This window comes from Mus caroli, unplaced genomic scaffold (genome assembly GCF_978045245.1).
Source record: "Mus caroli unplaced genomic scaffold, Mus_caroli_1 scaffold_13, whole genome shotgun sequence".
Classification (NCBI taxonomy): domain Eukaryota; kingdom Metazoa; phylum Chordata; class Mammalia; order Rodentia; family Muridae; genus Mus; species Mus caroli.
This window is the reverse complement of record NW_028227268.1, coordinates 49545074-49668759: the sequence shown is the minus strand read 5'-3', so window position 1 is coordinate 49668759 and position 123686 is coordinate 49545074. Positions and strand designations below refer to the sequence as shown.

The 123686-nt window shown below is 42.4% G+C and overlaps 5 protein-coding genes across 11 annotated transcripts; 4 read left to right on the top strand and 1 right to left on the bottom strand.

The window, feature by feature from the left end:
• The first annotated feature begins 8090 nt into the window (after positions 1–8090).
• Trpv3 (transient receptor potential cation channel subfamily V member 3) lies at positions 8091–38367 on the top strand. 2 transcript variants are annotated; one of them, XM_021177524.2, is made up of 17 exons: positions 8091–8212; positions 16336–16440; positions 16548–16634; positions 17327–17481; positions 18130–18306; positions 21958–22098; positions 23928–24208; positions 26247–26423; positions 27741–27899; positions 28546–28647; positions 29603–29676; positions 32684–32849; positions 35168–35234; positions 36419–36693; positions 37598–37710; positions 37897–37976; positions 38270–38367. In XM_021177524.2, exons 1-17 carry the CDS (start codon positions 8094–8096, stop codon positions 38365–38367), a joined length of 2376 nt encoding a protein of 791 aa, XP_021033183.1. In that variant the 5' UTR covers positions 8091–8093. The 2 variants fall into 2 exon arrangements, with proteins under 2 accessions (XP_021033183.1, XP_021033184.1); XM_021177525.2 differs by having other exon boundaries at positions 8094–8212; positions 38273–38367.
• Positions 37481–64027, bottom strand: Aspa (aspartoacylase). 4 transcript variants are annotated; one of them, XR_003838030.2, is made up of 7 exons: positions 63637–64027; positions 61605–61800; positions 59789–59882; positions 53741–53848; positions 48973–49082; positions 45651–45728; positions 37481–37705 (listed from the first exon to the last, which is right to left on the bottom strand). XR_003838030.2 is itself a non-coding variant. In XM_029483808.2 (6 exons), exons 1-6 carry the CDS (start codon positions 63867–63869, stop codon positions 45708–45710), a joined length of 762 nt encoding a protein of 253 aa, XP_029339668.1. In that variant the 5' UTR covers positions 63870–64027; the 3' UTR covers positions 45643–45707. The 4 variants fall into 4 exon arrangements, 3 of the variants coding, with proteins under 3 accessions (XP_029339668.1, XP_029339666.1, XP_029339667.1); XM_029483808.2 differs by lacking the exon at positions 37481–37705 and having other exon boundaries at positions 45643–45728; XM_029483806.2 differs by lacking the exons at positions 37481–37705; positions 45651–45728 and adding an exon at positions 46020–46414.
• A 1918-nt stretch (positions 64028–65945) lies between these two features.
• On the top strand, positions 65946–85353 carry Spata22 (spermatogenesis associated 22). Of its 2 annotated transcripts, none has more exons than XM_021177670.3 (9): positions 65946–66086; positions 70805–70911; positions 73024–73152; positions 75505–75565; positions 75688–75783; positions 78664–78997; positions 82462–82585; positions 83369–83466; positions 84492–85353. In XM_021177670.3, the coding sequence occupies exons 2-9, from the start codon at positions 70869–70871 to the stop codon at positions 84681–84683; spliced, it is 1077 nt and encodes a 358-aa protein (XP_021033329.1). In that variant the 5' UTR covers positions 65946–66086; positions 70805–70868; the 3' UTR covers positions 84684–85353. The 2 variants fall into 2 exon arrangements, with proteins under 2 accessions (XP_021033329.1, XP_021033328.1); XM_021177669.3 differs by lacking the exon at positions 65946–66086 and adding an exon at positions 69492–69523.
• Positions 85354–97748: 12395 nt separating this feature from the next.
• On the top strand, positions 97749–100637 carry LOC110304659 (olfactory receptor 1468-like). 2 transcript variants are annotated; one of them, XM_085829275.1, is made up of 2 exons: positions 97749–97758; positions 99703–100637. In XM_085829275.1, exons 1-2 carry the CDS (start codon positions 97749–97751, stop codon positions 100635–100637), a joined length of 945 nt encoding a protein of 314 aa, XP_085685401.1. The 2 variants fall into 2 exon arrangements, with proteins under 2 accessions (XP_085685401.1, XP_021031776.1); XM_021176117.2 differs by lacking the exon at positions 97749–97758 and having other exon boundaries at positions 99693–100637.
• Positions 100638–110657: 10020 nt separating this feature from the next.
• On the top strand, positions 110658–111614 carry LOC110304664 (olfactory receptor 1468-like). Its single transcript, XM_021176124.2, has one exon. It carries the CDS (start codon positions 110661–110663, stop codon positions 111612–111614), a length of 954 nt encoding a protein of 317 aa, XP_021031783.1. The 5' UTR covers positions 110658–110660.
• The last annotated feature ends 12072 nt before the right edge of the window (positions 111615–123686 follow it).

Sequence of the window (123686 nt, the reverse complement as noted above, 5' to 3'; positions counted from 1 at the left end):
GGATGCCCCCACACCTCACCCCTCCTGATTTCCCCACTCTCTGGGGCCTCAAGTCTCTCAAGGGTTAGGTGCATCTTCTCTCACTGAGGCCCAGGCCGACCAGGCAGTCCTCTGCTGTATATGTGTCAGGGGCCTCATACCAGCTCAAGTATGCTGCCTGGTTGGTGTCTCAGTGTCCAAGAGATTTTTAGACAGGGTCTCACTATGTAACCCTGGCTGTCCTGGAACTCACTATGAAGATTAGGCTGGTCTCGAATGCACAGAGATCCACCTGCTTCCTAAATGCTGGGATTAAAGGTGTATACTACCACTGCCCAACTAACAGTGAGTAAATTCTAAGAGAGAGAGAGAGAGAGAGAGAGAGAGAGAGAGAGAGAGAGAGAGAGAGAGAGATATCACTCTATTGAGGGAATGAGAGTTTGTTTTTCTCTTTAACAGTTAGAAGGAAGATAGTTACCTGGTCGTATTTGAGTGCTATTTGTTTGGGTCCATATCTGAAAAGGATAATGAGGTTAGCTCATTATTTTGTTAAGTAGTAAGTTTTCTAGCATCTGTTGTCTTCTTTCTTTTTTCTTCCTACTGTAACTTATTTATTTACTAACCACAGCATAAGTGTGAAGGTCAGAGGACTTATGAGAGTCAGTTCTGTTCTGCCTTGTGGGTCCTGGGGCTCAAACTCAGGCCTTCAGACTTGGAGACAGAAGACTTTATGTGCTGAGCCATCTTGAAGGCTCAGTGGTCTTTCTTGAGGCTGACTATTTAGCGTAAGGGCTCCTGGATCACCGGGGAGTCAGGTTCTACAAGTCTGTGTCAGGTAAGATAACTTTCTGGGGCCAGACTCCAGGCCGTCAGTGTCTACCAGTTAAAGTGTGGGAGTTTCTGCCTCTACAAGCTAGGCACCATGCCCAGAGAGATCTTTAATCCCCTAAAAAAGTGTCACTAGATGGGGACCAACTGCTTAAATTTAGGAGCCCATCGGGGACATTCTACTCTTTAGAGGGAGTACCAAGACCCTCTTCCATGTTCTTCAGCAATATGCCTACTCCACATGTAAGGCCTAGTGGAGGAGCCAAGGCCCCTGAGGTGCCCGTAGGTGAAGCGAGGTGTGCACAGCCCACAGGGCAGGTGAGTGAGGAGGAATACAGACTGCCTGCCCCCCAGGATGCTTGGAGTGTTTATGGAAGGGCTTGATATGCATTAGCCTTTAAGCTTCCTAACAGCTCACGAGGAAGCTGTTATTAGCCCGACGTTATAAATGAGAGAATCAAGGCTGGGACAGCGAGTTACACAGCCAGCAAAGAGTGTGACCCGGGTTTGACCCCAGGTCGTCTGACTTTAAACCCATCTTTACTGCTGAGTCAGGCCTGGAACATGTAGGCCAGTTCTGTCTGAAGGGAGCCCTGCCAGGTTTTCGCTACCTGCTGTGGGCCCTGGGCTGCTTGTTTTCCTTGTAGCTCAGCTCTGAAAACATTGTGTGATCCTTAGATGACTACCGATTTCTTTTTCATTTGACCCTGTGTGTGGGGCAGACAGCAATTACTACAGACCAATCTGAAGAAAATCTGCTCTTGAAACCTGTCTTCCGGTTCCTCTGATATGGAGGGTGTCCCGGAAGCCGCACGAACATAGTGGATTGACTTGGTCCATCCCCTCTGCAGCTTGAGCCTCACTTCATTCATGCCCACATCTTTGAGGCAGCACTTGGTGGAAGAAGGTTGCCAGTCTGATACACGGACAAGCTCTCCTATGAGAGAAAACTGGGAAAGACTGGCCTGTTGATAGTCAGTCTTACAGTTCTTGCAAGGCATCTATTGTTGTAACCCAGTCAGGGTTTCTTCAAGCTGTTTGGTCTCTAGGTTAAATTTCCCAAGCTGCTCTAGGAGATGATTCAGAAAATCTTGAACACATTCTGATGCGTGGGAAACCCCTCACACCCATCCCCATGGGATTCAGGATAGTTAGAATGACTTGATGGATATAATGCAAAAGCGTCCGCAGACAGTTTAGACCTTAGGTGCCCGAGCCACATCATTTGGGCTCAGCCACTGCTGGCTATGGGATTTTATCTTGAGAACTGGGTGGAACCCTTTGGAACTTTGTTCTAGGAGTGGACACCTCTTCCCCTGGAGCTAGAGGGGTCTTGCTCTGGATCCCTGAGGTAGATCAGTCCAGTGGCTGAAGACCAAGGTGAATATCAAGAATTAACTGAAAGGGAAGATTTTTTTTTCAGATTATGAAGAACATGCAGCAGATTTATCAGGGACTGAAATCCATATTTGGATGACAATGGTGATGAAATAGACCGGATATTGGAGATGCTCATGTAGAGTTTTGTTTGGAATCAGAATATAGGCAAAGGAATAAAATTAAATTTGAGTATTTAAAAACAGTTCAGGTATGGTGATTTAGCAGAACACAAGAAAGCAAGAAAACGTGTCAGACTTGTACTAAACTGAGATATGTTACTAACGTATGCAATTTTAATTTTTGTTAACACTACCTACCAAAATAAGCTTTGTTCCCCATAACTTGACGAGTGTATGTGTGTGCATAGCTTATTATATGCCATTGATTCTACTGTTTTGACTGTAATAATATTTTGAAACAGATGAAATGTTGAAAGTAAAACAAACAAACAAAACTTTTGTGTGACTTTTTCTCTTTTTTCTATTTATTTATTCATTCACTTTACATTCTAATTATAGGCCCCCCTCTTGTGTCCCCCTCTCTTAGAAGAGGAGGTCCCCACTGGGTGTCAACCTATCCTGGTGCCTCAGTGACTTTTATTTTTAAAGGTCATGTCTGCATCTTTCTTTTCTTTTTAAGTTAGAATACTTTTTGCCAGTGTAACTTTAGCTCAGCGGTTTCCAGTTTTCTCCTTCCTCTCTTTCTTCTCCTCTTCATCCTCTCCACCCCTCCTTCCTTTATTCCTCTGTTCCCTTCTCCTACTTTTTAGCCTATCCTGAGGATTGGAATCTAGCATCTCATCTAGCCAAGCATTGTATCACTGAGCCCAACCCTAAATTAATAAACTACTTTTAGAGCAGTTTTAGGTTCACAGCAAAATTGAGCAGAAGTACAGATTTCCCATGAATTGAATTCCCTGACCCCTCCCCAACAGCATCAACTCCCCCCCCCCCATCCCCCACTGAGATTCTGGCTCATCACACACAGCATCCCCAAGGAGGCAGCCTCTCAGCTCTTAGCCCCAAGTACAGATGAGGTGGGAGATGAAATTCTGCCTCACTTCCTGCTCCAGCTCACAGCACTAAGTGTTTTCCGGAATTTGTGCAGGAATCTGTCCTCTTACTTCTGTGCCCCCACTCCCTCCTGACTCCTGTTTATCCTCCCTGGAGAGATGGAATCCTTGGGTTGGTTACCTAGACTGGTGTCTGTGAGTCTAGAGGGTGCAGAGAGTTGGGCAGGTTTGCTCACAGCCTCCTGGGAACCCTCTGTTGGTGTTGGGCATCAGACAGAGGAAGGCTTTTGCAGACAGACTGCTGTCTAGGCCTTCTGCTCTGACCTCAGCTAGCAGGATGAGGCACACATGGGTATCATGGCAGACACCTAGAGGTTGCCTGATGTTCAGGCATCTGGAAAGCAGACTGGGGCAGAAATAAAGAGAATCTTCCTTTTCTCTTTCCTTGCCTGCATCCCACCCCAGTCTCTGGCCCAGTCTCCTCTTCCACACATAGATAGCCATTTCTGAAAGGTCTCTTCCTTGTATGTTCTTCCCAATATGGAAGGAGAGTTCAGGTTGCTGAAGAAAAGTGAGCATGGTACATCTCAGGGCTGCTTCAGGAACTGGGAACCTGGTAGTGGAGGACAGTTGAATGAACCCTACAGGTAATCAACACGGCAGACAGGACCAGGCAAGCAATGCTGGGTTTGCAAGGACTGGAGAATGAGGTAGAAGGAAGGACACGGGACTTCCGGTGTCATAGGCCTGTGGTTGTGCTGTGTGGATCCAAGTTTCAAGATAGAGAGCTCACAAAGACAAGCTTGATTCCCTGTAGGTAGCCAGAAGCACTGCCTTCAGCGTGTACCACTGGTTCAGCTGGGTCAGTCCCCTGTTAGATTATAGTGGTGACAGTCACTGACTGGCCAGTGGCCAGCCCAACTCTGGGTTACTAAGAGGTCAGGGTTGAGCCAGCAGCCTGGGGTCACTCAGTGGACTGCATCTGAGTCCCATGTCTGATCACTTTGTTGAGTTCACACATTGCCCTAGGCCTTGAAATGAGCTGGGGTCTCAGGTGTCTTTGACACTGCGGTTGAAGCCTCCTTTCTTCCACTTCTAGCCCACATGCTCCCTCTGATTTGAATCTCCATTTTCCCTTTAGATGAACCCCTTTCACCTCAGTTGTCCCTTGTCACCTGTGATGGGATGATCCCTGCTGGAGTTGGTCTTCTGGTTGGTCCGTAAGTTTTGAAGGCAGAGATAACACTCTCAGGTTCACTGCTGTCTTGCGGTGGCCTCCTATGTATCGTGTCTCACGATGGCTGGATTCCATGACACTGAATCGTGGACCAGTGTTTGGTGCTACACTGGGTTTCCATGAGGTCATACCCTTAGAGTAGAGGGGCTTCCCCTAGTCCCTGATGTTACAGAGAATGCTTTTGGATGAGAGAGATCAAGGAGCTTTTAAGTTAGTCTCCATAGAAAAGTGTGAAAGCAAGGAAAGTTTCAACAGAGAGCCGGGAATGGCCTCATGCCCAGGATGCTGAGACATCAGAAGGGAATAGCCTCATGTCCAAGATGCTGAGACACCAGAAGCAAACCTGGGCCAAGGCTGAGTCAGGCCCGGGCAGGTGAGGAAGAGAGAGGCCACATTTAATTGAAGGTAGGGCTTTGATGGTGGTGTTTCTGGAACAGTGACGAGGAATCATGAGCACAACTGCAGGTTTCCATGGATCAATTTGCAGGTGTGTGTCCTCCCGAAGCCACACCTGAAGCTACTCTGCCCTGTCCTGACACAGGTCTTTCTCTCTCATGGGCTAGAAGCTGACCCTGCCTCATTCCTCCTCCCCAGGCCTAGCAGGTTGTAGTGATCAGGGATCTGGGATCCTGCCTCCTGGGAACAGTCGGGAAAGTCCCTGCTGTATCAGCCAACAGCACTGTCACGGAGCAGGGACTTCCATTCTAAACCTGTTGTGCCTTGCCTACACATCTTCCCTGCGGAAGATGTGCAGTTCCTGAGTCAAGTTATGCTCCACCCCTTTCCCAGAAGCCATTTGGGCATGTAGGGAGGGCACAGAGTTTTCCTGTAGTGCTCTGGCCTCGAAGAACAGTGGCACAAACTATTGCTGGGTAAATATTGTGACAGTAACACCCGCTTGTCACAGGTTAATGAATTCACTCTAGGCCTTGTTCTATCTCTCCTCAGTTGCACCCTCATTTATGCTCTACCTTCCAATACAGGTTCGTATGATTGACAGGTGAGGAAACCCAGGCTTGGGGCAAATGACTTGCCGAAGATCACAGAGGCAGGAAGTGGCAAGGTTGTCACACACAAATACCCATGATACATGATATCTGTTGAGAAACATTGGACTTCCTCTGTTTCTGAGGGATTTGGTCCCAAGAACTAGTTTTGAAAGATGGAGGTCAAGTCTTACAGCTGGCCACCAGGATAGACTTTGGTTGTAGTCTTAATTACGTATGAAGCATCTATACCTCCATCTTGTCTCTGCATGACAGCCTTGATCAGTAAGTTCTCTGTAATGGGTCCCATTTCCCAAGTGAGGAGACTGATGCTATTAATACCCTTTGAGGATCAAATGTATGAGGGAAGGGCTGGGACTAGATCTATAGCTTTGTGCCACAACAAGCACCTTTCCTGCCTTTTCTCCTATGGGGTGAGGCTGCTCTGTGGGTGTGGAGGTGACTCACGCAGGACACGTGGGTGGTGGGTGTGGCCTGCCTGATGCCGAGGGCAGGTGGCCCAGCCAGTTTTGCCTCTGATGCCTCATTCCAGCTGTCAGCTATCTCTGTGCCTACGATGAGAGCCTCTGGCCACCTCAGCCACCTTCCCGACGGTGGGTTTTGGGCCCCAGACATGCGGTGATCTCAAATCAAGGACTGCCACCACCATCTGGAACCTGTCAGGTAAATCCTTGTCACCCAGAGAAAGCTAGTGTCCCCCAGAAAGACTAGAGTATGGGCCTGGAATCCTCTGGACCATGTCTGCCCTTTGCCCATGGGTCCTAGGAAGGTGTGGGGAGAGCTGGGGTTCCTTTGGACAACAGGCAGAGGAGATAATGCAGGTTCTGACAGGCCCAGGAACTTTCTGGGAATCTCAGGAAGAGAAAGCTCGCATCTCTTTCAGCTAGCTTAGGTGTGGATGTGAACCTCCATGGCTGGAGTGTGATGGGTGTTTAAGACGGGAGCAGCTATCCCAGCGCTGAAGAGTGACCACGCCCAGGCACTCAGGGGTACTGAGACAGCAGCTATGGAGGTCTCCTTCTGGCCCCTGCCTGGTCTGCGTCCCTAGGACAGGCCGTTTCAATCAGTGTCAGAGCCTTGGCAGGTGTGACATGGTATTTCTCGGGTGAAGGAGCTGGATCGCAGGGCAGGGAGAGAGTCCAGCAGGTGAGGATGCAAAGCAAAGCATATAGGGTGACTCAGGAGCTAATTATAGCTGCTGGAGCCTGAGTCCAGACTGCCCTGACCCCCGCTCACCCGAGCTGTTCAGAGTAGCCCACACTCATGGCCCTAGCACAAGAAGGATGGAGCAACTGGTGTCAGGGGACCGACCACTCAAGCTATTTCTCAGGAGAGAAACCAGAGGATGAGGGAGGATGAGGAACACCTCTGTCTACTTCTGCTCTTGACTCAGCAAAGTCTTTTTAGCCCCATAGGTCCACTGATTGCTTTGGGCAGAGGCAACATAAATACCTATCTGGCTTTGGCTGCGATAGATGTAGGCAGGGGCTGAAAAGTTACTTCTATAGCTAAGTAAGCTATCTGAGGTGGCTTGCATTAAGGTTGGTCCCCTGACTTCAGAATTACCTCTTCTTGTCCACACTGCCTTTCTATGTCCATCCTTCAAGGTTCGCAGACTCTTCCCTCTCACCATGCTCTTCATGACAGCTTCCCCCAGGTCACCGGTCTCTCTTGTCCCCATGGCCTGTTCTCCTTCAGGCTCTGTTGCCTATGTAACCCAGAACCTTTCCCTGCTCCCTGCTTCCCTGACATTAGTCTCAGCTTCCAAGTTCTGCTTGAGGGCTTCACAGTGTGGCTCAGCCTGCTGCCAAGCCCTTCGCTGCCAGGGCTCTCCATGAATTCATATAGGGTCTCCAGCTTCACCTCATTGAATTGTTTTGAGCCCTGGTCATTGTGCAGGCGGTGCCCCTAACCCAGATGGCATTTCTGCTTCATCCCAGTCTGTAAACCATCCTTTGAGATCCATTTCCTAGTCTCTTTGGAAGGTTTATCAATACTTTTTTCTAACTCAGCCCATACTGACCATTAGTAAAGCATGTTTGAACTGAAGGGTTGGTCTTCTATATCCTAGGGTAAGGGATTCTATTTCTTCTAGGTAAGAGGGTGTCTACCAGGGTGACATGGTTTGGCTGTGCTTAGCTTGTGGGGGAAGAACAAGAGAAGGGAAGTGAGTGAGCTGCAGAGACTACCAGCAGATGCTGAGAAATCCAAAACCCCCAGCTGTGTTATTCAGAGCAGCATCTAGAGCAAAGGAGGTGACATTGATGTCCTGTTAAGTGTTAAAGTTAAAGGTTCTGTGACCTTGACAAATAGATCTGAATACAAAGTCTTAGGTGGGACATTGAGAAAGCAAAGTCTTAGAAGTCTGTCTAGAGAGTAATATGGCAGGAGATGGTGATGGGCAGTTAGAGGCAGGGTGGTCCTTTTCTGGGTGCTATGCTGGGCTCTCCTGGTGCTTTGGAAGCTGGGACTATGGAAACTGTAGGGACAGTTTGCCTGTTCCCAAGAAAGGCTGGCAGCCTGGAAAGATAGGGAGTGAGCTCTCTCTTGGAAAGGTATAAGCAGGAGTTGGATGATATCCCATGAGAGTCTGAAGCCACCAGAAGTTACCTCTGCCCCTCAACCTCAGCATATGCTTTAGGTTCCAGCAATGAATGCCCACTCCAAGGAGATGGTGCCCCTCATGGGCAAAAGAACCACGGCACCTGGCGGGAACCCTGTTGTACTGACAGAGAAGAGGCCAGCAGATCTCACCCCTACCAAGAAGAGGTAAGACTGAAGGCTTGGGCCTGAGTGTTGTACAGTATGGGACACTGGAGGCATCCTCCAGGGATTCCTTGCTTCACACAGATTCAAGACTCTGTTATTTGGCATGGCCTGGTAACAGGCTGGGTATAATTGGAGGGACAGCACTGCATATCCAGGTGCCTTTGCTGAGGTCTTGATGACCGGTATAGGAAGAGGGTCTCCATGGAGGAGTTGGGGGCACCGAAGCAAGAACATTCAGGAAGACTCTTGGAGGGATAAGAGTTGCTGAAGCCATTCTTGAGAACAGGAGTAAAAGGTGGGTGCCATTCTAGGTAGTCAGGATCCTCAGGTGGGCATGTTTTTCTCTCTCACACAAGTGGCTTTCAATATACTGTGGGATCAAGTCTGTGTAATGGGATGTATTGGGAAAGCCTGGGAAGGCAGAAGGCACTGTGAGATGGATTCAATATTGTGCAAAGTAGAACTTATATTTACAAAACTTACAGAACAAAGCGTGTTTTGGGAGGTAGCAAAACAGGAGGCTCCTGGCACCCAAGGAAGGAGGTAGATGTTTTGGGCTAAACTGGATAAAGAGGATCATAGCTAACCAGAATATGCCTGGTTTGTCTCGTGGCCACTGTCAATTAACAAGCGGGGGCACATAATACTTTTGGCTGAGTTTTTTTTTTTTTTTTCTTTTGAGATAGGGTCTTGCTATTTTTCTCAGGCTGGTTTGGTACTTGATATAGAGCCAGAAAGTCTTGAACTTTGGATCCTTTACTTTCTGAGTGCTGGGATTGCAGGTGTGTAGCACCACACTCAGTTTCAGCTATTTCAATGGCTGTGTGTTTTGTAGGGCTTAAGATACATGGCCTGGTCAACTGGAGGGAAAATGGAGGTTACGACTGAGATGACTATAGTTGTGTCGAGCTGCACCTGTATATGAGGACACTACTAATGACATCGACTTAAAAGACACAGTTAATTGCCATTATGCTGACAATGTGGTGAGCACAGTCAGGGTGGTCAGTGCTCAGTGTGTGTTTTTGATTGTGTGGAGCTCCTGGGAGCTGGGCAGGGCTGGAGTGGTTTTGTCTCACTTTCAAGTTGAGGATATGGAGGATGCTGGGACAGAGAACAGCCTTCTAGATCTCCATGGCTGATCTTGCATTCTTCAGTTGATTGGATACCTTTCAGTTCGGCCAAGCTAGACCAAGAGGCTTGTTCAGCATGCTTTCCCTGGGTCAGGGTGGCTCCTGGTCTAGGATGGCTCATTTACCTTGCCTCTTTTGCCCTGATGATCCTCAGGTGAGGGCGGCATCATAGGTGATTTCTTGGAGAATAAGGACATAGGGAGATAGGAAATTTGGAAATGTTGCTCTGAATGACCCGTGTGAACAATGCATTAGGAGGATGTGCAGACAGGGAGACCCTGAGGAAGCTGTTGGGAGGCAGGTGAGGTCTGAGCCTGGGTGGTCAGAAATTCAGGAAAAGATGGATGAGAGTGGAGTTAGTCACAGGATCTCCTTGGGGTAAGAATAGAGAAGGAAGAGCTAGGAGATCCACCCTTCTAGGGCAGTAGCTCAGAAGGAAGGTGGGTCACCTCAGTCATAAGCCCATCAAAGGAGAAGCAAGGACAGGAGCAACGAGCCAAGTTCAGGTATGAAGTATCAATTAAGAGATGCCCAGAGGACACTTAAACAGAGCTCCCACCTTGGAGTTCGGGAGAGAAATCTGGGAGGCAGTAGAGGTGAGACAGGTAGCGTGGGAGTGGGGGAAGCCTAGAGCTTCATGGGCCCATCCAAGCCAATGTGGTCCACTTTTCTGGATCTCCTTCCTTTTCACTCTCAGGAGAGATTTGGGAATAGAGAAAGGATGTGGATAGGCTCTCAAAAAAATTTAAAAAGAAAGAAAGAAGACACACCACTACCACCACCAAAGGAACAACAACAACAACAACAACAGCAAGAACAACAGCAAACCCAAGTTCATCCATATCAGGCCCAGCTGAACTGTTTTTATTTGTTTGTTTGTTTGTTTGTTTGTTTGATTTTGTTTTTGTTTTGATGCCCATGTCTGTTCATGAACTTGTTTCAGGTTCAGAGTTATTGGCCAAATGATTGTGTACCCCAGCCAATAGTATGAGGTGTGACTTTGTCTCCTGAAATGGTGGTCCCAATGTCTTTTTGAGGGTCCTCATGTGAAGGTTTGAGCCTTTCCCTCAGAACTGAGTATAAGACTTGGTTCTAAAGAGAAGAAAGAAAATAAAGAATAAATTATATGTGAAGACAGAGTACAATGCCAGTCACCAGGGGGCTGTGAACTGATGGGAGGATTTACAGGATTTTCCAGGAGGTCTACAGGTCTACAGAGGGGAGGGATCTTTGGACCTGGGGGCTTTCCTGAGCCATCATATCATTCCTTGAATAGTTGCCACATTGGCCTCCTTATTGGGCCTTAGCTAAGCAAGGTGACATACAGGGTCAGAGAGCTGGCCTTGGGGAGTTTAGAGACTTGGACATTTTTTGGATCAAAACAAATGGTAGATAAGCTCCTATCTAGCCATAGGTTGCTTCCTGGTCTTGTATTTGTTTCTTCACAGTGACAGAAGTGGTGGAGAAATGATGTAAAGCTGTCTGTGCACCTGAGTTAACCACACCCAGGTTGTACCCTTTGGCCTAGACCAAAGGAATAAACAGTGAACATTTGCAGCAGGCAGGAGGCAGGAGGCATGTCATACGGTCCAGGCCTTACCATGTGCTTATGATGGTGGGTGGGATGTGGTTGTGTAGTGTCAAGTAGGGCAGGCGTGGGTCAGGACCCGCCTCCTGCATTAGTTCCTTGCCTAATCATTTGGCCTTCTCTAGCTAGGTTGTCCTCACTCTTCTCTTCACATCTTGTCCTTTGGGGTCCAAAGTTTTCCTTTTCCATAACAGACTTCTTGTCTATCCTAGGAGGCATTTCACATTCTTCTTTCTGCTTCAGGGCTCTTCCAGAACCATGACATATGGTATCCCAGTTACCACAGGTATCACAACACAGTCTCCCAATTCCTGTTCTCAGTGATAAGGGCCTTCATTGTTCTTGTATGCCTATAACCCAGTCTCTCCCTTAAGAGATTAAGTGGTCACTGGGACAAATGTGTCAACCATGGTTGCCATCTCTGAGGATGGGGGTCTCTGGAAGGGGTGATGGTCCCCTTCTTAGCCTCCCAGTTACATATACTGGACAACTGATTAGTTTTGAGTAAATGGATGAGTCAGAGTCAGTGAGGGGTCAGGCAAGGGAATGAAGTAGCATCTGAGCCAATGAGGAACCCATCCAGAGGCTCAGCACCGGCCAGGTCATTGCACGGTGAGATGATGCTTTCTCCCTTCCTTGGGGCCCTCAGTTTTGGGCCTGGGTGCTGAATACTTGCATTAGGTGACTTTTGGAGCCTCTCTTGATCTCTTGGAGGAGTCCAAGAGAAGATGGGACCTGGTGGAGGAGTGGCAGAAGAGCCCACTTCTGCTTTGTGTCTAAGACTGAGGAGGGGGTAGGAGAAGGTGAGAGCTTCAGTAGTTGGGAGCACAACCAGTCACAGGGAGGATTCTGTGTTAATCTGTCTGAGTATTGGTCTTATCCATAGATCTCTCCACCTTATCTACTTGATTGCTTATTATGTATCTATCCATCCATCCATCCATCCATCTATCTATTCTTTTACTATTTTATCATCTACCCACTATTCATCTTAGCTTATCTATCCTTCTGTCTGACCAGTCATTATTCCTTCTACTTGAGTACTTCTCACTCATCTCCTATCCTTTCCTTTTTATTTTTTAATTTTAGTTAATACATGTATTTATTTACTTTACATCCCGACTGAAGTTTCCCCTCCCTCCTCTCTTCCCAGTCTTCTTCTCCTCCACTCCCCCACATCCACTCTTCCTTTTCTTTTCAGAAAAGGTGAGGCCTCCCAGGGATATCAACCAGACTTGGCATATAAAATTGTAGTAAGACTAGGCATATCTTCTCCTATTGATGCTAGATGGGGCAGCCCAGTAAGGGGAAAGCATCTCAAAGGCAGACAACAGAGTCAGAGACAGCTCCTGCTCTTGCTATTAGGAGTCTCACAGGAGGACCAAACTACACAACTGTTACATATGTGTAGAGGGCCTACATCAGTCCCATGTGGGCTGTCAGGTTGGCGATTCAGTCTCTGTGGGCCCCTACAGGCACCTATCCATCCATATCTATTCAATGGGGTCTTTTGAGTTTCAGGACCACTGGTAGAGAATCAAGGTTGATTCTGGAAATTCAAGGAAAATGTCATCATAGTGCCTGCCATTGGGGAACTTATAGCTGCATGACACTGTATTGTCTAGAGCAAAGAATGAATTGGCCTATCAGTGCTATGCATCAGTCTCTTCTTGAAGCCAGTTTTGATCAACCCACTGGAATAGCAGGTCTGGAAAAGAAGGGAGTCTGCCTTTATCATAGCTACAGGACTATTGCCTGTCACACTGTAGGTACTTGATAAGTACCTGTGAGTAAAGCAGCCTCAAAGGCAGACTAGGTTCAAGGGAAGACCAGACCAAACTTTCTTGGAGAAAACCTATGGGCATGGGTTTGGAGATCCGTGTGGAGAAAATCTTAGCAATTCTCAACCAGGCTGTCTTGTGGCTGAGTGCTAGTGGACATGCTTGGGACTTCTGAGTCAGGCTGCCAGAGTGGAGCACGGCAGTGGTAGTTCAGGGTATGGTCATCTGACTGGCTGACCTCCAATGTCCCTTTTAGCTGGACAGCCCATAAGTGGATGATCTTGGAGTAGCTGGGAATCATCTGGCCTAATCAGTATCCCACCATCTGAGGATTCCTGGTCTAAAGATGGAGAACGCCCAGCTGGAGGTGGATACAGACCAGAACCCAGGTTTTGAGTCCCAGTCAAAGATTTTCTCCTCCCTTTGTTTTCTCTCTTTTGATATTTTCATCTCATTTGAAATATTTGCTTTTAGCTAGGGCCAGAATCTCAATCTCCCCCTCCCTCCCTCCCTCCCTCCCTCCCTCCCTCCCTCCCTCCCTCCCTCCCTCCCTCCCTCCCTCTGGCCTTACTCTCTTTCTCTTTCCTCCAACTCCCTCGACATATTCTTAACCTGTATCCCAGATGGAGCTTGAATAATCTTTCTGCCTCAGCTTCCTGAGCGTTTCATAGTGTGAGCCACCATGCCTGGAAGGAGGCTCCTCTTGATGGTCAAAAGCCAGGAGGGGGAGGGCCAGTGTGTCTTCTGCTCCATTTATCCCTTCTTTATAGATGCATGATAAGCTTCTGTGACTGAAGTGAGGGGAGGGACTTCCCAGTCAACCAGGATTTTCCTGACTGTCCTGATTGGATAGCCTCTTTTTAGCTAACCCTTGTGTGGATTTGGCTGCAAGCAGGTCCAGAGCACTAAGCTGAGAGCAGAGCAGTGTGCATCACTGTGCCAGTTACTAGCCTGGGCAGTGGGAAGCAGGTTCTATGGCCAACTGGAGTCAGCTCTAGGGGAAGGGGCTTACTCATCCTTAGCCTCAAATGCCTTGCCTGTAGACCGGGGCCCTGATCACAGCCTGCTGCTCTTCTCTCTGAACTTGAGCTGGGTGGAACTGCACTTTGGAACATCCTCTGTTCTGGGCCTGGGAAAGACTCAGGCAGCAAAGTGTTTAGGAGGGCCCTGTGCCTGAAGTCAGGTAGGCAGCTTACTGGGTGGGTCACATGGCCAACTGCAGCTTTGCTGCAGCAGCTGCAGGGTTGGGTGTACCACAACTGAGTACACCATCAGCTGATCCTCACCTTAATGCCATTGGAAGATTCACCTCCCAGTGTGTGACAGTGGTGTCCAAGGTCATGTGTGTCTCCATTTGTGGGTGTGGCAGGCCTTGGGCAGAGTGTCTGGCTTTTCTTGAGGTAGCATGTGTCTCCCAATCCATTGAAGCCTGAAGAGAAAGCTGGCCATGGTCTTGTCTCTTTCCCCCCACTGACTGGGGATGCTTTCTGAGCCCTCTCTCTCCTTTCTTTTTCATTGTTTTTCAATTATTATTATTATTATTATTAGCTTGTATATATCATTGCAAAGTTAGGGGTGTCATTATGACATTCATGCAATGTACATAATGTACTTTGATCACATTAGCCCCTCTTGCTACTTTTCTTTTTTTTATTAGATATTTTCTTTATTTACATTTCAAACATTATCACCTTTTCTAGTTTCCCCTCCAAAACCCCCCTATCCCTTCCCCCCTCCCCCAGCTCACCTACCCACCCACTCTTGCTTCTGGGCCCTGGCATTCCCCTATACTGGGGCATAGAACTGTCACAGGACCAAGGTCCTCTTCTCCAATTGATGACTGACTAGGCCATCTTCTGCTACATATGCAGTTAGAGCTATGAGTCCCACCTGTGTTTTCTTTGGTTGGTGGTTTAGTTCCAGGGAGCTCTGGGGGTACTGGTTAGTTCATATTGTTGTTCTTCCTATGGGGTTGCAAACCCCTTTAGCTCCTTGGGTACTTTCTCTAGCTCCTTCATTGGGGACCCTGTGCTCTGTCCCTCTTGCTATTTTTTAAAAAATAGATTTCGAACATTTATTTATATGTGAATATAGATTTAATATGTATATGGGTGTTTTGCCTACATGTAAGTCTATACATTCTGTGTGTAAAGTGCCCATAGAAGCCAGAAGAGAGAGGGTATAGAATCCCCTAGGACTGGAGTTACAGATGGTTGTGAGCCATGTGAGTGCTGGGAATTGAACCTGGGTCCTCTGGAAGAGCAGCCAGGCTCTTAATTGCTAAGCCATCTCTCCAGAATCCTTCTTATTCTTTCTCATTCCTTCTGCTATTATTATTATCCTTCTGCATCCCTAGCATCTCCACTTGTAGTTTAATGTGCCTTTTCTATATTGTGTGTTTCTAAGTCTGGCTTATTTCACTTAGCAGGCTCATCTCCAGTTCCATACATTTTCCTGAAAAATGATACAGAATCCCATTCTTCATGGCTGAATAGGACATCATTTTATTTACTTTATTTTTTCTAACATTGTATTTTTGTTGATTTTTTGGGAATTCCACATAACGCACCCTGGTCACTCTCAGTCCTCCCAGGTCCACCCCCTTACCCTGTGACTCTTTTTTAGGAAGATAAAAAGAAAGGGGGGAACATGTCCATGTTGAGAATACCATCTTTTAAAATATCATATTTTATCTGTTTATCTGTGTTATCAGCTTGGCTGACTCTATAACTCGGCTATTATGAATAGTGATGTAATGAACACGTGTCTGCAGGTGTCCTTGTAGGGAGCTAGCTTGGATTCTTTTTGCTGTAGACCTACAAATCTTAGAGCTGGATCATATGGAAGTGCTAATTTAAAAGTTTTGAGGAGCCTCCATACTGATTCCCACAGAGGCTGCGCTATTTTATATTACTTGCCAGAGGATGTGAGTGCTCTCTCCTTGTCTGTCCCATTTCTTAACACCGTTTGATGTTGCTTGTTATCTTGATAGCCATTCTCACATGATATATATATTCCTGCTATGTAGCACAGGCTGGCCTCGAACCTATGATTTTCCTGACTCAACCCTCTGAGTTATGAGATTGGGGCAGATGCCACCATGCCTGGTGGAGGATCCCCAGCCTAGGTCCCCAGCTCTCTGCCCTAGACTCCCTTTCTTAGTCCGTTTCCTGTTGTGATAAAGGGGCTAATGGGCAACAGGAGCAGCTGGGGTGACTCTGGCCCTTTCTCTTAAGTTGCTGGAAGACCTATGTGGATGTGAGTCCCCCTCTAAAAGGCTCTGCCTTCAGGCTCACATTCCAGGCACAGCTGGATGGAGATGGGAAACCCAGATTCTGTCTCCACGTTTTCATCTTTGGAAGACTATACTTGGGGACACCTGCAGATCCTCAGGTGCTGGGCCATGCCTAGTGATCCTTGTGGGCTCATCCACACAGTACTTCTAGAGCCATTTAGCCTCAGCCTAGAACCCAGAGTCTACTCCAACCTGGAGGGCTAGGCTAGGACAGATGGCACAAAGGCTAGGGCTCAGTATGAGCGGGTCCTCTGCGGCAAGGCTGCAGGACACAGGCAGACAGGCCCTGCCCCAGTTCTAATGGCCTTGGTTGGGTGTCCCTTCAGTGCACACTTCTTCCTGGAGATAGAAGGATTTGAGCCCAACCCCACGGTCACCAAGACCTCTCCACCCATCTTCTCCAAGCCGATGGACTCCAACATCCGGCAGTGGTGAGTACTGGCTGCTGGCCCGAACACATGGCTGGGCCTGGTGGTGGCACAGTAGCACCGTCCATTTCTAAATTTGTCTTACTCTTGTTCCTCTTCTCCATCTCCAGCCTCTCTGGCAACTGTGATGACATGGACTCTCCCCAGTCTCCTCAGGATGATGTGACAGAGACCCCATCCAATCCGAACAGTCCGAGGTAAGTGTGCCCCTTCCCCTTATCTCACTAATCACAGAAGGGGTGGGCATCACAGGGTGGACTGCACAGGAAAGAAAAAGAAGCCATCATCTCTGGAGAGTTGGGACAAACACCTGGAGTCCCAGGCCATGGTTGTGGCATGTGACATTTTGTAGAGCAGAGTGAAATATCAGAAAATTATAAAATTATTTCTGTTCATTATAAAACATTCAAACAATACACAAAAGAAAAAGGACTTCAGCATAAACTACACAATTGTGTACATTTAAAATCTATTTACACAGAACATTTTTGCAAGAACACATACAAGTGAAAGGAGACACATCTGCATTATAGTAATAGTCTATTTGGAGTGTGGGGGCAGGAGGGATAGATGGAAATGTTCAGATATGGAGATGAAAGGGAGTGTTCTCTTCCCCTAGTTCCATAGTTCAAAGTAATGGTTACAATAGACATACATCCTTTTTGATCATCCCCATGTGTATGCAGGTGTATTCTGATCAATGTGATTACATATGGATTGGAAAGGTAACTTGACCAAACACAGAACACAAGCATGGTCATTGGCAAAGATGTAGGAGGCATAGGAGTTGGAGCAGTGGCCCGGAAACTAGTAGCTCTGGTGGTGGAGAGGAAGAGGATTGGAGTGGGAGGTGAACACAGGATGAATTCACAATGCCTTCTGGTCTTAGCGCAAACCTGGCCAAGGAAGAACAGAGGCAGAAGAAGAAGCGACTGAAGAAGCGCATCTTCGCGGCTGTGTCCGAGGGCTGCGTTGGGGAGCTGCGGGAACTCCTGCAGGATCTGCAGGACCTCTGCAGGAGGCGCCGCGGCCTGGATGTGCCTGGTCAGTGCCCGACCCTGGCATAAAGTGCAGGCCCCAGGGACCGTGATTGGGTTGGCTTGGCCCCTGCTCTATCTCTTGTGGGGCTGGAGCATGAGGCACCTTGGATATTGGGATAGCAATCTTGTGCTTGACTTAGAGGACCATGGGGAGTCACGGATGGGTTTAGGCAGGAAGAGGGCGTGGTCTGGCTACTGTGTGGAGTAAATCAGGAAAGGGTTGTTGTTCTAAAGTGTTGGGACCCTGAAGCAGACCTGGGGACTGGGGGGATGGGGGTGTTCCTCGGGCATTGACAGGAATTAAAGGCTTTGGGAGTCCATAGCTGTTGGGGGATCAAGGGGAGAAGAAGGTTGATGGTGAGGTGCCAAGATGCACTTTTAGACCACGAGGAGGGATATGATGGGGATTTACGCACCAACATGGGCAGCTAGGCTTCAGGTGACATTGTCTTTCTGCCAGATGGTAGAGAGCCTTGAATAGCAAGTCAGGAAGGGAGCTGGAGGACTGGGGAGAGGAAAAAAGAGGATCTGGTAGTACAGGATTGGGGGCCCCCAGTGCAGGGTAGAGGGCATGTTTCCAAGGTGTGAGGCTGCAGCTTCCACTGTTCTGTCTGTCCTTCCTGCCCCTGCCTTTATCCTTGACTGTCTGCAGACTTCCTCATGCACAAGCTGACAGCCTCAGACACTGGGAAGACCTGCCTGATGAAGGCTTTGCTCAACATCAATCCCAACACCAAAGAGATTGTGCGGATTCTGCTTGCCTTTGCCGAGGAGAACGACATCCTGGACAGGTTCATCAACGCTGAGTACACGGAAGAGGCCTATGAAGGTACCTGAAGGCAGAGGCAACCTAAGGGCAAGGGAAAGAGGTTGGGATTTCCCAAGGTGGGTGTGGCTACAGATACAGTCCATCTTGCCTCACAGAGGCACTTTGGCTACGGAGAAGTCAAATATGTGGCAGGCACCCATCTTAGCCTTCCTTTTCCCTGTAAATAATGCTGAGCGTGGGCAAACAAGTCAGGAAACCTTGATGCTCGTAAAAAGGCGACTCTATATGGAATGTGCCAGGAACAGAAGTAAAGATGATGTAATGTGACAGAAAGTGACTGGAGTGAGCAACTGTACAGTGGTGGGCTTGACCAAAGCTTACCTGATGGGAAGGATTCAGAGCAGGGTCAGGGTCAGAGCCCCAAGATGGGCCAGGGCTTGGTGGATTTGACACTAGGAAGATGGCACGACCTGGGGATGTTATTCAATTGGGGAGAGCTTCCCTAGCATGTGCAAGACACTGTTAGATTCTCAAGAACCACAAAACAAAGAAGCGAACAAAGAAGGAAGGAGAAGCCTGGAGATGAGGCTGGAGAGCTAGGTAGGGGGCCAGCAAAGCCAGCAGTCAGCCCTGCAGTCATGAATGATAGAAGCGGTCCCATTTCAGTCTGGTTTTGTGGAGCCAGGGAATATAATTTAATGCCTTGTTTCCCTGACCAGGAAACACACTATGAACTGTTAACGGGCTATGCCCTGAGTCTCTGGAGTCAGTAAACAGCTTGTCACAGTTAGCAGGAGTGATCAGCTCATGATCAGCTGTCTTGCTGACATGCCAGGAGGTGTAAACACCTCAACTTTTCTGGGAGGGGGAGGGGCTCAGATAGGGGTCTTTAGCCCTCCTCATGGGGAAAGCAATCTTGACTTATTATTTGAACTCTACAGACTTTCACAAGGGAAAGTCATGGCACTATGGAGGAGGGGCGGGAACCTCAGGGAGGAATTGCTGTGACTGATGGCTGCACAAAGAGTGAAAGTGAGCCACATCCTGTTCTCAGCCTGTCTTAGTCAGGGTTTCTATTCCTACACAAACATCATGACCAAGAAGCAAGTTGGGGAGGAAAGGGTTTATTCGGCTTACACTTCCATGCTGCTGTTCATCACCAAAGGAAGTCAGGACTGGAACTCAGACAGGTCAGGGAGCAGGAGCTGATACAGAGGCCATGGAGGGATGTTCTTTACTGGCTTGCCTCCCCTGGCTTGCTCAGCCTATTCTCTTATAGAACCCAAGACTGCCAGCCCAGAGATGGCACCACCCACCAGGGGCCTTTCCCCCTTGATCACTAATTGAGAAAATGCCTTACAGTTGGATCTCATGGAGGCATTTCCTCAACTGAAGCTCCTTTCTCTGTGATAACTCAGCTGTGTCAAGTTGACACAAAAATAGCCAGTACAATTGACCCCTTGTCAACTTGACACACAAACACATCACTAGTAAGCCTCAACCCTTACATTCTTATTCATCCCCAAGATCTAAATAACATTAAAAGTCCCACAGTCTTTACATATTCTTAAAATTTCAATCTCTTTAAAATATCCATCTCTTTTAAAATCCAAAGTCTTTTTACAATTAAAAGTCTCTTAACTGTGGGCTCCACTAAAACAGTTTCTTCCTTCAAGAGGGAAAATATCAGGGCACAGTCACAATCAAAGCAAAAATCAATCTCCAACCGTCCAACGTCTGGGATCCAACTCACGATCTTCTGGGCTCCTCCAAGGGCTTGGGTCACTTCTCCAGCCATGCCCTTTGTAGCACACACGTCTTCCTCTGGGCTCCAGATGCCTGTACTCCACTGCTGCTGCTGCTCTTGGTGGTCATCTCGTGGTACTGGCATCTCCAAAACACTGCATGACCCCTTCAGTCCTGGGTCGTCAATTGCAACTGAGGCTGCACCTTCACCAATGGCCTTCCATGGCCTCTCACAGTGCCGAGCCTCAGCTGCTCTGTGTGACCCCTTCATGCCTTCAAAACCAGTACCACCTGGGTAACCCTTACACATTACCAAGTCCCACTGCAGAAGGAGTACAACCTTGCCTATCTCTGGAACACAGCCTCCTTGTGCTTTCAGAAAACACTTCCCAGAAGATGTCACCTCAATGATGCTGGTCTCTTCTTAATCACCGCTAATTTCTTAGCTCCAGCTAACCAGCATCAATAATTCCAGTAATGCAAAGTTTTTGCTTTAGTAGTTCTGGTATCTTGTTAATCACAGCTGATTCTTCAGCCCCAGCTAACCAGAACTACAAAATCTTCACAATAAAAACAGCAATGTCCCTGAAGAGAGTCTTTAATTTTCCCTCTGAAATTTCACAAACCAGACCTCCATCTTCTGCACTGTTCTCAACATTATCTTCCAAGCTCCTACACAACATCTGACAGAGCTCTTAACAAGGAATGTATCTTCAAGCCCAAAGTTCCAAAGTCCTTCCACAGTCCTCCCTAAAACATGGTCAGGTTGTCACAGGAATACCCCACTCTGCTGGTACCAATTTGTCTTAGTCAGGGTTTCTATTCCTGCACAAACATCATGACCAAGAAGTAAGTTGGGGAGGAAAGGGTTTATTCGGCTTACACTTCCATGCTGCTGTTCATCACCAAAGGAAGTCAGGACTGGAACTCAAACAGGTCAGGGAGCAGGAGCTGATGCAGAGGCCATGGAGGGATGTTCTTTACTGGCTTGCCTCCCCTGGCTTGCTCAGCCTACTCTCTTATAGAACCCAAGACTATCAGTCCAGGGATGGTCCCACCCACAAGGGGCCTTTCCCCCTTGATCACTAATTGAGAAAATGCCTTACAGTTGGATCTCATGGAGGCATTTCCTCAACTGAAGCTCCTTTCTCTGTGATAACTCCAGCTGTGTCAAGTTGACACAAAAATAGCCAGTACACAGCCTGTCACTTGAGAGAGGACACCAGTCCTGCGGAGGTTCAGACCAGTGTCTGAGGCTTACTTGTCCCACCTCTCCCCACCCCCTCCTCTGACCTTCTGTGCTTTTCTTTCTTTTTGTTTATAGTTCAGGATCCTATGGTCTCGCCACTGCTGGCACAAGATCCCTTCAATTTTGGGGTGGCGGTACTGGGAAGTGCTTGGACCATGGAGCTATATCCCCACCTCTTCTTAAAAACATTTGAGCTACAGTCTCACTAAGTTGCTCAGGTTGGCCTTGAACTCACTTCACAGCCCAGATAGTCTTGATCTTCCTGCCCCTGTCTGCTGAATAACTGGGCCAATAGACCTGCCTAGTGAAATCCTTTTGAGGGCAAGTTTGGAGTTTGTTGCTCATGGTCGATTTCCCCCATGGAGAGGTTGAACACGTTTTTGATAGAGTTAATGTACTTACCTTATTTGTCCCTATAGTAAGGCTTTTCTGTCCTGGCCACACATCCTCCTTTTCAGCCTTCCCTAGCCTCTTTACCAAGCCCTTGCTGTTGCTTTTGCAGAAGGTCATGGGCACCCCTGCTCTGGTTTTCTTTGTTGTGGGGTGCAGCTCATTCCTGCTTTCCCAGAATTCAACTGGTGTCAACAGGGTATCCCCATACATGGTATCTACACCCTTAGTATTTTCAGTCAGCTACTGCCACCTGGAGTCAAGGGACTCCAAGATCAGCTTTAGGTTGTTCCAGGTCCTTGAGCACCCATGCGGGCTATTTGCAGGGCAGACAGCGCTGAACATCGCCATCGAGCGGCGCCAGGGAGACATCACAGCAGTGCTTATAGCAGCGGGTGCTGACGTCAATGCTCACGCCAAGGGGGTCTTCTTCAACCCCAAATACCAGCATGAAGGCTTCTATTTTGGTAGGTGATGCCGCAAGAGCGGAAGATGGGGGAGAGAGGAGGAGGGGCTTTCTGTCCTGTGCTCTGCTGCGACCAGCCCTACCACACAGGGGTGCTGCAACACAGAGTCCGTGCATGTGCATTACAACTGGGTTGGTGCTAAGTCTGCGGAGGTGGAAGAGCCTGTCTTGACAGTACTACCTGGTGGCAGTAGGGCTCACACCTGCAGAGAGAATAAAGATGTGTGTGTGTGTGTGTGTGTGTGTGTGTGTGTGTGTGTGTACGTACAGCCCCATTATACAGGTGAAGAGATTGGGCTGAGAAGGAAAGTGACCTGTTCCTGAGTAGTAAGACAGAGATGGGTGACATCTGGACAGACTGGCAGAGTGAAGGGAGAGAATCCCTGACAGCTCAGAAATCCAAAAGCAGTTTTGTTGTGTGTGTTAGAAAGATGTCCTTACAGGGGGAACTTTTGTGTAAGCTTGAGGTTCCAGAACCCTCAGAACTTTGTGGTCAAACAAAAGGACATACTCTGTAATGTCCTTCCTTCAAACCTGGTTTATTTACTGTTTCATCTCTCTCTCTCTCTGCATGTACGTGTGTATGTGTTCATGTACATGTATGTGTGTATGTTTTGGTGGGAGGTTAGAATTTACACAAACGTCTTTCCCCCTCTTCTGACAATGTTTACATTGCCTTTACAAATTCTTTGGGTTAAAAAAAATATGTACTTTAGGTATAGTGAAATCCATCCATTTTAATGTATAGTTTTGTTACTTTTATGCCACCACCATCACAGTCAGGATGGGTGGTAGGAAGCCCCACTGGGCCTGACTGTCACTGCTCTGTGTCTCTCTGTCTCTCTTGTGTATGTACGGTTTATATGTGAGGTGTATGTGAATGTGAGCACAGAGGACAGAGGGGACATCTGGTGTTCCCTGTATTACTTTTCATCCTTTTCCCTTGAGTCAAAATGTGGTGGAACTAGGTGGGGTGGCCAGTAAGCCTCAGAGACTTTGTCTCTGGACCTGTGACAACCATGCCCAGCTCTCTACATGGGTGCTGGGGATTTGAACTCAGCTCCTCATGCTTGTACAGCAAGCAGTCTTACCCACTGAGCCATCTTCCCCACCTTTGGGTTTTTAGTCAGCAGGGCCAGATGAGTCTGGGCATCTTTGAGGACAGCTTCTTGCTCGGTCAGTCTTGTGTCCTCATTGCCCAGCCTAGGACCTAATTACAGCCAGTGTTGGGAAACATTTGCTGGGTGGAATAAAGAGAGGGCACAGGTGGGAGTAAAAAGAGGAAGAAGAACCCAGAGTTTTGTCTGGGTGGGTGGAAGGGTTTCTAAATCTAAATAGGGCATCAAGAGTGAGTCACCAAGAAGGTGGAATCTGAGTGAAGACTGGGAATGGTCAGTGCAGAGCAGCTGCAGGAAGCATAGCAGTGTATGCAAAGGCCCTGAGCTTAGAGAATGTCTCTTGTTGGAGTAAGGAGGCCATTGTGACAAAAGAGGTGTGAGCATGGGTGAGAGGATGAGAGGAGCTCAAAACAGAGAGGGCTTTGTGCAGGGTGCTGGAATTAGAGTTCTCATTCTGGGTAAGTGGGGGACCTAGAGGAGATGTTCTGCTCCTCCGCTGAGCAGAGCGTTGGAAAGTCAATGGGAAGCAGGGAGCACAGGTGGCTATCGTATAAACCCACTTCAGTCTTCACTGAGCAAAGGGGAGGTGGTCAGGGAGCCTCAGGGGTCAGTGCTGCTGTGATGGCCAGCATCTGGGCCTCTGGGACTGCGGCCTGGAGGATATTGCTTTTGGCCTATGAGAGGACTGAGCTCAGTCACTCCCCTCCCCCAGGCGAGACACCCCTGGCTTTGGCAGCGTGTACCAACCAGCCTGAGATTGTGCAGCTGCTGATGGAGAATGAGCAGACAAACATCGCTTCCCAGGACTCCCGGGGAAACAACATCCTGCACGCGCTGGTGACGGTGGCTGAGGACTTCAAGACCCAGAATGACTTTGTTAAGCGCATGTATGACATGATCCTGCTGAGGAGTGGCAACTGGGAGCTGGAGACCATGCGCAACAACGATGGGCTCACGCCACTGCAGCTGGCTGCCAAGATGGGCAAGGCTGAGGTGGGGCCCTGCAGCAGGTGTGGGGACTGGGGAAGCATGGTGCACGTCTGAGGAGATCACGGGGTGTGTGTGTGTGTGTGTGTGTGTGTGTGTGTGGAGGCTCCAGCCTCAACTCTGGGAAGGCTGCAGCTTAGGTCTGGAAGTGCAGTGGTGGCTCAGTGAAATCCAGCACATGGGCCACCCCAAGACATCAATCCTGCACCCCTGAGTTCATGTTCTCTTCCTGAGACTTCCTAGGTGGGGCCAGACTGGGAAATCCCTGAGGCCAAGGTGATGCAATATCTCAGGTGCTTTGTGGTTGAGCATTCCTGAGTGGTGACTCTCAACCACAGGATGTGTGTCTGTCCTTCAGGCTTGCTTCTTCTTTTGGTGGTGGTGGTGGGGGGGGGCAGTGGTTCCAGAATGGCTGCTCTGGGTCCACAGCCAATGGGCTTCTTCTCCCTGGCAAATAGGAGGATCTTAGTCTGTTGGTCAGGCTTCTTCTCCAGCACAGTGTGGCTATATGGGCCCCTTTGCCTGTGTGATGTGGTCAAAGAACTCCAGGCTGATCTGAGCACCTTGGGAAGACCTAGGCTGGGACAGGCTGATGTGTTTCTCTGTGGCTGGAGCTGTGGTCTGGCTGATATCAGATTTCTTATCAGGAAATGGATCTTGGGAGGGGAGTGTGGCTTCTGGGAGACTGTGGAAGGACACTGGATAGTTGGCATCTATTGAGCAATTCCAGCTGTGTATCCTTGTACCTCTCCTAGTCAGCTGCCCTGAGGTCAGGCCAGGCCTGGAGCCCACAAGGGACCTTTTTATTCCCTTGTAGAGGGTGGGGGTGGGGAGGGATGAAGAACAGCTTTAACAAAGGGAGAATTGTGTGTCTGACCCCCCTCTCCTGCCACCCAGGGTCATAGCTTGTAGGAGTTCTGAGGAGAGTCAGAGGGTATTTGTGGGTCTAGTTTCTTCCATGAGTCTTTTCCTGCATGCCACTCTCTCATTTGTGCTCCTTGCCATCCCAGCCCAGGCAAGATTCACTTTACAGGAGGCATGGCCCTGGGACCCCTTATGCCTTAGGGAAAAGTAATCTTGTCAAGGTTTCTCTAAGGAAGGTACCCACCCAGGGAGGTTCCCGAGTCCTCTCCTTTATTCAGTGTCTTGTAGAAAATTTTCCTGGATGTCACCCAAGGTAGCTGCCATGCTGGGAGTAGAGAACTCAGCCATGCCCAAGTGACAGGTCTGCCCTTGGGGCTCTTACTCACTGGGATGCAGGAGCTGTCTGCCTGGGCTGTGGTGGGAGATACAGTGGGGTTGTGTGAGAGTCACACACTGATGCTGTCCTCCCAACAGATCTCTCCTGTTGGGTTTTGGGTTCATGCTCCTGGATGCTGTACTCCAAGCCTCGGGTGATTGATGAGTTAGCTTTCAGGAAGTGGAAAGATGGAGGGCAGTGGCTCTCCTGTACAGGGGACTCTTACAGAGAGCTTCATGAAACACTTCCCACGCTTCTTCCGGCATCTGGAGATTTAGTAGTTGGTTGTTTATGTTTTGAAATCCCCCAGGGACCCTAACATACAGCAGAGTTTGAGGTCCACTGACTTACAAGAGTGGGCTTCATGGTCCTCTTTGCAAAGGCTGGTACCTGATGTCACAGCTTGTTCAGCCAGAGTGACCAGCCTGGCTGTAAAGTCTAGACTGAGGGTGGAATGGAGGAGCGGAGAAACAGAGAGCTTCAAGTCCAAGCCTCATGACAATCACTTTTAAAAATGGTCAATTCTTGGATCCATTACTGAACTGGATCTCAGCTGGTTTTGGGGCCCACTAGCTGATGGTTTGGCTCTCTGCAGCATGCTAAAGGGCTCTCATATCTGTGAGAAGGCAAGAACTGTGAACTTCACCCCCATTTTTACAGATATAGCTGGAACCCAGGGTCACGGCTGCAGGCAGAGGTGGCACTCATAACCCTTTGGGGTGGGAACATATTCTAGGTTGACCTGCCTCTGGTGGGTCCAGGCCTGTTGTCTCCAAGCCCGGTTACCTCTCTTCTTGTTCCCAGATCCTGAAGTACATCCTCAGCCGCGAGATCAAGGAGAAGCCTCTCCGGAGCCTGTCCAGGAAGTTCACAGACTGGGCGTATGGGCCTGTGTCATCCTCACTCTATGACCTCACTAATGTAGACACCACGACGGATAACTCTGTGCTGGAAATCATCGTCTACAACACCAACATTGATGTGGGTCTCCCAGGCAGGCTGGCAGGAACTGAGTGAGGGCTAGACCTCAGGCCAGAGCTTGAGGACCGTGGAAACAGCCGTGCTAGTCCCCTAAGTCCCGTATTGGTGATTTGTCTTAGTGATGGTGTCTGGCATAGAGGGCAGGGTCCAGATACAGGCTAGCTCTTTTGTTTCTGGCTAACAGTGAATGATAGAGCTAAGGGTAAGGGGCTGTCTTCAGAATCCCAAGGAATTTGGAGGCATTGAAGAGGTGTGTGGTATTGATCTTGCACACCCTAACTCATCATGGCCTGCCTTAGAGTCCTTTGTTCTTCTAAACTTGAGTACACCTGAGGTCAGACAGTGCTCACTCTCTTGAGCAATCAGGACCATTCCAGGAGGAGGTGGAAGAGGGGAAAGCCAATGAAGCCGAAGGTGAAGACCGAGGATCAGTTCAGACAGTTTTCAGCTCTTTCGGGGAGTGAGGCAGTGAGTGGGCCAGGTCTCCATCCTACTCCCCAGAGGCTCCCTGGACCCTCACAGTAAACTGTTTAGCGGGGTGGGTAAAGGTTGTGATAAAGAGGAGAGCCAAGAAAGGCTCAGGAGATGTCCTAAAGTTGCAGGGATACTGGAACCCCTTTCTAGTCCTAGTCCCAATTCCTTGCTATGCATCAGTACTCTTTCTGCTGGGTAAACCCCAGGCCCCTGTTTCTTTGACTGCCCCAAAAAGGAGACCTGGGAGCTGGGAGTTACCCTTCCAGCATTTCCATCAAACCAGTCCATTGCTCCTGATAACTGGAGCCTTCTGCCCCCGGCCCCACTGCCTCTGGGTTCCTGATGGGCCTTTTGAAAATGGTCCTTCTCAGACTGAAGGAGCTGAGGGGGTTTGCAGCCCCATGGAGGGAGCAACAGTGTCAACAGGCCAGACCCCCTGGAGCTCCCAGGGACTGGACCACCAACCAAAGAATACACATGGAGTGACCCATGGTGCTGGCTACATATGTGGCAGAGGATGGCCTTGTTGGACATCAGTGGGAGGAGAGGCACTTGGACCTGAGGGTGTTCAATGCCCCAGTGTAGGGGAATGCCAGAGTGGGAAGACAGGAGTAGGTGGGTAGGGAAGCAACCTTACAGAGGCAGGGGGATGGAGGTTTGGGGATGGGGGATGGGGTAGGGAGTTTCAGAAGAGGAGACCTGGAAAGGGAAAAACATTTGAAATGTAAATAAAAAAGTATCCAATCAAAACAAAATAACAATGAAAAGAGTCTACAGCTTTGAAAAAAAAAAAAAGGTCCTTCCCTGCCTGCCTAATCCCATGGGGTGCTCCTCTCTCCCTAGAACCGACATGAGATGCTGACCCTGGAGCCTCTGCATACGCTGCTGCACACGAAATGGAAGAAATTTGCCAAGTACATGTTCTTCTTGTCCTTCTGCTTCTATTTCTTCTACAACATCACCCTGACTCTTGTCTCTTACTACCGTCCTCGGGAAGATGAGGTATGGGGGTCCCGGGGATGGGGTGGTGAGGGGAAGGCCTGAGGTGAAAGATCTTGGAACTGCCCCATGTAGAGAAGGGGAAACTGAGGCCCAGATATAAAGGATTTTCATCCAATTATTATCCAAAGTTCCTGGCGAATAGAATGGTTAGCCAAACTGTAGGTACACAGATGAGCAGGTTTTATTAGGAGAGAGTTGGGGATTAAGGAACCCCAGACCCTTCCCAGGCTTTCTACATGGGCCTAGACTACACTGTTGTGAGGCCTACAGAAAGTGGGTGGAGGAGAGGTTACTTAGCTAAGCTTCCCTACTTCTTTGGGCCTCAGTTTCCTACCTGTTAGTGGGGGTGCAGAGTCTAGGCTTCACTGAACTGTGAGGAGGCCCCTTTGAGTGTCTGGTAGTGGATGTGGTTGAAAAGGACCATGAAGTTAGGCTGTGGGGTTGTTAGCACATAGTGCATTGTCCTTACTGTAAAGTTCTGGGTTCCCACTGAGGGTGGGGTAGGCTGGGCTAGAAGATGAGGTTCCACAGTGGCCCCTGGTCCATCTTGAGGGTCCAGCATGCATATACAGCTTGGGTCCTCCAGCACCGGTGCTCCCTCCCCTCTCTACTCCTCACCCTCATCCCTTCTTCCCTTCCTTCCCAGGATCTCCCACACCCCTTGGCCCTGACACACAAAATGAGTTGGCTTCAGCTCCTAGGGAGGATGTTTGTCCTCATCTGGGCCATGTGCATCTCTGTGAAAGAAGTGAGTACGTCTCTGTGTCCTTCTAGAAAACCCCTTGAAGCCAGCAGGGTGGGAGCACTCCTGCCTGCAGAGCCTCTACTGTAGGGGCTTCAGGAAAATGTTTTCTTTTTAGGCCTTAGGTTCCTAAGTTACTGTACAGAGAACAATGAGTAAGTCAGGCCTGTTGTATCTGCTCCACCCCCTCCTCCACTCATCTGTCAAGTTGTCCACCATGTATCTATCCTTCATGCCACTCTGGGCCTACCATTCTTCCTTCCCCATTCTACCATCTTGTCACCTGCCTCTTACCATCTACCCAATCACTCATTCATCCATTCTAAACCCTACATAACCTAGGCACCATACTTCTGTTTTTTATTCAGCCTTTTCCCCATCCATCTATCCATTCACCCTTTCACCCATTCATGTATCTACCCACTTAACCCATTTAACCACCCAGTGAATCAGCCTGTAGATTTTGAGCCTTCTGTATACAAAAGGTGTGTGTGTGTGACAGGGATGGAGGGGGGAGTTCTTCAGATCAGTTTGATAAGGGAGCTAACAGTCACAAACATCTAGACTGTAAGGTGGATTAGAATGGTGTTTAGAAGAAGGTAGACGACTTATCTGGGCGTGGGAGGAGGGGCAGAAGCCTCATCAGTAGGGAGGCCATGATAAGCAGCAGACACAAAAGCTCAGAGGCTGGAAAATTAGGCCATGGTTCATGGGCAGCTACAGTGACTGTGGCTTTGCAGTTTCTGGGCTGAGGATGGGAGTGAGAAGCCTGTGGGAGCTCTACCCTCACTGAGGCGGCAGTGATGCCCTCTGGGCACAGGTCAGCTTCCACGCCCCACCCTTGGACTCTGAGCTGTCACACACAGCCCTGCCTGAATGAATCCCCACTGAAGCAGTACTTCCCAGACCCCTGGGTGGAAGGCAGAAAGAGGGTCTAGCTTCTCTTTTCCGTTGATCCCAGGGCATCGCCATTTTCCTGCTGAGACCCTCCGATCTTCAGTCCATCCTGTCAGACGCCTGGTTTCACTTTGTCTTGTAAGTAGGCCTGTCCCTTTGGTCATAGTTGACAGAGAAGGCTGAAGGTTCTATGGAGTAGCACCCAACCGTGCCATCATGTCAGAGCATCCTGCTATCACTATGGTCCAGAGGTCCCCTCTGTCTCCTCTACCTAGAAGTGCATTTGAATGCCTGTAAAGGGGATCCGAAACACTTAGGACAGAGGCTGTCCTGATGGCAGGGGAAGGCTGACTCCATCTCTCAGAGCCCCAAATGGCAGGCACCCCAGAGAAGCAGAGGCTTGGCCATCTTGTTGGTGTTTGTAGACAGCAGTGTCTCAGGGAAGACCCTTCTAGCACCCGTGACACCCCAGGGTTGTCATCTGAGACCTCAGTTGGTCAGGACTAGAAGACACCTGAGAAATCAGTCTCATCTATAGAGAGTCACACACCATGATGAGTGCTCAGTGATATCAGAGCCCCAGCTGCTGCTGTGCTGGTGGCCTTGTTTCCTAGTGAGAAAGCCTAGCTTAGCAGCCTCTCTGCATGAAGTCATGTGCAGCTGACACCAACAGCTCCTGGGAACCCTGGCTTAATGGGCAGAGGCAGACTCAGTTGACTCTGTGGTAACGTCGGAGGCCATGACTAAGGATGAAGAATGAGGGTTTTGCAATGGTGGCATACCATTAATAGTCTTTTTTTGAATATATAGGAGGCTGCTCTCTCTCTCTCTCTCTCTCTCTCTCTCTCTCTCTCTCTCTCTCTCTCATATACCTGCACATGTATAGGAGTGCATGTATTATGAATGTAGGCCTGAGTTTGAAGTTGAGCATCTTCTTCAATCTTCTTCAATCATTTCCCACCTCATTTTTTGTAACCCTTTACTTTTAAAGACACGGTCTTTCACTGAATCTGGAGTTCCCTGATTGGCTACATTGGCGAGTCAATAAGCCAACAAACCTCAGGGACCCTCCCACTCCTGTCTCCTCATGGCTGGGATGGTGGGCATTCACTGCCACACCTCATTTTTTTATGTGGGTGCTAGGGATTTGAACTCGGGTCCTCATACTTGTGTAGGAAGCATTATGGCAGCTGGGCCATCTCCAGCTCCCACCTAGGAGTTTTATAAAGTGTGTACCTGCTCTCAAGTGGTGTGAACTGAGTTCTTCAGCTCCCAGGGACAGGTAAGCAGGTGGACAGGCCAGATGGACTCTGCCCCAGGATGCAGGCCACATGTGTGCCTGTCATTGTTGAGAAAGGGTGCTAGTTCCCGAGGAGATATGTTCACACAGCTCTGCTCTTAGGGTGATGTCTGCTCTTGTGCTTCCACTTTGTTAGGGTAGAGGAAGGTAGAGTAGTCCTTTCCCACCTGAGTCCCCAGTTGGCTCCCCATCAGGCCTCTGTTCTTCACCGGAGGGAAAGAGCAAGTTTCACTGTCTGACATTAGAAACACAAGAGTATTTTTGACTAGAAGTCTGCAAAACTGGAAGTGTGAGCCCTGTTTAGGAGGATGCTTTCATCATGCATGTTTGTTACATGCTATTATTTATTATTTGGAAAAAATTTTATACATGTGTATAGAACATTTTTATCAAACCCAACTTTTACTCTCACCCTTCTAACACTTTGCAAACTCCTCTACTGCTTCTTCCCATTTTTGTGTACTAGATTTATTTATTTTTTTGGAGACAGGCTCTCACTATGTAGCTGGCTCAGAGCTCGCTATGTAGACAATCCGCCAGGGGCTACATCGCCAAAGAAAACACTTTCCTTTCCCCAGGAGCCATCAGTTGCCAATAGCTCCCCAGCTGTGGGTGGGGCTTCGTGGGCCCCTCTCCTACTCCCTAGAATTTTGATCGTTTGCAGGACCTATATAGGACAGCCTTGCCACACTCAGAAAACACTGCTCTACAGCGGGCCTCCCCAGCCTCTGGATCTTGCAATTGTCCTGTCATTTCTTCCACAATGACATGCCACACAAAAACTACCATCTTTAAAATAATTTTAAAGGTGTATGTGTGTGTGTGTGTATGTGTATGCATGTGCGTGCATGTGCACATGTGTGCGTGTGTAGAGGGGTGGGAGACACATGTCATAGCGTGTATATGAAAGTCAGAGGACACCATGTAAGAGCTGGTTCTCCTTTTCTACTGTGTGAATTTCAGGAACCAAACTTGGGCTGCCAGCTTGGCAGGAAACACCTTTACCACTTGAGTCATCTCAGTGCCCCTGAAACCACCATCTTAACCACTTTCAAGCATAGCTCAAAGCTGTGCACCACACAGCTGTGCACCCAGCCTCCAGGGTACTTTTCTTCTTGTAAAACTGAATCCCTTTACTGAGTAAATCATAACCCCCAACTGCCTTCTCCTCTGGTAACCTCCTTTCCATTTTTTGTTCTTCGAGTTTGACCACTCTGGGTACTTTTTATAAGCAGAAGGTTGTTAACTGTCATTTGATTAGTATATATCCCCCACCCCCCCCTTTTTTTTTTGGTTTTTTGAGACAGGGTTTCTCTGTGTAGCCCTGGCTGTCCTGGAACTCACTTTGTAGACCAGGCTGGCCTCAAACTCAGAAATCTGCCTGCCTCTGCCTCCCAAGTGCTGGGATTAAAGGCGTGCACCACCACTGCTCAGCTCTATATCACACCTTAAAATGGTAAGACAGTAGACTTTGGGAGACTTTAAAATTACAATTAGTTTTTGAGTATGAATGTTGGAAACTTTTGTAATTTTTTGAAAACATGCTTTTTACTAAATCACTGATCTACCCTAGTGTTTCCCACATCTGTGTGGGAACTGTAACCATATAGGTGATTTCCAAGCCATCTGGCCTTATGGGCTATATGGCAGAGTCTGGTGGCAGCCCACACTGGCTCTGCCTTGCATCTAGTGATGTAGTCCACACCCAGCTGAATAATGCCAGGAAGCCTTGCATATCTTGTCAGCATCAGCTACCATGGTGACCTTTTCGGGGGATAAGGTTTGGGGGTTGAATGTTTCTGCTGCTGCTAAGTAAGGTCCTTGTCTCCTGTGTCTCCTGAACAGTTTTGTCCAAGCTGTACTTGTTATACTGTCTGTATTCTTGTACTTGTTTGCCTACAAAGAATACCTCGCCTGCCTCGTGCTGGCCATGGCCCTGGGCTGGGCGAACATGCTCTACTACACAAGAGGCTTCCAGTCTATGGGCATGTACAGCGTCATGATCCAGAAGGTATGCCGGGAACTGTGCAGGCAGAGCACCCTTTGAGGGTGGGCTGTCCACTCTTCGGATGTGGAAACTAAGATCTGGAGCAGTAATCAGTAGCCCAGCACTCTCCAAAATGCCACAGTCATCATTTGATTTTGGTCAGACTTTAAAACAACTGGGCTGGTTGGGCATTGGTAAGAGACACACTTTGTGAGGGAAATATTCTGACCCTTGAGCAGTGGTGTTCTGGAGGATATCTAACAACTGCTCTTTGGATGTGTGTGTCCATGCCTGTACATATAACAGGCAAGTGTATATACACATTGCATGCATACATACATGCATGCATACATACATACATACATACATACATGCATACATACATACATACATACATACGTACATACATACATACATACATTTGTCATACATTTTTACACTACGAAGGATGAGATGAGTGGTACTTTGTTGCTTTCTGAAATGGGGTTGTATCTGCCACCAGCCTGTGGGTGCAGTTGACCAATGAGAGCTGCTCCTTTCTGGCTGGTTGACGGTTTACTTTGTAAGCAGCAACGTGAGATAGTCTGGGTGTTGTCAGTTAAGCTGAGAGCAACTGCTTTACTAAACTGGGTAACTGGTATCAAGCACAGGAGGATCATTAACATACCTGTGCTATTCACGAAAGAGCCTATACCTTAAAAATACAATATTTTAATTAAATTTTTGAAAATTTCACACATGCATACCAAGTATTTTGATCATATTTACCTGGCTTCTTAGCCTATCTTCTCCTGGATCCACTCCTTCCTCACCCAACCCTGTTAACATCATGTTCTCCTTTCTTAAACATACACACACACACACACACACACACACACACACACACGTATATAATATGTATATATAAAACCATACACACATGTGCGTGCTTAATGATTCCAATTTGTGTTGTTCATGTGTGTGGTGTCATCCACTGTAATGTGGTCAACTTACCAAGGTCCAACTCTTAAAGAAAAACTTTAAGAGGGGGCTTCCTCCCCGAGAAGCCATCAATTATCATGGTTGGCTTGATCCCATGCAGGCCTTCTACAGGCAACAGTTGCAGTTCTTTGGTACAGTGGCCTGGCATGTCTAGAAGATGATGTTTTCATCTAATCTTCCCCGACCTTTGGTTCTTACAATCTTTTTGCCCTTAATCCCACAGTGGTCACTGAGTCTTGTGAGGGAAGGGATATAATGTAGTCCTCCCTTCCATTTATGGCCGAACCTCCACAGATACTTTTTCTCTGCACTCTGACCAGTTGTGAGTTTCAGACAGTCCACGTTTTAAAGTTTAATCTGTCTTAACATTTTCTGGGTCACTGTCTTGAATCTAGATGTAGACATCAATAAAACAAGGAGCATTTTGTTGGTAGGATTTACATGTTCGTAGCATTGCTGGTTTTCATGGCATAAACGTTCCTGGATTTGCAGCTGCTGACATTATGCCACTTAACACATCTGGGAAGAGATGTGCAGTTGCACTTTATTGTATAGTCCTTCCAGTATCTGGTTATAATAGATATAGCCAGATAACACTCAATGTTGAATATTTATTATCTTAAAAATGTAGCTTAATTACAAATGGATGTGACTAAAATTTTCATCTTGAGACAGTTTCTTAAAATCGAGCCCAGGCTGGTTTAGCAGCTCATGCTCCTCATGCCTTAGCCTTCTTGGGCTATAAGCCTGTTCCATTATGCTTGACTTAATGATTGGATATTTTTGTGATAAAATTATTTAAAAAAATTTTTATTGAACTACAATTGAAAATCTGTATACATCTAAAATGTAGGACTGGGTATAGCTATATACTGTGAATTGATCACCAACTTCAATGTAGCTAATACAGTTACCATGTGTGTTAGAAAATTGTAGACCCATGCTTTGGGGACACTTTAACTGCACAATCTGATATTTTTTATGAGAGCCCCAGAACCTATTTATCTTATAACTGAATGTTTGATTTAGTTTTTCATAGTGGATATGGTCACGACATTCATGCAAATTCAACTGTCAGTTCTGAGAAGTTGGTATGTGCTGGCTCTGCCCAGATGTGAGACTCCATAGAGAAAGGCACAGGGTGAATCAGAGACTGTGTGCTGGGAGGTGAGGTGGAAGGAAGAGAGGTCTTGGGGACAAAGCAGGAAAGATGGCTTCCTTGTAGAGTCAGGGCCCTCAGAGGAGCCTGGGACCATTAGAAGGGATGAAGAGGGGAGAGAGAATGGCAGGAAGCAGAGAGACGGGTGCACAGCAACCATGTGCGCACACCTCACACTTGAATCATGTCCATTTCTTTACAGGTCATTTTGCATGATGTCCTCAAGTTCTTGTTTGTTTACATCCTGTTCTTACTTGGATTTGGAGTAGGTAATTGCTTCACAACTAACAGTAATTCCCATGCTTGTTAAGGACCTTATTTGGATATCAGAATGACAAAGCACACAGTGGCTTCATCAGGGCAACACAGTACCTGCAACATTAGTGTCTGCAAAGAACCTTTTACCTTTTCTCAGCAACTTGACCAAGCTAGAGTCATCAGCTATGATCTCATGGATTATAGACCCATGGCTGTCACTCTCATCCATTCAACCCGTGGTTTCCCCAGACTTTCATATCCATCACAATCTCTGATAGCTATGCTCAGTAGATGTTCTTACCCCTCTTGTGGATGGCAAATGAGAGCTCAGAGACACTTGATGGGTAGTCTTCAAAAACTAGGAGCAATCTAGTGCACTGAGGTGTATTTCTCTGGCCCTTCACATCTTGTGACTCTTGACAGTTTGCTTCAGGTATCTCTGTGGGAACTTATTGTTTACTAGGGACCAAATATGTGGAGGCCCTTTTTAAATCCAGAGGGAATGACATAACCCAATTTTATTTCTAACCACTGTATAGGGAGATGGCATGTTTAGCATGCTTTTCTCCAGGGCAATTTTGTGGAGCCCCTCCCCCCCCTACTTTTTCAGTGACTGTTGACACAGTTGCTCTCATCTGTCTGATGCCTTTTCAGGGACAAACCTTGCTTATTCATTTGACTCTCTACCTGTGGACTTATTTCTCCATGCATTCACTCACACATGAGCCTGCCCACTCACTCACCCAGCAAAGAAACATCGCTGAGGTGTGTTGGATAGAAGAGAAAAACAAGCCCAGATCTTGTTCATAGGGAACTCAAGGGATGCAGGATCTTAGAGTGCTGGGGGAGACCACTCAGGCTACAGGCAGTCAGAACCTCAGTCTACAGGGAGCCAGGGTCACACACAGGTTAAGTGGCAACCTCAGAAGGCTGTGGATGAGTGAAGGCTAAGCAGATAGAGGAGGGGAGAAGAGGCTAGTGTCAGTGGGCAGGAAGGGCTTTCTGCAGGCCAGGCAGAAAAATCAGCCTCATGAGGCTTCTGGGGAACCTGACACTGGAGAGGAAGAAGAGCAGAGATGGGAACTGAGAGGCCGGAGGAAGGGATGGAGGGAGGTAGCAGTGTGTACACATGCAAACACGAGAGTTCTCTGAGTGGCCAGACAGCATTGCCTGAGAGCACCCATTGTCCCCACAGCGCTGGCCTCACTGATTGAGAAGTGCTCCAAGGACAAAAAGGACTGCAGTTCCTATGGCAGCTTCAGCGATGCGGTGCTGGAGCTCTTCAAGCTCACCATAGGCCTGGGTGACCTGAACATCCAGCAGAACTCCACCTACCCCATCCTCTTTCTCTTCCTCCTCATCACCTATGTCATCCTCACCTTCGTCCTCCTCCTCAACATGCTCATTGCCCTGATGGGGGAGACGGTGGAGAACGTCTCCAAAGAAAGTGAGCGGATCTGGCGCTTGCAGGTGAGCTGGGCAGAGGCCTTGCTAGGGACTTTGTTCAGCATGTCATCGTGAGGTTTTGCACAGCACCAGTGGGGCTCCAGTGCATCCTGAGAATCTGCTTAAGCCTTAATGTAGGTTCTTTGAGAACAGGGTCGAGAAGAGCAACACAGAGGGGAGACGCAGGCTTCTGGGGATGCTCTATTCATTGTCACCCGTGATGTGTGGGCATTGAGAAAGGACTTCAGGTTGAAGAGACGTAAGGTTCTGGAACAATGAAAGGGGCATTTCTCAGTCCTGAGAACAACTCATGGTGTGGATCCTGTGGTGACAACTAACCTGATCCATGAACTGAGTACTGCTTAGAAAGTGCTTGTTGGATTTAGTGGATAGAGCAGGGGAGGGAGCAACCCTTCAGGTATCTGCAGAGCTACCTGCAGGGGAGGGGACTGTAGCCTCCTTTTGCCATCCTCAGCTGGCAGAACAGAGATGCATATGACTACAGGGGGGAGAAGCTTTGGGTTCCTAGTTACCAGAACCTTTTTTAACTGGGTTGAGCATAATGCTCCAGAGAGACTGGACCCCCTACCAGGGAAGCTTCCATGGTGCCCAAGCCTGAGAGAGAGTGTGGGAATGTTTGACCTCTGAACTTTCCTCTACCCGCAGTTCCAGAATCCCAGCATTTCAGTTAGGAGGCTCCAGATATCCAGACATACTATTCATGTCAAGCTGAAAGCAATTTATCACTCCAAAGTTTCTTTCTCATGTTTTAATTCATGATTACTTCAAACCCTCAAGACCTCTGCTTTAAGCACAAATGAGGCTGGAGTGAGCTATCAGATGGGGTACCTCTGGGTATACCCTCATCTGGAGCAGGACTCTCAGAGCAGGCTTGGAGAAATCAGTTTAGGCTTCTTTCTCTCCCCAGAGAGCCAGGACCATCTTGGAGTTTGAGAAAATGTTACCAGAATGGCTGAGAAGCAGATTCCGCATGGGCGAGCTGTGCAAAGTAGCAGATGAGGACTTCCGGCTGTGTCTGCGGTAACAGAGGGAAGGGTTGTGGGGCAGTATTCTTAGACGTGGGTAGGATCAGCAAACAGGAGGTTGGAGCATCCCTGTGTCTGTGGCATTAGAGGAGCTATATAGAACCTGGGACATCCCAAGTGTGTGTGTTTATATCACTGAGATGCGATTCCGAAGCAGTGAGTACAATGGTCACACTTACAGGATCAACGAGGTGAAGTGGACAGAATGGAAAACACACGTGTCCTTCCTTAATGAAGACCCGGGACCCATAAGACGGACAGGTACTGTTGCTTTGAGATGGTGTGGGGTCCTCTTTTGTGGACTTTTAGTGACTTCATGTGAATCAAGGCCAAGAGGCCTGGTTTTCTCACCTGTGAACCTGAAGGTCCTCTCCAGTTCTGATACTCTATAGCACTATTTAGAACAGCTTTTAAGAACTAAGTGATAGGGGATGGGGTATAGCTTAGGTCCTTGGTTCTAGCCTCAGTACCATGGGGGTGGGGGAGATTGTCCTAACACACAGGGACAGGACACAGAAGGATGCACTTCTAAATCTCAACTCTGTTCTCTGCAGCAGATTTAAACAAGATTCAGGATTCTTCCAGGAGCAATAGCAAAACCACCCTCTATGCGTTTGATGAATTAGATGAATTCCCAGAAACGTCGGTGTAGATGCCTGGCTTAAGGCAGATGTGAACACTGTGGTTTGATGCTGCAGGCTGAGCCCTGGTGCTGAAGTGCTATGCAGAGTGCTAAACTAGAAGCAAAATGCTCCTCACATAGACTGGTGGCTGCTGAGGAGTGGCAGTCAGGATCTGAAAGGGAAGCACCTTGGGTTGTGTGACTCCAGAGGTCAGGACAATTCCAAGGCCAGCGGTTCTGAGTCTGGAAGTCTCCTGATGCCCCATGTGAGGAACCTGAGGTTGGCTTGGCTCCAAGACATACGTGCTGGAGAAGGAAGGAACTGGGGTCTGAGGAGTGGGGAGAGTGGTCTCCTCTCTACTACGATCTGTTGTTGGGGCCAGCTCCCGCCCACAGACTCCTTCCTCCTTTATCTCCCCAACTATGACTATGCTTCTTGAATTTGTAGGGGACCCTGTCCCAGCATGTGTAGAGGACCTGAGCTAAGTTGGATCTACTTGGGGGGAGAGGGGAATGAGCTACAGACTGCCCTTGCTGAGCCTCCAGGAAACAGGAAACTGGACTCTATCCTTGGACTGAAATCCAAGGCTAAACCTATCTCCAACTGAGAGATGTTTTAATAGTGTAACTGACACAAAGTTTTTATTTTTAGTTCAGAAAAGCCATTTCAGTTTTGAATGAAAATTACTTCAGATGAAGTAGGCAACTTTAAAAGCTAAGAAATAGATTTTGGGCTTTTGGACTGAATGTAAGTATTATATACTAGGCTTCAGGTGGCCAGGGTCAGGACAATAAACGTTTCCACACACACACACACACACACACACACACACACACACACACACACACACACACTAAACATTTCCACACACACACACAAAGCCTGAGGGAGACAGGCTGTGATCTGGGGGAAAGGTTTGGGGTCCATCCTCTTTCAGTCTCATCCAGTGCTGGCCTCACTTTATTTGAGTCAGAAATAGCAGCTGACCTATTGAGAGGGTCTTAAAACTCAGAGATGACTAGCAAGCACTCCAGTGTTTCCCACTGGGGAAATCAGCAGTTGCCTAAAACACACTGCTAGTTTTTGTTTACTGTGAATATTGAAACTGTACAAGAGGCTTCTGAGGGAAGAATATCTGCCAGACATAGGGCTTATTTCAGATCCTCAGCCTCAGATTTTTTTTTTTTCTTCTTGAAATTTCAGAGTCAGTTTGGTAGAGTAGAGGTGGAGATTGGAGAATTTCTCCAATGATTAGAACTGAAATATTCTCCCCTGTCCGGACTCCCCTCTCTTCTAACCTACACTCTCCTCCAACCTACACTCTTCTGTTATTTAGTAAAAGGATTCATGTGGAAAGATTTGAGATGGAACTATAGATGACTATGAAGATTTTTTTTTTTATGTTAAATGGGTTGGAAATAAGTTGGGTCTTTAGAAAACTTGGCAATTGTTGAGCTATTCAGACTTGAGACCAGACAAAGCAGTCCACTCTGGCAGGTTTCTCCATTCTAGAAAGTTCCAAGTATCAGCATAGCTGGACAGTTGAAAAGTTGGTCATTCCATCCTGAATGGCCTGGTGGGAGAGATGGCGGTGGATGGTACAGCATGGACAGCTGCCCAGTCTGCAGCAGCCACTACTTGCTCAACCTTCTGGATTCTTTATTGCTCAAAGATCACACTCAAGTAGGGGAAGATGACAAAGCATGTGTCTTTGGAAAAGCAAAAACCTGAGGGGGACATCATGGGAAGAAGGAGAAGAAGTGCTCCTGATGGGCAGAAATAGTGAGAGAACTGGTTTGAGATTTTGGTTCAGTTCAGTAGACAGCTGCTTTGGGAGTTTGGAGGTGTTCAAGAAACGGGCTACCACTTGTTGGGAAGATGTTGAAGAAAGCAATTAGGTGAATCTTAAGATTCTGAGACATTCTACAGACCAGTATTCAATAGCTGGAGTCTCCTTGAGTTATCCTGAACAGAAGTTCCTGTTTAAAGGGCAACCGCTTGTTCTAGGGAGCTGGGATTCCAGCTTTGCATTGCCTTGGAAGGCAGTAGTTCAAACCATGTAGCTTTGCATTTCCCACTTGGATGGAAGGCATGGCAAGTTGGGCAGATAGAAATAACTAGCTTCTCAAGTGTTGTGGAGACTGTTTTCTGTGGATCTGGGTGGAATTTGTTGGCAAACCCATTTCTAAATTGGCTATTCATCTAAATGTGGGGCCCCCCTCGCCCAGATGAAGGCTTTCACCCCAGAGGGTCAAGCTAAGAAGGGTCATCAAAGCAAGGAAAGGCATCTCAACATATGGTGTCTTGCTCAAAAGGACCAAATCCCTCATTATACATATGGGGACTCAGGCTCTGGAATGAACATAGACTTGTTCAAAGTTATGTCAGAGCAGGTGAGGCTAGGATGCCCTGATTTCTGGGCCACAGGGATCTTTCTGCTGTTTTTATCACTGGGTCTTTTTGTAGTTGCCACATTAGGGGGTAGTTTTTTTTTTTCTCTTATGACTTTGAAGTTATCATTGTCCTTACAACCTAATGACAAGTCTAAAGATCCAATGTGCCTAAAGCCACACAATAACAACAAAGATAGCAAGAATACACACACACCACTGACTCTTGTTGGTCTATCAGGACATCTTAAAACTCCATGATTTACATTTCAGTAATTTAGGGGGAAGAGGTTTTCTGGGGATGGGCCTGAGCATGCTTAGGTAGCAGTTACAAGCCCTGTTTTACATCTCAGGAAGAGTTTTGTATTCCAGACATTATGCCACGTGTCTGTCTGGAATAACATGGGTGCTTCCTTCCTTCCTGGTGTGGGGAGAAGGAATAAAAGCTGTACTGTGAAGTCATTGAGCTCTTAGGCATCTGCCCAGAGAGTGCAGTATTATTGCGGTTCCTTTCCTTCCTCAGGGCCTGGTGACTGTCCCCCTTTGCTCTGGATGACGCACAGGGAGACAGGCTCTCACCAGAGTCTGTAAGCCATACTTGACTTCTGCATTGATTTACATGTTGTTATTTTATATGTACTGTGATCCTGGTTCCAGACACAGGATTATTGTTGTATTCTCACAAGATGTGCTGATCATTGTATAACTTAACTTATAGACTTGTTTTTAGTGTTGTTTGTGTGAAACTACATGCTCAAGAAATCATAAAGAGTTGAGACTACTTTGGTCTCATTGAAATACTGTTTTGATTTCTAATAAATATTTATTTTGTCATGCTATGGTCATGTTTCTGTCTTTGCTTTGTATGAATATGAAGACCAACTAGAAATCCTAGAGTGTTTCTTAACAGGAATGGGTAAAGGGAAGTTTAATGTTTGGATCTAAAGCATTTCTCCTAGATCCTGATCAGTGGAGTGGGTGGGTGGGGGAGGGGGCAGCATGCTGCATGTGTCAAAGTGCATACACGGATTCCTATTTTAGTTATTTGATAACTTTGTTTTATTTTCTAAAACGATTTATCCTGGGCTGGAGAGGTGGCTCAGGGGTTAAGTGCACGGGCTATTCTTCCAAAGGACCTGGGTTCAGTTCCCAGCACCAACGTGACAGCTCACACCTGTCTGTAACTCCAGTTCCAGGGGATCTGACACAGATATACATGCAGGCAAAACATCAATACATATGAATAAAACATCAATACATACAAATAAAAATAAATCATTAGAAAATTTAAAAATTCATCAGTTGTCTGGTGCCTGGTTCCATTTTCTAGTAGCTATCTCAAAACTACTACTGTGGCTCTTCACCCTTTCTAGGCCTCTAGTTGGTTTAGTCTCCAAGCTGTCAGTGAAAATGGAAACCATCCAATGGGATATTTTCAAGGTTTGATCATCAAACCTATGATTTTTACTTGTATCCACACCCACCACTACTACTGCTTCCTTGTGATTTTTTTTTTTTTTTAAAGATTCCTGGGAATTTGCACTGTTTTTTTTAAAAAAATATTTATTTTATTTGAGGACAGACACTGTTGCTGTCTTCAGACACACCAGAAGAGGGCATCAGATCCCATTACAGATGGTTGTGAGCCACCATGTGGTTGCAGGGGATTGAACTCCGGACCTTTGGAATGGCAGTCATTGCTCTTAACCGCTGAGTCATCTCTACAGCTCCCTCCTTAATAGATTTTTTCCACTTAATAGATTTATTTTGTAGAAAGGAATGCTTGCATTGAACTAAATTAGCCTATCAGTAGATACAGTGGCACTAGTAATTGTTTTTCTGATTTGTGATTTAGCAATCTCCCACACACTCCTGGGTTTCATTGACTTGGTTTTTAAATCAAATCTCTATTATTTTCCTGGGTCAAATTGAGGAAGTGTCAGTCTTCTGTTTTGGTTTGATAAGATGTAGCATTTTGGTCAGTGCCTTTTACTTTGTGAATATGGGACTGGTGCTGTTCGTGTTGTGCACTGTGAAACCTACTAAGCCTGTGTGGCAGCCCTGATTAGAATCTTCTACTGGAGTTCCCTTTTGTGCTAAGGGTTGTAAATGCCACCCCCAACCCCAGAGGTGCTAACTGTGAAGTCACCATAGGAGTGCTGAGTGCTGTGACATATTGAATGCAAGTTCACCTGTCACTCACTGACTTGGTACACGGTAAGGGACCACCATCTGCCAAAAACTCAGTTTTGTCTGGCTGTGTTAAAGTGGAAGATCTAAAAATGTTCTCTGCAGGTAAGTGACAAGCCTCCTGAAGACAACATAGGTGGAAATGTAGAGATATCAAAAGTTTTGGGAGTCTCCTGAGAAGCCACTTCCCCTCAGGCTTTTTGCTGGGGGATGTGCACAGGCCTTTCAGACATGCCTTGGACCAGCAGCCTTGGCATGTCTCTGACATGCACATCCCAGCACTGTGGCCTTTATCATTGTAGCCTCCAGAGTTCCTCTCTCTGCCTCTCCACACTTGTTCCTCTTGCTGGCACAGTGGCTGTCCATGGCCCCCTATTTCTATCCAAGGGATTTCAACAGCCCGTTCTTCCAGGGAAGCCTTCTAGATGGGCTCACGCTCACCAGATCAGACTTTATTCTTCCATCAAATCTTAATTACAAAAGTTAAAGTGTGCATTTTAAATCGCCGTGGTTTTAGTTTGCAGATTTGATTGTTTCTATCAAGTCTAATTTTTCATGATTCAAACTTTATAGTCTTCAGAATTTCTACTTATATGTGACTTGTCTATGGCCATGATACCCTGAATGGATGCTGTTTAATTAAATGTGAATTTAAAAATTCTTACATGTATTTATTTAGTGTGTGTGTGTGTGTGTGCATGCATGTACAAGCCACAACACACATGTGAAGGTCAGAGGACTATGTTCAGAAGTGGGTTCTCTCCTTCCACCAGGTGGATCCCAGGGGGTCAAACTCTGGTTGTCAGCCATGGCTAGAAGCACCTTTACCTTCTTAACAGCCTGCAGTTTTTTAGGTGTGTGTGTGGGGGGGTATGGGTGTTTTGACTACATGTATGTCTGTGCACCATATATGTGCCTGATGCCCTTGGAGGGCAGAAAAGGGTGTCAGATAACCCGGAAGTAGAATTACAGATAGTTGTGAGCCACCATGTGGGTGCTGGAAATTGAACCCGGGTTCTCTAAAAGAATAACCAATGCTCTTAACTACAGACTCATCTCTCCCACCCCATGTACTATCATTTTAATCTATACATATTGCTGTGTGGTTTTATCACTTTCAGCTACTTTTATTTTGACTGAATCTGTAACAGTCTCAGTATCCATCCGGGTTCCTTATGTATGTATTTTGTGAGGGTGATCACAATGCTGACTGGAGGCATCACTGTTGGGATTAAGCAGCTAATGAATGCAAGCATTTAGCTCAGTGCCTAGTGCCCAATAGCATTTCATCTTTATTTGAGGTTAGCACAAAAGGCCCTTCATGGTCTGCCTCTCCCTCCCCCCACAACCTCCAGACTCATCTTTTGTTTTCTTTCCTCTCTGTCCCCAATGCCCTTCACACTGTTTTACTCCTATATGCCTTCCTTCAAGCTTATTTTCACCCTCCTGAAGTTTCCCCTCCACAGACTGATCTTGCTTTATCCTTTGGTTCCTTCAAAATGCAACTCAGCTTTCATTGTGTATATAAAGCATTTTTAATCTCCATGTCACCTAGTCACCCCTTTGTCCTCCTCCCCTTTCATCCAACCTTAACATTGTCTTTGTTGGTATCTACATTCCAGAATGTGCCAAGGAAGGGTAGAATAAATGTGTGCTCAGAGAAAGTGGATACCAAATATAAGAAAAAAACCAGAACAATAAATGAGATGAAGAGGTTGGCGACATTTGTAGAAGCTGATTTACATGTCACATGTTAGCTATGACATTCAGCAGAAAGAATATATTTCACTCACTCATTTTGGCAAGGCACAAAATAGATGTTGAATATACTGTATATGGGGTAAGATTAGCTTAGTGGGATTATGTCTGGATGAATAATGTGTGTGTGCGTGTGCTCGCACGCATGTGTGTATGCATGTATCTGTGTGTATACTGGACACTCACTGAATCACTGACATTGATTGGTGGTACATCTATTTACCTCTGTATCTATGTATCTTTTCCAGTTAATGCATTATTATGATTACTTTGTGTGTATGTGCTCATATCTGTGTGGACTTTTGTGGAGACAAGAGGCCCATGCTAAGCATCTTCAATTGCTCTCCACTTTATTTTTGATACAGTCTCTGAGTCTTGAGCTAACTGATTTGGCGATACGGCTGGCTGGCGAGGGAGCTGCTTGTCTTCACCTCCCTTGCACGCGGATTGCAGCTGCACGCCATTGTGCCTGGTATCTTATCTGGGTGCCAGGGACTGAACTTAGGTCCCTGCTTGTATGATTGTATGATGAGTACTTTACCAACTAAGCCACTGTCCAGCATCAATGTTAGTATTTTTGATAGATATACTGAATCCATAAATGTGGGTTCCTTGGGGTCCAAATTATGGTATAAAATACTCCTCACATGACTGTTGTGGCTTTAGAGGGGAGGGAAGGGATGTGAGGGTTCTGTGGGGACAGGAAGGGGAGGGAAACAGGGTCTTTTAAGGAGGCTCATGAGAGGGAACAGATTTTGTCACTTGAGGCATGGAAGAACTCCTTAAAACATGTATTTGTTTGTGATCCAGAGTCACCAGTTAGTTTGGGCCACATTTGTACTAGTGCTGACTGCCAAGGACCAGGCCACCGTACCCTGTTGACTATGATTCTGGTGATGGTGTTCTTTTGGAATGATAGTTGGGAGCTGCAAACCATGTATTTCTTTCAGACTTTCCCCCTAAAGCATACTCACCAGCTTCTTGAGGGAGTGTTTCTTGATGTACTCAGGCAGCACTTTTACACCCAGTATCTATTTCCTTTCACATCTCATCTGCAGAAAGGTATGAACTGCCTACAGATATCACATTCATCACTAGAGTTTATGGAATAGACATTTAATAGACTGTCATTAATTCACACACCAGAACTTAAAAACACAAAGTCTGTACTATTAGTTTTGATTAGCACTTATGTATTACTTGAAAACATATAGTCTGTCCTGCTGTGTGCTAAGTTGCACTAGCATGTATTTCAATGTTATGTTCTAAATGTGAATGTTAACAATGTTAACAAGAATATACTGTATAAAGAATAATACAGAAACCAGAAGCACACTTGCCTGTATATAGCTCATCCAAAATATATTTGAAAGATATTCATTAATTTATCCTTTCCTTTCAGAACCTGGCCTGGATGCTTACTGCTTGAGGCACGGGGCCAGGCGCTGAGGAAAAGAACTAGAGTAAGGCACTCTGGTCTTGGAGGTTTACAGAGTTCTAGGTGTTTGCAAGACTCCCATAACTGAGCTTGCAAAGGCTTTTAGTGCAAAGTGGAGCGGATGCTTTTTGCGCTGAGTGTTAGTTTTGTTGTCTTTGCAAATGCTTCTTTTTTTTCATAATATGCAGCTTCATTCACAAACACTGGGTACACGGTACAGTCTCCACCCAGTGGAATAACTTTTCCATCAAGAGACACAAACACAGGATCTCCAGGGTGCAATGGTTTCCAGTCTTGATCCTCTCAGGAGACATCAAAATACATAAATTATGTTTGGGTTTTCCCCCTATTTTTAATTTATCCTGTCAGGCTGTAGATAACTAACATTGTTCATTAAAAAAGACATTCTTTATTAAAGCTATATAATGGGATTGAGCAGTATGTGGGTCTTCTAACACCAATGCTTCTGACCACAGGAGCCCTAGAACATCTCTAGCTTTGCTGTGCTTGCTAAGCATCTGGGAGTTGGCTAAAATAGTTCTCTAGGCCTGGGCAGAGCCTTGGCCTCTGCATCAGCATCACCTGAGATAGAATAGTAGAATTTGGGGCTGGAGAGATGGCTCAGATGTTAAGAGCACTGACTCACCAACCACATGGTGACTCACAACCATTCGTAATGAGATCTGATGCCCTCTTCTGGGGTGTCTGAAGACAGCTACAGTATACTTATAATAAATAAACAAACAAACAAACAAACAAACAAACAAACAAACATTTAAAAAGAAAAGAAAACTATAGCTGGGATTACAGGCTTGTGCCATCAGACCTGGCTGGAGACATTCCTTATGGTGTAGCAACTCCAATGATCTTTCCTAACTTCTGGGACCTGACACTGATCTAGTTGGTTACTGTCCTTAGCCAGTATTCTTGGCCTCTCCAGGATTACTTTAGTATTTTTGAAGGGTGCTACTGATGAAAATACACACTAACAGCCCTATGTTTGAGGCTTCTCTGGCACTGTCAGCTGGCCTTTGTTTTCTGGACTAACACCAGAGGGATTTCTTTCTCTCTACCACACTCTGTCTTAGAGGACCATTGCTCATTGGCTCTCTTCGGTTTCTATTCAGTGTATATGAAGCTATAGGCAGGATATGCTCTATTGGTCTGAATTTATGGGCAGGATGTTTTATGAGGTTGCCTGATGGCTATTAGAGTCATTAAGTATGGATCTGAATTGGATCAGTGGTTTTCAACCACGAATACTCAAACCAATACTGTCAGATTATCTGAGATTCTTGGCACTGTTTTTTAGGAAGCACTCCTTTCTGAAGGGAAATGGAGGGGAAGCATATCTTAGGGAGGAGGGAGGAAGCTGGGAGAGGTAGAGAGAGGGGAAACTGTGGTTGGTTGGGAGGTAGTATATGAAAGAGATCTCTATTTCCAATGAAAAAGAAAGCTCTAATGTGTCTTCGTGGCTGAGAAGCCTAGCATGGCTAGCTTTCTAGGTCTCTTTCACCTCTGGGCTCTAAGGTTCTACACTGGGAGTGGGTGTTCTAGTGTTTGGGACCTTGCTTCTTCCCTGCCTTTCCTTTAACTTCTCCTAATTCCCCTGGGAGCTCCTTGACTCTGATTAATCTGTCGATTAATCTATTGATTAAACCAGGCAAGGGGTGGCACTGGAATTCCAAGGAGAATCATGGGACAGTGGGAGGAATGTCCCAGAAAAACAAGTCCAGGGAAGTGTCAACTATGAGGCCAGCTGTAAAGATCATTAGTAGGAGATCTGCCATGCATAGCTGTGCATCTAGAATCAGACAGTTCTGATTTTTCCATTCCTTTCATGTCACTCTTTCCTTCTCCTCGCCCATCTCCTCTCTTTTGGAGATAAGGTTTCCCATCACAGCCTAAGCTGGCCTCAAATCTGTAATCTCGCTGCATTAACATCCCAAGCATTACAGTTATCAGCCTGTACCATAGCGCCATGCTCAATGTTTATCTTAATTTAAGAATATGAGGGCCTAGAAAATAAAAGCTAGGTTGAAGTGTGGTGGCACACTACTATAATCCCAACTTTGTGAGGCTGAGATAGGAGGATCAGGACTTTGAGCCAGCCTGGGCTACAATGGAATACCCTGTCTCAAAAACCAGCAAAACCAAGCCAAAATTAGAAGCCCATGTATATCATTGTCCTCACTCCTGCACATGGGTAGGAATTTCTTATCCTAGAAGTTTTGTTTGGATGCCTCTCTCACCTCACTGTGAGGTTACAGGATCTGGCCACTATCATTTCTAGATAGTACACTGAACTTCGGTGTTTCCAGATTATCAGTCACATGAGACTATAGGCCACACTCACAGAAGTAACCCTAGAGCCAGCACATAGCACTTGTACTGAGTACTGAGCTAAGGTATGTGTCCCTCCCTGTCACAGTTTGGGATGGGTATTATCTTTCACAGTACAGGTGTTAGAGGCTTGGTTCCTAGAGTGGTGCTATTAAGAAAAGATGTGGGTCTTTAGGAATTGGCTCCTTGTGAAAAACCTTTAGGTCACTGAGGAATTTGGAGGGGGGCTGTCCTGCAGTCAATTTATGTTCTTGTTTGCTTTGCCACAATGCTCCTGCCACAGCTCCAGTACTGTGATCACTCTTGGACTGGAACCTCCAGAATGGTGAGCAGAATAATGCTTTTATCTGTATTAGTTGTTTGTATTTGGTATTTAATTCTAGCAATGGAAAGTGGGCTGATATGATTCTTTAAATACTAATAAGATAATATGCACAAAATGCTGTATGAATGGTCAAATTGTACCTCAAAGTAGAATACTATTATTTTCAGTATTTCAAAAAGACAAATGTTACCTGCAGATTAGGATGAATAACCGCAGCCACGTCTCCACTTTCATTCCTTGGATAATCAACTTTCTCCATTATTTTATAGACGTCAATAGAACAGGGAGGAAATTCTTTTCCTATGGAAAGAAGTGAGATGAGTTAATCACAGCTAAAAAGAAACGTTCTAAGAAAAGGAAGCTGACATTTTAAGGAAGAACGATCAACAGAAAGTGAAGAGTGCTGCAAACCAGTCTGGGGCTCGTACACAGAGAGGCCAAACACTGCCATTACTCTTATCAGTACACTTTCCACAAATCTGTGATGGACAGACACAGAAAGAGAAGATTCACCTATCAGTATTTGCTAGGACCATAGTCAGGGCCACTGGGCTCTCTTCTCTTAGTTTTCCTAGCTGTGTGTTCTTGAACAACAGGTTGGCCTTATGTAGGCTGGAGTTCATTACCTGTCAAATGAAAGTTTAGATGAACTTATGGCAGAGCTCTTCCTTCTGATATCCTATGACTGGGTGTCTTCACAAAGATTGTTAGTGAGCTTGCTGCCTTCAACATAAGGGGTATCTGTCTTAACCTAGGACATTGCACATCTGACAACTTCTGAGGAGGGAGCTCTTTGCATGAAGGGAACCTGCCCAGCAGTAGAGTTCAACCCTAAATATGATGCAAAATTGAACAATCCAGTGCTGACTTGTTCACAGATAGAGGATGTCATCTCTAAGAAAACATTGGAACCTGTGTCTGATGGAGGGTCTAGAATATGCTGTGGTTGGAGCCTAGAGGGAAGTCTTTCCTTAGAGAGGAATTGATATGAAGAGATCTGTTGTTACTTCTAGCTGGCTTTTGCTGTGTAACACACTATCCTAGAACTTAGCAGCTTAAAGGATCTACCTCTACATTGAGCTTGTGATTCTGTGGGTTGGTGGGCAGCTCTTCTGGTTTAGACTGGCTTTGGCTGTCTTGCTGACACATGCAAGGTGAGCTGGCTGCTCAGTGATTTGGGATAGCCACATTCTCATGTCTGGCATTTCATAGGCTGCAGCTTGATCTGTGTAACTGTTATCTGAGGACCTTGAGATTTCCATCCCATAACCTTCCCTTATCGAGGAGGTCAGTACAGACTGAGTCACACAATGGCCATGAAGGGTTCCCAAGAGCAGTAAGGACTAAAGTTCAGAGTGCTAGTCTTTTTCAAGCTTCTGGGTTGTAAAAACTAATTACAATGCCAAGTTAGATTAAAGAAGAGGGAAGAGCTGTTTGGATAATGTAGGGGTAGAGAGGAGTGTTCTGCAGTTGCTACCCCACATCCATATTAAAGGAAACATAAACTGTGGTTTGTAAGCCATGTGTGGTAGTTTGAATAAAAATAGTCCCAATAGGTTCATATATATGATTGCTTGGTAATTGGAGAGTGGCATTACTTGACAGGATAAATGGCCTTGTTGGAAGAAATGCCATTGGAGGCGTGCTTTGGGGTTTCAAAAGCAAGCCAGGCCCAGTATCTCTCACTCTTCTTGCTGCCTGCCAATCCAGATGTAGAACTCTCAGCTACCTCTCCAGCACCATGTCTGTTGCATGTCACCATGTTTCCCACCACAATGATAATGGACTAAACCTCTGGATGTAAGCCAGCCGCAATTAAATGCTCTTTTATAAGAGTTGCCTTGGTTATGGCATCTCTTCACAGCAATATAATACTGACTAAGACACCATGTCTTCTATCAGCTTTGTGGTCTTCTACCTGGATGTATCATTTCTCTTTCTCTCTCTCTCTTTCTTTCTTTCTTTCTTTCTTTCTTTCTTTCTTTCTTTCTTTCTTTCTTTCTTTTTTTCTTTTCTTTTCTTTTCTTTTCTTTTCTTTTCTTTTCTTTTCTTTTCTTTTCTTTTCTTTTCTTTTCTTTTCTTTTCTTTTCTTTTTGGTTTTCTGAGACAGGGTTTCTCTGTACAGCCCTGGCTGTCCTTGAACTCACTCTGCAGACCAGGCTGACCTTGAACTCAAAAATTTGCCTGCCTCTGACTCCCAAATTCTGGGATTAAAGGCGTGTGCCACCACGCCCGGCGGATGTATCATTTCTTAATACATTGTGGCTTCACACTTGGTATCTGAGGTCCTGTTGTGCAAATGTTCTGCTCTTCTGAACACCAACTCCACAAGACAGTATAGACCTGTCCTTAGATAAGGGTGGTGAGAACTGATTTTCAGTTTTTATGACTTTCTGAAAGTCAAAGGACCCCCAAGTGCAGAAGCTCTTTGACTACAGGAGGTGCACATCTGAGGCTAAGGGACAATACCTGCCATAGACCTTGAGCTGCACATTAGTTACATCATCAGAACTATACATTCCTCAATGCAGCCTAATGCAGTTATTAGCACAGGACATCTCTGAGATTTTTAAAGCTTTTTCTTTTTAAATTTAAAAGCAAACTGTTGTGTAATTGTTACACTTCTTAGTACAGTTTGATTTACTGAGTAAGTGAACAGTTGTACAGAAAATCCACTCAACTAACTCTTCACCAATCACTATCCAATTGTTAACTACAGACATAACTTATAAATATGGCATTCTTGCTGACTAGAACTAAAAGTTGGTCTGGCTTAGCTCTCTTCCCAGCAATCACTGTTATGGCTTAGTATGCTTTGTTCTAGAGCTAGAGCTTTTCATTCATTCTCTCTCTCTCTCTCTCTCTCTCTCTCTCTCTCTCTCTCTCTCTCTCTCTCTCTCTCTCTCTGGCAAGTGATAAATTCATTGTAAAGACAGGTTTATACTGTGTAGCCAGGTTGGTCTTGAACTCATTTGCTTCCTGCTTCAGTACTTTCAATTACAGAATGCACTATCACACTTAGCTTACTGTTATTATTTTTAAAGTTAGTTTGTTTATTGTATGGTTTGGTTTGCTGTGTGTGTGCACATGCATGTGTTGCATATGTATGTGTGTGGCTGTGTGTGCCGATATGCATACATGCGAAAGTCACAGCAGGCTGTTGAGTGTTGTCCTTTGTCACTTCCCATCTTGTTGCTTTGAGACAGGTTCTCTCACAGAACAGGAAGCTTGATATTTTGACCAGGCTGGCTGGCCAGTGAGATCTCAGGAGTCTCTAGTTTCTGTCCCACAATGCTGGGGTTACAGGCATGTTCAACCATGCCTGGCTTTTTATGTGGTGTGAAAGATTCAAGTTAAGGTCCTTATGCCTGCAGATCAAGTGCTGGTACCCAGTGAGCCATTTTACTTGTTAAAAAATAACAGCTTGCTTTTAAAAAAAATTAACATTTTTGAAGACTTGTCCAATTTAGTTTAATTCTTCACAGCTGTTGAACATTTGGGTCATTTCTATTGTTTTATCATTGGAGCCAAAGCTGTAATAGCCAGTCCTTATGTAACACATTGGATGTACATGTGGTTGTGCTTCTTTATGGCAGGGAGGTGCTGGGTCATGCGATTTGTATATTTTAAGAAGGATGCAGAGGTTCAATAGGTAAGAGTGCTTGCTAGGCAAGCATGAGGGCTTGAGCTTGAATCTTAGCATCCAAGTAAAAAGTCAGGTGTGGTCATGTGTGCCTGTAACTACTGAAAAAAAGGAACCGGAAAGATTGCCCAGTCTGTGACAGTTCAGAGAGAGAGACTGCCCTAAAGGAACAGGGCAGAGTGTGCGAGAGCAGGATCCAAGTCCTCACATGGCCTGGTACACACACAGTAACACACTAAAACATGCATCATATATATATTTCTCCCGTAAACAAAAGATGAGCCAAATTTAAAAAGAATGTAGAACAGAATATAAAAAAGAATATCAAATTAAAAAATATAAAAAGACCCTAAAGGGTCTTTACCAAATAACATGTTCAGCAGAAAGTAATGAGCCTATTTTCTTTTCCTATAGCTTTGCCAAAATTTGATATCACAACTATAATTAGATATGAATATTTTCTTAATCTAATGAATAAAGTTTGTTACTTGAATTTGCACTTCCTGGATTACCCATGATCCTGAACATCTTGTGTTTATTGGACACTTGAACTTTCTGGTCTTGTCTATATACTTAGCTAGCATATGTTAGCCATTCACAATGATGAGTTTTATTTCAAGAGTGTATGTGATATAATTTGATCATATTGATCCTCCGTTGTTCCCTATTGTTCCTTCCCACTCCCTGATCATCCTTTTCTGCTCTTTCTATGTTTAGGTCTTTCTTCCAATGCACTAAGTTTCCTTAGGGTTGCTTATAGGAGCAAGGTGAGGGATAATTTACAGAAGCATGGAGAAATTATAAGTGGCTACACCAGGGAAGAAAATGTCTCTCCCTCCCCAGTATCCATTAGCCTTCTAGATCCTCACATAGCAGGGTGGGCCTCATCTGTCTTTTCTGTTTAAAATAGAAATTAATGGAAAAAAGAAATGACTTTATTTGGGAGATTTGACAGCTGCCTTGAATGTGTCTATCTGTCATTCCCTGAGGAATTGTTGAAGTAAAAATGCAATCTTCAAAAAGCATCTAGAAACTGACTGTGGCACACATCTGTAATGCCAACCCTCAAGAAATGGATGCAGGATCACTGAGAGTTCAAGTCCTGCCTGGGCTACATAGTGAGAGCCTGGAGAGAGAAAGTGAGAGTGTTGGGGGTGGAAGAGACAGAGATAGAGCTAGCTAAGATCATAAACATGACAAATATGCCCTAGATTCTATTACTACTTCAGTTTTAATTGGTTAAGTTTTGCACAGACCCCCCCCCAAGTTAAGCCATGTATGTAAACACAGGAGACAACTGCCACCCACCACTCACCTTCATTGAAATGCTGTATAAAATCAAGAGCATGTTTTATCATTTTTCTCATTTGGTCTAAAATATCAGCTCTAAGGACACCGTGAGGCTGAGGACCAACTTCTATACCTATGTACAGGAGACACAATCACTTTTACATACATAGTAGAATATGTTGAGAAAATTAAGCATTAAAAATATAAAGATCTAGATCATAGTGTGGTATGGCTGTTTAATATTATGGAAAATAACAGAGACAATGTCAGCGTAAATACAGAACATGGAAACCCACAGAACTGTGCTCAACTAAGAACTATCTTTTTCTTTTATATTTTCTCAGTGTTTGTAAAGACATGAAAAATTTATTACCTAGGTAAAGATGGAGTGTAAGTGAGGCTGACAAGAAATAGGTTGCACAGGAGAAACTGTCATAGACTTCAGTTAACTCAGCAGGAAGGAGTATGTCTATGTAGTCAGAAGTCTAGTTAACTAAGCCTTGGGTTTAGTTCACATGGCATTCAGTGAACTGAATTATAACAGTGTAACTTGCCTTTATTATAACAGTGTAACTATATCTTACTGATAAAATGGTGCAATGTTTTTCATTTTCTATGAAATTATATTCATTTATTCTATCCCAGTAAGTCTATGCATCATGTCTTTCCAGTGGTTGCTTAGGCATCCATCCTCTTCCTATAAAATACCCTTTGTGTAAACCACCTATCTAGCCCCCTTTTCCTGTCCAGCTTGCCACAAACTCATCCCTTTAACCACCACCTTCTCCATTCTTTAAACTATTTGCAATTTGTAACATTGCATATTCTCATACCATTCTACCCAGCTCATAAGTTTCTCATCTTATTTTTACTCATTTCTATTTCTCAACCTATTAAAACTTACTATATATATTTTTGAATTATCAAACTTTACTGTGTCCACATTGCCCCTTTAAAGGTGTGAGTGGGAATGAAGGAGAGATGATTCTATTATGGAAGATAAACGACATATAGAAAGAACTAGAGAATGCCACATACTGTTAGCACCCTGCTGACCCTAATACAGCCCGATGGCCCTGAACACCACATGGCTCTGCTTTATGAAAAGCTGTTAAGAAATGCAGTTGTCCATTATTAAGTGTCCTTCCAAGATTAGAATCACCTGACAATGGGCTCCCTTTGCCAACATAGTCTTGTCTATTCAACCAAAGTGCATCTTGTTATTAATGAATAAGGAGCTGAAGGGGATTGCAACCCTATAGGAAGAACAACAGTATCAACTAACCGGACCCCTCAGAGCATACATGGGCAAGTCCATGGCTCCCCCTACATATGTAGCAGAGGACTGCTTTATCTGGCATCAGTGGGAGGGGAGGCGCTTGGTCCTGTGGAGGCTTGATGCCTTATAGAAGGGGGATGCTAGAGGCATCTTGAGAGGTGAAGTGGGAGTAGGTGGGTGAGCACTCTCATAGAGGCAAAGGGGGGATAGAGTGTGGGGTTCATGGAGGGGAGATGGGAAGGGGGATAGGTAAGGGGGGATAGCAACTGAAATATAAACAAAAAATAGCAAAACAAACAGTTCAAAAAGAACATGTTTAGACTCCTGGACTATATGTTTTTAAATTATCTTCATGTAAAAAATTGTTTTGCTTAGTTTTCTTTCTTTCTTTCTTTTTAATGAGGGAGGGCCCAGCCCATTGTGGGTGATGCCAACCCTGGGCTGGTGGTCCTGGGTTCTAAAGCAGGCTGAACAGCCATGAAGAGCAAGCCAGTAAGCAGCACTCCTCCATGGCTTCTGCATCAGCTCCTGCCTCCAGGTTTTTGTCCTGTTTCAGTTCCTGCCTTGACTTCACTCAGTGATGTATTTTCACCTAGAAATGTGAGCTGAAATAAACCTTTTCCACATTGCTGTTGGAAATCATCACAGCCATGACTAAGATAGGTGTCTAGCAACTCTCCTAAGCAGTTTTGCTTGTTTTGTTTTATTGAGACAAGATCTTACTATGTGGCCTCTGCTGGCCTGGAACTTTTTATGTATGCCAGGCTAGCCTCATACTCCCAGGGATCCTACTGCCTCTGCTTGCTTGCTTTCCCTTCCTTCCTCCCTCCCTCCCTCCCTCCCTCCCTTCCTTCCCTCCCTCCTCTCTTCCTTCCTTCCTTCCTTTCTTTCTTTCCCTTCCTTTCTCTCTTCCTTTCTCTCTCTCTCTCTCTCTCTCTCTCTCTCTCTCTCTCTTTCTTTCTTCCTTTCTTTCTTTCTCTCTAATGAATTACTTTATTTACATCCCAAATGTTGCTCCCCATCCCTCCTCGAAGAGTTTTCTCCCCATCTCTCCTCCCCTCTGCCTTTGAGAGGGTGTGTTCGGGGCATCATGTCTCTTCAGGATTATGTGCATCTTCTCCTGCTGAGGCCAACCTGGATCCCGGAGCGCTCAGAAACTGAGCCACCTGTCTCTGCTTTCAAAGTGATGGATTTACAAGTATGAGTCAGCATGCTTGGTGTGCTGGATTTTCCCCCCAATAATTTACATCCTGATTTACATCACTTTACATCCTGATTGCAGCCCCTCATACACACAAACAGACCTTTCTTTACAAAGGTCTTGGTAAGGGATTTTTCTATGCATAAGTTTGTACAACTATGTTTCTGTATATGTCTGTATATTGTAGAAGTTGTCTATTCACCTGAAATCCATCTTTCTTTATTCTAACAGAACCAGAATTTTGGTTGGGTACCACAGTTCAAGGTGAATGTACTTTGTTTTCAGGTCAAGGGTTTAAGTGTAGTTAAGTCACCTGTAGTCATCCCAGCACTCTAGTGGACTGATGGGCATAAAATACAAGAAGCGCCAGGGAAACCTGAGATTTTATTTAATGAAGTATTATTATATGATGTTTAGAACGACAGTATCTTGTGACCACAGTAAGGACACATTTCAAGATTGTAGAATAACAAAAACAAAAGATAATGGTACCTCATGATATTGACTGTTCTAATTTATATTATTATTAAATTGCTATTTAAAGAATCAAGAATTATTTTTTACATTTTCATTTGATTATGCTAGTTGACAACTGCCCCTCTCCCCCAGATTCCTCTTGGTTAAACCTCTGAGAGACAACAAAATAAGATGCTGTAATAAACTTTTAATTATGATGTTCAGGTTGCCTGTAGGCCAATGTGTTCTACATAGCCTTGGGGGGAAATGAAATAGATCTTGGTCATGGAGCCAATCCCAGAACACTGCAGGGGTACAGGTGACATGCTGCAGAAGCAACTCGTGTGTAGAACCAGTGCCATGGTGGAGCTGTATGGAAATCAAGGGCCACAGAGTGGTAGGGTAGACACTTCATGCAGAAGAACTAGTTAATGAAGTTCGTTCTCCTAAGTTGAGAATGTTTTTCAAACTAAAAACTCACTTTCACATAAGATCGCTTACCACTGCTGAATAGTCAAATCCATAGGATAACACCAGGACACACTCAGGATGGAAAGGAAGACACAATGATTAAACAAGTGCTGAATCTGAAATGAGATGATGCCTAGAATCTAAGAAGGTTGTGCCTAGTTACTCATAGTGTTGGGCGTGGAGTATGAATGAATATGCTAGCATTTGATCATGAGGCTGGCTACAGCAAACTACAAACCAATCTTTGGGATTAAGTTTACCTGGAATGATTCTGTTAGGCTTGAGGTAACTTGGCATTAGAATCGCCCCTATACTGTTAGTACCAGTTAAAATAAATTTGTAAGAGGCAGCAGCCTTTGTGACTGTAAAATGTTTTATCAAAAGTTCTCTTTCTGGTCTTCAATTTTTAAAAATTCATTATGTAATAGATATACTCCAAATAAAGAATCCAAATCAGAAGAACACACTAGCATTTCTAAATTATAACTCCTCAGGTTAAAATGTTTTAAAATTTAGCTCTATTTTCAAGGACCAACGTATTAGCAGATACTTGTTCTAACTCAGAAAAAAGCACTGACCATAAATACCATAAACTAAGATGGATCCATCAGACTTTAGAAGCCGTAGGCTTTTATTCAGTGTCAGAGGAAAGCATGCTGTCTGTTGTTCCTGTGTAATTATTCATGCAGTGCTGACAGCTGACTGACAGCCCTCATGCATGTGGTGCAGGTGTTTTTCTACTGAGCTGCACCCACAGCCTTATACTCTATCATTTAGGCTCTGGTTAACTTTTCATTTTGTCTGTCTATCTGCCTGTCTGTCTGTTTATCTGTTAGTTGGCCTATCTATTTGGAAGTACTAGAATACTAGACAAGAACTCTATTACTGAGCTACAGCCTTAGGCCAAAGCTTTGGTTTATTTAAACTATGTAAGGATATTGGATATTTAGCCAATATTATGTATATTTTGGATATAGTTCTCTAATTATAATAATAAATAAATTACTTTCATCATGTAACAAAATCATTATTTGAATAGTCAGAGCTTTTCTTTTCTAAAAAATTTCATTTGCTGCCACACCCACTCCAGTACTGACTGCATGACAGGCCCAAAAGCCTGGATGCAGTCCTGAGGCAAAAAAGTTCATGGAAACTTAAGTCTCCTGGAACCATGGTATCCTGTAAAACGAATGCTCCAAATCTGTCCTTGCTTTAGTTGGTGAACTTTAGTTAGTGTGTGCTTTCCTTCAATATTGTTTTATTATAAGTGGCTTTAAGGATTGATTTTGACATATAGCTAAGTTAGATTAGCCTTCACCAGTGTTCCAATATCCTAGGAAATTGTTGAGCCAACCTTGGGCTTTGATCTTTGTAATAATGTTACTCATTCACATGAAAATGCCTCCAGTGTTGATAGACAGTGTTAGAAATAAGGCATTACATTCTACAAGAAAAGAGCTAGTAATCTCAGGGCTAGTCTACATAGTATACTTGGAACAATAGCAGAGTTACTCCCACACACACAGGAATTTACAATGACCTAGGAAGAAGGAAGGTTGTGGTCTAAGAAGGAACTAGAGTAAATACTTAGAACCATAGATATCTGAGTCACTCCCATACACAGGAATTTACAGTGGCTTAGGGGGAAGGTGGACTATACAATAGACTAGAATTGGAACTATGGCAAGGGCATGAAGCCATTGCCCCTGGCGTCTATCAGCTGACCTTAGGTGGGGCTGCTTTTGATCCCAGTTGTTAAGGTTGATTTTCATTCCAGTTGGGTCCTGTTAGTTTTTATGTATTCATTCCTCTGTTTTACGGTAAAAGTCATTTTGCAACAGACAACTACAAAGTACCTTGGATGACCTTAATGTATCACTTAACTTCCTTGTGTCCTTCTGTAATATAAGTCTGATGCTCGCTTTGAGAAATTACATTAAGATCAACACTCCCTTGTGTTTGAGTCTTGTTTGTCACTTTTCGCCAACTCCCTGCCCACCTGTATAGGGATCCGGATTCTCCCTCGGATTGAGGGGCCGACTGAGTCCAGTCCGCAGCAACTTGCTTATATTATTTGTCACTTATCTTTCAAATTACTTCATTAAAACATCTGAGGTCTAACAAAATAGATTCAAGTTGTAGTAGCAGTGTTATTTACAGCATACTTTGTAGATAACTAGTTATACTACTAGATCTCCCAGGAAACAGAATGGTGTTACCCCTACTTTAGCAGTTTGCCACTATGGAGTAATTATCTGGTTAAAGTTCCATCTTTTCATTAGACACTGAGCTCTTGGAGATTGTGTGTCAGGACCTAGCACAGTATTGTTTTGTAACAGACATACAAATACCTGTGGAATATACAAATTCTTGCAATAAAAATGGGGATGAGTCTGACAGGCATTCATAGAAGGTTTTACTCCATGTGAGTTTTGGGAATGAGGAGAACATCAGACTAATTTCAAAGCTTGAGTGTTACTGCAAAGGAAGCAAGAGTAAATACAGAGATCTGCTCAGAGAAACTCAGGAAATTAAGTACAGCTAGGGCTTGCCTACAGTGAACCTGCTTATCAGATAGTTCTAAGATGAATGACATGTGAGGTATGTTTTTTATGTGTCAGTTAGGCTCTATTTCTTTACCTGTGCCAGCAGGAAGTGTGACTTACCAACAGGATACTTGGCAATGGAACGAGTGGTTGCATATTTGAGTGAAGGATGCTCAATGAGATAAACAGAGCAGGGTAATGGAGCCATGCAAGTCTGAAGAAAATTGAAAACATCTTTCTTAGTGTGCAAAGAATGTTTTGTTTTCTTGGCTGCTACAGAGTCAATAATAGTCCCTTCAATATGCTCTACTTCATAATCAGAATTGGTTAGACAGTCTTATGAAACGTTCTCTAAAGCCTGATGTTATACTTTTGAAACCATACGAACAAATTACATATAAAATCAAATTATATTAGCTTCTGGGCAAACTGTCCACAAAACAGTACTCCAGGATGAAAACCAAAAATAGGAAACAAATATTTCTTCTGAACACATTTGGCTACTTTTGCTTTCATCTTTGTTTACACTTAACTTTTTATCGGTATATTGATCTTATTTTTATCAAATTTATTTTTTACACTCCATATTCCATTCCCTGCCCCCCATCCACCCTCCCACTGCTCCATATCCCACACCTCCTCCCCAACCTCCTGTCTCCACGTGGATGCCCTCAACTCTCTCCCCCCCCACCTGATCTCTACACTCCCTGGGGCCTTCAGTCTCTTGAGGGTTAGGTGCATCATCTCTGAATGAACACAGACAGTCCTCTACTGTATGTGTGTTGGGGGCCTCATATCAGCTGGTATATGCTGTCTGTTTGATGGTCCAGTGTTTGAGAGATCTCGGGGGTGGGGGGGTCCAGATTAATTGAGACTGCTGGTCCTCCTACAGGATCATCCTTCTCAGCTTCTTTCAGTCTTCCCTAATTCAACAACAGGGGTCAGCTGCTTTTGTCAATTGGTTGGGTACAAATATTTGCATCTGACTCTTTCAGCTGCTTGTTGGGTCTTTCAGAGAGCAGTCATAACAGGTTACTTTTTCTGAGCGCTCCATAGCCTCAGTAATAGTGTCAGGCCTTGGGACCTCCCCTTGAGCTGGATCCCACTTTGGGCCTGTCGCTGGACGTTTGGAATATTGGTCTTAATTCTTAAATTCTGTTACCACCTATGGTCTATATCTCTACATATATTGTGTGATTTCTCCCACAGCTTCTGCTTAGTTCTATGAGAATTTGAGCCAGGTCTCTAGGTTTATTTTACTTAACTTTGAGACAGAGCATCATTGTGTAGCTCTGGCTGGACTTGAACTTACTATGGTACACTGTATGGTAGCTTGTATCTCCCACCTTGGTCCCTTTCCACCATTTTCAGCCCCTCCAGCTTCTGGAGGACACAGTGGACTACACTTTTGGAACTTCTGCTGAAGTGCCTGGGCCTGATACTGATTTTCTGCCAGGGTTGAAGTCTTGATGCACTCATAAAACATTCAAAGATATGTCAGTGCACAGGAACCAAATGGGCCAAAGACAAGACACTACACAACCAAGTCTCTCTATCCTAGGACTTTAGTCAACACTGAGTGGTCTCTTCATGATCTTTCTAAGGATCCTCAATGGAGATGCTTCAACTGTATTGTTTAAAATTTGGTATTATTTTTTACTTAGTTTTAACAAATACTATATGTTTAGTGGCCATCTGGATAGAATTTTTAGCTCTATAAATTCAAGTATTCATAGATGTTTTGTTATTTTACTCACCATGTTTATTATTTTACTTTCTTTTCCCTATCATCACTGCCTCTGTATCTTTGTACAGTACCTCATCCAGCCTCCCATTTTGCTATGGAATATAATCCATTTCTCTTTACTGTCTTCCTGACATCTTTCAATGACTTAAAAGTAAGGATCCTAATATAACAGAACAACATTGAGATTACCTTAATATAGTGAAACATCTGAATTAAAAAGTCATTCCTGGAATCCTCAAGAATAAGAGTGCAACCCATGTTAGAAGTGGTGTTGTGAAGGTCAAAAACAATGTCATAGGCATCATCACTATTTTTTGGACCAAATAAGTGATTTATTTCTTGAGCCCGTCTCACTTCATATGGCAAGTCTTCAGACATCTCTTTGCTGTTTTAGTAGAAAGAAAAAGATTAACAATGTCTATGGCTATGATAACATAAACATAAAACAGAAACAGTACACAAAGAATGAGATGTAAACCTTACATATTAAAAATTAAAGAGGGAAGCCTGGGAGAGAGACAGAGACAGAAAGAGACAGAGAGAAACAGAGAGTTAGTTCTAGGACAGCAGTTACACACAGTTTCTCTTGAAAAAGCAAACAAACCAAAACAAATCCATGAGGGACATGAAAACTTATCTGAAACCTCTGCAAATGAAAAAAGATCTCTGCATTTTTTTTTCCAACTGATTCCACAGGTCCGGTGCTGCACTGGCATGCTCATAAAATGTTAGGTTAATTTATGTGGCTGATCTCAGGTAGGGCTTCACAAACAAAATTTACCACATGACTTCAACCTTGAATGAAATATACCCTTTAATTTTATAAGCACTTGCTTGTAGTTATGATGCACTGCTTATTAATTGCACCATTCCCAGCACTATGGTTCTAGTGAAAGGAGGGAGTCAAACCCTGGTGCTCATGTCTTCATTGGGTATTTTACATCGAAGACTGGGAATGACTACTGGATCAGGGACACAGTTTACAAATGACAAACCACAAACTTGCACAAACATACTTACATGCATTTTTCTGGAACAAGTGTTGACATCACAATACAATACTCTCAAGTGGGCTAGCTTTGAATTTATTCTGCAGCCAAGGATGGAGGATTGCCTCCTGCCTTAGCTTCCCAAGCAGCTAGAATTGCAGGCTGGGGGCTGTCTGGACAAAATCTTATAGATACAAGAATTTACAAAGGGTTTTATTATTATTATTATTTACTCATGGTTTTTATTATTTCACCCATTTCTTCTCCTTTCCTCGGCCTATCCCCATTGCTTGTGTCTGTCTGTGTACAATACTGCCTGTCCCTGATGCACGCGTCTGTGTTCAGTACCTCATCCAGCCTGTCAGTGTGGCTAAGGAACAGAACCTCTAGGTTGTTCTTTACACGATAATGGTTTAGATTTATACTTCTCTACTGAGTCTCTCAACCATATTTTTAAAACATAAGTCCAGTTCAAGGCCAGCCTGATCTACAGAGTGAGTTCCAGGACAGCCAGGGCTACACAGAGAAACCCTGTCTTGAAAAAAACCGAAAACCAACCAACCAACTAAACAAACGAAAACCAAAAACCAAAAACCAAAAAAAAAAAAAAAAAAAAAGTCCATATATTTCTATTATCTGTTATCTAGCTATTTTTCAATAGTTTGTACCAGAGTCTTTACTGCCTGGAAACCATATCTGCAATGAAGAAGGCATATTCCTGGTGCTTACTCACCCTTTCATTCAAAAAGTACTACTCAAAATGTCATAATTTCCTCACTGGACATAGTGAGGAAGACAAACCTGCAGGAAAGCATGGTGGTGAGTTTCCCACACAACAGTTTGTTTACCAGTATAACGACCAAACAGTCATTTATTTTTATTTTTTTGACAATTTAGATTTTTATTTTTACATGTTGCTCAACACAAATTTATGTAGAGGATTATTATATTTGTGTCTTTCGAGTCAGATGAGTCAAAGCTACAGATATTTCTTATTTGTTGCTGTATACTGGGTGGCATACAGCAAAAAGAAGATTAGAGCGCGTGAGTGCCCAGTTTGTGTAGTTGCATAATTTGTAAAGCAGCATGATTAAAAGTGAAAGTGATCTTATTCACCGCAGATGTTCTATGTGTGGATCTGACGACTTACTAGGAGCGTTTACGTGTTCTCTTTCCCAATGACTAACACTTCTCACCTATATATACTCTCAGAGACTAGAGAACAGTCTTACCTAAGATTTTCAAGGTCAAAAACTCGATTCAGGTCACAGTCAATGTATCTGGTGCACTTCTCCACCGCTCTTGGGTTGGTAATGAATGGCTTCACGTCCAGCCCTGCTCTGTGAACTTCAGTGCCATTCCTTAGCCAGTGAGTAACTAGAAACACTCCGGTCAGTTCATTTCCATGAGTCCCTCCAAAGATGGCAATCTTCTTAATAGGTTCTTTAGCAACACAAGAGGTCATTTTAACAAATACCAAAATCCGGTCTGATTTCTGCAATTCAGAAGAGAAGAGGTCATAGGACAGTTAACTTCTGAGAAAAGTTTCCAAGTTTAGATCTAATTGAGAAGTGCAAAATACAGAGCTCTCTTGAGAACTGACTTCACAACTGTTTCTGTCACAACTTCCCAGCCTGTTTATTCTATGGACACTCCCTTCTGTAACCCCTCCCTTGACCATATTTGGATTAAAATATGCAAGGATCAAGGATCGTGATGCAGCTGTTAACTTCTAACTCAGATGGTCAGCAGATCGAAGTACAATTGTGCTAGCAGCCCCTGCTATAAAAACCCTTTATTCTATTCAGAATGCTTATTTATAAAATAATACCACATTAAGCCCAATCCTCCCAAATATAACAGTGTGGTTTATTCAGTGTTTTTGTTTCCACTGACATTTAAAAACATTTCCAAAGTAAGCACTTTTGCTGCTCTGAAGGCATTGATGTCTCTGACTTCCTCTTGAACAGCATAGTTCCTTTCTTTGAGCATAGCTGTCCACAGCAGAGGCACAAGAGCCCAGTCACGATAGGGTGGGTGACACAGAGCACGGCAGAAATGCAGCAGGCAAAAATGTTGCTGAGTTCAATCCTGAGGAGAGAACCAATTTCTGAAAGTTGTTCTCTGACTGCCACATATGTGCACCTGTTTGTTTTCTCTCTCTCTCTCCTCTCTGACTCTTACACACAAATAATGAATGGAATAAAAATTATTATTATTATTATTTCGAGACAGGGTTTCTCTGTATAGCCCTGGCTGTCCTGGCACTCACTTTGTAGACCAGGCTGGCCTTGAACTCAGAAATTCACCTGCCTTTGCCTCCCAAGTGCTGGGATTAAAGGTGTGCGCCACCACACCCGGCTAAAAAATTATTTTTGAAAAGTGACTTTGAAACATCTTTAACTTCTGTCTCATGAGGCTTTTGGTAATTCTATGATGTCTTTTTTTTTTTTTAAAGTTGTCTAAATACCAAATGAAAAGCAGCTGTCAGTAATATTCAAGTCTCTTAAATACCTGAAATATTTTGCAACATAATATATACAAAAATGACATAGAAGCATATATTACATATATTTTAACCACATTGTATGAGGTATACAGACATGATCTCATTTACTGGCATCAAAGACTTTCTTCTGGAATGTGTTGTTCTAAAGTGGGGGGGGGGTGTCTTAGTAGGGGAACTAATCCAGGGTAAGATGATTACATAGCTTTGGAGAAATAACCCTGAACCAAATCTTACTTGATTTCAAACTCAATCACTCAGAAAGCCAAGAATGTTAAAGTACAGGAAATATTATATATTTACACACACACACACACACACACACACACATGAAACCATACTAAGCTGTTTCCTAAGGACACAATAAAGCAATCATTTATCATAAGGGTAGGTTTATATATAATTTTCCCCCACAGATGTCTGCTTACTTTATTTACAAATTCACTTTATGAGTTATAAAGGGCAGACATTTCTTGCCAGGGATAAAGGAAGGAAGCACTCAGGCCAATTAAGTTTCCACAGTTACATAAAAGGAGGCTAGGCCCAGGAGCCATGTTTATCATTAAGGCCAGTGTTCTCTACAGGACAACAGGGTGACTCTGTTATTTTTGGATTCCTCTGAACTTCTAATTTTGCTCTTTCAGAGCTCACATAAACAGCCAGCACAGTGTAGAATCACAAGACACACAAAGCAAATACATGGTGAAAATTCAAAATGTTTCATAGTATTTAATAAGCCATTGCCTCAATCCCTTTTGTTTTTAAAGAGATTATAATGCATAAATAAAACAAAGTCAAGTATGCTTACACTTTGAAATTACTGCTGTAATCTAAGACAAAGCCCTTGTAGTTTTTGGTTTTCTTTCTGCCTCAGCATGCACTGAACACTTCACAATGATAAAAACAGGCAAATGTAGAGAGGACAGTTCTCCTGCTCTCATGGTTTTACTGAACTCTGGTGAATTATTACCACCCTGCCCTACGTATTTTATTCCTTTCCTGCTGACCTGTGGTTTGCTCTGTCCTTTGCCCTAGTCTCTCTGGAAACGCTGCTTCAGTAATTTACTCGTGGCAGGCACCAATGACTCAAACTTTGAGGCTTGTTTTATGGAATTTTAACAGGTCAGCCTTTTGAAGTACACTTCCACATTTCTCAAGTTTCTGCGATGAGTCCAAGTGAGTAACTCCCTGGGAAGTTAATGACCAGCCGCAGCTCGCATACTTACCTTGTTACTGTGTACAGTTTGTCTCCTGCAGGAAGCTTTCCTTGAAAACGAAAGCTTTTGATTAGAACTGGGGCAACAGAGGCATTCACTCTCTTATACCAAGTTAACTTCCAAGAGTTTTAACTCCTGGTTTCCCAAAGCACCAACTCTCTTTCCCAAAGCACCTGGCAAAGTCTTTCTACTCTTAGTTCATTTTTTGAGAGTTCAAAGAATTGATAGCATATTGAATAAAATCATTCCTAATTATCATCTATTGATTAAAACACTTTTTAAAAAGTGTTACTTTGAGGGTTTTATTTGTTGTTATTGTTTTGACAGGGTCTTGCCACATAGCTTAAGCTGGCTTCAAACTCCTTATGTAGTTCAGACTGGCCTTGAACCTCCTATAAGCCTCCTGAGTTTTGAGATTACTATTTTTTTTAAAATATGATCATGAAGTTTAAAACAAAGGCATAGTAAAATTTGACTTCACAGTATGGGGCTATCCAATGAGTCAATGCCAGAAATTTTGTTTGAGGTATAAAGCTGAGGCTGTTTCTGAAACAGCATGTCAGGAGATATTCTAGTTTGCTTTCTGTTGCTGTGATAGAGTAGCACTCTGGCCAAAAGCAACTTAATCCATCCTTGTGGAAAGTCAGGACAGGAATTTATGTGGGAACATGCAAAGCCCATGGAGAAACCTGCTAAATTCACTTTCTGCCTCTGCTCAGCTAGCGTTCTTATGTAGCCCAGATCCACCCACCTAGGGAGGGTTGGTACCATTCACAGTGGGCTGGGACCTCCCACATCAATACATTTATTCTCAGACATGGCTACAGGTCAATTAGATCTGGGCAGTTCCTCAACTGAGGCTCCCTCAGAAGATTCTCAGCTGTGTCAGGCTGACAGCTAAAAGTAGCTAGGACAGATGATAAAAATGATTCCCTGCTCTATAGATAATGTGGAGTCAGGCAATCATTACAGCTCTAACTCTATCCTTTCTCTGTGGCTCTATTGCTGTCATCCATCTTAAGCGACAGTCTGGGTGGAGATGAACGATAACCAGAACAGAGCCAGGTAGAGTATATGAGTTCATAGACTTCTAGCAAAGATTCCATATGGCACATGTCTACATTCTTTACAGATGCAGTTCAGGTTATCCCTCTCACGAGAGTTAAAGCTGGGATACTCTGTATTTCTTTTCTTTTCTTTTCTTTCCTTCCTTCCTTCCTTTCTTTCTGTCCTTCCTTTCTTTCTGTCCTTTCTTTCTTTCTGTCCTTTCTGTCCTTTCTTTCTTTCTGTCCTTTCTTTCTTTCTTTTCTTTCTTTCTTTCTTTCTTTCTTTCTTTCTTTCTTTCTTTCTTTCTTTCGTCCTTTCTTTCTTTCTTTCTTTCTTTCTTTCTTTCTTTCTTTCTTTCTTTCTTTCTTTCTTTCTTTCTTTCGTCCTTTCTTTCTTTCTTTCTTTCGTCCTTTCTTTCTTTCTTTCTTTCTTTCTTTCTTTCTTTCTTTCTTTCTTTCCTTTCTCTCTCTCTCTCTTTCTCTCTTTTTCTTTTTAGTGCTAGGGATATAATCAAGGGTTTCAAATAGTCTAGGCAATCTCTCTACCATTGAGTCATAACCTATCCCTTGCCCGTTTTTTTTTTTTTTTTTTTTTTTTTTTTTTTTTTTTTTTTTTTTTTTTTTTCGAGACAGGGTTTCTCTGTGTAGCCCTGGCTGTCCTGGAACTCACTTTGTAGACCAGGCTGGTCTCGAACTCAGAAATCCACCTGTCTCTGCCTCCCAAGTGCTCAGATTAAAGGCGTGCGCCACCACTGCCCGGCCATCCCTTGCCCTTTTAAGGAGAAATTATTAATTTTGGGGGGATTATGTATTGTACACATGCTTATGCACGCATGTATCAAGCCAAATTACACTTCCTTGAGATTCCTTATGCTCATGCTTTAGGTAAGCACAAATAAGTCTTTTTCCAGACATTTTGCTGAAGCCTTTTTCCATATTGAAAATGATCCTATCAAAAGTTTATTCCTTATCTTGTCATCTAGTCCACTACCACTCTTATTGACAAAGAAAGTAACACATTTTTATACTCTTCTAGGCATTTACTAATAAACATCTCTCCACAGCAGCCCTTTCTACTTCCCTTCAGTTATGTTGGATAGCCAGAAGACAGGGAAATAAGAGGACATGGTCTTTGAGCAAAGATATCTATTCTAAGTAGCTATACTGTAACTAGTAGATATCTATTCTAACTAACTAGTCTATACCCCCAAAATGGCAGCCACCGCTGGAAGCAGGAATTAACTTTTATTGAGCACACAGTATGTGCTGGAACCATTTAATATCTCTTTTAATATTTTAAGGCAATTAAGTGAATATTGTTATTGCTATTTTATCAAGGAAGGAAATGTAGACATCACATGCTCAAAGTCACAGAGCCAAGAACTCCCCATGTTTTGCAGGCAGGCTTCTGTGACAGAAGCTCCTCTTGACAGGAGGCTGTCTCTGTGAATCTAACAACAGTGTTACAAATGAATGCTTTGTAAGAATTCAGCAACTGGGAATTACAAATGAGACTTTTTGAAATTATTCCAAAAAATGGCTTCTACCCATATGTGAAAGGCTGAAGAAAAATCAAGAAAAGCTACCAACTTAATGAGTTTGTTCACATCTCCAATTGTTCCTTATTAGGAAGGAGCTCAGATTCTCATACCACCCTGCTTCCTTTGTAGACCTCTGTGGCCCACGTGCTTGTTTGCTCTCCTTAACAATGGCAGCACCAGTCCTGCCTGCCTGCTCTCTACTTTGGATTGGGAGTCATTTTAAAACTGGTCTCAGTTCCCCCACAGGTCTCCTGCCTGACCCATGGCAGACGTGTGGTCACATTAGGCAAGACATACCTTGTTTTGCTGCCTTGGGAATGATTCTCTTTAGACACAGTCTAGGATGTCAGCAGCATCTTAGAAAACTTCTATTGTCTAGGAAATGGGCAAAGAGGAAGGGAAAGGGAGGCCATGATTTTCTGATGCCACAGGGGTGTAGCAAGGCTGGGCTGGGGATCGCCTTCTGTCTCATCCATAACCAGAACGGGTTTCTGTCTGTGGACAAAACAGCTAAAGAGGTAGAGCCATGCCCGAGCCGACTTTGTACCTCACAAGCAACAAAGCAAAGCGCATCGCTTTTGCCTTTACGGGCAGAAAAAAGCAAGTTGGTCCCGTTCCTTTAACTCTCGCGAGGTCTTGCCCCCTCCCGCTCTCCCCCTCCCACCCCTGCCCCGCGCTTGCGTGGTTAGTAGCGCAGGTGCTCCAGGGCGCCTGCGCACTGAGCTTCAGGATTGGTGAGCCTGCGCAAAGCCTCCCGCGGGTTTTCAGAGGCGGGAAGTTCCGCGTGGCTGCCTGCTGACGGAGGCGAGGTTAACTTGAGGGCTCTCTTTGTACATGGTGTTGGCCGGGGATTCATGGAGGGAAACACCGTTTGTTGACCTAAAACGGCCCCCATGAGTGGTTGTGTCAGGCGGGAGGGGGGTGTTGGAAGGGAAGACGAATTCTGACTGGAAAATCGCTCTCGTCCTTTAAGGAGGCCTCAAAGAGGCCCTGTCTGGCCTCAGCTTGAGGCCATGGTGACCTTAGGGCAGGCTTGGCAGTGAGTTGGGTAGTTACCTCTCTCTCTGACCCCAAACCTGCCCCGCCACCCCACCTCCACCATCCCTGCTCCCACAGCCCCTGCCACCCCGGTCACCCCAGTCCCGCCAACTCCGCCTCCGCCACTCTGCCTCTGCCACCCCTACTTCCACCATTCCTGTCATCCCGACCACCCTGCTCCTGCCACTCCAGTCACCCCATTCCCATCAGCCCACCCCTGGTCCAGCTGAAGCCGGTTCTCTTGGAAGCTGGGCTCAGGGCAGCAGAGTTTACTGGCCCAGGAAGACGATAGTGCACTTCCATGTATTTGTGAGCGAGGCATAGTGGCCTGCCTCTGCAGTCCCAGCACTTGGGTGGTAGAGATGGGAGGATCAGAAGTTTGAGGCAAGTCTGGCTCGTATGAATTCTATCTCACATGCCATAGTTTTAGGATATTTAAGGTATTAAGCTTCTGTAAGTCCTCTTAGGCTTAGGATGAGCTAGTGTTTCAGTGTCACTTTTGCGAATGATATTTGGACGCTAATGTTTACCTCTTTGATTGCACTGTTACCTGTGGGCACATCAGTCTGGCTCACTGGGCTGTGGATTTGCAGTAGAAATTATTTGGGTTTGTGTCTGGCCTTTTTTTTTTTTTATGGGCAAACATTTGTTGAATTAAATAAATTATAATAAGATATAAATATATTAGGAAGCTCAAATCAGAAAAAAATACAATGGAAAAATATTTTGTTTGTTTCTGTAAGTTTCCCAGTGTTGTAACTTCTTTCCCTTATAGCTTTGGTTCAGAATTCCCATCATGGGTCCTGAATTCTGAAATAAATTGCTTAGACTGTGTGGAAATTCTCTATATATTTAGAAAACAAGATTATATCCAACCATGTCATAATTTGTTTGAACGTAACTGGGAAAATGGGACCTGTTTTAAATTTTTATTCACAAAACAGTTCCTGAGGTGATAACATTTGACAATTTTTATCCATAGTGTCCATAATTAATTGATTGAAATGTTGATCTTGTTGATGAATATGAGTTACATGTTTCTTCCTTCTAAGGTTTAGTTAACTTCATCCTGTAAATGTCAAGTGCTGAATACAAAAAGCTTTGACACAGAAGAAAATGAAGAGAAACCTAAATGAAAGTTCAGCCCGAAGTACAGCAGGTATTGAACAGCATCTAATTGTTTTTGGTATTTTTCATATCGTACATAAAACATGTATAATTTATAGGGACATTTGGGAAGGAAGGTTTAAAGAGATTAGACATTTCGTCTAGCCTCTTTTTATAGTCAAAAGAGGCAAAGTAAGCTTTCAAGGCAAAGTAGTTAGCAGTAGAGTTGAGAGTAAAATTAAATGTACTGAGATTTACTCTGGTGCTTTTTCTTCAAAACTTAAGGGATTGATTTATGGTTGTAAGCAGGAAAGAAAGAAATACATTTGTGGTTTTTTGATTGACTTGTTAAAATGTTTTCTTTTTTTTTTAAAGTATAACTTTAAAAAAGTGGTTATTTTATTTATTTACATTTCAGATGTTGCCTCCCTGCTCAGTCTCCCCTCTGCAAACCTCCTATCCCATCCCCCTCCCTTTTGCCTGTAAGAAGGTGCTCCCACACCCACTCCTAGCAGCATTTTTTTCTTTTCAAGACAGGGTTTCTCTGTGTAGCCTTAGCTGTCCTGGAACTCCCCTAGAAACCAGGCTAGCCTTGAACACACAGAAATCCACTTACCTTTGCCTCCTGAGTGCTGGGATTAAAGGTCTGAGCCACCAACAACCAAGCTGTTTTATAATATTTTGTATTGTTTGTAATTTCCCAAGTATGAGGTGACATGAGGATAGATGTCAAGAATGACAAGAGGCAGGGAAATGATTATGATGTACAATGAAGTATACAATGATATATAATGATAATTTATGATGAGATACCATATTCTAGACCTTTAGTCACAAGTATTATTTAATCTTTACCACCACCTCTGTTTTCTAAGATAAGGCACCAAGACACAAAGACCTTAACTAAGTAACCTATTGAGTGGTAGAAATAGGACTCGAACCTAGAAATTTGATTTTAGAGTCCACATTCTTAATCATTATGTTATGCTTCTTTGGTCAAAGAGTTTAAGGAAACGGTTCATATTTAACTTTGAAGTTTTATTTCCAATTCTCGTTGAAGGCACAGTTAAAACCCAGGCATCCTGTTTCAAGAACCTACGTGATAATAGGTTTTCATTAGAGATCTTCCTGAGTTAGTGTTCTCCAGTGAGAATGGTGCAGCAGACAGAGGTAGAGTTAAGAGTTCCTGAACTGAGATTTAGAAACTTGCCTCCTATCTCTGTGTTTCTAGTTATTGCTTTGAAGACCTCTTTGATCCTGAATTCTCTTGTAGCTTTTAAAGTTCCTTTATTGTTTTGACTGAAGGACCTGCTTTTGCCATGTGGAGGAAGTGGTGATGGTTTTACTTTTACTTGGATTAGGTATTGTCATTCTCTTAAGAGAGTGGTTTTCAAACTATGGGTCGAGACCCCTTTGGGGGTCACATATTAGACATCTTGCATGTCAGGTACTTGCATTACAATTAATAAAGTAGCAAATTGCAGTTATGAAACATCTATGAAATAACATTATAGTTAGGGATCACCATAGCCTGAGGAACTATATTAAATGCTCACAACATTAGAAGGGTGGAGAACTACTGCCTTAAGACATTTAAAAATGATCCATAGAAAAATCACTATAGATACCTGGGGTGCTTATTGAAAGTATAATTTTGGGTTCCAGAGTAAATAATTGAAATAAAAATTTCAACATTGGAGATTGCGACCTTGGAACCTACACCTTAATCAGAATTTCAGGATAAATCTTAGTCAAACTAAAGTTTGGTAACTATGGTCTGAGAGGCTGGTGGTCTAAAATATGATTAGATTTTTGGAAAGCATGGTTTTTTTCTTAGCTTTGATATATTTTATAGGCACTCTGCAGCTAAGGAAATAGACAAACAGAAGAGGGAAATTCAGGAAATAAAAGATAGATTTGGGAAAGGTTTGGGAATAAAAACAGAGACAGGAGAAGAAAGGACTTTAGAGACAGTGGTAAGCTATGCGGGCTTCTAAAAGATTGCAAAAATTATTTCAAGTGCATAGAAATATATCTGTAGTGTATTAGCATATAGAAGTAGATAGTAAACTGTACATCATTACATATTATTAATGGAAATTATTCTAGACGTATACATCTTATTTACCTATTTAATACTAATTTATTGGTATATTCTATGTAGGCTGTTTGCCTGTACCATTGTTCAATCAGAAAAAGAGAAACAGACAGCCATTAACTTCTAATCCACTTCAGAATGATCCAGGTGTCAGTACTGTTTCTGACAGTTACGGTTCCCCTTCTTTTCCAACAGGTAAGAAAATGAATAAGTAAAAATTTCAATAGATAAGAACTAGAAAGTAGAAAATTACTGGGTCTCTCACTGCAGAATGTCCCTGCTGCTTTTCACTGCCCAGATATAGAGATTACTTGGCTCCTCCTGAGCATTCCAGCACAGGAGTTTTGAGTTGCCTAGTATACGAGGATGGCTTAGCATTTAAATGGAGTCTATCTTTATGTTTGGAGCCTTTGTTCTAATAAAGTAGGAATCTACATTGCAAAGACTATTTTTCTTTCTCAGAACATAGAATACTGTGATATATATTTTTTAGGAAAGGATGGAAGGGTTAGAGTTACCTCAGAAACAGGAAAAAGTGTATATAGAGTTTTTAAAAAATGGAAAAAAGTAGATGGTAGAAAAAGAATAAGCCCAGCAATTTCTGGTGCTTGGTTATAGTCATGGCTTTCCTTTTGCCTGTCTTTTCTCTGTTGTCTCCTTCAGTATTTTCTGGGATCTGAAAATTCTTAAGTTGAAACTTAACCATTGTGAGGAGTCCACCCCTACGAAAGGACTAGTGGCCTTATAAAGGAAAGATGAAGTATGCTGCTTCTGTCATGTGAGGACACTAAGAAGCTACCTTATAGCTTAAAGCAGCACATTATGATAGTTGCCATTGCTGGGAGTTTACATACTCTATCTCTACTTCTCAGAGACTGACTGTTGTAACTCTTTGTAAAACTTAATGAAGTTTTAGAGTCAGGAAGCTTCTAATATGTGTTACATTTTAAGTGAGACCACTAAAATCTTGTCATCTGGGAACCAAATAGCTATAGTGGTGAGTGCTGGGAGACTTTACTTTTCTTATTTATTTATTTGTGTGTGCATGTGTGTTCTAGAGATGAGACTCAGGTCACTAAGCTTGATGGCAAGGCTTCCCTGCTAAGCCATCTTGCTCACTGGCTCAATGTTCACTGTCTTTTTACTTCCTTCTGGGAGAAATCACCAATAGGGAGATATTCTGAAATATATTTGGCACATTCTGGTTATGTATATTTAAATTTTAGAAACAAATTTTAAAATTATTAATGGAATCATATGAATAAAATATTAAATAATTTTATGTCTAGTAATACTCATATTTAAATTTTTTTCAGTGTGCTTTCATAGACTTTGATGCATTTATTTTTTCTTCCATACTAGTAATTTAAAGTATAAAGGTAACATATAATGTTTCCATTTTTAAAATTTTAATTTTATTATTATTGTGTGTGTATGAATACAGTTGTATGCATACCATGATATATATATATATATATATATATATATATATATATATGTGTGTGTGTGTGTGTGTGTGTGTGTGTGTATGTATATATATATATGTGTGTGTGTGTGTGTGTAGGTCAGAGAACCAATTTTGGGAGTCAGTTCTCTCTTTATAATGTGAGATTCTGGTATTAAACTTAGCATATTAGGCTTGCATGGCAGTGCTGTTACCCACAGAGTCATCTGTGACCCTTATTCCTATTTTATGTATAAAAAATAGAAATTCACATGGACATGCACAAGTTAACATTAACCATCACTTAAAATCTTTCTCATCATTTAAAATGATTTATAAGTAGCATGAATACTGATCTTGAAAAATTACAAGTGTGAGCCATCTCATGAGGAAATGTGAATTTTTGTCTTGGCCTATTAGTCTAGAATACAGTCAACATTTATAAAAAGAGAATATGGGAAAAGAGAGGTGGCTCAATGGTTAAGAGGGCTCACTAGTCTTTCAAAGGACCTGAGTTTGGTTCCCAACAGCCATGTCAGGTGTCTTAGAACTACTTTACACCTCCAGGACATCCTGTGGCCTCCATGAGCATCTATACTCATGTGCACTATGCCCCCCATATGCAAATAATTAAAACATAAAAATAGAAATTAAGGATATAAGGGAGTAACTAGAACAGAGTAGAAAATGTATATGGAAGTATATACCGTACATAGTAAGAGTTAGATTTCATGTTAATTTTTTTTTTATCTTACTCTGACTCTGTCTCTCTGTTAGTTCCACAGAGTTTACCAGTTATAATGCATTTCTTGATGTGGGTGGCATAAAATTTAAGAAACATTGGATTCAACTAAATTTATGTTGCCAATTACAAGGCACTATGTTAGGATCAGTTGTGGAAAAGACAGATTAAACTATCTTTGCTTAAATACAGTGGGTAAGAAAGACATCTATAAAATTAGGCAGGCTGTGACAAATTCTTCAATCAAGTGCTACTAAAGACTGTGCCTATTTCTTCAACTTGTCAGAACTACCAAAGTAAATAAATATAAGGAATTTTTTGAAAATAAAATCTTATTTTTATGTGTTTTTATACTTCTGAGATTGGACGTGGGAAGCTGTGAATCCAGAGGTGGCTTCTTTAAAGAAAACAGTGAATACAGGGTATGTGAAAAAAATATGAACCAATGCATGCGTGTCTGTTACTTACTGGTGTTACTTTCTGTATACATTTACATTTATCAATTTGAAAACAAATTGTGTTTAACAAGAATTTTCTTTGAAAGGCAAATACCAGCTTCTGCTTCTTATCCCCCGAGAAGTCAAGATTCTGTGTCTAAATCTATTCAATCAAATGCTGAAAGAAGCCAAAGTGCCTGGGGGTGAGTCTCCATATGTTTTCTCTTTCTCTTCTTTCCTTTAAAATTTTTTTCTTTCTTATATGTACATTTAGGAAATTTCTACATTACTAACAAACTAATACTTGAATATAATCTATGTATACCTTCCTGTATACTTTAAATTACACAATGTAATACAATGTAAATGTTATATAGTTTGTGTACTTAAGAAATAATGACAAAGTATATGTTTGGTACAGTTGTAATTTTTTTTCTAAATATTTTTGATCTGTAGTTTGCTTTGATCTGTGAAAGTAGAATACATGGAAAGTTTAAACTGACTTAAAATGGGTTTTTATATAGTTTTTTTCGTATATATTTTTGTTTTGGCTATGCCCCTTATCTTCCCTGTATACCTATACTCATTCCTACATAAACCCTTCCTCCCACATCATTCCCCAACTCTACTTTTATATCACTGTGGAGGAATTTTAATACAGCATTATGGCTGCTCAGGCAAGGGATCACATGCAAATATTTAGGTCTGTGTGATCCTGCTCCAGACACACCACACACCTTTAATCCCTCTGGCTGGAATACAGACACACCCTTAGTATACAGCTTTAATTTCAAACAATGTAGGTAAGGTCAGTTTGTAAAAGAATGCAGCCATGTTTGAAAGTGGTGTCTAATTGAGGGGCAGACAAGTGTCAAATCAACGAAAGATTTGACAGAATGAGTCAGATATAGACTACATCCAACTTTCAGGAGAACAGACAGAAAAGAGAAGTGACATAAGAGAAGTGCAGAGTGAGTGAGTCTGGAGGAGAGGCCAGTTCAATGCAATGGACTTCAGTCAGTTCCATTCAGTTCAGCTCAGATCAGTGCAGTGCTGTGCAGTGCCGTGCATTCAGTTCAGATCAGTTCAGTGCAGTTCGGTTTAATGCACTTGAGTTCAGTTGAGTTCATGCAGTTTCCTGGTCAGTGAAGTTTAGTTTGTGGAATTCAGAGGCAGTTTTCTAAGCAGACCAATTCACAGAGAAGCTGAGAGAAGTCAGTTTGAATAGTCATCTTGGAGAGGAGTTTTGAGCCAGAAAAGCTGAGTTGAACCAGTCAACCAGAGTTCTAGAAAGGGTAAGCTTATTCAGCTGTAAAACTCCAAGTTGTCAATTAAATCAGGTGAATAAAACTTACTTTTACATATTACGTATCTTCTGCTATGTTCCCCTTATGGTACTTCCTCAACATCCCCTTTCTAGCTTCTTAGCCTGTACAGGTACTCTAAATTAAAAAAAAGAAACTTCTAAGAAATTGAAGCTAGGATCCACATATTCTAGAACAAGACATTGGTCTTTATGAGCCTAGATTTCTTCACTTAGCATATTTTAGAATAATATTTAATAATATACTATAATAACAAATAATATATATTTGCTAGTTTTTATTAAGTGTTCTGTGCTTGTTCTACTCAGAGATATAAAAATTACTGTTTTTAGGAAGACATCAGAGTAAATTCTGTTTTTCTTTATTTTCTGGAAATATAACTAACATGACATGCTTTGTAGTGATTCTCAATGATTTCTTTGTAATAAAAAGGATGTGTGAGATGTTACACATAGGAGCATGGAGGACTCAAAGGCAGCTCCCTCATGGAAAACCTTACCCCCAATATGGCTGATGACTCCACAAAAGCTCATCTCTGGAGTTTCCTTTCTGCAACTTTTTTTTTTCCTGCTTATATAACTGTGGGAAGGACCCGGTAGTTTTGAGTTTTCCGAATTTCATTAGCTACCTCAATCTTTTGAGCCTCCTTCTTCCATTAAGGAAAGAATGTTTCAATTCTAAAGAAATAACTATTAATAACTACAATTCTAATATTTTCTTTAATGATGTTTGTGGTATTTATAATTTAAAGATTCATAATTATGATATTTTTTACCCCTTTATTCTTAAATTTATAGTTAATTTGTTAACAGTATTTCTCAAACTATAAACCTTAGGCCCCATAAAACTTAGTCCTTAAGCCGGGCATGGTGGCGCATGCCTTTAATCCCAGCACTCGGGAGGCAGAGGCAGGCGGATTTCTGAGTTCGAGGCCAGCCTGGTCTACAAACTGAGTTCCAGGACAGCCAGGGCTATACAGAGAAACCCTGTCTCGAAAAACCAAAAAAAAAAAAAAAACCAAAAAAAAAAAAAAAAAAAAAAAACCTTAGTCCTTATGCTAATCACTAGATTCTCCCTGTCTTTTCCCCCCCAAACAATGGGTGGGTTGTATTTTTTGCCTTGTAATGCAGGTATTTCTAGGAAAATTACTCATGATTAAGAGTTTGTGAGTTGGACTAATTTCCCCTTCCCATATAACTCTTAACTGGCCTACTTAGAAATTATACTTTTTTTTGGCTTTATTAACACCCCATACTGACAAGCTTTACACATAATGTAGTAAAGAAATGCTATAACATGTTGTTTAGTAGGGCTTGTTAAAGCACAAAACATGCCTTACAGGCAAGCTGTAGCTTTTTAAAAAAAACTTTGTTGAAAATTTCAAGATATATAAAGAATTAAGTAAAAGTCTTCAAAAATATTTCTACTTAGAAACTACTGTTATGTGGAGGCTCAAATATCATAAACATATATTTGTAGCAATGTATACTGAGTTGGGAGACTGGTCTCTGATTTCTGAATTTGCCAGTGACTTGCTGTTTAACTTTGTATGTTTTGTATGTGTTACTACTTCCCCCAAACTCTAGCTCTTCATCTTGAAAGAGAAGTAATAATATATTATATCATTGTGTAATGAGTGATGTGTTTCAAATGTCTTACTACTTTGTAGTTATAAACCACAGATTGTCAGAATAATGAAAAATTTCATCAGTTGTTCCTAAATATGAAGACCCAGAGAAGTATGTTTTTGTTTTATAGCTACAGAGGCAACAACAGAAACACTAGCTTGAGAACTTGGGATTTTCGACCTCAGCATAAAACTGTAAGCCCTGTGGCAAACAGTGAGTTCAGTTCTTGTCCAGTGAATTTGAGAGCTCAACAACAAAAACAGTTCCAAATGCCTGAATTTCCTAACTTACCTGGACATAAAGAAGCTGAAGTACCCCGACAAACATGTTTATCAAAACTGCCTGGCTCTACAATGAAATGCCCAGACAGAGCCAGTGCACTGCAGGCATTTAAACCAAGTTTTCAACAAAATCCATATAAGAAAACAGTGTTGGGAGATATTCCAAGAGAAAATTCTCTGAAGGTAAACATGTAAATATTAATGAATAGCTTATTTACACATTTAATCACATGTAGTAAATATTTAGAAAGATACATACGTGGTATATGTAGGTTAGTATAAATATCCAGCTTCCCATTGGAGCAAAGGAGTGTTGGTTTTTGTTTTTTTTTTTTTTTTTTTTTTTTTTTTGGTTTTTCGAGACAGGGTTTCTCTGTATAGCCCTGGCTGTCCTGGAACTCAGTTTGTAGACCAGGCTGGCCTCGAACTCAGAAATCCGCCTGCCTCTGCCTCCCGAGTGCTGGGACTAAAGGCGTGCGCCACCACGCCCGGCTGAGTGTTGGTTTTTTTGAAATGTCTTAGGTTTTTTTTTTTTTTTTATCATGACTCTAGAATTTCTTACTGGATTCTGGTTCTACTCTTTTAATTATTAAAGTAACAATAGTTTATCCATTGCTTGTAGAAATAATCCATGCTTTTTATTATGTCATTTCCCCCCTCCCCAAAGATATCAGAAATATTGTCCTGCAAAGTGCCACATAACATTTTTGGTTTTATAGATCATTCTGTCTTTGCTGCAGTTATTTTACTACAAGACTGAATTCTGCTGTTGTAACTTGGAAGCAGCCAGAGATAGCACATTAATGAATGAGCATGGCTGTGGTCCAGTAGAAGTTGATAGAAATAGTGGGTTAGGTTAGACTTGGGATGTAGGCCATAGTTTGCTGACTTCTGCTTTATAATCTGGTCCTGTTCTGCCTTTCTTGCCTTCTACATCATATTGAAAAGTGCTGCTCATCTAAAACTCTTCACGCTGGGGTGAATATGGTGAATACTACAGTATATCTCTGCTTTGATTTATAGTCTAGAGAGCATGTACCTTTTACTAAGCTGTATTTCTGATTGTTCTTTGAAATGTTTTCTACACATGTGCAGGTTATCTTCTCTCTCACACCTCACCACAAGACCCAGTGGATTATTGTTCTGTGAATATTTGTGTTCTGGCAGGCTGCATGGTCCTACCTGGTGCCTCACCTTGGGATCCTTGTTTTCTGCCTTCAGCCAACAGGAGTCACTGGGAGGATGTCAATGTGAGGAGAGGTGGAGATTTCCTTTTTTCAATGTCTGTGTCCCTCTATGGGCCTAGTTTTCATGGTCTTAGCAATTTTATTTTTCTCTCACTGCTCTTTCAACTTCTTACAGAGTGCTTAAGTACTCTGGCATTTGTTCTGACCATAATCTGGACATCATTGATTTTAGCAAGAATTTAGGGCAAATTCTGTTTTTCTGGAAATATAGCATATTTTATAGAGATTCTCAATACCATGTTACCTTGTACACAGAATGATATGACACTGTCACCTTAGTAACAATGACTCACTGTGGCAGTCATCTTCAAGGAGGCATATTCAAATCTTGCTTAGGAGGGAGAAGATAGGGAAATTTTGGAAAAAAGTTTCATTAGGTACTCTTTACAACTCTCATTCCCCAAAAGAAAATTGTGCTCTAACCCTTGAAAGTTAGTATTTTTGTTTGCTTTGAGATAGGGTTTCACTGTGTTGCCCTGAACTCACTATATAGACCAGGATGGCCTCAAACTCATAGAGATTCTCCTACCTCTGTATTTCAATTGCTGGGATTAAAGGCTTGTTTTCAGATCTTAAAAAGTCCATAAAGTATGGTGCTGGAGAGATAGTTGGTAGTTAAGAGCACTGGCTATACTTCTGAAGGACTTTGACTTTCTTCCCAGCACCCACACAATGGCTCACAACATTCTGAAAGTCTTGTTCTGTGGGCACAAGGTACCTACATATATAAATATACATACAAAACACTTATACACATAAAAGAAAATAAATCTTTTTTTCTTTAAAATTTATCTTCTTTTATTCTTTAATCCTTTTTTACAGTCCAGACTTTATCCCCTTCCTGGTCTGCCCCCCAACTGCTCCCCATTCCATATTCTCCCCCACCCCAGTCCCCAAGAGGATATCCCTACCTCCACCCTAACCCCATCAGGCCTCCCCACTCCTGAGGGCCTCAAGTCTCTTGAGGGTTAGGTGCATCTTCTTTCACTGAGGCCAGACCAGGCAGTCCTCTGCTAATATGTGTCAGGGGCCTCATATTAGCTGGTGTATGCTGCCTGGATAGTGACTCAGTGTCTGAGAGATCTTGGGGGTCCAGGTCAGTTGAGACTGCTAAAAAAAATACAAAGTACAAAAAATGCAAGAACTTTTCTATTTCAGGACTTTTACATGTGCTAGTCTTTGCCCCCACTTAACTACCCACTTAAAATGATAAACCCTGTCTCTGTCTTTTCATTCTATTATTTTTATGCACAGATGATAACGATTTCTAATGTTTTATTATTCTTATTTACTCATTCGATGAATACTGTTTTAGATTAGAAATGTGAAGATATATCATCATCATCGTCATCATCATTGTTCTTGTTTTTGAGACAGGGTCCCACCATGCAGCACTCACTAGGGTGGTCTGGAACCTGCTATGTAGACCAGGTTGTCTTTGAACTCACAGAAATCCACCTATTTCTGCCTCCTGTATGTGCCACTATGCCTGCTTGTTTGCTCACTGCTGTTTCTTGAGTAGCTTTGGCACAGATTGGATGCCCCAAACGCAATTAAATTTTTTATTAGTGTATATTATGCTGCAAAGTAGAGGGTTTCATTATGAAAATTATATTTGCATCATTCATACTTATTTCCCCTCTCCACCTTTTGTTCCCCTTCTACTTTTATGCTTATTTTTCTTCAGTTTTAAAAAGGTACCGGTTAAGTGAATGAATGAATCAATCTGTTTACAGTGTGCATAGGGATTCTTTTACTTACTGTTTGTAAAGGTGCTGGCATGTAATGCTTATTCAGTGGAGGAGAAAGTTAATGGAGCAAATGAATAGCAATATAAGTAAATCTTTTAACACTTTACTTATTATTGTGTGTATGATGTGGGTAGGGGAAGTATTTGTGGAGGTCAGAGGACAACTTTGTGGAGTTGTTTTTCTCTTTCCATCTTTTCATGAATTCTGGGGATCAAATTCATGTCAGGAGGCTTATATGGCAAGTGCCTTGCCCACTGTGCCATCTCTCTGACTCCGTGATTCTCTTCTTATTTTAAGTATATTCTGGTTTTAACTCTATAATGCAGTGAAATGTAATGATGGGTTTAATTTGGGGATTTAATTGCATTGTAACTTTTAGTGGTTCTTTTTACACATTCTACAGACTTACTTATTTTTTTATTATTGGGTATTTATTTCATTTACATTTCCAATGTTATCTCAAAAGTCCCCCATACCCTCCCACACCCACTCCCCCACCCACCCACCCACTCCCACCTCTTGGCCCTGACGTTCCCCTGTACTAAGGCATATAAAGTCTGCATGACCAATAGCTAGACTTGGCATAGATCAAAGAGTATAATGAGTAAAGTGAAACACTTTTCTAATGCTATGCTTTTTTTCCTGAAAGGAAGGTACCTTGCATCAGTTAAAGGAAAAAGATAATTCTTTAAGAATTATTTCTGCAGTTATTGAAAGTATGAAGTATTGGCGAGCACATGTGCAGAAAACTGTACTTCTTTTTGAAATATTGGGTAGGTATAATATTTTAAGAATACTTCAATAATACTTACTATTTTGGAATTTTTTTCAGTTTTTCGAGACAGGGTTTCTCTATATAGTCCTGGCTGTCCTGGAATTCACTTTGTAGACCGGGCAGGGCTCGAACTCAGAAATCCTCCTGCCTCTGCCTCCCAAGTGCTGGGATTAAAGGCATACACCACCACTGCCCGGCTTTATTTTGGATATTTTTAATGCCATTAGGAATACCTAGGATATCATGAAGAAAATACAAATTGGAAAAAGGAGATTATGTATATTAGGGGAAATTTAGGTTGTCTTCAAAATAACAGATGTCTACTCTCAGTACTCAGGAGATGGTTATTAAATGGATGAATAACACCATTTGATAAAATTCATGGAGTTAAATGTGAATTAGGACTTAAATTTTATAGATGAAGAAACAGCTTTAAGAGATGAACATTTTGTACATGAATATATTTCATTTTAGAAAATAAAACAAATAAAGTTTAAACAATGTCATAAGATAGTATTAAGCTGAAGACCTGACAGTAGAATTCTAATTCAATGTTGTTTTCATTAAACTATGATACTTATTTGTTGTTATAGTGCATTTTATTGTTGTTATGGCTCTAAAATTCATGCAGTCTACAGAACACACAATATTCCTCTGTAAAACACCACTGTATAAGTAAAACTGGAAGAGATGTTATGGGATGACATTTAAATAACCAAATTCTTTGTTAAATTTTATTTATGTTTATCTATATTCCTTTCCCCACTTTAATGTTGATTAGCTGTCCTGGATTCAGCTGTCACACCTGGCCCACATTATTCAAAGACTTTTCTTATGAGAGATGGGAAAAATATTCTTCCATGTGTATTTTATGAAATTGTGAGTATTTTAACATGTTAATTTTCAGTGCCTATGCTAACAAAAGATGAAACTATAGACCATAGTCCTATTGCAGTAGAAATTCTGTTAGCAAAAAGAGTACATAATTCATGAGCCGTTATTAGGAGGATTCTTTTTTTTTCTTTTTATTAGATATTTTCTTTATTTACATTTCAAATGTTATCCCCTTTCCTAGTTTCCCCTCCGAAAATCCCCTATCCTCTCCCCACCAACCCCTGCTCCTCAACCCACCAACTCCCTATTCCTGATCCTGGCATTCCCCTATACTGGGGCATAGAGCTTTCACAGGACCAAGGGCCTCTCCTCCCATTGATAACCGACTAGGCCATCCTCTGCTACATATACAGCTAGAGCCACAAGTTCCACCATGTGTTTTCTTTGATTGGTACTTTAGTTCCAAGGAGCTCTGGGGGTACTGGTTAGTTCATATTGATGTTCCTCCTATGAGGCTTCAGACACCTTCAGCTCCTTGGGTACTTTCTCTAGCTCCTTCATTAGGGACCTTGTGCTCCATCCAATGGATGACTGTGAGCATCAACTTCTGTATTTGCCAGGCACTGGCAGAGCCTCACAGGAGATAGCTATATCAGGCTTCTGCTAGCAGGCTCTTGTTGGCATCTGCTTAGTGTCAGGGTTTGGTGGTTGTTTATGGGATGGATTCCCAAGTTGGGCAGACTCTGGATGGTTGTTCCTTCAGTCTCTGCTCTGAACTTTGTCTCTGTAACTCCTTCCATGGGGAGGATTCTTAAATGTTCCATGAAGCAACTTCTTGCTAGTTCATTAGACACCCTATCCAGGACAGGGCCATCCCTCTGTGACAGGTTACCTGTGCATGCCTGATGATTTTGTAAGTAACAGAGATAATGATATTGTAATACCATTCAGGGTGATTCATTGATCATATTTGACCAATATGATCATCAACTTAATTGATCTTATTATGTTAAACATCAAGCTTTAGATGATGCAATAACTAATTTTTGACTTTTATTTTTGAAAAACAGGATCGTGAACTTCCAAGACTGATTAGAGGCCGAGTTCACAGATGTGTTGGACACTACGACCCAGACAAGAACATTTTCAAGTGTGTTTCTGTCAGACCAGCATCTGCTTCTGAACAAAAGACTTTCCAAGCATTTGTTACAATTGCAGATGCTGAGATGAAGTATCATACTAAAGTAATGAATGAAATGTAAATAGTGACAAAGGGAATTACACAGTATGAGCAGGAGCATTTGCTGTCATTACTTTACCACTTGCATGGTTTTATCACTCTTGTTTTTGTATTTCAGTTCTTTTTATAAAAGTAAAACTTTTCTTATATTTTTGACCAAAACAACATAGCTAGGTTTTTTTAATTTTGAAATTTTATTGAGCTATGCTGGATAAACCACCATTTAAATTGTATAATTTAAGTTTCTAGTATGCTTACCAAGTTATGCAACCATTACCATTATCTAGATGCAAACAATGTCATCACTCCAGAAGAATGCACATCCACCAACAATTACTTTCTATTCTCTTTTACCTCTCAGAACCACAATTTTCTTTTGTGTAGCTATGGATTATTTTGTTGTTCTGTGCATTTCAGAGTAGAGCTAATCTTGGTAAATGCGAAACGTTTTTTTTTTTTTTCTAAGAAGATAAATTTCTGTATTTGCCAGGCACTGGCATAGCCTCATGAGAGATAGCTATATCAGGGTTCTGTTAGCAAAATCTTGCGGGAGTGGGTGGGTTAGGGAGCAGGGCAGGGGGAGGGTATAGGGGAACTTGGGGATAGCATTTGAAATGTAAATGTAGAAAATATCTAATAAAAAGAAATGAAAAAAAAAAGGTAAATTTCTTGAAATAAAAATTTTGAGTTTACACTTAAAGGTGTTTAGAGAAATTTGTATAGATGCTGTATTTTCCTTTCTATCCACATTTTTTGGTAGAAAGCTGATATATTTTACAAAAATAATTTTTCATTTTTCTTCGAACAAGTTTATTATTATAGTGAAGGAGGCATGCTAGGGAGTCAAAATTGAGTAGGGTTAGTTGTGAAACTTACCAGTAGTGGTTAATTGATGGGCCACCAAGTTTTCCCATATAACAATATGTAGGGGAAGTCTTTGAATCAAGCTTTTGGGCTGCTAGCAGGATTTACTATATAAGTACCACATCTTACTTGAATTCCTCTCTTCATGTTCTATCTTTGAGACCATGTCTGTAAATACACATTAGAATCTTTCCATGCATGTAAAAGGAACTCTAAAACTGATTCACACTCCACACTTCATTGGCTGTTGATCAGTCTTTACTTTAGAGCTACTATGTAGGCTGATTAAGACACGTGTTAAGCAGCATTCACAGACCTTAAACAGAGAAGTGACCTCAAAGGACCATGCAAGGTAAGCAGAGTGTGTCCTATTCTACTTGTAAGAGCCTGCCATTGAGACATGCTGGGATCTACCCAGCACTTGAAGGGAGTACATATTGAGATGAGCTGAGATATTCAAAAGGAAGGAAAGCAGGAGGATTATTTTTGGTAGCCTACTTAAATTCATGTTTTGCTTAGGTAACTATACAGTTGAGCTTTTATGGGTGCAGCATCCCTGTCATGACACCATCTCCTAAACAGCCTGGTCCTCTGGCTCATATAGTCCTCTTCTTCCCTCCTCTGATGTTCCCTGAATTGTATGTGTAGGTGTTGTGTTGTAAACTAATTTTACTGTTTTTGCATCTGTTAAAATTCAATAACGAGGTAAAAATGCTCACTGTAACAGACAGAAATAGATCTTTTTTTTTTTTTTTTTTGAGACAGGGTTTCTCTTTATAGCCCTGGCTGTCCTGGTCACTTTATAGTCCAGGCTGGCCTCAAACTCAGAAATCTGCCTGCCTCTGCCTCCCAAGTGCTGGGATTAAAGGAGTGCGCCACAACGCCCGGCTTAGAAATAGATCCTTAATCTACTTACTATAGGTGTAGGTTCTTCTTTAACATGGGATAATACATTTGAGGCAGCCCCCAAACTATTAGAGTTTAAGGGACAATACTGGAGGCACTTCCGTTATCAGGAGCAAGATGGCTATGCATATTGTTTCAAGTGTTATTATGTAATTGTTAATTTACACAGGCCATTTAGTTACTTCACTTTACTTAGAAAATATTTTACTTTGTTGAGAATTCATACATTATATTTTGATCATATCCTTTTGTTCCCCAATTCCTCTGAGGTCCTTACTTCCATATCTACCCAACTTGGTGTCCTTACCTTTATAAACCAGTGGACTCCAATTAGTGTTGCTCATGTACTCCTGGGTTGATTTAAAGAATTAGACCTATTGTATGTCATTCCATTTCAGTTTTTCTGCTAAAATTCAGGAAAAGGTTAACTAATTTAGGATATAAAGATGTCTGCCTAATGTAATTTGTAGTTATGATTACCACTCTGCAGTGATGCCTCAAACAGTGTCAGATTGCTCTCTTCTCGCTCGTTGTATTCCCTTCTCATCTATGTCTGATGCCTCTCCTTTTTTCCCTTCTTTTTGTCTTGCTCTTTGGATGAACTCTTACAGTCTTATTCCAGCTGATCTCTTTCCTTGGTTTACAAGATGAAAGTTAGAGAAATTAATGTGACCCAATGCCTCCTAAAATGTTTTAACAACAGGGAAAATGTCCAGACTAGGCATTTTTATTTTCTTCACTAATGCCATAACAGCTTTGAGGCATTTCTCAGTAAGAAATGCTTCATTCTTTCTTGCTTGTGAAGGTTAAAAGCAGAAAAAAGAAAAGTCTTATTTCCTGTCTCATTATCAAAGAGTTTTTCCAATTGAGAGAGTGAGAGACAGAATGCATTACATAGGGAAAAGGGAGACCAAATCATAAGGTAGCCTATTTACCATCAGCTCATGGGACCAGAGGAACCTAATGATAGAACACCAGAAGCAGGGAGAACAGGCCCAAGGCAAACCAGGTCTGACTCTGCATCTGTGGTTCTTAACCTTGTGGATCTTGACCCCTCTGTCAAACCTCTATATCCAAAAATGTTTACATTATGATTCATTTTTTTTAAAAAGATTTATTTATTTATTATTATGTAAGTACACTGTAGCTGTCCCCAGACACTCCAGAAGAGGGAGTCAGATCTCGTTATGGATGGTTGTGAGCCACCATCTGGTTGCTGGGATTTGAACTCCTGACCTTTGGAAGAGCAGTCGGGTGCTCTTACCCACTGAGCCATCTCACCAGCCCCTACATTATGATTCATAACAGTAGCAAAATATCAACAAAAATAATTTTATGTTTGGGGGTAGCATCATGAGAGTCACAGCACTGGGAAGGTTGAGAATGCAGAGGAGGCTGAAGTCTGTAAAACTTGCTATCACTATGTCTAGATTAAGAGAGGACAGATGAAAGAAGCCGATGCTACACACAAGAAGTATTTGAGAACATTTCTAAACAGATGGCTCTATTCTAGTGGACATTAGATCGCTAATCAGCAAGTAGGGGCTCATGTTTCTGAACCAAAATAAAAGACAGACTTGCTATACTGTCTGAAGAAATTCAATTATCGCTTACAAGAAAAAATTCCTGTCTGTAACCAATGAGGAAAAAGATCATGTCTTTCTCTTCCTTCTTTCTTCCTTCTTCTTTCCCTCCCTTTCCTTTCCCTCCCTTTCCTTTCCCTCCCTTTCCTTTCCTTCCCTTTCCTTTCCCTCCCTTTCCTTTCCCTTTCCCTTTCCCTTCCCCTTCCCCTTTCCCCTTTCCTTTCGTTTTTTTCTTTCCTTTCCCCTTTCCTTTCCTTTTTCTCCTTTCTCCTTTCTCCTTTCTCCTTTCTCCTTTCCTTTCCTTTCCCTCCCTTTCCCTCCCTTTCCTTTCCTTTCCTTTCCTTTCCTTTCCTTTCCTTTCCTTTCCTTTCCTTTCCTTTCCTTTCCTTTCCTTTCCTTTCCTTTCCTTTCCTTTCCTTTCCTTTCTCCTTTCCTTTCCCCTTTCCCCTTTCCCCTTTCCCCTTTCCCCTTTCCCCTTTCCCCTTTCCCCTTTCCCCTTTCCCCTTTCCCCTTTCCCCTTTCCCCTTTCCCCTTTCCCCTTTCCCCTTTCCCCTTTCCCCTTTCCCCTTTCCCCTTTCCCCTTTCCCCTTTCCCCTTTCCCCTTTCCCCTTTCCCCTTTCCCCTTTCCCCTTTCCCCTTTCCCCTTTCCCCTTCCCCTTCCCCTTCCCCTTCCCCTTCCCCTTCCCCTTCCCCTTCCCCTTCCCCTTCCCCTTCCCCTTCCCCTTCCCCTTCCCCTTCCCCTTCCCCTTCCCCTTCCCCTTCCCCTTCCCCTTCCCCTTCCCCTTCCCCTTCCCCTTCCCCTTCCCCTTCCCCTTCCCCTTCCCCTTCCCTTCCCTTCCCTTCCCTTCCCTTCCCTTCCCTTCCCTTCCCTTCCCTTCCCTTCCCTTCCCTTCCCTTCCCTTTCCTTCCCCTTCTGCCCCCTTTCCTTCCTTCCTCCCTCCCTCCCTCCCTTCCTCCCCCTCTTTCTTTCTTTCTTTCTTTCTTTCTTTCTTTCTTTCTTTCTTTCTTTCTTTCTTTCTTTCTTTCTTTCTTTCTTTTTCTTTCTCTCTCTCTCTCTCTCTCTCTCTCTCTCTCTTTCTTTCTTTCTTTCTTTCTTGAAACAGAGTTTCTCAGTGTAGCTTTGGCTGTCCTAGAGCTTACTCTGTAAACCAGGCTGGCTCTGACTTCTGAAATCTGGGATTAAATGCAGCACCACTGCCCAGTTTTAATTTCTAGACATTTTATTTGTACCAACTTCATCCATAATTTCCCCAATTGTGAGAAACTAAGATGTTCTTTGGCAGGTGAATGGGTAAACTGTCATACTACAGACATCTGAGTGCCATTCACAACCAAAAGGATCTGGGAAATGTAAATGTATATTACTAAGAACAAGGCCAACTCCAGGATCTTTCTATGTCAATAAATCAAAAGGTAGCTATTCATATTAAATGAGGAATTAAGGGCAAATCTAATTGAAATGAAAAGGGAACAGAGAATAAGTGTTGAAGAGAACTTAAAATATCAACTATAATCTCATGATCAAATGGAAATGCTGAAACTGGGAAGTATTCTAACATCTAAGGAGACTGCTTAGGATGATGGTGGGGGCACTGTTAAAATTTTCCTAGAGAAGACAGAAGCTAGAAACAACTGAATAAGGTACAAATCCAATTTCATTTTCAACTTTGGTTGGAGGAACGCTTGAGCATGATGCGGCAGTTTTTTTTTTTTTTCCTTATCCTTCTTGTGTGTCTTCATATACTTGGTTCCTTATAGCTGAGGGTTTCTCTTGCCTGAAATATATTCATGGGTAGCTTAGTTTTAGTGAAAGATTCTGCTACCCTTGAAATAATTTGAAATATGCATCATTTTTAGGTGTGTTCAAAGATCACTGATAGTTTTTTGTCCACAAGATGAAGTCTATGTTTTAATACTCCTAAGATATTTTATAGCCTTCACATTAAGGTCTCTATTTATTTTTAGGCTTCTTAAACTTTCTCCCCCAACACAGGATCCAACATACAGGACTACTGTTGATTCCCTAGGCAGACAATGAATAAGCATCTCTCAGTGAGCTACTTGTTATCCCCATGGCCCCCAAAGTACAATACCACGTGATCAGTGGATCAGTGAGTGGTTAGTCACTGCTACAGGACTCCAGGAGAATTTGTTCTAGGGAGGTCTTGAATAATTAGTTTGTCTTATTTAATGAGTTCCTCCTGGATCTAGACTCCTCTGGGATACAGAGCCCCTTAGGCCCGGAGATGAGCAGAATGAGAAGTGTGAACAGGGATGGAAGAGACTCAGATGATGACTAAAAGGCTGTTTTTCCTATACCTATGCTGAATAGATGGGAACAGAATCTTGGGCCATGGTACTAGAATCTCACAGACATTCTGGGTAAGTTGGCAGGAAGATGAATGAGCTAGGGCCCTTGTTTCACTAACTTTATTTTTTTTTTTTTTTAAATCTTTTTTTTTTTTTTTTTTTATTACATAATTTCCTCAATTACATTTCCAATACTATCCCAAAAGTCCCCCATAGCGCCCCCCACTTCCCTACCCACCCATTCCCATTCTTTTGGCCCTGGCATTCCCCTATATTGGGGCATATAAAGTTTGCAAGTCCAATGGGCCTCTCTTTCCATTGATGGCCGGCTAGGCCATCTTTCGATACATATGCAGCTAGAGACAAGAGCTCCAGGGTTCCGGTTAGTACATCATGTTGTTCCAACAATAGGGTTGCAGATCCCTTTAGCTCCTTGGGTACTTTCTCTAGCTTCTCCATTGGGAGCCCTGTGATACATCCAATAGCTGACTGTGAACATCCACTCCTGTGTTTGCTAGGCCCCGGCATCGTCTCACAAGAGACAGCTATATTTGGGTCCTTTCAGCAAAATCTTGCTAGTGTATGCAATGGTGTCAGCGTTTAGAAGCTGATTATGGGACGGATCCCTGGATACAGCAGTCTCTAAATGGTCCATCCTTTCATCACAGCTACGAACTTTGTCTCTGTAGCTCCTTCCCTGGGTGTTTTGTTCCCAATTCTAAGAAGGTGCACAGTGTCCACACTTTGGTCTTCATTCTTCTTGAGTTTCATGCGTTTAGCAAATTGTATCTTATATCTTGGGTATCCTAAGTTTTGGGCTAATATCCACTTATCAATGAATACATATTGTGTGAGTTCTTTTGTGATTGTGTTACTTCACTCAAGATGATGCCCTCCAGGTCCATCCATTTGGCTAGGAATTTCATAAATTCATTCTTTTTAATAGCTGAGTAGTACTCCATTGTGTAAATGTACCATAATTTCTGTATCCATTCCTCTGTTGAGGGACATCTGGGTTCTTTCCAGCTTCTGGCTATTATAAATAGGGCTGCTATGAACATAGTGGAGCATGTGTCCTTTTTACCGGTTGGGACATCTTCTGGATATATGCCCAGGAGAGGTATTGCTGGATCCTCCGGTAGTACTATGTCCAATTTTCTGAGGAACCGCCAGACTGATTTCCAGAGTGGTTGTACAAGCTTGCAATCCCACCAACAATGGAGGAGTGTTCCTCTTTCTCCACATCCTCGCCAGCATCTGCTGTCACCTGAATTTTTGATCTTAGCCATTCTGACTGGTGTGAGGTGGAATCTCAGGGTTGTTTTGATTTGCATTTCCCTGATGATTAAGGATGTTGAACATTTTTTCAGGTGCTTCTCTGCCATTCGGTATTCCTCAGGTGAGAATTCTTTGTTCAGTTCTGAGCCCCATTTTTTAATGGGGTTATTTGACTTTCTGGAGTCCACCTTCTTGAGTTCTTTATATATATTGGATATTAGTCCCTTATCTGATTTAGGATAGGTGAAGATCCTTTCCCAATCTGTTGGTGGTTTTTTTGTCTTATTGATGGTGTCTTTAGCCTTGCAGAAGCTTTGTAGTTTCATGAGGTCCCACTTGTCAATTCTCGATCTTACAGCACAAGCCATTACTGTTCTATTCAGGAATTTTTCCCCTGTGCCCATATCTTCAAGGCTTTTCCCCACTTTCTCCTCTATAAGTTTCAGTGTCTCTGGTTTTATGTGAAGTTCCTTGATCCACTTAGACTTGACCTTAGTACAAGGAGATAGGAATGGATCGATTCGCATTCTTCTACATGTTAACAACCAGTTGTGCCAGCACCATTTGTTGAAAATGCTGTCTTTCTTCCACTGGATGTTTTTAGCTCCCTTGTCGAAGATCAAGTGACCATAGGTGTGTGGGTTCATTTCTGGGTCTTCAATTCTATTCCATTGGTCTATTTGTCTGTCACTATACCAGTACCATGCAGTTTTTATCACAATTGCTCTGTAGTAGAGCTTTAGGTCCGGAATGGTGATTCCACCAGAGGTTCTTTTATCCTTGAGAAGAGTTTTTGCTATCCTAGGTTTTTTGTTATTCCAGATGAATTTGCAGATTGCTCTTTCTAATTCGTTGAAGAATTGATTTGGAATTTTGATGGGGATTGCATTGAATCTGTAGATTGCTTTTGGCAAGATAGCCATTTTTACAATGTTGATCCTGCCAATCCATGAGCATGGGAGATCTTTCCATCTTCTGAGATCTTCTATAATTTCTTTCTTCAGAGACTTGAAGTTTTTATTATACAGATCTTTCACTTCCTTAGTTAGAGTCACGCCAAGATATTTTATATTATTTGTGACTATTGAGAAGGGTGTTGTTTCCCTAATTTCTTTCTCAGCCTGTTTATTCTTTGTGTAGAGAAAGGCCATTGATTTGTTTGAGTTAATTTTATATCCAGCTACTTCACCGAAGCTGTTTATCAGGCTTAGGAGTTCTCTGGTGGAATTTTTAGGGTCACTTATATATACTATCATATCATCTGCAAAAAGTGATATTTTGACTTCCTCTTTTCCAATTTGTATCCCTTTGATCTCCTTTTGTTGTCGAATTGCTCTGGCTAGGACTTCAAGTACAATGTTGAATAGGTATGGAGAAAGTGGACAGCCTTGTCTAGTCCCTGATTTTAGAGGGATTGCTTCAAGCTTCTCACCATTTACTTTGATGTTGGCTACTGGTTTGCTGTAGATTGCTTTTATCATGTTTAGGTATGGGCCTTGAATTCCTGATCTTTCCAAGACTTTTATCATGAATGGGTGTTGGATCTTGTCAAATGCTTTTTCCGCATCTAAGGAGATGACCATGTGGTTTTTATCTTTGAGTTTGTTTATATACTGGATTACGTTGATGGATTTCCGTATATTGAACCATCCCTGCATCCCTGAGATGAAACCTACTTGGTCAGGATGGATGATTGTTTTGATGTGTTCTTGGATTCGGTTAGCAAGAACTTTATTGAGGATTTTTGCATCAATATTCATAAGGGATATTGGTCTGAAGTTTTCTATCTTTGTTGGGTCTTTTTGTGGTTTAGGTATCAGAGTAATTGTGGCTTCATAGAATGAGTTGGGTAGAGTACCTTCTGTTTCTATTTTGTGGAATAGTTTGTGAAGAACTGGGATTAGATCTTCTTTGAAGGTCTGATAGAACTCTGCACTAAACCCATCTGGTCCTGGGCTTTTTTTAGTTGGGAGACTATTAATGACTGCTTCTATTTCTTTGGGGGATATAGGGCTGTTTAGATCATTAACCTGATCTTGATTCAACTTTGGTACCTGATATCTGTCTAGGAACTTGTCCATTTCATCCAGGTTCTCCAGTTTTGTTGAGTATAGCCTTTGGTAGAAGGATCTGATGGTGTTTTGGATGTCTTCAGGATCTGTTGTTATGTCTCCTTTTTCATTTCTGATTTTGTTAATTAGGATGCTTTCCCTGCGCCCTCTAGTGAGTCTGGCTAAGGGTTTATCTATCTTGTTGATTTTCTCAAAGAACCAGCTCCTTGATTGGTTGATTCTTTGAATAGTTTTTCTTGTTTCCACTTGGTTGATTTCACCCCTGAGTTTGATTATTTCCTGCCGTCTACTCCTCTTGGGTGAATTTGCTTCCTTTTGTTCTAGTGCTTTTAGGTGTGTTGTCAAGCTGCTAATGTGTGCTCTCTCTAGTTTCCTTTTGGAGGCACTCAGAGCTATGAGTTTTCCTCTTAAAAATGCTTTCATTGCGTCCCATAAGTTTGGGTATGTTGTGGCTTCATTTTCATTGAACTCTAAAAAGTCCTTAATTTCTTTCTTTATTCCTTCCTTGACCAAGGTATCATTGAGAAGAGTGTTGTTCAGTTTCCATGTGAAGGTTGGCTTTCTATTATTTATTTTGTTATTGAAGATCAGCCTTAGTCCATGGTGATCTGATAGGATGCATGGGACAATTTCAATATTTTTATATCTGTTGAGGCCTGTTTTGTGACCAATTATGTGGTCAATTTTGGAGAAGGTACCATGAGGTGCTGAGAAGAAGGTATATCCTTTTGTTTTAGGATAGAATGTTCTGTAGATATCTGCCAGATCCATTTGATTCATAATTTCTCTTAGTTTCACTGTGTCCCTGTTTAGTTTCTGTTTCCATGATCTGTCCATTGGTGAAAGTGGTGTGTTGAAGTCTCCCACTATTATTGTATGAGGTGCAATGTGTGCTTTGAGATTTACTAAAGTTTCTTTAATGAATGTGGCTGCCTTTGTATTTGGAGCATAGATATTCAGGATTGATAGTTCCTCTTGGAGGATTTTACCTTTGATGAGTATGAAGTGTCCCTCCCTGTCTTTTTTAATGACTTTGGGTTGGAAGTCAATCTTATCAGATATTAGAATGGCTACTCCAGCTTGTTTCTTCATGCCATTTGCTTGGAGAATTGTTTTCCAGCCTTTCATTCTGAGGTAGTGTCTATCCTTTTCTCTGAGATGAGTTTCCTGTAAGCAGCAAAATGTTGGGTCTTGTTTGTGTAGCCAGTTTGTTAGTCTATGTCTTTTTATCGGGGAGTTGAGTCCATTGATATTAAGAGATATTAAGGAAAAGAAATTGGTGTTTCCTGTTATTTTTGATGTTAAAGTTGGCATTTTGTTCTTGTGGCTGTCTTCTTTTCGGTTTGTTGAGGGATTACCTTCTTGTTGATTCTAGGGCGTGGTTCCTGTCCTTGTATTGGTTTTTTTCTGTTATTATCCTTTGAAGGGCTGGATTCGTGGAGAGATAATGTGTGAATTTGGTTTTGTCGTGGAATACTTTGGTTTCTCCATCTATGTTAATTGAGAGTTTGGCTGGGTATAGTAGCCTGGGCTGGAATTTGTGTTCTTTTAGTGTCTGTATAACATCTGTCCAGGATCTTCTGGCTTTCATAGTCTCTGGTGAAAAATCTGGTGTAATTCTGATAGGCTTGCCTTTATATGTTACTTGGCCTTTTTCTCTTACTGCTTTTAGTATTCTATCTTTATTTAGAGCATTTGTTGCTCTGATTATTATGTGTCGGGAGGTATTTCTTTTCTGATCCAGTCTATTTGGAGTTCTGTAGGCTTCTTGTATGTTCATGGGCATCTCTTTCTTTAGATTTGGGAAGTTTTCTTCTATAATTTTGTTGAAGATGTTTGCTGGTCCTTTGAGTTGAAAATCTTCATTCTCATCCACTCCTATTATCCGTAGGTTTGGTCTTCTCATTATGTCCTGTATTTCTTGGATGTTTTGAGTTAGGATCTTTTTGCATTTTCCATTTTCCTTGATTGTTGTGCCGATGTTCTCTATGGAATCTTCTGCACCTGAGATTCTCTCTTCCATCTCTTGTATTCTGTTGCTGATGCTTGCATCTATGGTTCCAGATTTCTTTCCTAGGGTTTCTATCTCCAGTGTTGCCTCATTTTGGGTTTTCTTTATTGTGTCTACTTCCCTTTTTAGGTCTAGTATGGTTTTGTTCATTTCCATCATCTGTTTGGATGTGTTTTCCTGTTTTTCTGTAAGGACTTCTACCTGTTTGATTATGTTATCATGTTTTTCTTTAAGGATTTGTAACTCTTTAGCAGTGTTCTCCTGCAATTCTTTAAGGGATTTTTGTGCTTTCTCTTTATTGTCTTCTTCCTTTTTAGCAGTGTTCTCCTGCATTTCTTTAAGTGTGTTATTAACGTCCTTCTTGAAGTCCTCTATCATCATCAGGAGATATGCTTTTAAATCCGTGTCTAGCTTTTCCGGTGTGTTGGGGTGCCCTGGACTGGGTGAAGTGGGGGTGCTGGGTTCTGATGATGGTGACTGGTCTTGGTTTCTGTTAGTAAGATTATTACGTTTACCTTTCGCCATCTGGTAATCTCTGGGGTTAGTTGTTATCGTTGTCACTATTTAAAGATTGGAGCAGAAGCTGTGTTCCACTCACCAGCAGTCCCAAAATCCTGCGGCGGGGGTCGTGGGTAGCTGGCGGGTGTCAGGCAACCCTGCGCTCCCGCTACCCTGGCGCTGATCCGGCCGGGTGAGGCCTGTGGCCCTACTCAGGCTGGTTTCTGCTTCCCTAACTAATGCAGTCAGGTCCCGCGCAATTGGATTGGAGCAGAAGCTGTGCTCCCCTCACCAGAAGTCTTAAGATCCTGTGGCGGGTGTTGTGGGCAGTTGGCGAGTGTCAGCAGACCCTGCGCCCCAGCTGCTCAGGTGCTTTTCTGACCGGAAGAGGCTTGTGGCCCTGTGTGGGCCGGATTTCTCTCTCCCCAACCAGAGCAGTCTCAGGTCCCGCGTGATTGGACTGGAGCAGAAGCTGTGTTCCACTCACCAGCAGTCCCAAAATCCTGCGGCGGGGGTCGTGGGTAGCTGGCGGGTGTCAGGCAACCCTGCGCTCCCGCTACCCTGGCGCTGATCCGGCCGGGTGAGGCCTGTGGCCCTACTCAGGCCGGTTTCTGCTTCCCTAACTAATGCAGTCTCAGGTCCCGCGCAATTGGATTGGAGCAGAAGCTGTGTTCCACTCACCAGCAGTCCCAAAATCCTGCGGCGGGGGTCGTGGGTAGCTGGCGGGTGTCAGGCAACCCTGCGCTCCCGCTACCCCGGCGCTGATCCAGCCGGATCGTTTCACTAACTTTAATTGAAGACTTTAATTTCCCAGTCTTATGATACTCTGCAAGACTTTTCCCCCGCCAGATATACTTTCCCTCTCTGTGTTCCCAAGGCTTTCTCCACATTATAGAAATGGTCTGGTTAAACGTTGCCACCTGTAATACTTTTAGTATAACATACATTGCTATTACTAGGCAATGTGTTATCACAAGATTGTACCATGGCAACAAAAGGGCATCCCTCTTAGGAAAGCATTTTATACAGATGTTCTTGTTATATATTGGATTATTCAAGGAACTTATAAAGGCATGGATAATCCCCTTGAAGAGATTATAATCGCAATAATTGGGGAGCAGTATAAAATATGTCATTTTAGAAAGTGTATGATTATCAAAGTGTGGTCCACAGATTGGCAAAATTAGCATTGCCAAATATAAAGTTTGAATGTTTAAAATATAGATATTTGAGCCAATACAAGACTTACTGATCAGAATCACAATTTATTAGGATAACCAGGTGTTCCTTTGACTAAGTCTAAGTCTTTTGTTATTTTTATGTGCAGTTCAGACTGAGAACTGAACAGGTACAATATGAGAAAAAGGAGGAACACCATTATGGAGCCCCTAGAACTCAGGTGTTGACCAGAGGCACCATCTGCAAGTAGCATCCTTGTTATTTGTTATTCTTCATAACAGCCTTGATATCACAGATGTATCCTGTTCATTTCTCAGGGAAGCTCTATCCTAAGATAGGTGTATAAAATCTTATTGGTGCTTTTCCAACTACAACACTGGAAGATCATGACTAAATGTAAAAACTATTAGTATGGAAAGATTAAATAGCATTGGTAAGGTTAAAATGTCAGCAACTGGGCTAAACTGTTTCTCTTCAAGGGAGGGACTTCTCATCTGCCTTAATGGACTCCCTTTCTCTTCTAGCTTTGAGGAAACTGATATATGGGTACATGGAAACAAACTGAAATGAAGTTCCCAAATCATCTTTACTCATTTTTCTCATCAAATCACTTATTAACTTAGTAGTTTTCATCTTAATTCCAATAAATCATATGGATATTGTTACTCAAGCAACAAAATGCCCATAGCTACACATACAGGGTTGTCTGGTTTTCAATTTAGAATAAATTTAGTGTGTTGGGTAGCCTAATATTTTCTGTGGGTCTGAAGTTACAGTGAGAATTCTGAGACTGTCAAAAGCTACATGGTTCCAGGCTAGTGAGTCTAAGAAGACTTACAGACAGGTTCCTACCCATGCCTTAGCCCCCAAGCACAGCCCACAAATATTCCTGAAACTCTACTCACATCCAGGCAGCATGCCTTGCAGCTCTGCTGTAAGATGAAGGACAACACAGCTTTTACTGTGTGGACATATATGGTGAGAAGTCAGCTCAAGCCAGTGATCAGGATGTTGAGGTTGTGGAGTGGAACGAGGGTACAATGAGAACTAAGTGGTCTCACCTAGGAAGGAACCAAAGATTTAGTAGCTTAAGCCACATATAGTATACAGTAGAGTAAGCCTGGTTGAATGGGAGCTAAGAGCAGAAGGCACTAGGCAGCAGGAACAGCAACTATGGTGTGCTGGAGTTAGGACATAATGCCCTTTAAGGCTAGTGTTGATAAAAGTGGGATGTGAGGGTTACTGTGAGGTAGGAAAGGATAAGTTTTGTGTGTGTGTGTTTAAAATGAGTTTTGGATCTTGAAATGGAAGAGACCCCCATACCCAATTTGAAGAATGACGATCAGTTTCATTTCATATAGTCACAATTTGAGAAGAGTGAAATAGAGTGAGGAAGGAAAGAGATGAAATATTCCAATAAGGCACTGAAACCATCCAGAAGCGGAACACTTGGCAGCTGCAGTGGCAATTAGAATTAACATGGATGACTTAGAAAGAAATGAAATGACAGAAGATATGGGACTTGCTAGATTCAATGTTTGTGGTCCTAGGAATGAATAGATGAATAAAAATTCCAACACCTTTTACATGAGACTGGATTTCTTCCTCTGCAATATGAGAAACTGGAGGAAAAGACTGGGAAAAGGGTAGTGTGAGTTGTACAGGTATTGGAGATCTACTGAGCTGAAGATGGCCGTTACACCTACAAGAGAAATAGGCAATAAGCAGTTGGTGGCAGAGTACTACAGGTAGCAGTGGTTTAGCTAAGAATTTTACCATGGAAATAGGTAAGCATTTGTAGGGTTATAGCTATAGAAGTATGAGAGGAATTATTAGTAGGAAGTCCCAGGAAACAGTAGGTATGATCAGGAAAAGAAAGGAGTACCAATTATTGAGAATAAATGGCCATTGAATTACTAAGTGAGCAGCTGACCTGTGACTGTTTAAGGTAGGAAATAAGAGCCAATACCATTGTATTATCTAATAGCCAGTGACAATGACTGAGAAATGACTTAGATTTAGTCATGGGGATAAGTTTAAGAAATTTAAACCAGGCATGGCCGTGGATGCCTTAAATCCCAGCACTCAGGAGTCAGTCCCAGGCACACCTGGTCTATAAAGGGAGCTCCAGAACAGCCAAAGCTAAGTAGAGAGGCCCTGTGTCAAAACCACATACAAACAAAGAAAATTTAACTTACTTTCTTTCAGTTGATGAGGGTGCAGTCAATCACTGAACACATAGTATATTTTGTATCATAGAAATTCGTTCATTTTTATTCGTATTTAAGAGAACTTTAAATTTTTTCTCTTAAAGAATCTGGTGACCCAGCATGGCAGAAGGGAACCAAACTGTCATCTTCCAGTTCCTCCTCCTGGGCCTTCCCATCCCTCCAGAGCATCAGCAGCTGTACTATGCCTTGTTCCTGGCCATGTATCTCACCACTGTCCTGGGGAACCTCATCATCATCATCCTTATTCGACTGGACTCTCATCTCCACACACCCATGTACTTGTTTCTCAGCAACTTGTCCTTCTCTGATCTCTGCTTTTCCTCTGTCACAATGCCCAAATTGCTGCTGAACATGCAGAGCCAGGACCCATCCATCCCCTATGCAGGATGCCTGGCACAAATGTACTTTTTCTTGCTCTTTGGAGACCTTGAGAGCTTCCTCCTTGTGGCCATGGCCTATGACCGCTATGTGGCCATCTGCTTCCCCCTTCATTACATGAGTATCATGAGCCCCAAGCTCTGTGTGAGTCTGGTGCTGCTGTCCTGGGTGCTGACCACCTTCCATGCCATGTTGCACACCCTGCTCATGGCCAGATTGTCATTCTGTGAGGACAATGTGATCCCCCACTTTTTCTGTGACATGTCTGCTCTGCTGAAGCTGTCCTGCTCTGACACCTATGTTAATGAATTGGTGATATTTGTCATGGGAAGCCTGATCCTTGTCATTCCATTTGTGCTCATCCTTGTGTCCTATGCACGAATTGTGTCCTCTATTCTCAAGGTCCCGTCTGCTCGAGGCATCCGTAAAGCCTTCTCCACCTGTGGCTCCCACCTGTGTGTGGTGTCACTGTTCTATGGGACAGTCATTGGTCTCTATTTATGTCCATCAGCTAATAACTCTACTGTGAAGGACACTGTCATGGCCATGATGTACACAGTGGTGACTCCCATGCTGAACCCCTTCATCTATAGCCTGAGGAACAGAGACATGAAGGGAGCATTGGCCAGAGTTATTTGTAAGAAGAAAGTTTTCTTCTGTCTATGATGGTAATGACTGAAATAATTTATTTAATAGATAATTGATATCTGGATATTATTATGACTTCTTTTTTTCACTAGAGAATAATTTGTTAAAGTGATGTATTATTGCCTCAAAATTAAAATAGCAGATGTAGAAATGTCTATTTGGTTAAGAAGGGCTTCTCATGATTTGCTTATAGAATTTTCCAATTTGTTAATTCAAGGTGACCGTGAGAAGACATATATAAAATCTTTTAATACATGCTGTGGGTCATCAAGATGGTTCAGCAGGTAAGGACATTTGCTGCTGAACCTGATGATATTAGTTAGTTAGAACTTATATGGTGGAGGGAAAGAACCTACTTCCATTAGGTGCCTTCTAATATGCATGCATGTGCTGTGGTGAAAACACACACACACACACACACACACACACACACACACACACACACAGAGGCAAACAACAAATAGAGAAATTGTGTAAAATCTAGTTCTGTTTCTGGCTGGTAAAATGTTAATATTTGTTAGCAATTTGAAAAAGTATAACTGATTTAAATCATACTCTATTATTCATTTTTTGTGGTTACATGACATGTTCTTTTGCTATTGCTGACTTGCCCTTAGACATAGGCTTTTTTTTTAAAAAAAAGCTTTTATTTCTAAATAAAAATTCTGTACTCTTCCAAAAAATCCTCCCATTATCCCCTCTCTTAATCTATATTAATTATGCATTTTAAAGATATATTAATTATGCCTTTTTTTTTGGTTTTTCGAGACAGGGTTTCTCTGTATAGCCCTGGCTGTCCTGGAACTCACTTTGTAGACCAGGCTGGCCTCAAACTCAGAAATCCGCCTGCCTCTGCCTCCCGAGTGTTGGGATTAAAGGTGTGCGTCACCACGCCTGACTAATTATGCCTTTTTAAAGATGTGTATTGTGATAGTTTTTCATTGATTTACATTTCAAATTTGTCTTTTATTTGTTGTTGTATAGTTTAATTTGTATTTTATCAATTTTTTATACAGTCATTTTTACCTTGTGTGGTTTATGATATTATCATATGTATAGGTTTGCAAGCAAAAGCACTTACCATGTTTGATGATAACCACATGGCTCTTATTGCATGCTGGGATACGGCATTTATAAATAACTGATGACAAATGAAGAGACATATTTATAGTTTTCTATAGCCTCAGTATGATTCTTGAAAATAAAATGGAAATTTTAAGTATTTAACTTGAATTATAACTGATACATAGAAATAAAATTATATATATTACTGGGTACTATGTGATATTTGTGTATGTATATCCCAAGTAATGCTTAAATCAGGTTAAACTATATGGCTCTACAGACACTTATAATTTCGCTCTGTGTGTGTGTGTGCATAGGTAGGGTTATGTGTGTGTATACATAGTCATTAGTTGATGTCAGGTGTCCTGTTCTATTACTCTCTACTTTGTTCCATTGAGACAAGGACTCTCCCTGAACATGAAGCTAGGGGATTTCCTCTAAAATTTGAAATGAGTTAAGAGTGCTCACTCTTCCTGCTTTTATTCAACAGAGCACTTGAAGTCTTATCTAGAGTAATATAACAAGAGGAAAATAAGATACACAAATATCAAAGGAAGAGATCAAAGTGCCCCAATTTATAGATGTCATGGCATTCACAGCTCCAGTAAAACAAAACAAAACAAAACAAAAAAAAAACTCTTAGACTTGATAAACATGTTCAACAAACTAGCAGAATATAAAAATCTGTATCTTTTCTATATACTAATAACTAACTTGCTGGGAAAGAAGTCAATAGAGAACTACTATTCATACTAGCTTAAGAATACCCAAGAATAAACATAGCCAAAGAAATAATTTTAAGACCGTAAAGATCAAAATTGAAGAGGCCATTAGAAGATTGAAGGGCCTCACATATTCTTAGGTAATCACATCAATATTGTAAAAATGCTTATCTTACCAAAAGTTTTCTACAGACTCAACACAATTCTTACAAAAATTTCAATGACTCTTTGTTATAAAAGAATCCTAAAATTCCATGGGAGCACAAAAAGACCTTGAATAGACAAAACAATTCTAAGCAGAAGGAACAATGCTGGTAATATCAATCGCAAATTATACTACAGAGCCATAGGAACAAAACCGAACCAAACTCCAAAGCCCTCTATGGTAATAGCACAAAACAGACACTTAAAGGAATGGAATAAAATAAATCATCCAGAAATTAACCTGTATTGTTACGGCCACCTAATTTGACTATGGTATCAAAAACACATATTGGAGAAAGGGGCATATTTTCAGCAAATATTGATGGAGTTGCTGGATATGTATATTGAAGAATGAAACCAGCTCCTCATCTCTCTCACCCTGTACAAAACTCCATTCGGAACCAATCAAAGACCTCAGTGTAAGTATCAACACTTTGAAATGGCCACAGGAGGGCATAACCCGAATACTTGAAGAAACGAGTGTAGTCAAGGGCTTTCTGAAAAGGACCCCTAATAATACAAAAAATAATCCAAAGAATTAGCAAGTGGTGTTACATGAGAGCAAGATGCTTTTGTGGTACAAGGGAAATTAAAAGAAATTAAGGAAATTAAGAGAAAGCCTACAATATGGGAGAAAACAATTGCCATTTATACATCTGACTGGAGATTAATGGCTAGAACAACAAAACCACCTCAAACCTGAACCACTCAACAGATAGACAAACCTACTGAATCAAAAGGAAATCTAGATGGCCAATAAGTATTTGAAAAAGTATTCAATTTAAAACATTTCTGAAATTTTCATGATAATTTTGGATCATAATTTAGTGGCCATAGGTAAAACCATGGACAATTGAAGAATAACAAGGGGGACTACTGTATGTTTAAGATTGATATCTTTAAAAGTATAAAATGATGATTTAAGGAGTTAAGAGTTGAATAAAGGGTAGAGATATCTTTTGTTCTGAATTAGAAAACTCATGTTCAAATGACAGGCTGTTTGTAAACTCATTTTGAGAGTTAAAAACTTACATTCATAACCTAACAGAAATTATTTTTCGTTGTAAAGTTATTCATTTACTTTTTTTTATTGGATATTTTCCTCATTTCCTTTTCAAATGCTACCTCCTTTCCAAGTTTCTCCTCCCCCCTGAAACCTCCTAGCCTTTTCCCCACCCTGCTTCTATGAGGGTGTTTCCCTGCCCATCCACTCCCACCTACACTCTCTGGCATTCCTCTACACTGAGGAATCAAGCATTCACAGGACTAAGGGCTTCTCCTCCCACTGATGCCAGACAAGACCATTCTCTGCTACATATGTGGCTGGATCCATGGGTCACTCAGTGTTTACTCTTTGGTTGGTAGTTTAGTCCCTGGGAGCTCTATGGGTCTCGTTGGTTGATGACATTGTTCTTCCTATGGGGTTGCAAACCCCTTCAGCTCATTCAGTCCTTTCTCTAACTACTCCTTTGGGGAACCCACACTCAGTCCAATGGTTGGCTGCAAGCATCTGCCTCTGTATTTGTAAGGTTCTAGCACAGACTCTCAGGAGACAGCTATATCAGGCTCCTGTCAGCAAAGCACTTCTTTGTTTATCCACAATAGTGTCTGGGTTTGGTGACTGTATATGGAATAGATCCCCAGGTGGGGCAGTCTCTAGAAGGCCTTTCCTTCCGTCTTTGCTCCACACTTTGTCTCTGTATTTCCTCCTGTGAGTATTTTGTTCCCCCTTCTAAGAAGGACCAAAGCATCCACACACCGGTCTTCTTTCTTCTTGAGCTTCTTGTGGTCTGTGAATTGTATCTTTCGTATTCTGAGCTTTTGGATTACTATCCACTTATCAGTGAGTGCATAACACGTGTGTTCTTTTGTGATTGGGTTACCTCACTCAGGAGGTCTTTGTTATATGTTATATGTTGGAACATCTTTTGAGTATATGCCCAGGAATGGTATAGTTGGGTCCTCAGGTAGTACTATGTCCAATTTTCTGAAGAAATGCCAAACTGATTTCCAGAGTGGTTGTACCAGCTTGCAATCCCACCAGCAATGGAAGAGTGTCTCTCTTTCTCCACATCCTCATCAGCATCTGCTGTCACCTGAGTTTTTCATCTTAGCCATTCTGTCTGGTTTGAGGTGGAATCTCAGGGTTGTTCCCCGCCCCAAATTTTTTTTCCAATTTTTATTAGGTATTTTCTTCATTTACATTTCAAATGCTATCCTGAAAGTCCCCCATAGCCCCCCTCCCACTCTCCTACCCACCTACTCCCACTTCTTGGCCCTGGTGTTCCCCTGTACTGGGGCATATAAAGTTTGCAAGACCAAGGGGCGTCTCTTCCCAATGATGGCCAACTAGGTCATCTTCTGCTACATATGCAGCTAGAGACAAGATCTCTGATGGTACTGGTTAGTTCATATTGTTGTTCCACCTATAGGGTTGCAGACCCCTTTAGCTCCTTGGGTACTTTCTCTAGCTCCTACATTGGGGGCCCTGTGTTCCATCTAATAGCTGACTGTGAGCATCCAATCTGTGTTTGCCAGGCACCAGCATAGCCTCACAAGAGACAGCCATATCAGGATCCTTTCAGCAAAATCTTGCTGGCGTATGCAATAGTGTCTATGTTTGGAGGCTGATTATGGGATGGATCCCCGGGTGCAGCAGTCTCTAGATGGTCCATCCTTTTTTCTCAGCTCCAAACTTTGTCTCTGTAACTCCTTCCATGGGTGTTTTGTTCCCAATTCTAAGAAGGGGCGAAGTGTCCACACTTTGATCTTTGTTCTTCTTGAGTTTCATGTGTTTTGCAAACTGTATCTTGGGTATTCTAAGTTTCTGGGTTAATATCTGCTTACCAGTGAGTACATATCATCTGAGTTCTTTTGTGATTGGGTTACCTCACTCAGGATCATACCCTCCAGATTCAGCCATTTGCCTAGGAATTTCATAAATTCATTGCTTTTAATAGCTGAGTAGTACTTCATTGTGTAAATGTACCACATTTTCTGTATCCATTCCTCTGTATCCATCCTCCAGGGATATTTGGGTTCTTTCCAGCTTCTGGCTATTACAAATAAGGCTGCTATGAACATAGTGGAGCATGTGTCCTTATTACCAGTTGGAACACCTTCTGGATATATGCCCAGGAGAGTTATTGTGGGATCCTCCGGTAGTACTATGTCCAATTTTCTGAGGAACTGCCAGACTGATTTCCAGAGTGGTTGTACAAGCTTGCAATCCCACCAACAATGGAGGAGTGTTCCTCTTTCTCCACATCCTCGCCAGCATCTGTTGTCACCTGAATTTTTGTTCTTAGCCATTCTGACTGGTGTGAGGTGGAATCTCAGGGTTGTTTTGATTTGTATTTCTTTGATGACTAAGGATGTTGAGCATTTCTTTAGGTGTTTCTTGGCCATTTGATATTCCTCAGTTGAGAATTCTTTGTTTAGCTCTGTACCCCATTTTTAAATAGGGCTGTTTGGTTCTCTGGGGTCTAACTTCTTGAGTTCTTTGTATATTTTGGGTATTATCCCTTTATGGGGCGTAGAATTGGTAAAGATCTTTTCCCAATCAGTTGGTTGCCATTTTTATCCTATTGACAGTGTCCTTTGCCTTACAGAAGCTTTGCAATTTTATGAGGTCCCATTTGTCTATTGTTGATCTTAGAGTATAAGCCATTGGTGTTCTGTTCAGGAACGTTCCCCTTGCCATGTGTTTGGCTCTTCCCCTCTTTCTCTTCTATTAGTTTCACTGTATCTGGTTTTATGTGGAGGTCCTTGATCCTCTTGAACTTGAGCTTTATACAAGGAGATAAGAATGGATTGATTTACATTTTTGTATATGCTAACTGCCAGTTGAACTAGCATCATTTGTTGAAAATGCTGTCTTTTTTCCACTGGATGGTTTTAGCTCTTTTGTCAAAGTTCTTGTGACCATACAAGTTAATTACACAATAATAAAATTTATTTGTGAAAGCAAAGAAAGTGAAAACCAAAGTCAGTTTTGGAAAAGAACAAAACAGATGAACTCAGAGCCTAGGGTTTTCAGTCTTTTGATCCATGAAAAATTATAATAGAGAAATATAAAGTGTGTGTCACACTATTATCACAGGTAAGATCACACATGGGGTTCTGGGGATCAAACAAACTTACACTCCCTAGACATGTGCCCTACCACTGAGCTATATCCTCAGATCTTGCATTTATTGAGAGTGGTTTTACAATGTAGCCTAGACTGGCCTCTAACTCACATTCCTCCTGCCCCTTTCTCTTGAGTGCTGGGATTATCACCCTGGGATAGATTCACTCCTCAGCCATCTATTGCTATTTGAGGAAAATGGAAAGACAGTTCAATAGACTTTAGTGTTGGTAACAAATGGTGTTGAAAATTAAGATTTCCATAAATCAAAGCAAAACAAAAAATGCACTTCAATTCATCTTCCCCACATTCTCTAAAGTAATCAACACAAACCAGAGCACAGATCTCCCCAGTTCTCCAAGTACTAAGGGAACTCCCAAGTTGCTTTTCTTTATGTGAACAGAGAAATTCCTGGGCAAAGTGAAGCAGCATGTGCAGAAGTATTGGAGTGAGCTGCTGTCAAGCTGCATGTACAAAAGTACGCTGAAGTCAGTGAAGAGATGACTTTTGCAGCTATGGATTAAGTAAGAAATGGCAGGTTGAACATAGCATGCCCAAAGTATTAATTCCAAAAAGGTGAATGACACTACTGGGAAAGGTAACAGTGGTTCACTGAGTTTGGGGCTTAGGCTTTTGGTTGTAAAATAAACAAACACACTGAGAGCAGTGATACCCTTCTACTTGAGAAGAATGATGTTGATTACCACAGGAAACTTGGATGCTCTGTCTTATTCACATAATCACGGAATGCTGTGTCTGAAATCTTGTGGAATTCCTAATATCTCTGTGCCTCCAAATAAATTGTTAATTTAAACAATAACAATCAGATAAACAGTCAAGGATGCATATTTCCAAGTAGCAACAGCACCACTTCCTGGTGATGACTGCCGATGAGAGGGGAAAGCCAGGGGAAGCAGTGGGAGAAAGAATTATATATGTCACCCGTGTCTAAATCATAACTTAGAGGGACTGGAAGCACATATACAAAGAATGTTGGGATGGCGGTGGTGGATGATGTTAAAGCTCTCCTAAGGAGGCGAAGAGGTAAAAATAATGAATGAAGTGTGAGTCTGAACTTTTTGTATGTTGATTGAGGATAAATTGAACATGGTCTAGGGGAGTTCATCTTACATTGCCAAATTTACAAAGTTTGGTCACATAAGTCTGATTCTTATCAGTAGCATGCTTGTATATTCTAGAGTCTGCTTACAGGGAGTACATAGCAAAGGACCCTTTTCCAAGCATGTCTTTAATGGTGGTACTCTGCTTCAAAACATGTAGTGGGCTCCTGTGGAAAATTGTAGATAAAGTATTCCCAGTCTTTGGTACCTTCTTTGGCTCCTTCAACTATTCTCCATCACCTCCCCAAATGCGAGCTCCGTTGACACAGCACCATGGGGATGAATAAACACCCACCATCAACTTCTACATTCCTACCATTTTCCAAGTATAGTCATGTATGACCGTGGCCTATGATCAGAAATACAGGCCTCTGAGAGAATTGGCTCTAGATAGTACCTGGATAATTACTTTGTTTTAAATTAGTTCCTATAGGACATAGACTCCTCTGGGATGCAGGGTCCCTTAGGCTTAGGGGTAAGCAGGATGAGCAATGTGAGCAGGTGTGGTACATACACAGGTGATGGCTGTTGAGACCATCTTTTCTATGCTTATGATGCATAAATGGGAGCAGGATTTTAGACCAGGGTCCTGGAGTTACCCTGAGATATTTCTGGGTAAGTTGGCCAGGGTTAGGTGGTGGTGATGGTGGTGGTAAGTGAGTGAGCTGATGTCTCACTGTCCTTACAACCCAAGAGTCTTGATTTTACTGGTTTTATGACATTCTGTAGGATTTGTTTATGTAATTTATTAATGAAAGCATTTACAAACATCAGTATAAAATGCATTCTCACAATTTGAGGCACTTTAGCATGATGGCATCTCTGTGAGAAAGACAGTGAGTACATAGGTTTTAAACCCTTGGCTATATTATTAAAATACTCATTTGTTCAGAATACTTCAGGATACATTGGACAGCCCCTGCTCCAAGAGGTTATGGTCATCACATTTATTGGGGAACTGATCAAAAGTTTGTGCTAAAAATATTACATTATTTTATTCCTCTGAGTGTGGTTGGCAGATCAGCAGAACTATCATTAACTGTAAAATTTTGAATTTTTAATGTGTAGAATTAGATTCTACCTAAAGCCTTCCATGTCAAGACTCAGCATTTAGTAATGTAACCAGTTTCTTTATATCTAAAGTGGGTTTTTAGAAACCTCTGTGCTTCATTTATTTTTCAGTGCTGGGGACTAAACTGAATGTCTTGGGAATGCTAGACAAGCATTCTACCACTGGGCTGTATCTCCAGCTTGAAGCTCTGCAGTTTATGATTCTCATGTGTAGCCTTGACTGAGAACTGCATATGAGCCAGGTGAGGGGGATGAAAAGCACTGTCATGGGGGATGGCTCAAACTTATATTCCTAATGAGCGGCTCTGTCTTTCAGGTGATATCCCTTGGTTGTGATTTCTTATTACAGCTAGATGCCAAATTGAAATTTTCCTCATCTTTTAGACATAGAGTCTCGAAGGAAGCCACATAAACAACATTTTATTGATGCCTTTCCTTAATGTGGTAATAGCACACAATGTCAAAATATGCAAGCATTATCAACATGATAGACTAAACAGCACCAGGAGGACAAAAATTCTTTCATTTGGATTTAGTCATTATTTATCTTTATAGGAAAAAGGTCCCATGTGTTTCATTGTTGTGACATACCCAGCATATGCTTATTTCTGAAGACTAGCTGGAGCATGGTCTCAAGGGTACAAATTACACCCTCTCCTTCTTACCAAATAACTAAATCTATCACATTATTTTCATTCTAATATCAATAAATAGACAAAATATATGTGTATAATGTATAGTAGACTCCCAGGTCATTTAGGATATAAAGGTAGTATACTTAGGCAGAATAATATTTTCCAGGTTACTGACATTGTACTCAGGAATTATGTATTAAGATGCCCAAAGCTTCTTCTGGGATGATATAATAATTGTGATCAACTTAGATGAGTGTTTGCAGCCCTTGAAGTTGGAGGAATCTGTGTCTCACCCTGAGGCACAGCAGAGAAAAATTTCTAAAACACTGCTCATGTCCAAGAACCATGCCAGGTGCTGTCCATGCCACAAGATGGCGACACAGTCTTTCTTGCATGGAATCTACATGAAGTCAGTCAAACTAGTGATCAGGACCTTGAGTGCTGTGGGATAAAGTAGGATGCTGTGGAAACATAGCAGCCGGTCTGACCTAGAAAGGCATGAAAAATTTATCTCACTGAGTTACAAGGAGGATAAACTGAGGCTAAGCCAGGTGATGTGGAAGCACAGGGGACATGAGCCCAGGCAGAAAGAACAGCAACTGTGAGAAGCTGGTGTGAAGAGACTGTGGCTGATAAGTCTGTCACCTAGTGCTGTGTAGGACATGTCAATGCAGCAAACCAGAAAATAATGTGTAGGTAGGCCAGGGACAACTCCTGAGGAACATTTTGTCTTTTGTGCCCTTAAAATAATTTTACCTTCATCTTAAAAATATCGAACATTTATGAAACTTTCAGCATGGCAACGAAATCAACTTTTCATCCCAGACAGTGAGAGAGTGAAGAAATCGAATCAGAGTGAGTGGGGAAGCAGAGAAATGGAATTAAAGGTGTTTAAACCATCCAGATATAATACTGGCCTGGTCCAAATTTGGAAAGTAGAATGAACATAGTTCAGTTAGAGAAACAAAGCTGGGATAGCCTCAGAACCGTAATCCTAACATTCTGAAGGTGAAGATAGGAGATCATTTGTCAAGAACATATATTTGACTTTATTTGGATATTGAGGGATTCTTATTTTCTCTTAAATATCTTAGATGCAGGGCACCACAGAAAGGAATCAAACTGCCATCTCCCAGTTCCTCCTCCTGGGCCTGCCCATCCCCCTAGAGTATCAGCACCTGTTCTATGCCCTGTTCCTGGCCATGTACCTCACCACTGTCCTGGGGAACCTCATCATTATCATCCTCATTCATCTGGACTCCCATCTCCACACACCCATGTATTCTTTTCTCAGCAACTTGTCCTTCTCTGATCTCTGCTTTTCCTCTGTCACAATGCCCAAATTGCTGCAGAACATGCAGAGCCAGGATCCATCAATTCCCTATGCAGGATGCCTGGCACAAATGTACTTTTTCCTGTTTTTTGCAGACCTTGAAAGCTTCCTCCTTGTGGCCATGGCCTATGACCGCTATGTGGCCATCTGCTTCCCCCTTCATTACATGAGCATCATGAGCCCCAAGCTCTGTGTGAGTCTGGTGCTGCTGTCCTGGGTGTTGACCACCTTCCATGCCATGTTGCACACCCTGCTTATGGCCAGATTGTCATTCTGTGAGGACAATGTGATCCCCCACTTTTTCTGTGACATGTCTGCTCTGCTGAAGCTGTCCTGCTCTGACACCCATGTTAATGAATTGGTGATATTTGTCATGGGAAGCCTGATCCTTGTCATTCCATTTGTGCTCATCCTTGTGTCCTATGCACGAATTGTGTCCTCCATTCTCAAGGTCCCGTCTGCTCGAGGCATCCATAAAGCCTTCTCCACCTGTGGCTCCCACCTGTCTGTGGTGTCACTGTTCTATGGGACAGTCATTGGTCTGTACTTATGTCCATCATCTGATAACTCTACTGTGAAGGACACTGTCATGGCCATGATGTACACAGTGGTGACTCCCATGCTGAACCCCTTCATCTACAGCCTGAGGAACAGAGACATGAAGGGGGCCCTAATTAGTGTTCTTTGCAAGAAGAAAATTCTTTTCTGTCTATGATCATAAATATTGGAATTTAAAAATAATATATTCAGTAATATTTTAACACTGATATATGAGTATTATTATATATTCTTGTTTCCCATCATAAAACTTACTTCTTAAATGAAACAATTCAGGGTTGTTCAATATGTAATGTTTCTCCAGAATTAGCACTAGTGTATAGAATAACTGCATCTCACACAAGTTGCTGTTAGATGTTTGGTGTGCTAGATACAGCACATCTGGCCATCCAATTCCCAACTGGTCAGTGTTTGCAGGGCTCAGAAGAATCTCTGATTAGGGTTAGAGTACATCTATTGATTATCATAAACATAGATGATTTTCTTAGAGTGTGGTTTTGTGTATGACTCGGATTGTCTGAGGCCATAGTTACCACTATTACCTTGATCACAGATAATTCTCTGAATTAAGGTTTGCGTCAAGTCTGTGTCAAACTTACTGTCTAATATAGTAGGATCATGGAAAGCCAGATTCTGACGACTTTAGGAAAATTCAACTCAATATGTGACATGAAAGAGTTATTCTTTTGATGGTTAGTGCAAATTCCAGGTAGGGTTAGATGTTAATTTACATTTCCCCTCAAAAACTGTACACTCAGTAGTTCTGTGTAGTTGATGGAAAAGTGATTCCCAATAACATTCTGGGGCAGTTTTCCAGACTCTGGCCAGCATAATGTAAAATTGTTTCATTAAATTTCGTTTTTAGATCACCATAATACAGGCATTAATGATGTCCCATATCAAAACTAACTTGGCTTAAATACTCAAGTCTTGTGCTTATTCTTCTTAAAATATTAAAAAAATAACTTATCAAATGAAGTAGCATAGATAATATTTGAATCAATGATTCTGAGAAGCAGCCCACAAGAGCTCATATCTGCAATACACTGATTCATATGTACAGGCACATACAACCATTTATGCTCATTTTGCTAAACAAAACTTTTCATTGTTGAAAAGAAACTTTACTCACCCTTCTGAGAAAAAATCCTTACTTTTCATTACTTTCCTTTTGTTTCCATGTCTAATTTGTCTTTTTTCTTTCACCTAGTCTCTACTTAGAGTGAACTGTTAGCGTTGTGGTAACAGTTTGATTTATGCTTGCCCAGGAGCTGATACATACCAGGGCCTTACAAGCTTATTTCTTGTCATGAAGAAAGAAGTTCAAGTTCATTTACCATTCTGAGAGACTTTCTTTCCTACCTTATTATTTCAAACTTATTGATAAGCTTAGCAAACATGCCTTGTCTGATGTTGATTATGTGGAGGAAAGGGAATCTTTGCAGAAGATCAAAACGAGTATAGTTGGAGTTTAGCAGCATTTTGGTGTGAGTTAGTATTGAATCAATTTAAAAGCTCAATTTATTAAAATCTGGAGAGTTCCCCAAACTTCTCAAAGCCTGAGAAATAGGGTGAATGGCCATTCAATATTTAGTCTTAGCTGCATGAACATTGTTTACGTCTCCAAGCTTGGTCCATTTATTTTCTTGTTGTTGCCTCTAAGTAATGACATCCAAACAATCATTTCATTCTTCTATAATAGTTTCCATTGCAACAATCCAGACCTTCTCCTGTCCCCACTTTAACCCTCATTCTTTACTGATGCTTTATGACAAGCAAGGAATGGAGCTCTTCATTACTTGCCTACCTTTGCACTTTGTTCTATATTCCATGTCTCAGTTCTCAGATCCACTATGCATTTGCCCTAGAAACTGTATACTTCTGTGTACATATGAGTGATATGTGTATATGCACATATATTAAAGTGGATTAAGATTCACAACCACATGAAAAGATCAAAGTTGGACTTGTACTTTACAACATGAACTAACATTTTTTTCTTGAATGAGTGAAAGACTATGTGATTGACATTTGAGCACATATCAAAGACTGAAATGTGGCCTGATTTAAGGAACTGCTGGTATAGAAAAAGAAGTGAATTTGAAATAAGGTGACAGATTTTGCTTTGAATGTGATGGATTTCAAGACATGTATTTTCAATCTCATGCTAGTTTTGCAACAGTACATATACAGCCACAAAAGCTAGGACAGTTGAACTCTTAGAATACATTAAAGGGGGTAAATTTTTATGACCTTTGATTACTTAATGATTAATAAAGACCATTTTAAATCCTAACTGCATGTATGTCATTTACTAACTTTCCAGTCTTGATTCATTCAATTTTGTCATCTTTTCTAATATTGTACATCAGGATGTGACACAAAACAAAACAACAGAAAACCTCACATAGTCCAGAAAGAAGACTATAGCAATGAAAAATATTTGTGCAACAACGGACACTTTACATTCCAGTCGTTGCCCCACCTCAGTCTCCCCTCCTGCAGATCCTCATTCCATCCTCCTCCCCCTTGCCTCCAACAAGGGTGGTCTCCTCCAACCAGGCTTCCTTCTTCTCTGGGGCCTCAAGGCTCTCAAGGATTAAGTACATCTCTTCCCACAGACTAGTCAGACCTCTGCGACATATGTGCTAGGGGACTAGACCAGTTCGTGTGTGCTACTGGTTGGTGGCTCCATTTCTGGGAGCTCCCTGGGGTCTGTGTTAGTTGAGACTATTGGTCTTCCTATGGGGTCACTCTCTCTTTCAGCTTCTTGAATCCCCTAATCCATCCATAAGGGTCTCTGACTTCAGTAAAATGGTTGTATGTTAATATCTGCTTCTGTCTCAGTCAGCTGCTGGTAGAGCCTCTCTGAGGAGAGCCATGCCAGGATCCCATCTAAACATAGCCTAGTATAGTATATCATAGCAGAGTAGTGTCAGGTCTTGGTGTCCCCACATGAGATGGATCCCAAGTTGGGTGGGTTAGTGGATCTCCTTCCCTCCAGTCTCTTCTTCATTTTTATCCCTGCAGTTCTTTTAGACAGGAGCAATTCTTGGTCGGGAATTTTGACTGTGAGTTAGTAACCCTGTCTCTCCACTTGAGGATCTATCTACTATTGGTGGACTCTTCAAGTTCTCTTTCCCCAATGTAGGACATTTTGGCTTAGGTCATCCCCAATGACTTCTGAGAGAGTCTCAATTCCCAGGTGTCTTGTACTCTCTAGAACACTCTCCAACCTCTGACTCCCTGAGGCTGCTTATTTTCATTTATTCTCTTGGCCCTCTGGGCTTCTCTTCTGTCTCCTTCCCTCATATCTGATTCTGTTCCTCCTTTCTCCTCATTCTCCCCTTTCCCACCCATGTCCTTCCCTCCCTCCACTTCCTGTGATTATTTCCTTCCCTCTTCTAAGTGGGGTTGAAGCTTCCTCATTTGGGCATTTCTGCTTGTTACACTTCTTACGGTCTATAGGTTGTATCCTAGGTATTCTGATTTTTTTTTTTTTTTTTTTTTGGTTAATATCCACTTATCAATGGGTACATGTCCTTTTGGGTCTGAGTTACCTTACTTAAGATGATATTTTCTAGTTTTATCCCATTGACTGCAAAATTCATGATGTCCTTATTCTTAACAGCTGAATAGTATTACATTGTGTAAATGAACCACATTTTCTATATCCATTCTTTGGTTTAGGGACATCTGGGTTGTGTCCAGGTTCTGGCTATTACAAACTGGACTGGGCGAAGTGGGAGTGCTGGGTTCTGATGATGGTGAGTGGTCTTGGTTTCTGTTAGTAAGATTATTACGTTTACCTTTCGCCATCTGGTAATCTCTGGGGTTAGTTGTTGTCGTTGTCACTGTTTAAAGATTGGAACAGAAGTTGTGTTCCACTCACCAGCAGTCTCAAAATCCTGTGGCGGGGGTCGTGGGTAGCTGGTGGTACCCTGGTGCTGGTCCAGCCGGAAGAGGCCTGTGGTCTTACTCAGGCCGGTTTTCTGCTTCCCTAACTAATGCAGTCTCAGGTCCCGCACGCAATTGGATTGGAGCAGAAGCTGTGTTCCACTCACCAGAAGTCTTAAGATCCTGTGGCAGGTGTTGTGGGTAGCTGGCGAGTGTCAGCAGACCCTGCGCCCTAGCTACCCCGGCGCTTTTCTGACCGGAAGAGTAAAATTGCAAAGCTTTATAAGGCTGTCAATAAGATTAAAAGGCAACCAAGAGATTGGGAATAGATCTTTACCAATCCTACATCTGATAGAGGGCTAATGTCCTATATACACAAAGACTTCAAGACTTTATACTCCAAAGAATGACATAACCCTATTAAAAATGGGGCACAGAGGGAAGCAAATAACCCGGCCTGATCAGGGCACAAGACCCTTCCGGTCCACTCCAGCACCTGGGTGCCTTGCTCGCAGTATCTCTGGACACCCGCAAGGACCCACACAGGATCCTCCACGGGATCCTAGGACCTCTGCTGAGTGGAAAATAACTTCTGCCCGGAGGCAGGTTCGAACACCAGATATCTGGGCATCTTCCCTGCAAGAGGAGAGCTTGCTTGCAGAGTACTCTGACCACTGAAATTAAGGAGAGATCTAGTCTCCCAGGTCTGCTGATAGAGGCTAACTTAATCACCCAAGGAACAAGCTCCAACCAGAGAAAACTATAACAACTAGCTTAAGAGATCACCAGATGTCGAAAGGCAAATGTAAGAATCCTACTAACAGAAATCAAGACCACTCACCATCACTAGAACGCAGCACTCCCATTCCACCTAGTCCTGGGCACCCCAACACACCCGAAAAGCTAGGGCCGGATTTAAAAGCATATCTCATGATGATGGTAGAGGACATCAAGAAGGACTTCTATAACTCACTTAAAGAAATACAGGATAACACTCCTAAACAGGTAGAAGACATTAAAGAGGAAACACAAAAATTCCTTAAAGAAAAATAGGAAAACACAACCAAAGAGATGACGGAATTGAATAAAACCATCCAAGACCTAAAAATGGAAGTAGACACAATAAAGAAAACCCAAAGTGAGGCAACGCTGGAGATAGAAACCCTAGGAAATAAATCTGGAACCATAGATGCGAGTCTCAGCAATAGAATACAAGAGATGGAAGAGAGAATCTCACGTTCAGAAGATTCCATATAGAACATCAGCACAACAATCAAAGAAAATACAAAACACAAAGAGATCCTAAATAAAAACATCCAGGAAATCCAGGACACAATGAGAAGACCAAACCTATGGATAATAGGAGTTGATGAGAATGAAGATTTTCAACTTAAAGGGCCAGCAAATATCTTAAATAAAATTATAGAAGAAAACTTCCCAAACCTAAAGAAGGAGATGCCCATGAGCATACAAGAAGCATACAGAACTCCAAATAGACTGGACCAGAAAAGGAATTCCTCCCGACACATAATAATCAGAACAACAAATGCACTAAATAAAGATAGAATGCTAAAAGCAGTAAGGGAAAAAGGTAAAGTAACATATACAGGCAAGCCTATCAGAATTACACCAGATTTTCCACCAGAGACTATGAAAGCCAGAAGAGCCTGGACAGATGTTATACAGACACTAAGAGAACATAAATGCCAGCCCAGGCTACTATACCCAGCCAGACTCTCAATTACCATAGATGGAGAAAACAAAGTATTCCACGACAAAAACAAATTCACCCATTATCTCTCCATGAATCCAGCCCTTCAAAAGATAATAACAGAAAAAAAAAAAAAAACCAATACAAGGACGGGAACCACGACCTAGAAAAAACAAGAAGGTAATCCCTCAACAAACCTAAAAGAAGACAGCCACAAGAACAGAATGCCAACTTTAACAACAAAAATAACAGGAAGGAACAATTACTTTTCCTTAATATCTCTTAATATCAATGGACTCAACTCTCCAATAAAAAGACATAGACTAACAAACTGGCTACACAAACAAGACCCAACATTTTGCTGCTTACAGGAAACTCATCTCAGAGAAAAAGATAGACACTACCTCAGAATGAAAGGCTGGAAAACAATTTTCCAAGCAAATGGTATGAAGAAACAAGCTGGAGTAGCCATTCTAATATCTAACAAAATCGACTTCCAACCCAAAGTAATCATAAAAGACAAGGAGGGGCACTTCATACTCATCAAAGGTAAAATCTCCCAAGAGGATTTCTCAATTCTGAATATCTATGCTCCAAATACAAAGGCAGCCACATTCATTAAAGAAACTTTAGTAAAGCTCAAAGCACACATTGCACCTCACACAATAATAGTGGGAGACTTCAACACACCACTTTCACCAATGGACAGACCATGGAAACAGAAACTAAACAGGGACACAGTGAAACTAACAGAAGTGATGAAACAAATGGATTTAACAGATATCTACAGAACATTTTATCCTAAAACAAAAGGATATACCTTCTTCTCAGCACCTCATGGTACCTACTCCAAAATTGACCACATAATTGGTCACAAAACAAGCATCAACATATACAAAAATATTGAAATAGTCCCATGCATCCTATCAGATCACCATGGACTAAGGCTGATCTTCAATAACAAAATAAATAATAGAAAGCCAACATTCACGTGGAAACTGAACAACACTCTTCTCAATGATACCTCGGTCAAGGAAGGAATAAAGAAAGAAATTAAGGACTTTTTGGAGTTTAATGAAAATGAAGCCACAACATACCCAAATTTATGGGACACAATGAAAGCAATTCAAAGAGGAAAACTCATAGCTCTGAGTGCCTCCAAAAAGAAACTAGAGAGAGCACACATTAGCAGCCTCACAACACACCTAAAAGCTCTAGAACAAAAAGAAACAAATTCACCCAAAGAGGAGTAGAAGGCAGGAAATAATCAAACTCAGGGGTGAAATCAACCAAGTGGAAACAAGAAGAACTATTCAAAGAATCAACCAAATGAGGAGCTGGTTCTTTGAGAAAATCAACAAGATAGATAAACCCTTAGCCAGACTCACTAGAGGACACAGAGAAAGCATCCAAATTAACAAAATCAGAAATGAAAAGGGAAACATAACAACAGATCCTGAAGAAATCCATAACACCATCAGATATTCTACAAAAGGCTATACTTGACAAAACTGGGAAACCTGGATGAAATGGATAAGTTTCTAGACAGATACCAGGCACCAAAGTTAAATCAAGATCAGGTTAATTATCTAAACAGCCTTATATCCCCTAAAGAAATAGAAGCAGTCATTAATAGTCTCCCAACCAAAAAAAGCCCAGAACCAGATGGGTTTAGTACAGAGTTCTATCAGACCTTCAAAGAAGATCTAATCCCAGTTCTTCACAAACTACTCCACAAAATAGAAACAGAAGGTACTCTACCCAACTCATTCTATGAAGCCACAAATACTCTGATACCTAAACCACAAAAAGACCCAACAAAGATAGAGAACTTCAGACCAATTTCCCTTATGAATATCAATGCAAAAATCCTCAATAAAGTTCTTGCTAACCGAATCCAAGAACACATCAAAACAATCATCCATCCTGACCAAGTAGGTTTCGTTCCAGGGATGCAGGGATGGTTTAATATAAGGAAATCCATCAACGTAATCCAGTATATAAACAAACTCAAAGACAAAAACCACATGATCATCTTGTTAGATGCAGAAAAAGCATTTGACAAAGTCCAACACCCATTCATGATAAAAGTCTTGGAAAGATCAGGAATTCAAGGCCCATACCTAAACATGATAAAAGCAATCTACAGCAAACCAGTAGCCAACATCAAAGTAAATGGTGAGAAGCTTGAAGCAATCCCACTAAAATCAGGGACTAGACAAGGCTGTCCACTCTCTCCCTACCTATTCAACATTGTACTTGAAGTCCTAGCCAGAGCAATTCGACAACAAAAGGAGATCAAGGGGATACAAATTGGAAAGGAAGAAGTCAAAATATCACTTTTTGCAGATGATATGATAGTTTATATAAGTGACCCTAAAAATTCCACCAGAGAAATCCTAAACCTGATAAACAGCTTCAATCAAGTAGCTGGATATAAAATTAACTCAAACAAGTCAATGGCCTTTCTGTACACAAAGGATAAACAGGCTGAGAAAGAAATTAGGGAAACAACACCCTTCTCAATATTCACAAATAATATAAAATACCTTGGCGTGACTCTAACTAAGGAAGTGAAAGATCTGTATGATAAGAACTTCAAGTCTCTGAAGAAAGAAATTAAAGAAGATCTCAGAAGATGGAAAGATCTCCCATGCTCATGGATTGGGAGGATCAATATAGTAAAAATGGCTATCTTGCCAAAAGCAATCTACAGATTCAATGCAATCCCCATCAAAATTCCAACTCAATTCTTCAATGAATTAGAAAGGGCAATCGGCAGATTCATCTGGAATAACAAAAAACCTAGGATAGCAAAAACTCTTCTCAAGGATAAAAGAACCTCTGGAGGAATCACCATGCCTGACCTAAAGTTCTACTACAGAGCAATTGTGATAAAAACTGCATGGTACTGGTATAGTGACAGACAAGTAGACCAATGGAACAGAATTGAAGACCCAGAGATGAACCCACACACCTATGGTCATATGATCTTTGACAAGGGAGCTAAAACCATCCAGTGGAAAAAAGACAGCATTTTCAACAAATGGTGCTGGCACAACTGGCGGTTATCAAGTAGAAGAATGAGAATTGATCCATTCCTATCTCCTTGTACTAAGGTCAAATCTAAGTGGATTAAGGAACTCCACATAAAACCAGAGACACTGAAACTTATAGAGGAGAAGGTGGGGAAAAGCCTCGAAGATATGGGTACAGGGGAAAAATTCCTGAATAAAACAGCAATGGCTTGTGCTGTAAGATCGAGAATCGATAAATGGGACCTCATAAATTTGCAAAGCTTCTGTAAGGCAAAGGACACTGTCAATAGGATAAAAAGACCATCAACAGATTGGGAAAGGATCTTTACCTATCCCAAATTGGATAGGGGACTAATATCCAATATATATAAAGAACTCAAGAAGATGGACTCCAGAAAAACAAATAACCCCATTAAAAAATGGGGCTCAGAGGTGAACAAAGAATTCTCACCTGAGGAATAGCGAATGGCAGAGAAGCACCTGAAAAAATGTTCAACATCCTTAATCATCAGGGAAATGCAAATCAAAACAACCCTGAGATTCCACCTCACACCAGTCAGAATGGCTAAGATCAAAAATTCAGGTGACAGCAGATGCTGGCGAGGATGTGGAGAAAGAGGAACACTCCTCCATTGTTGGTGGGATTGCAAGCTTGTACAACCACTCTGGAAATCAGTCTGGCGGTTCCTCAGAAAATTGGACATAGTACTACCGGAGGATCCCGCAATACCTCTCCTGGGCATATATCCAGTAGATGTGCCAACTGGTAGTAAGGACACATGCTCCACTATGTTCATAGCAGCCTTATTTATAATAGCCAGAAGCTGGAATGAACCCAGATGCCCCTCAACAGAGGAATGGATACAGAAAATGTGGTACATTTACACAATGGAGTACTACTCAGCTATTAAAAAGAATGAATTTATGAAATTCCTAGGCAAATGGATGGACTTGGAGGTCATCATCCTGAGTGAGGTTACCCAATCACAAAGGAACTCCCAATATATACTCACTGATAAGTGGATATTAGCCCAGAAACTTAGGATACACAAGATATAACATACAATTTGCTAAACGCATGAAACTCAAGAAGAATGAAGACCAAAGTGTGGACACTTTACCCCTTCCTAGAAATGGGAACAAAACACCCATGGAAAGAGTTACAGAGACAAAATTTGGAGCTGTGACGAAAGGATGGACCATCTAGTGATTGCCATATCCAGGGATCCATCCCATAATCAGCTTCCAAACGCTGACACCATTGCATACACTAGCAAGATTTTGTTGTAAGGACCCAGATATAGCTGTCTCTTGTGAGACTATGCCGGGGGCCTGGCAAACACAGAAGTGGATGCTCACAGTCAGCTATTGGATGGGTCACACAGCCCCCAATGGAGGAGCTAGAGAAAGTACCCAAGGAGCTAAAGGGAACTGCAACCCTATAGGTGGAACAACAATATGAACTAACCAGTACCCCGGAGCTCTTGTCTCTAGCTGCATATGTATCAAAAGATGGCCTAGTTTGCCATCACTGGAAAGAGAGGCCCTTTGGACTTGCAAACTTTATATGCCCCAGTACAGGGGAACGCCAGGGCCAAAAAGGGGGAGTGGGTGCGTAGGGGATTGGGGGGGTGGGTATGGGGGACTTTTGGGATAGCATTGGAAATGTAAACTAGGAAAATACCTAATTAAAAAAATGGCCCCCACTGACCCATAGGGAGTGGCACTATTAGGAGGTGTGGCTTTGTTGCAGTAGATGTAGCCTTGCTGGAGGAAGTGTGTCTTGGTTCTCTTCCTGCTTCCTGCAGATCCAGAAGTAGAACTCTCACCACCATGTCTACCTGCATGCCACCATGACAATAATGAACTAAAGCTGAGAAATATAAGCCAGCCCCAATTAAATGTTTTCCTCTCTGAAAAAAAAAAAGAGCAAAAAAACATGAAAGTACACATACATAGGTTATCATAGAAAAATCATGGTGATAACCAGTATAAGGTAAACTTCTTCACTAGATGCACTTCTGAACAGTTGTATAATTCACTATCTACCTCCTAATCATTATGAAGAAAATATATTTCAATATACAATGGGAAATGTTACTTAAGAAATTCCTCTGCAATTCATTTTTTTTCAAACTCAATAAACCCATATACATACAAAAAACCCCAATAACTTGATATAATACAATTAAGGGGGGCAAATAAATGTAAGATCACAGTTACTAGAAACTCATGTTAGAATGGTAGAATTTATTTTTGATGTAAAAATTAGTGATATGAAAATTTTATATTTTGGATGTTAGCCCTCTATTAGATATGGAGTTCGTGAAGATTTTTCTCAATCTGTAGGTTGCCAATTTGTCTTACTGACTATGTCCTTTGCCTTACATAAGCTTTCCAGTTTCATGAGGTCCCATTTATTAATTCTTGATGTTAGAGAGTGAGCCATTGGAGTTCTGTTTAGAAAATTTCCCCCTGTGCCAATGAGTTCAAGGCTCTTTCCCACTTTCTCTTCTATTAGATTCACTCAGTGTATCTGGTTTTATGTTGAGGTCCTTGATCCACTTGAACTTGAGCTTTATTCGAAGTGACAAATATGGGTGTATTTTCATTTTTCTACATATAGACAGCTAGTTAGACCAGCACCATTTATTGAAGATGTGTTCTTTTTTCCAATTGTATATGCTTAGCTTCTTTGTCAAAGATCAAGTGTCCGTAACTCTGTGATTTTATTTCTCAGTCTTCAATTCTATTCCATTGATCAACATGTCTTTCTCTGTACCAATACCATGAAATTAAAAAAAAAATCACTATTGCTCTGTAGTAAAGCTGGAGGTCAGGATGGTGACTCCCCAGCGACTCTTTTATTGTTAAGAACTGTTTTTGCTATTCTGGTTTTTTTGCCTTTGCAGATGAATTTGAGAGTTGCTCTTTCCATGTCTTTGAAGAATTGTGCTGGGATTTTTATGGGTATTGCATTGAATCTGTATATTGCCTTTGGTAGAATGTCCATTTTTTACTATGTTAATTCTGCCAATCCGTGAGCAGGGGAGACCTCTCCATTTTCTGAGATCTTCTTCAATTTCTTTCTTGAGAGACTTGAAGTTATTGTCATTCAGTGCTATACAACCTCCAGTAGGATCTGCGTGACAAGCTCCACAGACTGAGGTGATTGACTTCAAAATGAGGAGGCCTCCTGGAATAGGTTGTGGAATTCCACTGGAGAAAAATATTGATCAGTAGTTCTCAGGGCAATCTATCTGTTTTTTTTTCTCTTATTCCTTTTCTGATTTTACATGTTCCTAGTAGCCTAGGGCAAGATCTTAAGCAAGAATAGTGGGTAAGAAACCATCCCTAGATATGGAGTCACTAACATGAACTTATTCCTGGGAAAACCAATGCTTAATTTCTAAATCATTTACAAAACTATGATGATAGAGAAAAACTTTCCCAGCAATAAAATTTCATATGGCTACACATGTGTCATCAGAGGTGGGTTTTGGTATATTATAAAGAAAGCCTTAATTACATTTGAAAACAAAACTCAACTTGGGCATACCATGGAGTGTCAATCACATGGCTA

Coding starts and splice junctions, on each gene's coding strand:
- Trpv3 (XM_021177524.2), top strand. CDS start 8,094: ATGAATGCCCACTCCAAGGAGATGGTGCCCCTCATGGGCAAAAGAACC. Junction 29,677..32,683: donor GCCTGGTTTCACTTTGTCTT/GTAAGTAGGCCT, acceptor TCTCCTGAACAG/TTTTGTCCAAGCTGTACTTG. Junction 32,850..35,167: donor ACAGCGTCATGATCCAGAAG/GTATGCCGGGAA, acceptor ATTTCTTTACAG/GTCATTTTGCATGATGTCCT.
- Aspa (XM_029483806.2), bottom strand. CDS start 63,869: ATGACCTCTTGTGTTGCTAAAGAACCTATTAAGAAGATTGCCATCTTT. Junction 61,801..63,636: donor TTTGACCTTGAAAATCTTAG/GTAAGACTGTTC, acceptor CTACTAAAACAG/CAAAGAGATGTCTGAAGACT. Junction 59,883..61,604: donor AGATGTTTCACTATATTAAG/GTAATCTCAATG, acceptor AATTTTCTTCAG/ACTTGCATGGCTCCATTACC.
- Spata22 (XM_021177670.3), top strand. CDS start 70,869: ATGAAGAGAAACCTAAATGAAAGTTCAGCCCGAAGTACAGCAG. Junction 70,912..73,023: donor TTCAGCCCGAAGTACAGCAG/GTATTGAACAGC, acceptor TATTCTATGTAG/GCTGTTTGCCTGTACCATTG. Junction 75,784..78,663: donor AGAAGCCAAAGTGCCTGGGG/GTGAGTCTCCAT, acceptor TTTGTTTTATAG/CTACAGAGGCAACAACAGAA.
- LOC110304664 (XM_021176124.2), top strand. CDS start 110,661: ATGCAGGGCACCACAGAAAGGAATCAAACTGCCATCTCCCAGTTCCTC.